Genomic DNA, 111,445 nt, shown 5'->3' with positions numbered 1-111,445 from the left:
AATGCAATATTTTGAATGAAAGCTGCCAGACGCTACACCAGAGCGGGGAAGTCGCAGCAGACAGGAGCGACGATAACAAATCCATGAGGTGTCAGCGCCTGTGACGAGTAGTGGCTCTTGCTAAGTGCATATACACTGCTGCGGGCTGGATTAGAATTGAATTAGAAAGAGTTTAAGATTAGGCACAATCTTAAAATCAATATCGCCGTGTCAAAGATCAATTGGATTTTGTGCTCACGGACACCGCTCGGCAGAGTATCTCATATTTCTAACATTTTGACAGCTCATCTCGCCCGCTCCGTCCCCTGAAGGGCTCCCAAGCGCCAAAGGAAGTCTCCCATGTCCAATGCCTGCCCTCCCATCCTAACACTTTATCTATAAAGCCCTCCAGTGACATACAGCTAAAAGGTCCTTCCATTCTCCTCTCCTCCTCTCCACAAGGTTTCAAAGCTGGTTAATCCCCATTCAAGACACCTGTAATCCCAGGAGCACAGCAAGCCAAGGAAGCAATATCTACTAATGGTATATCATCCTGCGACCATTTGGATCCAAATAGCCCCAATGCTCCTCGAAAATACAAAATTCGTATTCATTAAGAGGCACCATCCATTTTGATTTGTGCATTTACTAAATCATGCCCAAACGCGCAATGACTGCAAATTAAACAAGGACTAAAGCATGTTCGAAACTAGGACTAAACCAGGACTTTACCAGACCAAAGGGCTGCAAGTGGCTCTGGGATTAAGGATGCTTCCTATGCCTGTCCTAGGAGAAGTCTGGACAATCCCAGCATGTGCATAACTTTGCCACATCTGAGAGTAAAAACAGATCTTCTAATTGATATCCTTGCCATCCAAAAACATGTCCATAATGAAAGTTAGGGCTTCTTCAGTCCAATAAAAACAGCCCACAGACAGATGCGGCTATAGGAGTTGGGGAGCACGCTGTCCCCTTTTTCCAGGTGCTCACGGCTGTGGAGTCTTGTGCAGTGCGGTGTGGTGTCCTAGGTCAATCGTAAATCACCGCCGGCTGCTTCGGGAGACGAGAGGAGCCGCTGTCGCCTGATTGGAGGACACTTTCTTGCCTTCTCCAGCATCCCCCTCTTTTCAGGCGCGTCGCTCACATGTGCTCGCCCTTCCCGATGCAGCCTAGAGCAGAAAAGGGAAGAAGGGGGAAAAAAAGAAAGAGGTTGCTATCACTGCTGGAGAAATCCCTGGTCTCTTCCACACCCAGCTCTCTGCAATAACCCCCCAATCATTGCACCCACATGCCGTTTGCGCTCCCTCCCCTCTCCTCTGCTCTGCTCTGCTCTCTCTCCTCACTCTCTCTCTCCTCTGCCCCTTTGGTGTCTGCGGGCTCTAGAAAGAAGCACTGCGTCCGCTCAAAGAAGGACACTCCTTTAACGAAGCCACATAAAGGCTGTCGAATTCACGCAATCAGCAAAAGTGTATGCCATCTTCGCGAGCAATGATTTGATGCTAGGATTGTTTTCATAGCAGGTAGACGTGCATCCCAATGAGCTTGGAGAGGCAATACAAGCGGATAACAGGTGAGGGAAATGCAAATGTGACGGAGTGGTGGTGGCTGTGGAGAGGAGATGCCACGTCTCTGGTAATCAAAATGACCTGGCCAGACTTTTTTTTTTTTTTTCCAATTCCAAAGTCTATGTGCCAAAGAAGCCTCGAGGGGGATTTGTGAGTAAAATCACTCTCTTCCCGTCTCTACCTCACTGTTCTCCCAGCAGACAGCAATCGAATTTCCAATTTAAAAGAGGTCTTACTGGCACGTTTACCGCTGTGCCACTGCCAAAGTAGCTCAGGGCAAGAAGACAGTCCGCCGGGGCCAGGGTGGATTACATTGGCTGATATGAACCCCCTAAATGGCAAAAGCGTGACGCAGTTTGACCTTTAAGCAGCAATACAGAATTTTCCACCTGTTTCTTTCTTTTTAAATTTCATCTCTCTGAAAGCTGTTTATCAGCTGCCAAAGAGGAGAGAGGAGAAGTTTTGGCTCATTCATTCTGCACACGTGCCGCTGAGGATCCTTACTGTAAGCCTGTTTGAAACAGGATTTTATGGTGTCAAACAGGCTTACACATATAAACCTGAATACTGAACACGCGTCCCATGCTGAAAGGGGAATGCAGTACACCAGAGCATGTGTGAAGAAAGATTGTTTCTCAGGCAGAAGTAAAAAATAAATAAATACAAATATACATCCATCAACCCATTTTCTTCCTGCTGTTGGAGCTGCCCAAATCACATTGCACCAACCCCCTAAGGCTCGTCCTGCAGGTGGTGGGTCCACAGAAGGACGGCCTCTCTCATAAGGGGCTTCTGAACCGCTCTTTGTCTGACCCATCACCTATAGGACTGTTTGGCATGGGAGACTCTACTAGGAGCACGAAGCTCCAAGGATCATTCGGATGCACAAACCCCTCCACCACGTTAAGGTTAAGGTGTACTTTATGGTCGCCATAGGGATATTTGTCCTCGGCATTTGATCCATCCTTCGATGCCTCTGGGGCAACCCGTAAGGAGCAGGGGCGGCCACTGCCACCGGAGGAAGCCTACACGAACACATGGAGAAAAACTCCACACAGAAAGGCCCCGTCCAAAGGCCCGTCCAGGTGGGAATCGAACCCAGGACCTTCTTGCTGTGAAGCAGAAGCGCGGTTCAAGGGGGCATAAATAAATAGTTCTTTATCTTACAAACATTATCTTACAAAACTTGTTAATTTGATCATGTCTGATATGGTTTTTGGACGATGCAACAAAGCTACATTTCCGTCAGTCAGCCCTAGGGCAGCTATAGCTAGAATTATAGCTTAGTATAGCTTATTAGCATTAACTGTGGAGACATTGAAGAAACAAGGGTCCACTGTAGAGCTTTAAGAACCTTGTAAAGACCAAGATCATTATTAATCAGGGATACAAAACACACACTAACAAGTTCATTTGTGGTGTGAGTGAACGTTAAGAACTACTCTGCCAATGGCTTTGCTTACCTAATCTTGACATTTTACCCACACTTGCATCCTTAAAGCATTCTAGATTCTGATATTTGTCCAAAAAATAAAACCATAACTGACATAACCCAGGTAAAGGTAACTCACTCTGTTCTCCACCTGCTCTTCTGTGTCCTGTATAAAAGGTTGGATGGTTTTCAAATGCCATCTGCTGCTCTGTGTTGAATGTTACCTCTTAGCACCAGTGTTATGAGCATGTCTGTTCAGTGAAAGGGCAAATCTGACGGAGGAGCAGCCATCTGTGCTCCTCCGCTGACCCCAACATTTGAGCTGTTGGACTTCAGAGAGTTAGTGAGCTTCTACCGATACAATCCAACCATTCTTTGTGGTTATGTTATTTCTACGTCGAACACCAGAGTCTGAATAGTCTTATTGTGCAATCCTGTACTTCAATAAATGTGACTCTATCTCGACCGTCTTGCTTTCTGACACATTTGAAACATTAAGAACTTGAGGTGAAGTGGCTTGACTGCTTTCAGTAACAAACCACACGGGTCAAAAGGAAAACGAGATAGAAATAAGGTTGAATTGGGTGTAATGGAAAACAGCACTGCGGGTGGATCATTGAATTTCTGCATGATTTTACTGTTCAGTTGGATTTAATGAGCAGTGTTGTCCCTGTGCACCTCGTTAGATACAAAATAAAATTGCTACAGCTAGTGATACGAAAACAACAACAAAATAACAACGTAGGGTCTTTACAACAATAGGCTGCATTGTCTCTGAAGTTTGGAGTGAAGCGCTATAAAAGAAGAAAACTCCGTATTCCTCTGGTAGATCCTGACGCACAAGCGCTTGTTTCTCCAAAAATGTTAATAGAAATATTATTTATACATGAGAAAAAGTGTGCGTGTGAATTGTTTTGGTTTCTTCAACGAGGGTAAAATGAAAGGGGATAAGAACAGACCAGGAGAGAGGCGCGAACAATGGGAAGATCAAAATCAGAAAAATGAGACATGTTAGAAAAATAGAAGCCTCTTTCTGCCGTTTTTTTCCCCCCAATGAGAGCTGGTGCTGCGAAGCATCATGGCAGAATTTTAATACATTCTCATTATTTATTTACTGCTACGAGGTGAAGACGGCCACTTTATACACAGCAGGGAGTGCACGGTTTTGCATAAGTGCGCAGGGGTCTGTGATTGTGTTTTTAATGTTACATGGACTTAGAGCTGACTTTTGTACAGGATTAGCCTTGCTCATAACAGGTTGAAAAAAGGAATAATTTTTGGACGTATTTGTGTTTCATCTCATACTGAAGGTTGTAGTCGGATCACCTTTTCGACAACTACAAAAACAGCACATCAAAAACGTATTTTTAATTCATAAAAATAATCCAGTTCTTACAACACAGTCAACACAAAACATTTAAGTTCCACAGTCAGACTAGGAGTTCTCAACAGAGCAACTATAATTCAAAACGGAGGAAATATGCAGACCTCTCTGGCATTGCGAGTCGTGATATTGGTATTTTTCTGTGAGCGTGCAATTAGGGACCTACACAGCCATTCGCATAAAAAAAAAAAATCTACAAACTTCTAAAATCCAATTAGTAAATTGGCAATTTTCAATTCAATTTCAGCTATACTTTATCAAGCCCCTTAGGGAAACTCGTTCTCTGCATTTGACCCATCTCCATATCTGGAACTTGGCTGATGGACAGAAACACCTGGGTGGAGGATTCACCTATTGTACATGTTTTGAGTGGTAAGGGAAACCAGAATACCTGGAGGAAACCTACACAGACACAGGGAGAACATGCAAACTCCACACAGAAAGGCCCCGTCCAGGTGGGAATGGAACCCGGGACCTGCTAGCTGTGCCACTCAATGTATATACATATTTTTTGATTTTGCTCCATATTTAGTTTATACCAAGTTTTTGAGAGTAATGTAATTTCGATTCCCTGTGTGTGTTCTCTACATGGGGTGAAATTGACAATAAAGCGGACTTTGACCTTAGCTACAACAGGTAACTTTCCAATCTAACGTGGATCATTGATTTGGAATAGTAATAGTTTTTCTATGCACTAGTTTCTGACTCACCCCTCTCTATTTATCCAGGCTTGGAATAGGGACAAAAAGGTAGAATGTGTGCACTTGTGTCTTGCACCTTATTCTGTTCTGTCCAAGCCTCCAAAACATGCCCCCCTTTCGCTTCGGTCTCAAGAAAACGCACCTCATTACACCTGGGGGTTAACATGCTGTTCTCACGCTTGATGTTAAGGTCACCTCAGTGATATTTTTCCCCCACCTTTTGGGACGTCCCGAGTCCATTTGTGAATGCCTATGATCTGTTCCCCTTATCTCGCCGACAGCTGCGGAGTCCCAGGGCACCGGCCTCATTGCCATTCCGCGCGAGTCGCTGTGTTTGTGCAAGCCATTCCACGGAGGAACACATGAGAGCCAGCTGAGGGAGGTGGCAGAGATCGACACGCCGATCGCTGCTGGGAAGGGAATGAAAAGAGGGCAGTGTGTCTGTGAAATGACTGAGGAGAAAGCTATCAATATACTGCAAAAGAGGAATATCTAAAATAAGGAAGCAGCGGCTCAGAGTCACAAACACTCGCTAGGGCTGAGGGATTTTGGAAAGAAAAATAATTGCCTTTTTTTCTGATGTTTTGAAAAGGAGGGGCACTATATTTGCATAGCGTTGTTTACAGACATGAGCCACTGCTTCACAAAGGATCATTGTTCACGCTCCCTTATTGGTGGCTAACTATGTAGCCACAGCTGCCCTCTGGTAGACTGACAGAAGCATGGCTGGCTACCCATCTGCATCATCACACGCTCCAACCACCACCAACCACTCACACACCAACACCAAAGCTTACAGCACCTGGTATTCCCAAACAGACTCCCATACTGGCACTTAGCAGGCCCAGCCCTTTTTAGCCTCAGATCAGATGAGGTTGGGCTTTCTCGGGGTGGTTCGGCATCAAGATTCAGTTCAGATTCCCCTTCAGGCAATGCTGTGTCCTTGGGCAAGACACCTTGACAATGTTCGAATGTGTGTCTGTGGTGGTTGATTTGGCTATTTACAGGAAACTTGATTTAACTTGTATTTACTCATTTCAATGCATTCGACTGTATATAGTCTAATATATATTGCTGTATATAGCTCCTCCTGGAACCACCCCCTTAATGTGGTGGAGGGGTTTGAGCCCCTGAATGATCCTGGGAGCTCTGTTGTCCGGGGCTTCGAGCCCCTAGAAGGGTCTCCCATGGCAAACAGGTCCTAGGTGACGGGTCAGACAAAGAGCGGTTCAGAAGCCCCTTATGAGAGACCAACAGGCCCGGTTAGAATCCTGAGGGTGTCCTTCAGTGGACCAACCACCTGCAGGAGGAGCCATCGGGGCTGGTGCAATGTGATTTGGGCAGCTCCAACAGCTGCCCCCACGATGGCAGCATTTTCTTCCACACAGTGGGAAAAAATGGATGGATGGATGGATGGATGGATGGATGGATGTACATCACTCTTTCCAAGATGCTCAAAGTCACTTTACAATTTTGTGCATAATTCATTCACTCCTTACTCAGCAAGCTGTGCTTGTAGGAAGCCAATCTGTGGCTACCAATCATTCACCCAGGCTTCCTGGTGTTCCCTCACAGTCCTCAATCCAGGCACTAACCTGGCCGAACCTCATTTCCGAGACCTGACGGGACCAGGCATAGCAAAGGCAGTCTGGCCCTAATTTTTTCACTTTTGCTTTCTTCTGTATTTTGAAATTTCTGACTTTTTTCTTTTTTTTTTATCCAAAAACTGCCATGGATCGAGAATGTGGCATTCAATAACAAATCAAGGTTCTTAGTTCCCTTGTGAAGGATGACTCAAAACAAGCCTTTTCTGGACCACCTGTCTCGAACAGATGCTGGGGAGATGGGCAGAACATTGTTCACGATGACGCTGTGCTGGATTGCTTAGTTTGTTTTTTGATACAACCAATACAACTCAGTCCCACTATCAGAAAAACCATAAAGCTTTCTTCTTTTAACTAATGCACATATCTATTTTTTTTTCAAAGTATTGGTGTCTGAACTGACTGGTAACAGAAGGAACTTGTGTGGAGCGTTAAAATGCTGTCAGGGCAAACATGAAGAAGAACTACAGTGTGAGAAGAAATGTGGAGAAGAGAATAATTGGACCTTTCTCCGGGGATTTCTTTATTTACGTTTCAGATGTGGCAGATGATTGACACCACAGTGAGACGTAATGCGTCCTCCTCTCTCGGGCTTTCATCGAGTTGAAATGAAAATGATTGTGCTTTATATTGCTCATGATCGTTCCCCTAACTGCTGACGCCAGTGAGATGCTTTTCTGTGAAATCGAGGCTGGTCTTTGCATATTTAGATTGGCTTCAAAGTTACATAATGCATTTTTTTGTGCAAATATAGAGAAAAGTTAATTCATTTGCAATGTGACTTTATAATCGACACAAAACAGTGCAGCGTCAAACATTTCTAACAAGCCAGGTTTTAAATGTCCACTGAGTCAAATAAAGGCAGGAATATAAGGATAAAAAAAAAACCCTGAGCCTCAACAAGCTGGCTGTAAAGTGGGCCCTGTAAAGTCCACTTGTCCAAATGAATGGTTGTTCACGCCGAGTGCAGAGCAGAGAGGAGATGGGGAGGGGCCAGTCTCTCGAGGATGCTTCAATGTTCTCAACCCGTGCTCATTACGTCTCAATCTCCGATGCGCACCTTGCAGTATAGAGAAGGGCGATATAGGGATGGAGAAGGCGGCTTGTTTTGCGCCCGTAGAGCTTCACGGATAAGGAGGGACGGCTTATAGGTCCAGAAACAAAAAGGATTTACGGGGTGAGAGCAGAGGAGACGTGAAGTGGGCGTCGATTTGAGCCGTGCTAAGGGGAAGGTGATTACCTGGGGGGCAGAGAGGGGCAGAGGGGGGGCTTAGCGGAGCGGCCTAATTAATGGGAGTGATAATGCCCAGGCTAAAACATGGGGTCTTGTAAGAATGCAGACAGTCAGTAATGTGTTCTATGTAGGGTAGAAATACTGGTTACTCATCAGCATGAACAGGAGGGTGGATTCAAGAGGCCTCGCTACTATTGACTGGCTTTCCGAATATGCCAATATGTTTGAACGATAAGCAATGAATATACAGGATATTGAGGAAGAGGAGGGAAAGGCTCTACACAGGGAGCCGTTCACTGCTGATAGCAATAAAAGACTCTTCGCACTGAAAGTAACTCATTTCACAATTCCCACAGATGACGTCAACAGCTAGATTCAACCTCCTGCCTGATGAAAAGAAAAGGGTTTGAGCAATTAATAAAACCAGCATAGAGAAAGCCACAAAAATGTGAATATCAGAGCTGATTTTGGAAATGAGAAAAGGTCAAATTGTATGCTTTCTGTTGAGTTCGCCTTTTATTTTTGTGATTTGATTGAGTCCACAATGCGTTTATAATATTGTCTAGAAGTATTCATTGAGGAGATTGATTAATAAACTGCTAAACTACTAGAAGACATTCATGCATTTCAGAACAGAACACACTTGCAGAGGTCTAAACTGCAGGGTTATGAGGGTTTCATACATCCACAACAAGTCAATTTGCAATTTATATTTCATTAAAATATTTATCCAGAGTAGGGTGTCCAAACTTTTTTCATCGAGAGCCATATATTGAAGTTAAAGGAACAGGCCACCGTTTTTACCTGAGCTTAGACAAGTTGATACGTCTGGTCTTGGGGCGTGCACTCAGTCCAAAGATGTGGTTAGCATTTGGCCTCTCCCAGCATATTCCTATAGCTCCAAACGGGGTGAAGTTAGAAGCGACCACGCTGTTCCACGGGCACACACGAAGACCAGACAGGTACGTATCAACTCGTATAAGCTCAGGTAAGAACATATCTCAGTATGGAAAAACGGTGGCCTGTTCCTTTAATATGTGTTGAGGGCCACAAACAGACAAAGCAGTGACACATTCAACTGGATGCATTTAAGGGAGGTTTTAACTGTGCTCCACACCGTTATTTAGAGTTTGCTTCCATGAAAAAATAGATAAAATGTTTGAGGCAATAATCATACAATCATGCAGAATAATTAAATTTGCAGTAAAATGTACCATATCTGGCAATGTGTGCCAAGAGCAAAACTGGACCTAGTGAATGTCCTGCCCGAGCTACACTGAGGTATGATTGCAAGACTAAAACTACAAATGCAAAATAAAAACTTTTGTAGCTCTTGTGTTGCTTAATTCTATTATCACAAAATAATGATTACATCCATGGGGCTTTCTCAACACAGTTTGCAATCTGAGAATTACAATAATAATGAAAAGCTTCATTAAAACACTCAACAAGAGCCAAATTAATTTTGTGATTCTCATGACAGTGTAATTGATGATACAACTTCCCGCTGTGCATCTCCAGATTTACAACAGCGCTGTATCTGCACAGACTTCGAGGATCAATAAACACTATATCATTCGGTGCGGCATGTTTTTAATAATCAATACAAACATGTTTCACCGGTGAGTCCGCTGGGACGTGTGCTTTCCCACATATGCACACCTTGATGCACCGCCATGAGAGCCGGCTTTGAACGAAATCCCATTAATTCCCCGCCATCTCAGTCTCTCCCTGATCTCACCTAATGTGATCCCAGACGACTCTCCCAGGTCTAAACGCCTGCTTTTACAGACAAGGAGCTTTGATATAATTCTGCTTCAAGTCACCCTGAGCCACACGGGTGTCTTCATAACACGAAAACAATTAAAATTCCCTTGTAGTTTTGTTGCTGTGACTTTGAAATGCAAATGATGTGCATGCATCAAAGTGCAGACAATAGGGTTATAGAGAGTTGAGTTGGAATTTGTTTTGAAAGAGTTTCAAGAAAACGCAGCCGTAGACGTATCACAAAACATAACTTGTTAAAAAGTGAACTCCAGCAGTGTTAATTTTGACAACACGTTTTAGTCCTATTTAGCCTATTGACGAAAATGTAACTTAAGTTTTAGTCAAATAATTATCTTCTAGTCTTCTTTAGTCTAGTTTTAGTGGACTTAAGTTGCCTGTAAATAGGCCTGTCACGATAACAAATGTAAAGTTCAATATGTTGAGGCAGGAAAGTATCGCGATAAACGATATTATTGACTCTAACGATACTAGAATACTATACTATACTATACTAGATACTATACCGTGAACTCTCAGGCATAAAAATGACAGTAAACCTTTGTTCTAAAAGTGCATCATAATAAACATGATAAATGACGATAAATATCGAGCCTAAAAATATATCGTTTATCTGTTATTTATTGAACGATTAGTCGATATAGTAATTACCGTGACAGCCCTACCTGTAAATTGAGTCGACTAAATCTAAGATTAATTTAGTCAACTTGCCTTTATAATATTTATTATAATTTTATTGAATCAAGGTGCCACATGAACAAAGCACAGACCTGTTCCTTTGGCAGTGAATGAGGCTCTTTCAAACAGTCATCAGAAGGTAGTCTCTTCTTACTATAATATTTTGTCTGTTTTTTTGTTGTTGCTTACTTTACCACATAGCTTTCAATTATAGAAATAACACTCAATCCTCCTCTCACCCGTTCAGTTGATATGTCTTTTGGGAAAACATTCACAAGACAAATACGAGATACAATCAGCCGACAACATCAACATCCTTATAATATGTGAATGAGGGGTTTAGGCTGAGGCTAGACTTATTTTGCCTAATCCCCTGCACGATCCAAGTGAAGCTTCTGCATTTACAGTGACAAAAGCCCTCCATTAATAATACAAAACACTATATTCAAAGTGACTGAGGAATGAGGTAGGGCTGAACTACTGTATTTTGGAAACATATCACATTATAATTTAAATTCGATTCGCAATTTATGTTTTGAATTGAGATTTAGATCAAAGTACACATTTTAAACATGTGTAAGATATTTTATAGGATGATTGCTTAATAATGACTAAACAAGAGCTGTTTTTGTGATGCAGCTCCATTTAAAATGCTGTAGACAGACTGACAGACACTATATAGCATAATTATAATCTCTTGCAACTGGATTTATTTAACAATTATAAAAGCTGTAATTCGAATAGTCTAAGTTTAAGGGGGAAAAAAATGATGCTTACATAAAAGGCCATAATTGCAGCACAAATGTGATTCAAATCAATGCAGTGGTAGACAATATACGATTCTCCACCTCCTTAACAATAAGCACATGCCGCCCAGGTGTTTTGTAAGACAGAGCGACTCTTCTCACACGCTCCTATATATTTGCCCCCGGGCCTGGCCCAATCAATATATCATTAGCTCGTCTCAGTGCTCACCCCCACCCACAAAAATGCACTCCCTTCCACCCTCCAACCCAGTTCTGCCTGCATTTCTCTCATGTTTTATGCTCTTTTACATCCACCCCTCACCTCCATCACCCCATTCAGCACCAGCAGACGGAGAAAAGGGTGAATGCATTTTAAGCCATGGCAGGTATAGATGGAGTGGATTGAAATATGAAAAAGGAGGGGTTCTCAAGTGGGGGGATGGGTGACTGTACATGGACTGGCTGCTTGCTTGGCTCGCTGTGAGGGTGAAGTGTAATTGCCTCGTGTAGCGGTTGGACCCCTCTTACCAGACGGGCGGTGGCAGGGAGGACATCCTTAATGCTTGAGTTGTTCCAGATATAGTACACGGCTGTTGTTTCATTGTGCAGGTAGCAACAAGCCCAAGTGTGTCAGGAAAACTGGAGCAGATGATGTGGAGGCTTGATAGTTGACAGTGGAGGATACCTGTTTAAAAAGACACACATTTCGGAGTCATTTTAGCTGGATTTACCTGATTTTCTATTTCGAAAAAAGAGAAATCACTTGCAATTTACTTTACAGCACAGTAATAACATTCACAATACATAATACAAGCAAAACAGCATGGATATACTGCAGCATCGAAAAAGAGAGATAATGTATTTACAATTATAACAAGGCTAAACATGATTTCCTGGTCATTTACATTATTTAGACTGGGTTAGGGTAAGCGTTCATGAATCATGATACCATGAAACTAATTAGATATGTGGCTTGTTACCATGTAATTACCCTAATTAACATAAACCTGCATAATACATTACATGTCATTTACTGTTGATGTTATTCTGCTTTGTGTTTTGATGGAAAGTGCTTTGGTCTGCTTTGCACTTTGTATTAAAAGTGCTATAGAAATACACTTGATTGGCGGGTTCGATTCCCACCCGGACGGGGCCTTTCTGTGTGGAGTTTGCATGTGTCTGCGTAGGTTACCCCATCACTAAAACATGTACAATAGACCAGGATGTTTGAGAGTGTGAGTGTGAGACGGATGCAAATTAGCCCAAGGCTACAATCTGGTAGCGTGTTTACGAGTCCCATGTATGTTCATTAAGATGCACTGTTCCGACAAAATAAATTGATTGATTGATCAGTATATTAACAAATTATGGTTGTTTAATAGTAAGCTATTCAATATCAATATCTATATCGCAAGAGGCAACAATACATCACAAAATCACCATCTGACCGAGAACTTGCACATCCAATAAAAAAAGGCGCCACTTGAATCTACCTAACCATTCTGATCTGGGGTTGCTGCAGTTGGTCAGGTCTAGGTTCAGCAAGATCTGCTGAGTACCTGAACATCCTGAATGACCAGGTTATTCCATCAATGGATTTCATCTTCCCTGATGGCACAAGGATATTCCAAGATGGCAATCATAGGGCTTTCATTGGTGAAAGTGTGGTTCAGGGAGCATGAGACATCAATGTCACACACGGGCAGGCCCTGTGCTGCATAACAAAGACTTGCTAATTTAGTGATGCTGTAAAAAACTTGAATAGGCAACATCTTGTTTTGGCATTTAATAAAATGTCTTACTTTCAAATGAATTTCCCCACGGGGACAATACATTTCTAGTACTGAATTTCTCTTTTTTATGGCTACATTCAAGACAGTCATCAATTATCACAGTTTATTCCACTAAAGTGTAATACCAGGGCATTACACTTTGGTCACCGTGCCATTCCCATCCCATTTACGGTAAAGTAAACAACTTCTTTAGGCCCATTCGTCAGGATTCAGGATCTATTAATTATTTTGTTTCCTAAGGAAGAAATTGGACTTGGAGGAGCGTCAGTTGCAAACCCATTCGTCCTGTTGGTTTATATAGCAATCCTCTTCCATCATATTCACTCCAGTTATGACGCAGGGTGAAGAAAAGGGTAATTAAAATAGGATGTAGAGCGGTGAGACGCATCCAATAGACAAATTCCATGTATACAAATGAAAGAAACGGCAGATGCAATTCAGCTTGATTGCATTTGCGGTTGTCCTATAGGAGAAAATAGACAACTTTGATAACGACACAAAAGCTACCCGCCTCGTCTCATACAAACAAGGTACAAAGCAGCACCACAGAGCTTTGACATGAGGAATGGAGATACTGTCAGATCAAAAACCATATCAGATGTGTGTCACTGTATCATAGGGCGACTGCAGAGGGAAAGGGACTGGTGGATCAGGGAGGTGCAGATGGAGGAGTCACCTTGAGCGGGGAAGGAGGGAGGGTAGGAACACACTGCCTAGTTATTTCTTTTCAGGTCATACATGTGCATATATGCAGTGGTAATAATAAAACTGCAAACCATGTGGTGTGAGGAAAGTATGTGCAAAGACATGGAAGATTTGTACTAAAACTGAAGATTTTGATCAGTGGAGTGAATATCAGTGAATTACTATGACACGTAGATCCCAGCCCAGATTATCCAAGTTAGATCCAAAATTTTTGTTTTGCGGATAACTCCAGCAGGTTCTTATTGCCAGAGAACTCTGCCTTACAAACCTCGGCCTATTTATTGTGGGTGGTGTGTACACAGGCACCAGCTTCCAGGCTGCTACTCCAGAATGCAAGGAGCAACCTGATCAGGTGACTACACCTGCTAAAGAAACTGTCTGAACTTTTTGAAATGGGCATTGGGATATGCCTACAGAAGGCAACCATATAATAATAACCCCAGATGTACCATGTAGGCATTATCTGGTGCACTGCAGAACTCGCCAGCTCTTACAGCCAGGGCCCTGTTTCTCACCATCAAAAAGTGTTAACATCGTGCATGCTCGATGAAGGTTCTTGAGTCATCTTCATACTCTGTATAGTTGAAGTATAGTACATTTCGTCTTTCATCCAAAAGGCTTGGTCAGCTATGCTAAAGTTTCCAGTTCAGACCGCGGACTAGATACACACACACAACATCCTCCTTTAACCAAGGAACTATTGGCTTTATATTTATGATAATATACATTCATGGGTTTAACAGATTGGCATCTCACCACGAGGAGGTGAGGTTGGTCCCTGCAATACTACTGGCCAGTAGCTATTATTAATGACTTGGATTTGCATCGTGTTTGTCATGATCGACATGCTTCACAAAATGCAACAGAGAGCACCATTCTTCATTCATTCACTCTCTACACTGGATGGTGGAAAGCTACACATCTAGCCTCAGCTGTCCATTGGCTACCAAACACCAATCTACGCCAAGAACCACAAATCACTCACTCAACATCACCTTTGTAAATAGGCAAGGTGGAGTGTCTTCCTAAAGCCATGGTGTAGGTATTCATGAAGTATTCATTGAAGCTGGGACTCAAACCACTGATCTTGGGATCGACTGTTTTGGAGCAGGGATGCAGATATTGATGTTTTGGAGCAATAAGAATCGATTAGGAACAAGTATAGTCAATATTTGATCTTTACACAAAAAAGTCCAACTGAGATTACAAATGTATTTTTCAGTAGAGTCCTGGCCCCAGAGGGGATCCACGGGGAGAACATGCAAGCTCCCCACAGAAAGGCCCCACCAGGGGGAAGGAACTGTACTCGGGACACCTGCTGTGAGGCCCGAGCAATAATCGCTGCACCACCGTGCCGTCCAATATTTGTGGGTGAAGATAAAGTGAGATTGTGATGGTTTGGACATGTGTGGAGGAGAGGGGAGTCAATGGTTAGATAAAGGAAAAATAGACAGTAGTTTAGGGTTGTTGGTTGTTAATTACAACAGGGGTGCAGGTAGGACTATATATGAAAAGCCTGATAAAGTCAAATACATGAGTTCAACCAAATATTCCCAAACTGATGATTAAACAAAAAGTAAATCACAGTTTCCATATCATAGCCAAAGATGAGCATTTGTCATCTCTATCAGACTTTACATTATACAGCAGTGACATCTATTGGTTAAAAGCCCCAATAGCAACAGAGCAGGGAATTTACACTGAATGAAAGGTCGAGTCTCACATGAAATGAGCAGTGGCAGTGTGCGTGGGTGTGTCAAGGGCACTTAAAGCATTAGCAACTCCTGAGAGAGTAAACTGTAATTGAGGTAATGAAAAACAAAGCGAATCGATGGGGAATGGGCCAGATGGGGGAGTAGGTCAGAGGGAAGAAATCAGTCATTACTAACATAAATGCTCCACAACAACATGAAGGACACTGAAATACTGTACCTAATAATGGAAGGGAGCTCACAGTAGAGGTCACTCCTAACCTTCAGTTTCCGGCCTCAAAGGTCAGGCAGCTACAGTCAAGGAAATAACAATTAATTCTGTTGTGCAGAAAAAGAATCTGTTGTGCAATCAAAAAATACACATATTTTCTTGTGTTATGCATTGTAGTAAATGAACCATAACAAAATCTATAGCATGTAAGCCTATGGTCAGATCAGAGGGTTCAGGCAGCAGTACAGAGGAAGTGGTCAGGAGAAAGAAAAGCCAGTACAGTAAGCGTCCAGAATTCCCACATTGCATTATTGACAGTATTTCCTCCTTGACCTAAAGGTGGAGGGCGGTGTCTGTGTTTTTGCTCTTTGGACCATACCAAAATAAGGTTAAGATAATAATCATCAAAGAGACATTTGTGCCGCATTTGTCCAAGTATTTTCAGTGCAATATTTCATTATATTGTAGCCCATTTTTTATTCTTTCTTTCTTCCTTTCTCTCTTTATTTCTGCTCGGGTCAGGGAGGCCAAAAATGGTTGTTGTTGTTGTTGTTGTTGTTGTTGTTGTTGTTGGTGAGCCTTGGGCCAAATAACACAATATTAAATGCACTATACCTGAGTTTTTTTTTACTAGTCGTGGAACAATTTAAACCTATAGACATTTGTGGGAAAAACACTGTACATCTAATTATAAAGAATTTATATTTCTATTTGTATTTCATGAGTGACTCTGCAAGTCGTAAAATATGCCTAGTCTTCCCTCTGAAGAAATATGCTATATGTTAGGAAAGTTAGGAATTAATTTGGACCACAACTAACATTTTAATTGAGTGGTTTCCTCTTTCATAGTTTGTAAAAAACAAACAAACAAAAAAACAGGTGGGCCTTTAAAGTGCATATGACACATTAGACACAGTTTTTGCTCGAATCTAGCCTGGTTTTACAATACCCTCGTACTTTATTCGTTTCTCATAAGGGAAATTATAATTTTATTTATGATTTTGCTAAAGATTGCACCCAGTTTTCTTTAGTTTGGCCATTTTGTGATGTTTATAGTTTCACCTCCGTATTGGACACAAACAGGAAGTGACATAGATGAAGGTTAACCATTTTAACCAACTGTTGCCGTGCCAACCATGTTAAGTCAAAGGGAAATGAGTGAGTCAAACTGCTCTGCTCTAAAATAAAGACTTTTCTGCCCAACATTTATTCATTAAAATTGCTGCTTCACTGAAATAAAAATGATAATTATGCAACTAATGAACTTGCAACTTTTATCCTTCTCAATAACTCATATTTCCAAAATCATTCCTGTAATATGCACTCTGTAGGCCAGTGTAACACCTCATTTGAAAGCTAAGACCTACAAAACTAAATTCATCTTTTTCCTCACATCATCAGATTTTTCTTCATCACTTTTAGGATTTTTTTTGTCAAATTCTCATCACTTTTTTGTCCATTTTTTGTCAATTTTTTCCTCAATTTTTCGTCAAATTTTTCTCACTTTTTTGTCAAATTTTTGTCTTTTTTTTGGTACATTTTTTGTAAATTTTTCGTAATTTTTTTTCACATTTTCATCCTTGTTTTCGTCTCAGTTTTGTTGCTTTTTTCACACCTTTTTTCCAGAAGCTTTTGGATTGGGGTAAAGCTGGAGAAAAGTGGGAGTTAAGGGGTTAAATATGTAAAGAGATCATCTGCAAATTGATTAATTTCCTTTAAACGGTGCTTGAAAAGACATGCAATCCAGTCTAGAAGCACAAATTAAATTATGGCACTACTTCTGATTCTGATTCTAATCAAACCTGCTGAAGGGACGGATTTTCCAGCAGGGGGACCCAGTGAGTCACATTAGCTCGTAAACATACTAAACTAGGACAACTGCAAAAGCTAAGAGCTGGATTTTGGAGAGGGATTTTGAGTACATTTCAATAGGGAATACAACATGATAAAGCTATATTATTTGCATCATCCAAGTCTAATGACGATACCATTGATCTAGAAAAGAAACTCACTTCCGTGGCACAGACGGAGAGGAAGGCGCACAGAAGAAGAACCAATCACAGGCGTCCTGAGGCGACGTGCTACGGAAGTCGCCGGTAGCTGCTAGCATAACATCCACACATGTTTTAAAATGGCTGAATGCTGTATTGTCGCCTGTTCTAATAAAGCTACAAAACGCGGGGAGCTCAAATTTTACACATTACCCACCGCCAGAAGCTCTCGGCCCAATAAAGTGAAGCGTCGTCAGCTCTGGCTGGAGGCGATCGAGAAGGTGAACGGGGACACCGCAGGACTAAAAGAAGATGCTCAGATCTGCAGCGCACACTTCGTTTCAGGTAGCCCTGCTTACTGAACACAAAACATCAACTTATACAAACACTATAATAAACACCGTTTTTGTAATGTGAAATAAATCCGTAAATAATGGAAAGTGTAATAATAAACGTTTGCCTTAAGATTCTATGACATATTGGCAATTTCACTTGTTGATGCAGATAGAGCACCAAACCAAGATTTTACAGTGGGTTATCAAAATAAAGCATGTGTGGCGACCTGTTGTCCAAACAAAGTAACACTATATGCTTGAATTTAATTATATGTCATGGTGATATCTTGTGCAGTTTGGCTTGACTTAAAGACCAAACAACTAAGTTTTATATCTCCTTTGTTACTATAACATCTGCAATGTCAGTACCTTGAAGAAGCATAAAATATGAAGTATTTTCGGTACCTAGAGTAAAGTAAAATAATTTAAAGTAGCATAAAATATATACCTATTAGGGCTGCAACTAACGATTATTTTGTAATCGATTAATCTATCGATTATTTTAATGATTAATCGAGTAATCGCTTGGCTGTGAATGTTGGAAAATTTTATTTTTTCATTTTTTTTTAATCACATATAGCTTAAGTGGCGCTGCTTGAAGATGTGTTGATGGAGTAAACTAAAGGGATATATTTGTTGGAGGCTCTTCATGAAATTTACAATGAACAGAATGTACACAGACCCTAACTATATAATCAAAGTAGGTTTTCATAAAAAATGCTAAATTTTTATGTCATTTTTGCTCCATTTTAGTCTGTGTGAACCAGAAAACGATTAATCGATTACCAAAATAGTTGTCGACTATTTCAATAATCGATTAGTCATCGATTAGTCGTTTTAGCCCTAATACCTATAGGCTATAGATATAAAATATAAACATTAGAGCTGGGACGATCTCCTTTTGTCACGATCCGATACATATCACGATACTCCAAGTAATTATAACAAGTGATATGTTTACCTTAAAATGTGTACAAATGTATGTGTCCAAAGTTTATAAACCAAATGCCATGTGACATTTACTGAAGTGTTTAGCTTGAAAAGGGCATTAACACAAAATGTAACAAGATGCTGTAACTGTTACAGGAAAACAAAGGAGCGCATGACCAAAAATACCTCCAAACACAAGTATTGAAAGTATTGCGATACTTGACAAAGTATCGATACTTGGTATTGCAGCACAAAGTATTGCGATCCAAGTCTGATCCGATATGTTGTCACCGCCCTAATGACTATGTACAATCAGTTTAGTTTAGAACATGTTGTGTGCTTCTCGCTAATAAACTTGCCTTGCCTTGAACTGCTTTGTTTTGTATTCAACAGGGCAAATGTCCCTTGACGTCTCTAATCAAGATTTTGTCCCATCCGTGTTCCCAAAGCCTCGTGAAAAAACAAGGCAAGTGTTCTCAATGTTTCTCAATTTTCATTCACGCCACCTTAAAATTATAGTATTAATTGATGACAGACAGACTCCTGCTTTGTTTACGCTTTAACTTACCTGAAAATATACAGCCATCCACTATATTGTATCAGAGACTGCTGTGTGTATAACTTAACCTTCTTAGATAATACATGTTTCTTCTTGTTCAGTGTTTCTTGTACCTTTTTTTAATCTCATTTGCTTTTTCTGGGTTAGAAGGGAGACGCTGAGGCCTCGCTCAGGAGTACTTGCAGAAGCACCCAAAGTGACACCAAAGAGAAAAGCAGAATGTAAACGAGCCGAGACTCCTGAGGAAATCCCCCCGCTCGACTGTGATGTTTTCCCCGATGTCAATTATTGTGAACCTTTAGAGGTAATGAACAAGGAAACAACTTCACTATCATTGAGCACTATTTTTCCCTTTTTTTCATTTCTTACTGCTCCATTCTCAATCTTGTTTGACATTACCCAAATCTAAAAGTTTCTTGGAAAAAAGCGACAAAACGAGTGCAGAAAAAGGCTGAAAACGCAACAAAAATGTATCAAGAAGTGACAAATAAAGCCACAAAAGAGCAACAAAAAAGTGGCAAAAAAATGATGACAGTGCTGCAAAAAAGTGACAAAAACTCAACAAGAAAAGTGGCAAAAATGTGACAAAACGCGGTAAAAAAAAAAAGCAAAAAGGGTGACAAAAACCAAAAATAGTGAGATGAAAAAAGAAAGTGGAAAATGTGACAACAACACAGCAACAACACAAGAAAAAAAGATTTGTTTTTAACCTTTTTGATAAGTCTTAGCTTTCAAATGAGGTGTTACACCGGCCTATAGGCTGTAAACCCCAGTCGAGAAGCTTTTAGATTTGGGTAAAGATGAACTGGAGAAAATACACTTGGTTAAGGTGGGTGGTAAGAGGTTAAAAAATAAATAAATAATAATTCAAGGATGAGGATTTTGAAATGTGCTATAATTTAAAATATATAAATTTGTCTTTTACACAACTCTGTCAATGGGGAGGAAAAAAACAATTGAAATCATTGTAATGATTGGTAATGGAGAAGCTTTTAGGGTCTTTAAGGATCTCTGGCCTCAGAAGGTGTAGTTACAGTGGCATGCAGTGTCTTGTCTTACAAATTGCGTGGCACCCATGTTATATTTTCAATGTTTTCTAGGATGAAGAGTTATTGGAAGAAGAAAAAGAAGAAGAAAAGACTACTCAGCTGCCCACTGATCAAGTAACAACAGAGCCGTCCATTGAAGTACCGCCAGAGTATCCACAGCTCAAAAAACCTAAGCTGGAGTTGAAGTCTGTAGTTGCTCGTTTGGGTCTCTTTCGATGTGAGGTGTGCAATGGCAAATTCTCCTCCGGCTCAATGCTGGTTAAACACAAACAACTTCATGATCAAGAATGGTCTGATGATGAAAATTGTCCGACTGAGTCTGAAAAGTCAGATTTTACAGACATACCTGTCCCAGTGGAAGAGCCTTCATTTAAGTGCAACATGTGTGATCGATCATTCCCCACAGTCCACAACCTTAAGCGCCATAAACTTTTGCACGTTCGAGATGCGAGAAAGTGCAAGTTGTGTGGCACGATGTTTTGCAAGAGACACAATCATGTTGTAGCCCAGCCGCAGATTTCGACAGACACAAATGTTGAAGATTATACAACAAAGGAAGACAAAATGGATGTATGTACAGAAAATCAGATGCCAGACACTAGTAGTGACTCTGATATGGTTGATGAAGGCCTCAGTTTGCTGCTGAACTCGGATAGTGTAACACTGGATGCTATTGCTGCAGCTCAGGAGCAACCCGCACAGGACATTGAACAAAAGCCAGCACCAACTATTACCATTACCCCGCGGAAACCGGGCCTTCTTACAGCGTTTAAGTCCTTTTTAACCAAACATAAAGTCACAAATATTAAAATGGAACAACAAGAACTCAGTTGTGGTGATGGTACCCAAAATGTTGAGTCTCCACAAGTTACTCGCACTGTAGTTACTCAGGATACGAATGTCACTTCTGCTCCTGTTGCTGCCATTACTCAAGCCATTGCTACTACTCAAGCCACTGCTACTACAACTGTGGACACTACAGGCACACAGCCAGGGCCAGCAAGCAAACCAGTACCTTTGATAACTTCTACCAAAAGTTTAACTCCACAAGCGGGAAAACCTGTGCTCTTATTATCCAAGCCGCCCCAGCCAGTACAACCTCTTCAGAACATGGAGAAATCAACTGTGTGTTTGTCCTTCTCCAAACCGATGCCCCCTAACGTAATACAAGAGTTCATGTCATTTATTAGCCAAAATGAGTGCGGCAAATCCACAGGTCCACGACTGATAACTTTTACTTCAAAACCGGAAGAAGTAGCGCCCAGACAGGACACGCCGGAAAATGAAATATCCTCAATCATCAAACTAGAACCTTCTGCCGTCCCGATTGGGGCCCCTCAACTATCAAGGGAACCAACTGCATTCCCAAAAGAGAAGAAGACGACCTTCATTATCACCACGCAGCCCAAGTTGTATCAGAAAATAATGCCCTCGCCTCAAAAAGCACCTTTGTTTGTATCACCTCAGAAAGCGCCATTGTCTTCCCCTTCAATCATTTCACCTGTACGGCCAAAGCCTCAGCCTAAAGCCAAGCAACCCAGGAAAGTCAAGCCTTTTCCCATCGAGCTTCTAGAACCTCAGAACCGCTACGTTCACAGCTCAAGTCCGCCTACTCCAGAGCCGATCATGGTGAACATACAGAGAGGCCCCTGGAATTCGCCATTTCCAAATTACCCCAAAGATTTTATCCAACCGCACCTGCCGCAGACGCCTGCACTGCCGCCCTCACTGCAGATGTTTTCACCCCAGTTCTTAACATCAACCTTTCTCGATGTGAAAAGAGATTATGATTATATTTTAAGCAAGTGACACTTTTTAACAAATACTGTGAAACCAGTTTTGTGATGCAATAATGTTTTATTAGACTGCACCTTATTTGACATTGTTTACAGTAAAGTTTTAGTCTCACAGGTCATTGATATTTGTGAACCAATCGGTGTCTTCATTTCCATGTTGACAATTGCTCTTTGCCACATCGCAAATGGAGATGTTTTATACTTCATAATACAGTTCCCTGGCTTTGTGAATATTTTATTTGTCTTGTACTAATAAAATAATATACGAATGCGGGTTTATTGATTTGCTTTCAGATGCCAAATGTATAAGAGATTAAATTATGAACACACTTTTAAGTTGATGGATAAGGCTGCATATGTCGGCTCAGTACTGTCCACACGCTGTACGCGTCTTATTGGTCCTACGTTACTGAAAACCAACGCTGTGATTGGTCAGTTGATGTGTCAGTCACAGCTTCTGTCACGGTGCGGAAGAAGCTGATTGGACGTTGCATTTACGCATGGTCCTGTAGAGAGACTGGTGCTGATGCTGTGACAATGGGAGGCATCGAGATAAGCATCATCTGGATCGAGTGCGCGTAAAGCCCGACGATACAAAACAGAAGAAGGTTATTAGAGAACAGGGACAGCGCCAAGAAGAGACCAGACCCGCAGCTCTGACGGTACGTCTTTCTCTAAAAGTAGCACGCTCGAGGCGCCCAGTCCTGTCTGTGACATGGGGGGCTGGGTAGAGTTTGTCAAATCCCATTGGCGGTGTTAAGGTTATTGCAAAAATTTCGAGATTTACCGCTTATCTGGTCAAATTGATGTTTTGACCGCTTTTACTTTCTGTTATTGCATTGAAGTACTGTCCGCCTGCATTGCAGAGCAAAGGCTACTGCTTATTAGTATGATCCGCCATGCATTACTGTAACTGTCAACATCGAGGCTTTATTTTGAATGCTATTTCATCACAGTGTTTGTATTTTCCAGAAAACTGTGGTGTATAAAACCTTACAGCACAGCATATTTTATGCCTATGTAGGCCTAGTATATTGTAACAGATTGTACTGAAGTTGTGTAATACCATGGGAATAGCATGAAGGATATTTGCTGAGGTTTTCTTTTTCTGTATATCACCTGCTGTGTCATCCTCAGCACATTTGCAGAAGCAAGCAGCTTCATTTGGTATATTTGCTATAACGTGGCCTTTCTCCCGCTTGAATCCAGAGATGGGGGTGTTTAGTCGACAGAAGTTCTTTGAGGAGCTTGCTCAGGGCTGCCTGCTGCCCACAGCTCAGCAGGGCCTGGAGCAGGTATGGCAGCTGCTGCTGATGTGCTTGCTGTGCCGCCTCCTCTGGATGTTGGGTAAGAAAGGTTTAATATATTTGTGTCCTTTTATTCATCAGCGTCTCTCATAACTTGTTCTTCTACTGTTGGCCAGGCCTCCCGTCCTTTGTCAAACACTTGAGTACAGTGGCAGCAGGCTTCTACACTCTGTACCTCTTCTTTGAGCTCCATATGATCTGGGTAGTGCTCCTCAGCCTCCTCTGCTACCTCTTCCTTTTCCTGTGCCGACATTCCACTATGAGAGGCACATTTCTCTCCATAACGGTGCTTATATACCTTCTACTGGGGTAAGAAACTAGGAGCTGAAGAGGAATATTCAACTGAACAGCTAAGCACCCATGATAATGTTTTTCTATTGTTATGCTTTCCTTAGGGAACTACACATGATGGATGCCACTAACTGGCACAAAATGAGAGGTGCGCCATGAATCAATTCATGCATGACATGAAACCAATAGCTGATCAAACTACATTCAGCGCCCATATCTGTCATGCTTTCTCTTTAGGATCACAGATGGTGGTGGCCATGAAAGCGATCTCTCTGGCCTTCGATTTGGACAGAGGTGTCGTGGCCAGTGTTCCTTCACCCATTGAGTTCATGGGTTACATTTATTTTGTTGGCACTATTGTCTTCGGTCCCTGGATCAGCTTCAATAGCTACAAAGAAAGTTTAGAAGGCCGTAAGCTGGTGAGTGCAGTTTAGTTTAGTTTAGCTGTTACTCAAAATCTTGTCCCTGGTCACTGATGATTTGTGCATTTTCATGTTTTTCCATCAGGGTTTATCTTGGCTTTTAAAAGTCTCTTTTAGCTGGATAAAGAGCCAAATATGCCTTTGTGTTTCCAATTGTATTGCTCCCTACCTCTTCCCATACTTTATTCCTGTTTTTGGAGACAAGCTTCTGCGCAGGTAAGAGACATGCTTAGGCAGGAAAATTCTTGTTTTTATAGTAACTAGTAAACTAAACCTTCTCCAATGGTTTACTTTACAGCAAAAAGAGAAGAAAGATCAGGTAAGCATGTTAAACATCAACAGTTTATTTGTTGTGATTTATGCAACTAACATTTGTTTATTTGCATTTTATCTGCTTCAAGAGGGACAGTGACCAAGTAAGTTATTTGTTAAGCCTTTACATCCTGACAGCTGTGTCTGCTCTGTACTGTGACAGTTTCATTGAGTTTGGACTCTTCTTTAGGTGGCTACTAGCTTATGAGAACACGCTGTCCTTCCACTTCAGCAACTATTTTGTGGGTTACTTGAGTGAGACTACCGCCACTCTTGCAGGGGCGGGCTTTACAGAAGAAAAGGAGAATTTGAAATGGTCAGTAAATTCATGAATCTCTTTAAAACTGTGCGAGTGGTTTTCATTCCAAACTAAATTTCCCGTAACATTTCTACAAAGGGACCTGGCAGTGTCAAAGCCTTTGAACATTGAGTTTCCTCGGTCGATGGGAGAAGTGGTCACGTCATGGAACACACCGATGTCTAGCTTCCTGCACACCTGTGAGTAATTTTATACATTTCTATTATGAGATGCCAACATTTAGATGGGGATTGTTGTGAGAAGTAACATTCATGCTATGGATGTAATCAAAATCGGTATTTTTTTCCCTGTGAAATGATGGTGATTTTTTGGTAGGTTTGCTTCTAACCTTGATTTTCTCTGACATCCCAAATCTGCTAATTCTCCATTAACAGATGTCTTCAAGAGTGCTCTGAAATTTGGGACCTTTACTGCCGTCATGATAACTTATACTGCCTGTGCATTATTGCATGTAAGTACTATCTCTAAATCAAGTTTATTTCTATAGCACTTTACAGCTACACTTGCCAGACCATAAAAAACACAAGAGAAAACATCAACATTAAATGACATAACATGTGAACAAAAAAACAGGCAAAACAAGGCAAAATATTTAAAAACATGTGAAATACTGTTGTGTATCAATAACCATTTCAATTTCAGGGTCTAAGCTTTCATCTGGGTGCAGTGCTGATATCTTTGGGTTTCATCACGTATGTTGAACATGGTGAGTGTCGCACAATGCAATTATTCCATTTACAGAAGATGCTTCACTGAATATTTGAAGTACTTTACATCCAGTAGGGATGTCATTTATGTATATGTCCAATGATGGCAATAATACATGAATAAACGTCCTCCATATGAAACAGGTTTGACAGTATTTCTATTTATTGTCTAAATGAATGGATTTCTGCAGAGAAGTGGCACAAATTATGGACCATCATCAATAACCAATAAACATACTTAATCTTAACATGAGAATATCTTATTGCACTGAAGGCTTCTCTGGGATTGTGTTTGTTCTTTTGAGAAAGTAGAGTATTCCTCACAGTTTTGCTATAGATAATCACGCCATGAGATTGATGTAACATTTCATCTTGTAATTGTTGTTATAAATACACATTATGGCTTGTGATGTTTTCTAGTATTGCGGAAAAGACTTGCAGATGTGCTCAATGCCTGTATATTACCAAGGAAGTGCCTACCAAGCTGTACTCACAAGAACAAGACGGTCAGTGCCACTCATGTACACAATGTCACAGTTGTATCAGTAGCTGCTCAAGGCGAGGTTTCTTCTGTTTTCCTTAATAAATTGTCTAGTTCATATTTCATTTATTAGGATTCAACACTTAATTTTTATCAGATTAAGCTGATATATGCACAAATTACAGGCAGACCAGCATGCACCTTGGTGGGCAGCCACAACAACATCATCTACAAAATTAGCCCACAGAAACAGAATTTGAAGTTTTCACAGTAAATCTGTAAATCTTATTTTATCCATTTATTAAAATGTTGTACAATTTTATTTAGCAGTAAAAAGGTTTTATACAAAATGGCAATAATTCAAACTTTGTTTCCGCAGGGTCTCTGGGTGCATATGATAAACCTAATATTCAGTGCTTTAGCCGTGCTTCACATGACATACCTGGGCTCAGTATTCAACTCCAGTGTGGACTTCATGGAGGAGGATGAGGTGAGCTTTTAACTAGCTTGGTGTGTCAAAGCCAGTATTTATGTATGTCGAGGAAAGATAGGGCTGGGCACCCACTTTTATACTACTAAAACAATACTGATCCTGCATGAATCATTATCTAAAAGAACGATAATACGGGATAGTAATGTTCATGAATTCCATAAGAGTTCATACATTGTTACATATCTTTGAAGGGAAGCCCCTTGAGATGTAGCATTTTGTTTACAAGGGGGTCCCAGGCAGATACAAATTACACAACAAACACCAGATCGTATATATTTGGGTATCACTTTATTTTACACTACCTTGATACACTGTACCTAACTAAATTAAATACAATGTAATGTGCTCTGTAACAATCTGTAATAACTTGTACCTATGTAGTACGTACACATACACAATGGAATAACTTGTATTAGTACTTTGTAAGTACATAATGTAATAGGACACGAGCCCCTTAGGGTTAGGGCTTAAGGTTAGGGTTAGAATTAGAATTATGTCTCATTACATTATGTACCTACAAACTACATATACAGTGGGGGAAAAAAGTATTTGGTCAGTTTCACATAGACATTCTATTGGATTTTGGCCTTTTTTTCCCCACTGTACATATTATTTCATTTAGTATCTAACCCATTGGTACAACTTATTACACATTGTTACAAAGCACATTACATTGTACTAAGGGTAGTGTAAAATAAAGTGTTACCTTTATTTGTGCTGTAATGTCCAAGTAACTACAGTGCAGCCTCATGACTCACCAGGACCGTACTATACGGAGTTAAACATTTTTAAAACTAAGTATTTTCACCCCCTAGATGTTCCAGCAATGTCCTAATGTGTAGAATGAGCTCAGACTTATTCACCACAACTGCCTCTAAAATCCTGCACTGTCACTCAAAAAGTTGTTAATTTGGGTCCGAAGTGCCGTCATGCACAAGCTTAATACAGAGATTGCAGTTACGCGTATGACCTGAGGTGGCAACTTGCATCTAGTCTCATTAATATTTAAGAAAATGTCATATCAAGATACAGTATTGTGTCTTTTTTTAATGATAAAGTCTCACAGGGTCATCCATAATCATGTTCAGATATGTAGACAGTCAAAAATATCAGCACACATATTATGAATAAACCACTACATTAGATATTAAACCAAATTGATCTTAAGAAATTGTGCCTTTCCTGTATATTTTAGATAGATAATAAATAGGCTGATACATATGGTGCATTCTATAAACCTACATTAGTGCATTAGTTATTGCACCTCCCCCAAGGGTCTAAACCCGTGCAAATAGTATTGCATGCCCCCTATGGCCTACATATGTGCCAATAAACCGTATGACACATTTCCCAGAGGCTTAAGTTGATACTGTGTAATGTATAATGTGTCATTGGTATAAATCAGTGTATAATGTATCTCCAAGTTCCATAAAACAAACTAATGTTACATTTTCCTAAATAATGTGTGTATTTTACATCTGAACATCAAAATTAATCCATGGACAATTTTTATTGGGATCTGTAGCAGATGGTATCCAACAAAACAAACACTGCTCGGGGAAGAGGGTTGAGAGGTCAGCTAGTTAAAGACAAAAAGGATTTCATAAAGATTTCAGAAAACTTTTTTTTTTCTGGGCTGCTTGCTTTTTTACACAAATAAGTCCTTGGCTGTTGAATACCGAATTGTTTTTCAACTAGCGGTACGTGGGTGTATAGCAGAAATAATTACTTTAGATCAAAAGGCAAAACAATCTGTCTTTGTACTGAATTTCATGATTTTATTGTTATTTGCTTGTGAACATTGAGTAAATATTATAATATTGGTCAGATAATAATGATTGTCACGATACTAATTCAAATCACTCCTTAATGTGACATTCAGGAGCACTCCAGACAGCAAATGTAAGGAAACAACTTGGACCGGTCAGTGCGGGCTAATGGAAGCTCATTAATGCTTGCCATTTTACGCTGGGTTTTTGGAGCCCGCTCATAGCCCGATTATAAAAAATAGCAAAAGGGAAAAGGATGGACTATGTAGCATGTGTAAAGACAAACACATGGTGGTGAAAATGACAAGCCTGTGTCCAATAACATAAAGAGAACAAAAAGTTTCAATGGAAAGTCAAGAAACCTTCGTTGCCTGTTCCCCCTCCCTTAGGGCTTCTGGAAGAAGTAGGCCTTAATTTGCAATTCAATTTACAGTCTGTGGGAAGAACTGGTATTCTGGGTTTACAAAGTATTGTTTTTACTGCCCTCTACAGGATGACATCACCCATCACACCATTCAGCGGTGGTCAGGACTGAGCTGGACCAGCCACTGGCTGACATTTGGATGTTGGATTTTGTATCGCCTCCTTCTTTAAAGGTGGACAATTATGTAGAAAGCAATAATGTTACAGCTACACCTCTCCATAGCTACCCAGTGCGAGAGAGCACCAACACAACTGCGACACAGGACTTTAGCTGTGGACAAGAATTTTTTATTTTTTAAATAAAATCCACTCCTTCCCTCTTTCATACACCCTTTTGTATCCGAGTCACAATTGCCCTCGTGTCATGACAGCAGTTGCCAATGTCTCACTGTGAGTCATACTCAATAACTATCAGCATGGAGGTGATCAGCTATTCATGGGTTTCAGCCACACGACTTTTTGTTATGGACTTTTGACCATTAAAATACACTACCGCTCAAAAGTTTGGGGTCACTTATTTTTGAATGAAAAGCCCTGATTTTCTTTAATGAGGATAACATTAAATTAATCAGAAATACAGTCTAGACATGGTTAATGTTGTGAATCCCTACTCTAGCTGGAAACAGTGATTTTTAATGGAATACCTCCATCGGTGTGCAGAGGCGCATTTCTAGCAACCATCGCTCCAGTGTTCTAATAGTACATTGTGTTAGAGGGTAACTGATGATTAGAAAAGCCTTGTGCAATTACGCTAGCACTAGAAAACTGTGCTGATGAGAAAAGCTATAGAAGTGACCCCAAACTTTTGAGCAGTGGTGTAAAAAAATGTTTTTAATGGCTATGGCAACGGTCCTCATTTTTCACATCTTGAGACCCATGAATAGGTTTCAGTCTGTGGCCAATCTTCAGTCATAAGCATTTAGAAATTGCAGTCTTAGCCTTTAGTTTGAGCATGAGAAATGTTTACACTGGGGAGAATATAGCACAATGAACACAAGAGTATTTTATGCCATTAAAGTCATGAAAAAATAAATAATAGAAGTAGTTGTATTGTTTCCTGCTTTTGAAAGAAATGGTTTAAGCTGAAAAGAAGCTACTGAAAATTCATATATTTACATTTTTATATTATATTGATGTTTGATCTATCTACTGACTATATACCATTATCATTATTATGTAAGAAAATAGTGGTTATTAGGACTAGTCTACTTCACAGAGTAGCTCGAAATCTATTTTCAATCCTCATGATATTTATGTCTTTTCCCCGTAAATGTGAATGCACTGACACACTTGTGATATTTTTATAAAATTTTACAACAAGCAATTATTCTGCTTTTGACATTATTGCCATTTATTTCTTGTAAAATAATAATTTCAAAGACTCTTGTTGCAGTAATAAATAGTTTATTAAATTATTTACATGAGTGCGACAAAGTCACACATTCATTCAGGGAAGGACTGCATTTGGATAACAGACTAATTAATGATGGCAAATCTGGAGTCTGCTTCAAAGCATCAGCCAGTGGGACCTGGGACAGAGGAGACGACAGATGATGATGGATGGAGATCAGGTTACTTCATGTCTCTGAGAGCTGGGCACATGCTGTAATGGAGGCCTGGCAAAAGGCCCGTCTACAGGTGGATGGCAAACGCGCATGTGGGGGAAGATGCACTCAGCCCTGTCGGCCCCGAGGGCTTCCGTTCTTACGGCGGCAGGACCCCAGCAGTGTCTCCAAAGCCATTTTCACAAATGCCTGGAAGTTATTGCTTCTCTCCCTTCGGCTGTCCTGCGAAGGGATGACACACAGACAGATAGCTTCACTGGGGACACAGCAACTACAGCACCTCCACACACAAGACAACTTTAAACTTTACACTTTAGTTCACATAAATGATTACCTCCTTGCTTCTTGCTGTCATCTCCTTTCTGATCAGCTTTCTTCGGCTGCTCTTTAGGACTCTGAGGTGGCTGTGAATAGAATAATTTTGAGTAAACAATGACCACAAAATGTGAGCAAAGGATTTTTGTTTCAAGAATGAGAGCATTTCATACCTTGGTAGTTGACTTCTTGTCCGACTTATTACCTGCAAAAAGGTCAATTTACTTTACTGTTAGTTCTCTTTTGTAATATTTCAAATGTTGTAAACATATCAAACATGTAATTATATATTTTTTTCCCAGACTAACCTTTTGTTCCAGGCATTTTGGCTGGGCTCCAGAGTCTGTGCTCTTTTTTCAAATGCAGTGTTTTGCATGGTGTTCACCTCGGTCATTTATGGCCCATGCTTCTGAATGGGTCTGTCACAGGGGCCCCTTCGAGAATGGGCAACATGAACAAGCAAAGAGCCCCGTCAGCCTCACAACACGCCTCACAGCCCTGCAGATCATTGCTGAGCCAGGGGAAAGCTCCCAGCTGACCTGGTCATACTGCCTTTGTGAGCCCTCTGAGGCTATGTGTACACCTATTGTCTCGAACAAGAAAGGAATTTCATCATGTTCAGATTTAAAGTAAGCAATATTATTATTTTTCCCCTTTAGATTATGAATAATTTAGGCAAAAAAATTTAGGCTATGTAGGCTGTTACTAGTTTATTTTTATTATTGTAGTTGTTGTAATAGTTTTATTGTCATTATTATTATTGTTATTATTTTTAATGTTGATTTTATCATTATTATCATTATTATTATTATCATTATTCAAGGGTGGGTCACTTCCTGGTCATCATAGTCATGTGACTTGTCAACAGAAGCAGCGATGGAGAAAAGCTAAGGAAGGTGAGCTACAATTTGATTAACGATCTGACATTTTGCTATTTCATTGTAACAATAGCACCTACGCAAATCTAACAATTGTCCTATTGCGTGGTATGTTCGTGCGCACGAAGAATCAATGCAAAAGATGCACCGATAGCATTAAAGCTAAAAACAATTTGCTAGCTAACTGCTATACAGACTGCAGTTAGCTAAAGCTTCAGGGTGTTTTCACATAGCGAGTAGTAACTTCAAAACAGTGACAATGGTTTATATTTAATATGACTGTGTAATATAGCCATGTGTTTGTTATTTTTATGTCTTAAACAATTTAAACATGAATAAGCAGACTTTGTACACATCTGTAGCCTCATTGGTCATCATGTCAGTGCGATTTTTTGAATACAATGACGGAAAGGGTTGAAATGCAAAGTGGTTAGTTAAGTTTGTTTCGCTATAAGGCATATTATGTTTATTAAGGAAAAATAATTGTTCCCGAAAACAAAGTTTCACAAGTTGATATGAATATTGATTCTTTTGACAGAAGTCCCTGAATTCTTGTGGAATGGCAGCAGTTTGGCAGCAGGTTTTGGCAGTCGATGCAAGGTGAAGCAATTACCTGATTTAACAATTAGTAATCTGGATTAATAAATACCTGATTTTTTATTTTATAAATTGTTTGTTCTCACATTTTGCAGGTACAATGCATATCGCACACCGACTTTCCCTCAGTTTCGTACTCAGTACATCCGCAGACGCAGCCAGCTGCTCAGAGAGAATGCAAAGTGTGGCTTTGAGCCCAGTCTGCGCAGACAGTACCTGAGGCTGCGCAGTCAGCTGTTAGCCCTGCGCTACGGGCCCCTGTCTGAGCAGAGCAGCTTTAGAGCCAGCAGTGTGCGCAGCTCCCGCACCACTCTGGATCGCATGGAGGTCAGAGCCTGTAACACAAAACAACAGATGGTGTTGGGAAAATACTACTGTTACTTTGCACAAAAATATGAATATACTTTTAAAGCCACATTGAACGGGTAGGATGATTTCTCTTTTGCCAATACACGGAGCTGAGCTGCAAAGTTAAATGAATCATAATTGATCACAGAGAAGAGTGATCTTTTGATTAGGTAGACATGATAGCATTTTATAAATACTTTTTCCCCTGCTAGGACTTTGAAGAAGATCCTCGAGCTCAAGGGGCCCGTGGTCATCGCCGATCTGTCAGCAGAGGCTCGTACCAGCTCCAAGCCCAGATGAACCGAGCAGTCTATGATGAGAGGTACACAAGTAACAAAGGATTGTTTTATGTTGATATAAATGCACAGAACCATGTGTTCAATGGCTTGCTACATTAGCCTCCTGCTACAGTTTTAGCATTTTTATTGGGTGTTTTATTTTGTTGTTATTTCAGTTTTATGTTTTTTATCCTTTTGTAGGCCCCCAGGGAGTTTGGTACCCACCTCAGTGGCTGAGGCCAGCAGGGCCATGGCAGGGGACACAACTTTGAGTGAAAACTATGCATTTGCAGGGATGCATCATATATTTGACCAACATGTGGACTCTGCAGGTAATGAACAGGTGATGAACTGAGACGTGAATTCCTGATGGAGATTAACATTAAAACCTTGTCCATTGATGTCTTTCAGTTCCTCGTATACAGTTTGCCAATGATGATAAGCACCTCCTTGCTTGCTGCTCACTGGATGGCAGCTTGTCTATAATGACTTTGTCTCCGGCTCCTCCCAGCGTCAAGGTGACTCTGAAAGGTCATGGAGGTCCTGTCACAGACTTTGCATGGTCTCTAAGCAATGATATCATCGTTTCCACATCCCTCGATGGCACTCTGCGTATCTGGAACACGGAGGATGGACGGTGCATCCGAGAAGTCAGAGACCCTGAATCCAGTGAGCTGCTCTGCTGCACCTTCCAGCCCATGAATAACAACCTCACGGTGGTATGTCAAACATCTGTCAGTGCAAGTTTACTTTAGAATAGTTTTACCTACTTACATGAAATCTATTGCTTGTGTGCAAAATGTGTGCAAAATGTGCAAAATGTCATTATTGGCCAGGACAGCACAAAAAAGTTTACTCAATTCTTAAGTTTCCTCAAGTCTGTGATAGGATATTTATACCGTACACCTTGTTTGTATGCAAACATGTTTTTTCATACCTGAAAGCCTTACAGATCGTTGTTCATTGCAGGTGGGAAACGGCAAGCACCACCTGCAGGTGGTGAACATCTCGACTGGGAAGAAGGTGAAGGGGGGCAGCAGTAAGCTGACAGGCCGCGTGCTGTCGGTCTCCTTTGATGCTCCAGGGAAAATCCTGTGGGCTGGCGACGACAGAGGAAGCATCTTCTCCTTCCTCTTTGACATGGCTACAGGTTGAGTCACTGTTTTTATTTGGCAGCAGGCGCAGTGCACTGCAGCAGAATATAAAAATAAAAGTGAAATGAGTGTCTCTGCTTGAGGGGCAAAGCAGTGAATGTGTGTGGGCCTGTTTGTGGCTGTCCCCCCACAGGGAAGCTGACCAAAGCCAAGCGTCTGGTGGTGAGTGAGGGCAGCTCCATCTGCAGTATCTCTGCTCGCTCTTGGATTAGCCGTGAGGCCAGAGACCCCTCCCTGCTGGTCAACGCCTGTGTTAATAAGCTTCTGCTGTACAGGTCAGCCTCAAGTGCCCTGTTTTGCAATTACTGCTACAAAATGTTTTTTAAATTAGTAACAAAAACTTCTGTTTTTACCTTTTGTCTTTGCAGGGTTGTGGACAATGAAGGTACGCTGCAGCTGAAAAGAAACTTCCCAATTCAGCACGGCTCGCAGCTTGTTCATAGCATTTTCTGCCCCCTAATGTCATTCAGACAGGGGGCCTGTGTCGGTAAGAAGTCCTTTGGTGCTCATGCTTTGATTTGCGACTGGAATATGTAACCACAGTTTATTGAAAGCTGCAGGTCATCAAATATTTGCATTAGGGTTACTCAAGTGAATAATTATATATATATTTTTAAAATAAAACTTAACTGAAAAGGAGAAACGTACTGTAGGTGTATTCTAGTTTTTGTAAAGGAGCAAAATACTTCAAGCTGGCATTAATTTGACACGACAAGGCCATCCAGAATTTTCTTCAAATTAACCTACGTGACTTCTCTAAGCACTGGTGCTCCCTGTAGAGATATGCACTCCATGCGCCAGTATGTTATGTCATGTTATACGTGGTAAACACGACTGCCATCTATAAAATATGTACAGAGATGCACGGAAGAGAGAATCAAGCTGTGGTTGTTTTGACTATTATTTTAATGTTTAATTTTTGTTTGTTGATCTACTGTATATTTATATTTATATCTTGTCACGATCTGTTACATCAGCATAGGATTATTTGTACATCATTATTCTTTTATAGATTTTACAACGTTGTGTTTAATCTTTAATAGCATTGCTTTTACTGGGTTTCAATTAATACAACATTGTATAGAACTGTGTTGTACTGTGGAATTGAGATGAGGGTAGGATTTTGTGGTTGGCTTGATGGAAAAAGTACCACCCACAAACTGGTCCAGGTGACTTCTTTTTTGCATATGGAAATTTAAGCAGACAGACTTGGTCGCTAATATTTCTAATGAAAATTCCATATAATCCATACAGAAATTATTTTTCTTCTAACCCTAATCAATGGATGGTTCACTGTTCTCCAAAAAGAGAATATAAATGTGGGACCTGATCATTATTTGTTATTGATTTGGCCTACAATCCTATTTATTGAATTATTTTTAACTGAAGGACAATTGCCCTTGTATTATTGAATAATGCCACATTTTTTAGCACAAGATTTTAAATGAATATATAAAATAATGACAGACAAGACATTAAAGTTCATTTTTATTGTAGATAATCTCGGCAATTCAAGAGAGATTAACCATAAATCTGGTGGCAAAACTATGCATTTTGACTGTTGCAAGCCTATTCTGCCATAGATTCCTGACAGTATTAATATTAAACTATGTGCTTTATAGAATCGTATTTTTTTTTAACCCAAATCCTAAAGACAACCATTTATTTATTCACTTATACTTCACATCCCCTTTTTTCCCCACCCTTTGATAGTGACTGGCAGCGAGGACGGCTGTGTCTACTTCTTCGACGTAGAGCGCAACACTAAAGCGATCGTGAACAAGTTACAGGGCCATGGGGGACCAGTGCTGGACGTCAGCTTCAACTGTGATGAGAGTTTACTGGCGTCTGCCGACTCCACCGGCATGGTCATCATCTGGAGACGGGAGCAGAAGTAACCAACGCTTCAATACAAACTCACCGCTGCTAGGTAACTGCCCAGTAAGCTGCTTCCACGTTTCTTCACCACATTCGATATTTTATTATTTAGATGGGGGGCAGGCTGGTAGAATGTATCTTATAAAGAGCCTATAATCTGCAACATCGACTTTTTAAGCTTTTAACAATGTTATAATGTTATGTCGTCATTAAAAAACATACCTGGTGTGGTTTATTGTTTCATTCGCATAGGTTTTTGTAAACAAGCGTATTCAGTCAGTTTCCCTCACTCTCTGGTACGTAATATGCGGAAAAATCCATTAGGCCCCCCCATGTATTAAGGTCAAGACACATTCCCCAAACTTGTGTCGATATTGTCTGTGACCAAACTCTCTTCCCCTCTCTGATCATTATTTTGCCAGAACATATATTTTCTCCTAAGTTTAAGGCTTTGTTTGCAAATTATACTACATTTCATAATATCTTAAAATTTTTCATATAATGGGAGACACTTTATTTTAGATTGAACATGAATAAAGCATAATATAGGCTCATGTTATGCAAGAGAGGCGGTTCATGGAGAATTTAGCTGTACTTGCTGCGCCTTTACACGTAAAATAAAGACTGGCACAAAGTTTAAGGTCTCCCCTTGTGAGGTCAAAACAACTAAGGTCAAAAATAGATTTGTGGACCGAATCTCCAACAAAAAAATTACCATCATCAAGATTTCGAGATTTTATGTGTTGATATTTCTTTCAAAAAGAGTCACATTAATTCCTGCCCTCCATCTTTTTTGTCATGTTTTTGTCACGTGAGCGCAGCCTATATCACTGGAACGTTTAGAAGGCTGCTTTTATGTGTAATGCCATGATAATAAGTGCAATCAGGTAGCTTCTTGTTTTTGGTGGGTAGGTGGGAAGTTCTTTTTTGTGAGAGCCTATGCATGGCGTTTGACTGAATCTAAATGAAGATGAAATTACTATAAAATCTTTTAAAATAGTCTGTATTTCTAACACTAATGCACACTTGGCTTGGATCTCCGTCACTATTTATGTAACTGTTATTTATGCGTGTAATGAAGTTTTGTGATGGCCTTATTTACTTTGTCCTGTTTGCGTGTTTGTACCAAAACCTATGTGCATGACCAACTATGTCAATGGGGAAATCGGGCTGGTAATGAATGATACAGGTTTGTTAAGAGTTTTAACTCTCTATTATGTGTGTTTTGTTCCTGTTGTTGCTGAATCATAATTTATTCAATGCACATTGAAAATAAACTACTGTAACTGTCTGTTTGAGCCCCTCTTTAACTGACATCCTCTGTAATAACATTTTAAGGAAGGGCCAGTAAAGGGGAAAAAAATCCATCTTCATTCAGGACACCCAGCATCAAACATCCTAAGAAAAGGGTGCACTAGACACAAACCACATTCAGTAGGTATTCTACAGGTAACTTATGCAATGCAATGAAACGGAAACGTTATAAGCCACTTCCTTTCTGCTCGAAAGAAAGTGGGTCTGGACACACACGAATGACAGGTTTATGTTTGATGGCTGTCTAATCAAGCAGAAGCACAGAATTCACAAGAGAACGTCACTCACTGCGTAATCCTAACCACTGAAACACTCAATAAAGTTTTTGTTCAAAACAAACCAGGGACAAAGGCGGAAATATTTGCTGCAGCACTCTGTGCAGGTGCTCGCATCGATGCAGACTTAACAGGTTAGCGTTACACGGGGAGAGCAGCATGACTACAGAGCTCTGCTGGTTGTGATGCTGCTGTTGTCATGGATGCGGTTTGCTGATTGGCTTAATTCAGTTTAGGCCCGCCCTTTCAAAAGGCTTCAACTGTTGTGTGTCCAGACTACTTCTCTGTGTAGAAAAGAGAGTATTCTGGCAAGGAACTTTTTTCAGGAATACAGGAATAGTATTGCACAGACCTGCTCTGCTCAAGGAGACCGCAGTGGTTCTCAAACCCATAAACTTGCACAATAGATGAATCCTCCAGCACATCTGGAGTTGTGTCCCTGGACGATGCATTGCCCCCTGCTCCTTACTGGTTGCCCCAGCGGCATCAAAGGATGTGTCAAAGCAGAGGACAGAATTTTGTTGTATAATGACAAAGTAAAATCAAATAAAAATTGTGATTTAGGTTTACTAACCTGGCACTGAAAGATGAATTCCTGTTAGATTTGTGATTTCACAAACTCATAAATGCATCCAACCATCAGCTCGAATACCCTGGTGTTTTGGAACACAGCAAACACTTTCATGGATACTAAAGGATAAGCTAAGCAGGGAAGGGCCTGGTTAGTACTTGAATGGGAAACCATTTGGAAACACCAGAAAGCCTGGGTGAATGTAGTGAATGTAGTGAATGAGTGAGTGGTTAGTGGCGGTCGGAGGGGCCGATGGCGTAGATTGGCAGCCCCGCTTCCATCAGTCTACACCAGGGCAGCTGTGGCTACAATAGTAGCATACCACCACCAAGTGTGGTGTGAATGAATAATGCAATGTGTAGCATCTTTGAGTGTCCAGAAAAGCGCTCTATAGAACCAATACATTATTATTATTATTATTATTAACATCACAGCAACTGAAAAAGACAACTGTAAAAGACGGGATATGCTGCTACAGACTCACAAAAACAAGTAAAGCTAAATGTTTTAATTGCTTAAGTGATTTTTTTTTTGTTTAGCTGTAGTTTGAAACTTGGCTGTGATTGGCTAATACAATGCTTGTTTGATCCAATCAGCAAAGGTCCATCCTCTTCCCGAGGGATTTTAACAGGAGCTTTTCCAGATTGATTACTGTGCTAATGGAATTTGCACTTTTACATCAAAATGCCTTTTGCCAGGTTAATGGTTTACCCCAAGTTTTGACATTTAGGTCTATTATAGACCCGGTCACATCCTGATTTGGTCTGGATCTAGGCCCGGTGGTGCTGGTAGGTCAAATATTGTGTTAGGTGTTTTTTGGTATGAAACGTCTGAGAACCACTGACTTAAATGTGAAATGAAAATCATATATATATATATATATATATATATATGATAACAACACAAAATCATGTTTAAAATGCTCCGATAACTCTGGAGACTTATTGTTTATGCAGATAATGCACAATCATACGCGGAGCATTTTATGCCTGATGTGTATTCGTAACACATTAGCATTCTTTTTAATGTTGTTGTTCAGTGTTAGAGGCATAATTATGTTTTATAGATTTCAACATAGCAGACAGAGAGGCAATGTACTTTGTGTTTTATTCATGATGCACATAATGTGCTCTGTCATTTTAGGGAGTAAATGAGAACCATTAAAAATGCTCTACATGAAGAGAATATGGTGAAATTACTCTAATTTGTTTCTCAGCAAAATAAAAAGCCTTAACTCTCCTACTTTGGTAAGGGGCTTAGTTGGTATTCAAAGTACAAAATGGTGATGAATATCTTTTTTTTTTTTTTTCATATGCTCAACTTTCTTGTTGAAATGCCACTGAAGAAGCCCGTGGGAACATGGTTCTCAGTTTCCACCGAAAATGTGTTGTTTATGTCCCTACATCCAAAAAAACATTTCAGTTTTCATTATGTACTACTCTCAAGCTAAATAGGAACTTGAGACACGATGAGTTCACAAACACACGAGAATGTTCAGTGGAAATATTGTTGACTGTTGCTGATTTTCCTGTAGGTGTGGCAGAAGTTTCACTCTTGATTGCTAAAATACAGGTTGTTTTTCTTTCTTCAGTGCGGAAAGTTAGTAAAAACCTTTAGGCACACCAATGCACACCAATCAGTGGTAGTAGATTCGGAATTCCAGATTTAAAAACATTAATGCATCAAAAGTAGAGTCTTTATTGATGAGTGGGTAAAAGAACCACCTCTGTTAAACTGTACAGTTACAGAATATCATCTTGCAAAGAAATGCCAGATGTAAAAATGATCGCAGTTCACGTTTCACTTCACCTGCCCGTGTCCACATCTGTACAAGCTGCAACCTCCGGCTCCTCTGTCTATGAAATGCTGTGGAATGCATGCTATTACAGTATTCTCTGTGCCTGTGTCCACAATTAGCAAAATCACTGCACAAAGATGCCTGATATGTTGTCGGCATTGTAATTTGAACGTCTTTTGGGGTTGAACTGATTTTGGATTTGAGTTGTACTGTGAGGCAAAAATTGGTTTATAAATGTTGCTGGCAATTATCAGAGGGCCTGGTAACATTCAAGTTTCCTTCTCATTAAGTATTCAGTTAAGAGCATAGCGTTACTTACAACATTCTCAATCTTTTTCAAAAAATGTTCATTTAATTAACATGGTACTCTAAAACACATTTGCATCGTCCCCTAACTCTTTAAATCCTATGGCCTGTTTGTAAAGTATTGTTTTCTAATTATCCTGTCTCCTTTATTCAGTATGCAGTCGCTTGCTTATACAGTACATTAAACATCTTTTTCATTCCACCAATATCCGTTTTCCATATGAAGACTGCACTTTTGTTCGATTTGGAGACCTCATGCTTCTTTCATATTAACTTACTATTATTGAAACTATCCTATTATCGTCTTTCTCTCCCAGCATTTCCCCTCACACGCACACTTACACACGAATGATATATAAAAACACACAAGCAGGAATATAGCTATCCCCGTACAGTCTATACAATATGAAATCAATCATATTTCAAAATAGTGTCATCTGCTTAACATGTATAGTTTACAAATAAAGAAAAAACAGGCATTTTTTTATGATACAAAGAAACCTGACACGCCCTAAAATCAAGTTCGAAAAATCAAGCATGTTCGAGGCTCAGCTATTTCAAACGTTTTTGGTTCATTCAATAATTTTCAGCCTCCTGTGAAACGGATGAAAAGGCGTCCAGTGTGGTCAGCCGATCCGCTCCCTTCCTTTGAGTTTTTGAAGTTTCAGAGTTTGAGGCAGAGATCGCTTTCTCTCAAAGTCTAGACAGTTCTCATTATGAAGAATTTAAGCTTTCTGGGTGTCTCTTCTGTGCCTGATGTGGCACTAATGGATAGTTGGTGGAAAGCTTCAGGGCATGTCCCTTGGAAATAAGGCAACATTATTTGAAAATGGCATCTGTCACAACTCTAGTGATGATTGTGGTTACTCATATCATCATCATCATCATCGTCATCATCATCAGAAATACAAGCCATAGAGTGTTACCAGGAGGTTTCCGTTGCCCTTTCAAAACCTCTGCACCTGAGGGCAACCTTTTTCAAAAACAACATTCTTAATAAAATGGCACAGTGCCTGCATTTGTTGGCAAAAATTGATTTTGTTGTGCAAAACAACAAATCAGACACTATCACCAAGGTGCATTACATCTCCCCATTTCTCTTAAACCTGAACATTCTCCTTGTGTCTGCTCACAGAACCACAGGTGATGTCCTTACATGATGCAGTAGGCCTCATCTTGGGGCAGGTGTTGTTTAGTCCTCCAGTAGGTGGGCAGGTGCGCTCGCAGCACCTTCCGCAGGTCCTCGTTCAGCAGGAGGCAAAAAATGGGGTTGACCCCGGCCTGGGCAAAGCTCATCCACACTGTGATAGACAGGTACTTATGAGGGATGGAGCAGGACTTGACAAAGACCCTCCAGAAGCAGGCGATGATGTAGGGGGCCCAGAGCACCAGGAAGAGCAGGGTGATGGTGTAAAACATCCTGCCCAACCTGCGCTCGGAGCGCACCTCCTCCATGCCCAGCAGCCGCCGGTGCTGATTGTGTAGGTTCTGCCTGATGCCCAGCAGAGTGGGCGGCATAGGGCCGCGGCCAAACCCCGCGATCCAGTTAGCCGCAGCCTGCCCCGTGGCCCCCGGACCATGGAAGGTCCAGTTCTGGCTGATGGCGGGCACCAGCTGAACGGGCTTCATCTTCCGGTGCCTGTACTCGAAAAGGAGCAGCTTCGCATAGAAGCCATGTGTGGCCAGGACCACAACAGCCAGCATGAGCATGAAGCCCAGGGTGTCATTGGTCTTCAGGTAGCGGTGTTCGAAAATGCACTGATCTTCATCACGGATGAACTTGTATGTCCCCACATCAAAGACAGGCGGGAACGCCATGGCCACAGCCAGAGTCCAAACCATGCAGATAATGGCAGCACATGTCCAGATGGTCATGCGCTTGGCATAAAACCGGTGGTGGGCAATGGCAAGGTAGCGGGTAACAGCCACACAGAACAGCATGAAGGCAGCATGAAAACAGAACAGCACAGCCATAAAAGCCACAACTTTGCAACTCAAGGCACTGTAAGTCCAGGCCGAGCTGTTGTGGACCGACACAAGCACGAAGGGGAAGCAGGCAGCAGAGCGCACTGCATCGGCCAGGCACAGGTCCAACAGGAAGAAGTACGGGGCCTTGTGTAGTGTCCTGTCCCGGAGCACCAGCAGAGACACCAGGAGGTTGCCTACCAGACTGACACAGATTATCAGGCCTAAAAAGACTAGCTTAAAGTAGGCAGAAACATTTGTGGCAGAGATCCCTCCAGTGTTGCTGCTGTCACTGCTGCTGCTGCCTCCTCTGGCCATTCCACTCTGAGAGGCCAGCACAGCCAGCAGGCTCCCAGGGCCGTCTATGGCAAAGCTCTGGTTAGCCATTCTGTTCCTTCCACAGAGCCTGTGAGCCAGGCCCTTCACGAGAACGAGTGATCCTCCCAACGCCGTCTCCCACAACTCCCTGGACTTTACAAGGAGAAGCCCAACTGCTCTGTTCTACACGACACAATCATCTCTCCTCTTTGTCCACATCACCTGTGAACACAGAGACAGACACATTATGAAGACATGAGGAAAACAGGATGTCAGACTTGCATGTTACATATGCAACAGTTAGATGAATGGAGGACCACAGTCAAAGGGTGGATACAGAAGTGCTGTGTCGGGCAACACAGGAAAATCTCTGCCGTCCTGTTCCTCTAAGGCTGGGATCAGATCAGCAGCTCTACAGCATGCCAGCTCCTTGGCTCTCTCAGTAATTACCTTGCCCGTTGCTAAGATACACCAGCTCACATACTTTGTGCGAGTGTGGGTGTTTGAGTGAATGCATGGGGGTGTACAGGGATGGAGCAGACAGTACCACCACGGCTGGTCGTGTCCAACAAACAGGGAGATAGTAATTGAGAAAAGAACATTTGATGGCTTCCCTGCTCGTCTCTGACTGTGCGGGTGACTGGTACAGAGCAGATGTTATGTGAAATCTTATAACAAATGTGAGAATGCAATGGCAGGGCAGGCAGCCATTTAGATCTGACTCAAGGCCTGACAACGACAGAGCTGGAGAGAGGGAATGGTCTGAAGGATGAAAAGGGAGCGTTTTAAAGAATGAGTTATTGCCAAGCATCCTCACATCACCTCATTTATTCCAGACATGGGCACAGCATTTCTATGTTATTTTCATGTCTCTTTTATTGAAAGCTGAATTGATGCAGCCTCACCCAAACCCCTTTCTCTGGGACCAGGCAATAATAATAATAGAAGAGCGGAGTGCTGCTCATCAGGGTGGGCCTGGCCTCTATGTAGGCCACGAAACAGAATCATTAGATTTTACTGAGGGCTTTTTTTGTTCTATACAGCCCTGTGGCACCTTGACAAACATCATCCCAGATTAGATGGCTGCTGTGTCAGCTAGGCCTAAAACACCGAGTGAAGGCAGAAACAGACGAACAGGTGTCAAAATCTCTTTGTCGTGTTTTTGCATGAGGCGATTGACCGGCGGTGATAACATACCTTACATTTATGGAGATTTTTCTTTATCTTCTACCTCCGTCCAAAAAAACAGCCAAACGCTCCTCTTCGCTTTGTGTCCCCGTTATTTACGCGGAAACCAAAACACATAATAAAGCCGTATGCCGTGGCCGTGCTCTTGAACAACACCTGTTATGCATAAACCCACGGCGAGAGCGCAACATATCATCAGCATAATAGGTTACATGCGATGTGATCATCAACAGCTGATCAAACAGCCGAGGACGGGGATGCTGTCGTGAAGACACATTAAGATACAGAGGGGAAAAATCCACTGCCACCCTTTTTCTGTTTTACAGGGATGCGTTCATTTGGTCCAGAAAACAGCTTTTTGTTGCATCACGTCGAAACAACCGTCTCCATTTCGGGTCTAGGACATAAAATCTCGTTTTCTTCATGTATTCCAAATTCTGTCCCGATTTTCAGCGCTTATTATAACCCACCCACAAACGCCGGAGAGGAAAAAAACATCGCGCATTCCCTAAATGAATCGTCTTGCCGTGGATATTGGCTAGTGGCATCAGAACAATTAGTCCATGAAGACCGCGTCGGTAAAATCCCCTTTCTCATGTTTCAGTCCAAAGGGGCGATGGATTTGGCCACATCTCTTAATATGCAGGCTTTGTTTTGCTGTCCAACGAAGGTGGACTATGTCTTAATAGTCCACGAAAAAAGGGGGGCATTTTGGACAAATCCAGCGATGTCACGAGAGGCATTTACATCGCATACGCCATCGAAAACCAAAACGAATATGCGCAAACGTAGCCAAAGAATAAGGAGGAGGAAAACAAGGCAGATGGGTTAGGCGAATTATTCCTGAATAATCCCAATTATGGCTGCTTGCAAGGAGGCAGCTCGAGCGCCCGTTCGGAAGCGCTCGGTTTCTTTCGGAGAGCGCACGGAGAAGGATGCGGGGAGGGGGAGCAGGGAGGGAGGAGGGAGGAGGATGCAGGGAGGGGGAGGAGGGAGGGAGGCGGCGGTGCAGCGAGACGGACATAACTTCAAAGTGCTGTTTTATGCCAGCTGCTTGCTCTCGTACACAGCACTGAGTTTTATTCAACATCTCGGGCGCAAAGGGACGTACTTTGGTGACACGGGTCCGACTGAACTGTTACTTTAGCGACAGTGCAACATGTACAAGGCTCAAACTCTTGGCTGAACTTTCCATGTCTCATTGTGTATGTAACATATGTAGCAACATTTACCATTTTTTATTTTAATGTTATTTCATTTGTGTCCATGTGTACAAAAATAGCACTATAGGCTAAATAAAGGGCTCGCCTATAGCAATTGTAACTTCTTTTGTTTATGTATTTTTTGGTGTCTTTTTTTTTTCTTTTTCAATCAATCTAAGACTGTTTTGCCTAGTCCTAGTAATAGAGTAGGTTTTCGATAATAAAAAGAGATCATTCACTTCTTTAGTTGCGTCATATATGTCTTATTGTTGGCTCTCTTTGAGTGAATATTTGCATCCTATGTATGTATATTTATATATCATATGATACAACTGTATGAAAGTTATATGGTCTTCTGCCACTCTATGTTTCACATATGGTCAGTCTTAGAATAGTTAACAGCTCAAGTCAAGAAAAAATGTAAGATTTTCTAATACCTCTTTATCTTTGTAGGCTATCCGTCACAACCAAAAGGACAGTTTTGGCGACTGTCACGGCTTCAGACATGCAAGTTCTTCTATGAAGATGTTTCTGAATCATTGCCACACTAAACACTATCTTGTACATTGACATGACACAGCAATGTGTGACCTTTGTGTTTCACAAGAGTTGAGTTACTAAAAGAAGACACAGAGACTAAGGTAACTGGTATCAGTCTTTGTTATTAATTCATCACCTCATACAGTTTTCAGTCACAAAATGCATTAAGACGGAACCAGGTAGTGAGCTGTTTTGTGGGCAGTGTCCACAGGAAGACTTCACAAAGGAAGTTTACTGACAGAAATGTGGCTTTGTCCCTCATAGTTAATGCATGTGTAATGTAAACAAAATACAGGTTCTATCTATTGTCTATCTGAGGTCATTGAAGATTAAGGGTTATGGAATACACAAACATGTGTTTCTACCCGACATCACCACAATTAAATATTACGAGAGACTTTTTCTAAAGTACACCACAAATGACATCTTACCGTGACCAACATCCGAGTGCAAAGGAAGGAAAAGTGCAATGAGCTACTCTGATACATTGCGTGACTGCTACACAGAACTATGTTATATATAAGATATAATCTATGTGCTTTATTCTGGAATCATGGCAAGGCACTTGGATGGAAGAATATGTGATCAAATCACACAAGATGCAAACAGGCTGCTGGGCTCCTGCACAAAAGCACTGGGAAAGGTGACGGATGGTCTCAGACTCCTGTGTACGTCACACTCAGAAGACAGAGCCAGAGAATTGTCTTAGCACAGATAGGCGGAGTGCTGCAGGCCGGGGCAGTGAGTTTTGGCACAGCTCAGTGATGTCCACACGGTCAGAGTCATGCTGCTGAAGAGACGCTCCACTTTCACCTCGTGCTCGAAAGAAAAGTAGAAGGGCTCTGGGCGGAGACACACTCCCATCTCTGTGACACGTCTATTCCTATAACTCCCTCTTCTTTGGACTGAGACTTGTCTGGACACTGCATGGACACTGGTGACACAGAGGGGCAGGAGGCAGGTGGGATGATTGCATGTTGCTCAAACTCATTAGTTGGGACCTCTTCCCTGGCCTGGCGCACACAGGGTAAACATGTCTGAAGGGGGATTGAGGAGGATGTACAGAGCGATTGTGCAGTTTCACAGTGAGTGGACTGTGCCTCATCAACAGATGAAAGCTCTCCATTGGGTGGGACAGTGGGAGACGGGTAAACACGAATCTGTCAAAGAAAAAAGATAGTGACAGGTAAGCATTTTACACTAAACTACTGCCTTTCTAGAAAACGGATCCCATGCCGACGTCACAAAACACAACATTTAAAAAAAAAATTCTGGATAATTCATGAAATTGTTCCAAGAATCAAACGTTTGAAACTTCCAAAGCCACAGCAAAATGCACTTTGACACTTGGTCCAATGGTCATTCAAACACAGTATATTTAGTGGTGAATTGTAAATTATTGTATTTGTGTTTGTTGGTCTGCATGCTGACAGTGACAGAGATGCACATGACCTCAAAATGAAGATAAACTCAAGCATGCATAGGTGTGAGGTGAACAGAGGACAGAAAGTCAGATGTGCTAAAATGACTTACACTGTTATTGTTGAGTGCTATGGAGTCAGACATTACCTAGGTTGTTGCTGAAGCTTCAATGAGCTGTGAATAATACACACAATCAAGCAAAAAAACAGGGCAAAGTTGTGCTTTGTAAAAGACCTGTGTAATAACATGGAAATAGCACAAAATGTAAGTATCAAATACTTTACTGTACATGCATATAGGCCCAAACATCACGTCAGTTGTTGGTGCCAGTCATAAGTATTTTTCCTGGGCGCTATATAACCGTGCAGGTCCTGATTCTACACTGTGGTAACATTTCATATTTCATTTCCATATTCTAAATAAACAGGTAGATATGACTGTTACCTCTACATCGAGTTCTGGCTGGAAGATGACGGGGCAGATGGCTGTAGGTCGAACTAGTCCAGATTGAATGGAACCCTCTTGTTCTCCTGAAAACATGCATCTGCTGTTTATAATTTAAATGCAACCTTATGTATATAGTTTCCAAAAATGTATATACATCTCAAAACAAATTACCTTCTAATGTGTTTTGACCATCCTCCAATTCGAAGTCCATCTCTGTCCTGAAAGAGAGGTATTTGAGAGTGTCCTTTATTTGAGAAAAATGATTGTGTCAACTCAATCACGAACTGTGGCACTAAAAACAATGTAAAAACTGCATGTGTATAACAGAGACGTTCACAATGTTTACCATTTTCTAAATAAAAATAGTTTGATAGTTGAGTGGTAGCATGTGTGTACTGCGCAGGCCAAATGTTTCATTTGAATGGGGCTTAAGGCCAAGCATGTCGATCCCGTCTGTGAAAGGTCAGAGGTACATTTTACTGCAGGGAAATGTCACGTCTGAAAATGACACCTGCCCTTTACTTATTTTGATCATATACTCACACGACCTGATGATTGGCACTCTAAGAGGGGCGTGTGCTCTGGTTCATATTATAACAGCAATGTCCAAAGGACATAGGCATAAATCAGCATTAAACATGACTGAGTCCTTGCCCATGTTCTGTCGTCATACAACAGCTGCTGATTCTTTTCGACTGTGCTTCACATGTGACTTGGGTACTTGCAGTGCTGAGAGCAGTCTCCAGGCAAAAGCCCAAACTAAAAGCTGAATGCTCAATACATTGCTTTTAATCAAAGCCACATAAGCTTTTGTTAACCAAATAATAAAAATATCATGTAATGTTTAAACATTGCACATTGTAAAATTGCCCACACTGTTTTCAAAATGTTTCCTAAATAAAAACAAACCTACCTGTAGTATTTTGGTGGTTTAAGGATACTTCTTACGTCTTTTGTGTCTTGGTGTCTTTCAGAGGATTTGTCTTTGTAGGACAAAAACAGAGTCACCACATAGTTCATCTGGGAGTTATTGGCCCAGTAGTCACCCTCGGAGGTCTCATAACGAATTACAAACTCTATGCGGGAACCGTGTGTAATATAAGGTGGTGCAAAACATAGCTTAAAGCCAAACTGATCAGTATCCCCGTTATGAGACCCCTCCACATACTCTGCAGGGTGGTCATAGTAGGAGCCCCAGTTGTCCATGGTGCACCTGATGTATACTGCTTTGTTGAAGGAGATGTTCAAAACTCTGACAACTCCACAAAAGGCAAGGGGCTCATTTTCTACTGGTGAGATGTTCTCAACCTCAACTTTGTTTTTACGCACTGCTTGCAGCAGAGCATTGCCAATAGGCGCGATGAACTCTGGGTGCACATGATAAATTGGTACTTGATGTGTTTCTCTATACTTTGCTTCCTCTTCCTCCCATTTTGTGCTGTCTTCATCGTCTGAGTCAAATGCGGTGAATTCTTTAACATCTACAAGGTCACCACCTGTGGTGTCTGCAAAGGATACACGTTTTCCACCAGACAGGGCCTGCTGGATGCGCATATACTCGGCTGTTTCGTCTGCGATGGATGAGCCTCTCTTACGGGGCACCGGGGAGCACCGTGGGATGAGGCGCACGTCAGTTTCATCTTCATCATCTTCGTCATCTTCATCGGTTTCCACCGGGCGGAATCTCTCTGATCCATCAGCAGATTTTACTACTTTTACGGCGGTAAATAAGCTTCCTTGACTTGGTATGCTTAAGAAAGACATTACTCGTCCGTTAATACGTATGACGTCTTAAAAAAAAAAAAAATCTGAGCACGCGTACGTTACGCACAGTCTTTGCGCATAACAAGCTTGAATGTCCTTGTCCAAACTTGATTTTCCTGCGTGCTCCTGTGAAATCCTCTAATACACCGTGTAGATTGACTCTAGTCGAGAAAGAAGCTGCCTAATTTTAGCTGTGACCTACCACACTCCTGTCCCACATTTGTCTTTGGTATAGTCCTGTGACTCCCCCGTGTTCGATTTGGTTCTGGCTGGAAACGACACTGAGGTCTAGATCACATGCCTGAGTAATCTGCAAAATAGGAATGACAGTCCTAAATAAAACTTCACACAAATACCTCAGTCTGGCTAATTAAATGATTACCTTACTCAATTAAAAACAATAACAAACAAGCATTGGGCTGTAAAATCATGTAGTAATGATTCTTATATTTTAGAATTCATACTCCCAGATGGGAGAGCCTTTTCCCTATTGCATTGTAATTTCATTATAATAAATATCAAACGTTAAAAAATGCTGAACTTGGTAATTACTGTAATAGCTTGCAATAGATCAAAGACCAAAACTATTCACAGCAAAACTCAGCATTTTAAAATAAGAATTTAAATCTCCTCGCATTGGTCCATCAAATGTTGTGACGTCACCTGATGATCAGCCCAGGCCCAGACCAGACTCGATACAGTAACTAATGGCCAGCATTGTTCATTTAACAACAGGAACTTGCACCTTGATATCTCAGTGCTTGTTAAACAGGATTATCCTAATGCGCACAGTGCACAGTGTAAACACATCCTCGCCGCTGATTGGCCAAGAGATTTTAGCGCGGTGCTCCTAAACCAATCAGATTATTGTTTTTCTTTCACAGCGTTGCACGAATAGTAAGCAGCTACCATCAACTACAGCTAAAGCAAATTTGCGAAAAGGAATTATTGGTGTTTCACGTCTATGAAGCAGCGAAAGATTCAACCAATACATTTTTCTGGACATTTTTCGAGGGCTACTATGACTGGGTCTGCTTTCAATGACACACATTCGCTTTGGGATACATGAGCCATAGCTTTTAGCATTTGGTTGCTAGTTTTGGACATTACGCAAGGCCTCGGAGAAATGCAAGCGCTTCTTCCTGGTTAACCTCCATGCAGATTTTTGTCTACGGAAATTTTTAATTCGAGTGGGTTTCGCCTGAGTGGGACTGCAGATAAGTTACCTGCGTTACTTTGACTGGTAGTGAAGCTTGCAAGCTACCTAGCTTGTTAGCTGAGGCGCTAGCATGAGTGAAGTGACTGACTGCAAACCGTCCGCTGACTCCGCATCGAGGAAACGTTGTCCATCACCGCAGCAAGATGAGGGCGACGCGAGGCCCAGCAAGACACAAAAAACAAGCGACAAATCGGATGAGGCAGAAGTAACGTCGTTAAATGGCAAAAACAGTGAGTCGGACAATAAAGATGCAGCTGAAGGCGTATCTAAAGAAACAGCAGCTGCCGAAAGCGAAGCAGACAGCGCTTCCGCCAGGAGTTTATTGACTGTCCCGAACTTAAATACAGATGTGCAGGATGACAAAAAGGTCTCTAAACCAGCGGGTTTAGGCGCAGAGGAAGAGCCACAGAGGTCTACGACTCCTCTGCATCAATCCGAGTCTGCAGCCATCGCCGCCGCCGAGGCACTTGCCAGTCTCACAAGGGGAGATGGGGAAGGGAGTCAAGAGGCAGCTTGCTCTTCTGAAAGGGGCAAACATGTGAAACAGTTAAGTAAGGCCAAACAGCGTGTGAGCTCTAAAACCCAGGCAGCAGCGGCTGACAGCTCGACATCAATGCGCAGCAGCTCCAAAGAGGATGCTAATGATGATAATGAAGAGGAAGAGGAGGCAGATGCAAGAGATGAATCTATATCAGGGTCTTCCTCTACACACAGCTCTTCCTTTGCTTCTGACAATGAGGGAAACGAAGAGAATGACGATGGAGAGTGTGCTATAGTGTCAGTGAAAATGGCCCCAGAGATGAGGCAGTCAGTGACTCTGTTGGCTCAGGTTCAGATGAAGTTGGATGCTTTGGAGAAGAAGAGCGCCCAGCTTCACCAACGCCTAGACGTCAAGATATACCGCCTGAGACGCCCGCATCTCGACCAGCGCAGCTCTATTGCAAAAACGATCCCGGGCTTTTGGGTCACAGCTGTATCCTTAAACCTCTGAAATGTTTCCTTCTGTTTTGATGTTATCAAGAATTGGCCTTGTTTTCTTTGACAAATATGTTAAGCTGTTGAATCACCCCCATCTGTCTGCCCACATCGATGAAACTGATGAAGATGCGCTGAGCTACATGACTGACCTGGAGGTATGATTCTTCAAATGAGGTGAATTAACCCCCACAATTAATATTTTTGAATATGTTTTTCAGGTTGAAACGTTCAAAAACAACAAGTTGGGTTATAGGATTCGATTCCACTTCAGGAGGAATCCATATTTCCAGAACAATATAATCATGAAAGAGCTCCATCTGGGAATGGGAGGTAAAGAGTCTTCATCGATGCAATGCACACACTGAGGGAATTACGTACATTGGCATTAATTACACTCATCTGTGTTTCAGGATCTCCCATGTCGTTCTCTAACCCGATCTTGTGGCATCGTGGTCATAACCTGACCACCCACAGTGAACCCAAGAAAACGGGTCGTGGTGTCTACCAGACGTTTTTCAACTGGTTTAGTGACCATAGCAACCCAGCACAAGACGATGTAGCACAGGTAAGATCTACATCCTGTGTGTGATTCTGAACTTACATGATTAAAACAAATATTAATATTTTGTCTTTAGATTCTGAAGGATGATTTGTTCAGAGACCCGCTGAGATACTACCTCACTCCGCTGTGGGAGCCCCGTGAAAATGGAAGGTATGACAAGTGTTTTCAAGTTCACATGCAGCACTTAAACTCGAAGAGGGCCTTCAACATGTTTTTTAAAAGTGTAGGACATGTTGATTTACAGTTGCCTGCTGTTTTTCTCATTGATGTTTGATTACATGTTGCATACTATTATTAATACAGATGTATGTGTGTTATGCAGTAATGCCAGTGGGACCAGAGCCGCTGGCAATGGAGATGATTGTGTGGTCATCTCTGACTCGGACGATGAGCCTGGAGTCGAGGGCAGTGACGCTGAAGGAGACCACAGTAGCCGAGGAGACAACAAAGAGGAAAGAGAGGAGGAAGAGGAGGAGAGAGACGACGTGGAAGAGGAGGAGGACGAGGAGGAGGAGGAAGATGAAGGAGACACAAATCCAGGCGCAGGTAGGAGAAGGATGAATCCCATTTCTTTTCACTTGCCTCTTCAAAGCCTCAGCTCATCAATACTATCATTCTGTAAACCCCACTCACAACCGAGAGGCCATTAGGAAACACCATTTACTCAATTCCTCAGTAAAGGAATCAAAACACTTTGAAGAGGCAAGTTTTCACAAGTGAAAAGTTGGTCCAAATTGATCTAAACGTATTAATTTTATGATTGTTATCGCATTAACATTCTTTAACCAAAAGAGGGGAGTTTTCAAATCTTATGAGTGCTAAACCCTGAAAAAAAGACAAAATGCTAAAAGAATATGTAATGGGTAACACATTAATATATTTCATAACTAACCAGACAAAAATACTCATTGCTGTTTATTAGTTTACAACATGATTTTCATTTTTAAAGATGCAATATTCAACTTTTTATACCTTGAATGCAATGTGAAAAATACTATGTACGGTCTTCTTTAGACGAGAGTCTGGCGGAGGACGACGAGGCTGGAGAAATAGTAATTGATGGTAAGATTCCAACACAACAACAACTGCCCTCTGTCTTATTCACTCTTTTCTAAATGTCCTTCGTGTCTATATCAGGCTCTGATGAAACAGACCAAGAAGACGGTTAAAGTATAACCTCTGTGACCAGAAAGCATCGTTGAGGGACCAGAAGAACCACGTTGTAAGGAAATGATATGCACAAAATATAGTTTTTCTACCTTGAAAAGGACATTCAAAATCAGGTTAAACAATAAGATAAGCCAAGGTGTGTTCCCCTGTATTTTATACTTTGTCTTTTTGATAAATTATAATTATTTTATTATAATAAGACTTACTCCACAAACTATAGACAATTTTGTTCTCAAGAGTGGCAAGTATGACAACACACTCGAATTGCCACCTCTGTTTAATCTCTATTAGAGTATTTAAAAAGCCAACCTATTCTTATGTTAAACTTGACAGTTTTAACTGTCTCTAATAAAATAATAAGTATTGTACAAAATGTACAATTACTGTGTACTCTGTACCAACCAAATTTGTTCTCAGGGATAATAATGTTTAAATTTAAGGTTTCACTGAGCTTTTAGTGACTGGTTGTCTTTGCTCTGTATTTTGTAATGTGTACTCTACTGTAGTAAACAAATGCAGACATGCTTTTGTTCTGCAACCCATTTTAAAATTTGCTCCCTAAAGACCTCACCCTGGAAATCTCTAAACCATTAATGTTGTTAAATCAATAGTTTTTAAGTGGTTTATTCCCCATGTGTAATTTTACATTGTTTGCGATTAAGTTTGTATTAATTTTTGTGAAGACAAATAGACTAATCATGTTTTTTTCATTTTCCATGCCTTGTGTCATGGAGTAAAATAAATCACTGCAAAAACGTATACATTTCAAATACAGAAGTGCACTGCATTTTAGTAGTTGTCTTGTTTGTATTGCTTACATTTCCTTTCAATGATGTGTACATTATATTTGAAAAGGCTACACCCATAAAACCTTTTAGCAATCTGCGTTTTTAATAAACCTGAAGTGGAAAGTATATTATTTGTGATGTATTTTATAGAATAATGTAGTAAAATACATTATTGTTGCTTTGACATTTTTGACACATGTTTCACCTTTCGACTGGCACTTAATAAAGCGGTTGTTTGAGAGGATCAGCGAGTGCTGTGGAATTATTTGTTTTTTTTTACTAAAAGTGAAGTTCTGATTTAATCAAGAAGATTAAAGATGAAGACGAGGGCACTTGAATCCGAGTAAAATTACTTTCCAGGGTCAATAACATTCAAATTCTATTGTAAAATACATTCAGCACATCTCGGTAAAAGTTTTATCCCTCCAATGATGTCATCAAGTGGTCCTTTACTGTTCTTGTCCAGATTAGCTTCATTCCAGCAAATTGCCTCCATTTGGTATAATTTGTTTTGCTAATAGCTGGCAGTTAATGATGATAACCAGCTTCACTCCAGTCCAGGCGTTTCAATTGCACGATATTATGTAATTTTATGTGGTCTGAGAATGACGTCATCGATGTTTTTGTTGGTAAGTTATCGTAGAACCGTAGGGCTTTGTCCATTACATTGCTTCATATGACATGCTGATTTTGCTTCAGCCACAAGAGGGCAGTGTAGCTCGTGTGATCTCGCTGTGAGCGCGTGCCCAGTCTTCTGCAGCAGACTCGTGAACTCACTCATGGCTTTTGTGTGCGCTCGGATCAAAACAGCGCCCGTCTAGATGTAACTTTTAGTAGATTGCACGAGCCTGTGACTTGTTGACAGAGGGTTTCTACACTCAGCTTCACGATGCGCCACTCGAGAGACCCACAGTGTAAACTCTCGGAGATACCTACAGCTGTTCTTTAATGGCTTTGCTCTTTGATATGACAGAGGGGTGTGATATTACTGACATTTGGGATGTTGCCGCAGCAAACCGCCCCGGGTAAGACATTTTTTGGACAGGCCCAGACAAAGGAACAGGAGCAGTGTGTTGCAACAGTACACTTAAACCCCTTGATTCCTCTTTTAATGCACAGCTATAAATATTCCACAGGGGGGGGAAAAAAACGCTGTCCCGTCGTAGAGCCTGCAGCGCCCCGAGCACGCAGCGTGAGGACGGACACACAGGCTACTATAAATAATGATGACGCAGGCGCGGACAGACGTAGGTAGAGTGGACAAAATGTTTTCTGAAGTAAGAGTAATGTTACTTTGAAATCTTTTTAATCAAGTAACCATATGCAGCCTTAAAATGTGGGCCTAATCATTGAAATAGTAAATAACACTAGGATTTTTTTTCTGGGCTACAAACAATTGCTCCATGAAGATTTATATAAACTTTTTATTCTTTTACTTTTCTTCTTTAAAGTGTTTCTCCTTGTACTATCTTATCATTAGCATTTCTTTTCTCTTTTGTTGCACTTTTCTTTTCTAACAGTCGGCACCTCATGTAAGAGCTGCTGTAAAAAGTGAGATTGTGATCCTCCAACCACTCACTCACTGCACTCATACAAGGCCAGTGAAGTGTCTTGCTCAAGGACACAACAGGTTTAATAATCTGCATCTCTTGTTTTATTTGACTTGTATTTATAAATAAATCGGTGCCGTTTTCGAACTAGAATTATGCTAAAGTGACAGTCTGGATGTTTTACAATGTTTATAGATTGCATCGCCTGAATCTGCAGTTTGACATAATGTAAGTGATCCTCAATAATTAGGCCTACATTTTTTCTAAAGTCCTTCCCTTTGCAGATCTCAGCGACTCCGGTGCCATCACTTTGATCAATGAGACAAACTTTCCTGTGAACCGGCCTGTCAGGTCCAAACAGGAGGGTAAGGGGGGAAGCTTGGTCATTTACTTTAGAAATGTAGTTCTTGCTCTCCACATTCTCTGAAATAACTGATGAACTTGTAACTGATGTTATCCTTCAATCATTCAAACCTGTCATATGGAAGAATTTTGTTCTTACACCGAGAGCTGCAGGAACAAAATAAAGTCATTTTTGCATGTCTTATGAAGTGAGAATGGGCCTTAAAGTACATACTGTATGACAGGTTTTAATGCTTTTGAAAACATGACTTATTTAGAAGGATAACATCAGTTACAAGTTCATTAGTTGCATAATTGTCCATTTATTTCAGTGAAGCAGCAATTTTAATGAAGAACTGTTAGGCAGAAAAGTTATTTTTATTTGATATTTTTTTTTTTTTTTTTTTTTGACAGGAAGTGGCATAAAGGTAATGTTCCACAGCAGTTTGACTCATTTCCGACTTAACACAGTTGCACGGCAACGTTTTAAAATGGCTGTCCATCTCTGTACAAAGGAAGTGACACTAAAAACATCACAAATGTCGAAACTAAAGATAAAGTAAGCTGTGTACAATCTTAAATATAACTGTGTTAACTATGTTTTAGCAAAAATTGTGTGTAATGTAATGTGTCATAATTATACTCTTTAAAGTGGCTTTCTGGTCCAATCAGGAGGGGGGCTTGATTGTGTACTCTCAAACTTCACCCTCTCTCTTTACCTTGCATGCTATCCTACATACTATCACTTTAAATTCTCTATCAATATTCTCATTTTTTATTCATGTCTTGAAATCATCTTGGGTCCCCCGGCTCTGTGCTTGCAATCCACTGGTGAGCCGCTGTCATCCACACAATCCTTTAAAAAGTTCTTCAAACACGTTTACCTGAGTAAATGTGACTGATTGTTCCCACCTCTGCAAGTGACAGGATCTGGTGTGCAACTCAGTTTGAAGTCGTTAAACACTCTGTACTTTTATCGACATGAATGAATAATGGTCTGCATTCGTACAATATTGATAGTGACAAACGGTGTACAGATTGCAGGGACAACAAAGCCCTCCTGAGGCTGCGTCATGCTCCCAGAGTTGTCTGTGAAGCCTTTGTTATGTGCGGAGTGGCAAAGGCCTAAACGGATTCCCCTGTGTAAACTCCACTCCCTTAAAATGAGCTTGGGTTGCTACTGTACACAAATCATCTTGTCACGCTGCTCTGAGCTCTCACATTTCACAAAGTACTTCTCTGCAATATGAGACTCACTAATATTGCTTAGAGTAGGGCTGCAAGAATAATCGCAACCGAACTGAAGTTGCAATGGTTGCAATATGAAAATTCCAAAAGCTGCTCAAGCACATGTCGGTCTACTCAAGCAGCCTTTTGAAGTAACTGTACTCCTTACAGATGTTTTATTGGACATTACTTTTACTTCTTCTTGAGTAATTGTTGTTTTGAAGTAACCTACTCTAACATTTGGGCACCTTTTCCACCATGAGTAAATCTGTATGCAAAAGTGATGAAAGCTTCAGTGATTTTTGCTGTGTTTCTTGGAAATACTAGAATTGTCTCTATCGCACATTAACATAAAAACCTATACCATAGTCTTCAAGTATTAGGCTTTATTCACCAAGTACCTTTCTGTGTCATTACGTAGGTGATTACATTTGACTTCTACTTCTACAACGTCGCTCTTACCTGAGTAAATACTGTTTGTTTCACTTCTCTACCCACCTCTGGCTGCACTACCTGAACAAAAAATCAATCACCACCTGGATTTGACAAACTTCTGATCTGGGTTTATTCCATTAATGCATTAATTTATTCCATTTCTTCTTCCCTGATGGCACGGGTGTATTTCAAGATGAGAATACCAAGATTCGTTGGGCTCACAGTGTGAAAGAGTGGTTCAGGGAGCAGGAGACATCTTAACCCCATTGAGAATCTTTGGGATGTGCTGGAGAAGGCTTTGCACAGTAGTCACACTCGCCCATCGACATCAATACAAGATCTTTGTGAAAAAATGAATGCACGTTTGACATCGCAGAAGCTTATTGAAACAATGTCACAGCAACAATACTTGCTGAAATCAAAGCTAAAGGCGGACCAGTAATATTAGAGCGTATTAAAGGAAAAGGCCACCGTTTTTACATACTGAGATATGTTCTTACCTTTGCTTTGACGAGTTCTTTAGGACCTGTCTGATCTTCACCCGTGCCTTCAGTCACGTAAACACAGCGCAGACGGCGTTAGCATTTAGCCTCTCCCCCTCACGCCTTACAATGTAGTCCCCCCTTTTATCCGCTTAGAAAATCCACATTGTTTAATTTTGTGTAATTATACTTTGTAGTGTAACACTTCAAGTAACCATATTTAAATAGGGAAAACGTGGAAGAGCATGGTAGCTTCTATCTTGACCAGTTTTGGAGCTATAGTGGAGAGGGGGAGAGGCTAAATGCTAACGCCGTCTGCGCTGTGTTTACGTGACTGAAGGCACGGGTGAAGATCAGACAGGTCCTAAAGAACTCGTCAAAGCTCAGGTAAGAACATATCTCAGTATGTAAAAACGGTGGCCTATTCCTTTAAGGTAATGTATATTATGTCCTGTCAGCAAAAAACTACTGTATAGGTTTGGCGTGACATCGGCACTGTTTAAGAAAAGTAATCAGCGTCTCTACTTTCTCCGCAAGTTAAGAAGAGCCAGAGTCCCAGCCTCCGTTATGTGCAACTTCTACAGAGGGACAATAGAGAGCATCCATCAGCTCCATCACTGTGTGGCCTCCAGTGCATCGTGAAAACAGTGGAGAAGATCTGCGGAGCCCCTCTCCCCTCTATTAAGGACTCCACCCGTCTCACCCGCAAAGCCGTCAAAATCACCAGGGATCCTTTGCACCCATCACACAGTCTCCTCAAGGTAATGCCCTCAGGGAGGAGACTGCGGAATCTACGGGTCAGTTCCAGTCGACTGAGGAACAGTTTCATACACAAGGCCATCAGGAAGCTGAACTCCGTGACGTGATACTTTCCCACCCATGCCTACGTATGAAAGTAGAGTGAGCTGTAGTGAGTGGTTGATAGTGGTTGGACGGTCTGATGGTGCAGATTGGCGGCTGCACTTGCGTCAGTCTACCCCAGTGCAGCTGTGACTACATATACCACCACAGAGTATGGAGTAAATGAATAATTGCCCCTTGCACATTGCCTTGGGCGACTTGTGTCCATGCAAAGCACTCCATAATTAAAATTCCCTTCCTTTTAAATCCAACAACAGTTACATTTACAACAAAATCACTGTATTCAGGAATAGTTCAGTTAATTCCTAAGTGAAAAATCTGTGATAATAAAGGCCCATTCTTCATCTGGTGAACTATGTCAAACACAATACTTTCCCCAGTGGGATGTGAGGAGTAGACGAGTTTGCACACTTAACACTCATCTCCAGTGTGTAACGTGATAGGTGCAGGATCTACTGACAACCACTGGAGCGTTTCTGCATCCTTGTTGCTTCACGTGTGTTTGGAAAAGCTGTGCATCATCCTATTATTCGGGTTTATAACGCAATGGTGCGTGTGTGTGTGACACGGCATGTATGGATGGTCATTTCATCAAGATAAAATACCCCGTTGATCAAAGGAGCGTAGGAGCGGAGAAGGAGAGACAAGAAGCTATGTGGAATGGTTGAGTGCAGCGATAAGGAGTCCTGACACATGCAAACAGCAGATGGATGACTCTTATCGGGACATCACAGAGAGCACACTCACGCCTCTGCCCTGCTGCACCGCGCCACGATCACACCAGACAGACGAATAGGCGGCCTCACCCCCCGCCAATCATATCGCACATGCCCCGGGGCGCACGCCAGGGCAAAGGCTGCAGCTATTTAGGTAAAATAATGTCCTCCGCAAATAGCAAAATATCGGGTCTCAGTGGCGGTCCTGGCCTGTTTGGTGCCCTGGGAGAACCACAATCTCTCTGGCACCCCTCACTCCAAATGCCTAAGCGGGATAATTTAAACATGTGTTAGATAGCTTAACCTGTTAACTGCCACCTTAGGGGAAGGATTAGGGTTATTTTCTCCATTTATGCCTACCCAAATCTCAAAGCTTGCTGACTGGGAGCCTGAAGCCTATATGCCAGAGTGATGCCTCATTTGAGAACCAAAACCTTCTAAAAAATATTGTAAGAATGAATGAAAACAACTTACATCACATACACACTTGCTGCCCCTAAACCTTACCCCTTGTTCAGTGTTCTGTTCTAAGTGTAGTTTCGATGGTTTAAACAGTCAGAAAGCTGTGATGCATTGTTTACGTTATTGGCCTTTTACTACATTATCAGCTTACATTTTACAACTGGCCAAATTCATTACGTTATTATTAGCAGGCGTTATTACTTTACCAGATCCTACGGGCTCCTTAGACAATGCTGCACTGGGTGAACACTGCTCCCCCACTGTCTGGTCTCCATATGTAAAACCTGCGAACCCTGTAGTTTAAACATGGTCTGAAAACAATGTGATTCTTGTGTTTTAGCTGAAAAAAAAAAGTTGTTTTGAAAGGAGTCAAATCCCTTCATGAACAGGGATGGAGGTCTGAGATTTCACCGGTCCTCTGTGTACAGCTGCCTTCTGCACCCCAGGTCTAGAGAGCTCTGTCATGCTAATGAGGCTGAAACTCAGCCCAGGACAGATCAATAGGCAGGTAATTGGCAGTGATCGGCTGAGAGTCGGGCCGTTCAGACTGGAACTCAGGTGTGAGATAGGTCGTTAGGACTTAGAAATACAAAGATTTAGAACTGCAAAGATGTTTACCTGCAGGTGAGAGTAGATGGAAGGGACTTATCCAAGCTAAACCTCCCAGTGGTCTATATATAGTCCTTGGGCTGAGCTTAAACTTTAGTGTCGTTGACGAAGCCTTTTGGATGAGAGGAGAACAGCTTTACATTAGATGACTCAACAACCTTCACTGAAGATTCTTGTGATCACATTTCCATCAGAGCAACTTGTAAAGGTCGAAGAGGTTCCAATTTTGAGTCAGTGCCATAATTAAGCATGTTATTGTGAAGATAAAGTATACAAATTGGCCCAAAACCTGAAATAAAATAAAAAGTTTTGCCTGCAGTGTCTCGATTACATTAAAGGGATATTTCAGGATTTTTCACATAGGGCCTCATTTCCTAGTTATCCAGAGTGTTGTTGATTTCTGGAGATATTTTTTTCTTAAATTCATGCAGTTCTTATATTTGAAGAGCTTAGTGGCGCTAGGCTAGTGCATTTCTATGGTATCAGCTAGCCTGCATTAAAAACAGTCTGACCCGCTCCACAGAGCACCTGAGGCAAATCGCTTATAACGCCAGACTAACCATATAAATGTCTGTGTTAATAGAATCATTATAACTATTTTGCATTTAAAATAACTTATATTTGAGCAGCATCAGCTTTGTGGTTGTATAAGCTACGCAGCGGCGGAGTGATCTGCTAGAAAATAGTCCCTCAAAATGCGATAATTCATGTGATACAAGGTCAGTTATGTTTCGAACATGATTCTACTAACACAGACTTTATATCGTCAGTCTGGTGTTATAAGTGATTTGCCTCAGGTGCTCTGTGGAGCGGGTCAGACTGTTTTTAATGTAGGCTAGCTGATACTATAGAAATGCACTAGCCTTGCACTAGCCTAGCGCCACCAAGCTCTCCAAATACAAGAACTGCATGCATTTAAGAAAAAAATATCTCCAGAAATCAACAATACTCTGGATAACTAGGAAATAAGGCCCTATGTCAAAAATCCTGAAATATCCCTTTAAGGTCCAGACAATTGTCTTAACTATGGCTACACAATTTTGGAGAAATATTAAATTCCGATTATAGCCATTACATTTCAGATTTATAAGCTAAAATCAAGTTCACTGCACATGTTAAACACGAACATAAACATTAGAGAGAGGGTTCAGATTTGATAAACTAAATGAAGAATATCATGCGTTTCAGAACATGTGTGTAAAGGCCTGATCTACAACTCATGATCATTTGGTTTTCCCTTGTTTGAATAAAGATAATTAAAAGATAAAATAAATAATTCTGCTCTTCAATTACTGACCTTGTTTACCTATTGGAAATATTATTTGTTCCTTTTCTCTACAATCGCACCAAACAGATGAATGAAGCCCCATCACCCGTCAATCACGCTGCACCTTTGCACCGACCATCTGATACAGTGAACATCACAGGCCTAACCTTTGTGCCTGTGTCAAATTGAAATTTACCTGAAGCCCGGTGTCTGTCGGGGGCTGTGTGCACGGACAGATAAGACAAAATCAATGTGTTTCATCTTAATTGAACGGGTGAAGAAGCCGCCACACACTATGAGTAAACACTTGTGAAGGAAGACAAATTCATTTGGAAATCTTTGTTCATCCAGTCATCTAAAATGACTTCAAATCACAATGTGGATCTTCTTCTGAGCATGTTTAGAATGATTTACTATTGGTTTGATTGGTGTCGTTTAAATGTTCCTTATTTGTTTGAATTAGTTATTTCTTGAAATAAAGTCAAATATTTCTTTTTTTAAATGTTATTCTTGTTTCAACATTTAAAAGAAGGATGTGTAAGATTCTTGGTTAAAAACAGCATCAACAACTGAACTTGGGTTGTCTCAAGCTACAAGCTAAGTGGTCGTGCAATACGTCATTTGAAAGCTCAGAACTTCTATAATTCATCACAATTATCACTTATTACGAGCCTACTTCATCCAGGACAGGTGCTCAGATTTTGGGTGTGACCGAGTGCTCTTAGGTTGATTGCAAACTGGTCTAAGACCTGGCAACATTAAAGTGTCTGTTTTTTTGATTGGATCATTGGTTCAAGAAGCAAAACAAACATTCTTACATAATAGGGCCAATATTTGGGTATTTTCAATATCGGCCGATATCGGCAGATTAAAAGGCTGATGTCTCCAGAACTGGATCAGAGAAACATCGCGAAAATCAGTCACAAGTTTGTGCCCCTATTTTATGTTGTAGACATTACTTAAAAACATCGGCCTATGTATCGGCTCTTGGTATCAGACCCAAAAAATCCATATCGGTCGGGCTCTACTACATACATTACATACCTTGAGGCCATACCGCCTTTGCTGTGCCCGATCCCGTCAGATCTCGGAAGCTAAGCAGGGAAGGGCCTGGTCGGTACTTGGATGGGAGACTGTTTGGGAACACAAGGAAGTGGAGTGAGTGGTGGTCGGAAGAGCCAATGGCGCAGACTGGTAGCCTTGCTTCCGTCATTCTACCCCAGGGCAGCTGTGGCTGCAATAGTAACTTACCACCACTGACTATGAATGAATAATGCACGAAATTGCAAAGAGACTTTGAGTGTCTGGAAAAGTGCAATAAAAGACTAATACATTGTTATTATTGTTATTATTATTACACACCCTACTTACTGTATATATATTTTCTTAAACCACTCAAAGGTTTATAAAAGAAACTAGAAATCTCGAGAGGGGCAACAGTGGCTCAGGTTTTAGAACTGCAGCGCTGACTGATGCATACTGTTATTGTGTCCTTGGGCAAAACATTTCACCCACTCTGCCTATGTAGGAATGTGGCTTGTGATTGAGTGATCGGTGGAGGTCGGAGTGGCTGCTGTTGCAGATTGGCACAGTCCACAAAAAGTAACTTACCACCACCGAATGTGTCATGAATGAATAATGCAAAGTAAAGCAACTGTGGGCCTGAGAAAAGTGCTACATAAGACTAAACTAAGAGTACCCCACGCCAGAACTATAATTTGAGAGAATTACAGAACATCACAAACATAATTTCTTTTGGGTGTCTGAACATCAAGGAACCTTTTACCTATTATCTTGGGTGTGAATGTTTGAAGTAGTGACTGAGACGAAGTTTTGATATTCTTCTGCAAGATCAAGATGAAGAATGCGACTAATTCGATTTTATGCTCATGAGCGGCTCAAAACTACATGATTGATCAGAAATGTGTCAAAATAAGCTTCAAACAAGTTTAAAGTGGACATATGTGAATTATACGAGGGTGCTTTCCATGCGTAGGTCTCTTTATTTGTTAGCACGGCATGCTCATACATAAAAGGTCCAATGATTATTCATGGATTTGTGGAAAAATGTAAAAGACACTACTTTGTTCTATCTAATTTGCAACAAAACATATAAATTACATAAAATAAGAACCTGTGTGAATGAAACACACAACTACTCTAGCTGTGTTTTTGACAGGAGACTAATGTTAGTCAAAAGAAAAAGAGCAGGGCCTTGCTTATATTTCTATATTACTCTATGGGGGTGGCATGTTTTTGATAGATCTCAGATAGTCCACAAAGTTTGAATCAATTATTTGCTAAGGATTAGGTCCAAAAACAGGTTAATGTTATGGCTAGAAGTTCTTTTAAAAATTGTTTCGAGTCATAACTCAATTATTTCCCATTTTCCGAGGGTTTTAGCTAATGTTTGTCTGTGGATAATGTTTGCTTGTACCTAGAAACCCACAAATTCCAAGTGGTGTGAACGGAGACTATCTCGTGTATTTTTCTTTTGGTCGTTCCTCTGTGACATTTTTGACTGCTACAGTATTAAACATTTGTTAAACATAAAACACTGTCCTCCTCTCGTCCTCACCGTTTTCTGGTCCAGCTTGTGTTCTTTGGCCCCGCTCCTCGAGGACAGCTGTTGAATCTCCCACGTTTTTATAGTGGGGCCGGTGCCAGCCTCGTCTTGAAGGCAGATGGTGGCAACACGTGGCACATTGGAGCAAAAGCAGAGACAATTCTTCATCTCAACATCTTCTCTCCCTGCATAAATAAAATCATTAAAAAAAACGCGCGAGGAGCTGCCAAAATATGTAAGACTGCTTCAAAATAACATTGAACAAGTAGAAGTAAACAAAAGAGGACACTAAAGTGCACGGTACGGTCGCTAGCGCTCGTGCTTCACAGCAAGAAGGTCCCGGGTTCGATTTCCACCTGGACGGGGCCTTTCTGTGTGGAGTTTGCATGATCTCCCCGTGTCTGTGTAGGTTTCCTCCGGGTACTCCGGTTTCCCCTACCACAAAAAACATGTACAATAGAGCAGGATGATTGAGTGTGCGCGTGAATGCATGGTGGTGGTCAGAGGGACCGTTGGCGCAGTCGTGTCTCCCCCAGGGGAAACTGATAATGATAATGTATAATGTATAAAATGTCTCATGTAAAGTGCTTTGTAACGATGTCTAATAAAGTTCTTCTTCTTCTTCTTCTTCTTCTTCTTCTTATTCTTCTTCTTCTTCTTCTTCTTCTTCTTCTTCTACTAAAACTAGGTCATATCCAGTGTTAATTTCGTGAGACTTATCAGATTGAGACTAAAACTATGACTAAAATGTCCAGATATTTTAGTCGACTAAAATAAGACTAAAATCATCCAAACTTCTATTGACCGTCTGAAAGAGCCTCATATCATGTAAATTCACTGCCAAAGAATCAGCTCTGAGCTTTGTTCATGTGGAGCAGCTCCATGAAGCAGAGGAACAAGATTAAATATTATTATAATGAATATTATCAATGCAAAGTCGACTAAATTTGTCTTAAATTGAGTCAACTAAATTTACTTGCAATTTTAGTCGACTAAAACTAGACTAAAATTGAAGATATTTTTTTGACTAAAACTAGACTAAAATCGAATTACATTTTCGTCAAAAGACTAAGACTAAAACTAAATTAAAATATGTTAACACTGGTCATATCTCAAACTTTCGTGCAGATACCCCTGGTGCTGGTGGCTGTTTCAGGTGGTTAGGGTTTTCTTCAGGTCTAGACGTCTCATGTGCAATGAACAAAAACACTTTAAAAGGGGCAAAATATATAAATAATCAAATTAGAACAGATTGAAGAAAATCAGAATGTAAAAAATGTCAATATAGGCAGAGCAAAGTTTACAGTCATAGAGCAGGTGATCGGGATTGATAAAGAGACACTGATACAGACGTTATTACAGGGTTTTTGCATTGAAGTCTTTGCACATGAATTACTAAACAGTAGAGTTGTACAGTCTGACAGCGGTGGGGATGAAGGACCTGCGGTAGCCCTCCTTCTTATTCATGTTTTTGAGATTTTTTTGGGTTAGAGAGCAAATGTTTCTAGGTTGTACTTGGTACAAAACCTTTGAGAACTACGGGCTTAGACCAAAGCCAGAAAAAAAAAGAAAGTAAGAGAAGTATACTTTAATCGTACTTTTAGGGAAACTTTACAATGTTGTCAACAAAGTGGAATTGAGCATAACTGATACAACATATTAATAAATGAATGAATAACATAGGGTAAAATGTTAGAAGCTTCCAATGACTTACTTAGATCCACTCTTTCTTCACAGTATAAACATAAACCTTTACCATTTGTTCAAATATTAATGGATATAAAATATACAATAAAAAATGACAGTTTGCTTCCTCCAGATATCACACCTCAAGTACAAAGTCTAGGGTGATAAAACTACTGAACCCACCACTGAAAAAGGCAGCAGCTCTGTTTTAATACATAGCACGGACGGACAGGCTGCGACTGGAATGCAGTCCACGTCTTCGCGCTCCTCAAAGATGCTGCTCTCCTTTGATAATCATCGGACTGTGAAGTCGGTGAATGTCACACAGCACCTGTTCCTTATCTGGCTTTTTCTGTTGTTTACATTCTTGGAAGCTTTGGGATAACTATTAGATAAGAGAAAGGGATGTTGCAATGTCAAATTTCACAATCACAGTTATTCTTAGTTCATAATGCTTTACTCAGACCATTTACAAATTTGCAAATACTTTATTCACTCTCACGTATTACTATTGTAGCCACAGCTGCCCTGGGGTGTGGGAAGCGAGACTGCCAACCTGTGCCATCGGCCTCTGCGACTAACATCAACAACTCACTCACGCCACATTCATTTATAGACAAGGTAGATTAAGTGCCAAACAAAAGAGCCACTGCCATCCCAACCACATCAACAACCACTCATTTCAAAATTCAGTTTTGGTGCTAAGTGGCCAAAAGGTTTGGTCACGGCACACATGCCTTAGCAGCGTGAGATCGACATTGGCTGGACCATCTCGCCCTCCCCACTCTTAACCTCCGTTTCACACTGCTTACTGTCCTGTCCAATAAAGCCTTTGAGCCAAAACACTTCAAAAAGAGCCTTTTTCTTTTGCCAATCTGTAAAGCGATTTACAGATTGGAGCGTTCAATGACGTGATCTCTAACACTTGTGATTTCCTTTCTATGACCGCACAATTAATTGTAAAATCGATCTATCCAGACAGACCTTATTATAAGCTATTCACAATATTCACTTTTTCTATCCTCTGCCTCCTTTCATTTCCGCTCAGGGTCGTGCAGCATTTGAACTTGTTAAAAAGCTCTGCGCTCTTTCAATTCATCAGTGCAAGCAGGGCCGTCACTGAGTGAAATAATGGCTTGTTTTCTCCCCCCAGGGGCAACAATGCACCTACAACTGTATTGATTGATGTGGTCGGGTCCTCCGTGGCCTACAAAGATAAACCGCAAGTCTAACCCAACTATCCATTAGCTCTGAACATCCTACTGTCAAGGCGCGCAAGTGTTTATTTTCTACTCCACCCAATCTGTCTCCGCGCTAGAAGAATCCATTCATCATGTTGGTGCTTTTCAGCTACTATTTCCTGTCATTTGCCTCACGTAGACAGGAGGGGGGAAAAATGGTGTGCTTTTTTGGATTCTGTCTTTGCAGCAAGTCCAGGCAGAGACGAGGTGCATGGAGGTGCGATAAGACGAGGGCGATACATCGTCTACTTGATAATGCTGATACTGTTGGTGCTCCTCGTAGCCGAGTGCAGTGGTCCTCAACATGGGGTTCAGGACCACCACAGGGGTCTCAAGATAATATGAGAGGCATATTATGTTCTATGTAGTTGGAAGGGAACACGTGGCCTGAGCGAGTTCGCACACGTCAACAGTTTTTATGCTCGTGACGTGACTAAAAGAAAGGGAGAGTCAATGGCCTAGTGTTAAAGGTTGTAATATGTGTTGTGTCTTCATCTTTAACTCTGATAATTTACTGAATGTCTCTCCCCAGTTTTCAGCCCCTTTTACACTGAGCTGTCCTATCTGATAAGGCCTAAGCCCGCCCTCCTCTAAACACAAACATATGCAGGCTCTATTGTTGTTTGGAAAATATGCAAATTGTTCTTTTCATTTTAGAAACTAAACAAGAAGCTTCAAAAATGCTGATGAAAATGGGCAAGTATTTCAGTACTTTAAACACAGCAGACAAAGCGTGCGGCTTATTTCTACGTTTTAGTTTTTGAGCATAACCATAAGTAATTGTAATGATTGCAAAATTATCTGATTATTATTAACAGAGAATACAACAATAGAGATCCTCATTTTGTATGTCGCTAAATCACTGTAACATTCCAGTATGTCACATGGTGTAAGAAATATTGCAATTTTGCGATGAGAACTAGCATAGAAATAAATGAAATGGCTTACAGGTGCATTTTATTCAGGTTTATAAGAGTTTCTGGTGGGGTTTTGGGATGGAACGTACACGTAACCATGGAGACAGTTCCATCAGCAGTGAAAACCAGAAACCTTAAAAACAATGGGTCCTAGATAGGGTGGCATAATGTTCCATGTTTCAATGTCAGACATTTTCAATAGGAATTAACGGGAATATATGGGAATTAAATGGAGTCAACAGGGAATAAATGGAACTAAAGATTGCTTCTTTGCTGACAGAAGAGTGTTGCGCAGAATCTCGGTTTAGGAAAGTTGAAGATCATGTTTTGTGTCTCCCACTTCTTGAATAGGCCGGGGGTGTGGCATGAGCAAATGCATATTGTACGTTTCACTACTGCCACCTCAGGTCTTACGCGTAACTGCACCTTCTATATTAAGCTTGTGTATGACGGCACTTCAGACCCGAATATACACATTTTTGAGTGACAGTGCAGGATTATAGAGGCAGTTGTGGTGAACAGGTCTGGGCTCATTCTACACATTGCTGGAACATGTAGGGGGAGGAATATTCTTAATTTTAACATTTTTAAACTCTGTATAGTGAGTCCCTTTAATGGTTAGTAGTAGTTAATTCAACGAAAAATGCTAATGTATTACGTTTATCTAAGTGTTTTGACCATTTACATTTTTTTTAAATTCCCCAAATTTCCGGGCCAATGTTCCCATTGAAAGTTTTCTCTAAAAAAACGAAAATTTATTGGGAATTTTCTGTCCCATTGTAACCCTAGTCCTAGAGGCCACTGGGATGGATAATAAAGGCACCATGCTAACCAGCCGCGGGGTCACTGAAAGTTCAAATACGCATTATATTAAGCAAGTTGGCCATTTTATACTTACTACTGCCACCCCAGGTCATACGTGTAACTGCACATTCTATATTAATCTCGTGCATGACGGCCAAAGTAACAACTTTTTGAGTGACAGTGAAGGATTTTAGAGGCAGTTGTGGTGAATAGGTCTGAGCTCATTCTACACATTAGGTGGAACATGTAGGGGGAGGAAAATACATAATTTTAACATTTTTAAACTCTGTATAGTCCCTTTAGCTACTAACTTTAATCCTGCATAAAAAGTTACATAATGCACCTTTAATCACTGAAATGTACACTGTCTAAATCAAGTTGAGAATCATTACATCTATGGCAAACTTTATTGCTCCTCCACAGCGGGAGAAACCTGGCAGGAGCGGTGGGAAACCACAGAGCAGCGCCCATCCTCCAGATCATAACATGACATCCCTAACTGCAACTGTAGCAGACGATCAAATGACGTTAATTGGTGCTTCAGTGCGTGCATGGTCACTCACTCGTGTCATTGGCCAAAGTTAAGAGGAAACCTGAACTTAGGACAGGCTTTTGACTCACTTCCTCCCTGGAAACACCTCCTGCAGGGCGGCAAACACAATAACATGACCTCCCGGACACAAAACTCCCAAAGTGGATCGGAGTATGGCCGATTACCAACTGCAGATAAAGCAGGGAGATCCATCAAAAGTGATTAAAAAACAGGGCTTTATGTTGAACCTGCTGGTAGGCAAATACTCTCAACCTATTTGTTAATTGTATTTTAACAAACAAAAACTGACAAATAATTCTGCCTCAATATTATATGAAATCTGTCCATTATTATGATAAAATACACATCACATTGGATTTCATTTATGAAAGTCATAGTCATAGTCTAAAACATGAATAATTTAGGCAAGTGAAAAGCACATAGGGTTTTAAAAAGTCTTTCCACCACAATGAGCCTAAAGTTAGCGTCAAGCTCCTTCACTGTGTTTGATTTTTCCGCTTTTTCACTATACTACTGTAGTCGCAGGTACAATTTTGCTTTTCCACAGTGACTTTTCACTCAGTTGCCAATGAGTGTTGTTTATTACTGTTCAGCAGATTTTGAGTCTTTGCTTGTGGTCACTTATAAAGGGCTGTGCAATAAATCAAAATTTGAGTTGCAATCTCAACTTTGGGCAATCTCATTGTGCTTTTTGATCAAGCCTGTCCTTTAGAATTTAATATCAAATCTTTGTGTGTTAAAGGAATTGGAAGGAATCTTTTCATACTGAGACATGCTTTTACCTGAGCTTAGACGAGTGAATACATACCAGTACCTGTCTGGTCTTTGTGCGTGCCCGTGGAAGAGCTTTGTCGCTTCTAACTTCAACCCGTTTGGAGCTATAGGAATACATTGGGAGAGGCCAAATAATAACAACATCTTTGGTCTTTTTGCGTGACTGGGCACACAGTTCTTCCATACTGTGATATGTTCTTAGACGAGTTGATGCGTACCTGTCTGGTCTGTTAGTTTGCCTGCGGAAGAGTGTGGTAGCGTCCAACTTCATCCCCCCATTTGGAGCTATAGGAAAACATTGGGAGAGGCCAAATGCTAACAACATCTTTGGTCACAGTTCTTCCATACTGTGATATGTTCTTAGACGAGTTGATGCGTACCTGTCTGGTCTGTTAGTTTGCCTGAGGAAGATCGTGGTAGCTTCCAACTTCATCCCCCCATTTGGAGCTATAGGAAAACATTGGGAGAGGCCAAATGCTAACAACATCTTTGGTCGTTTTGCAGGATTGAGGGCACACACAAAGACCAGACAGGTACGTTTCAACTAGTCTACGCTCACGTAAGAACATATTTCAGTATGTAAAAACGGTGGCCTGTTCCTTTAAATAGTGTTGAATGAGTGGAGAGCATTCACCTATTGTTGAAGCTGAGGTTTGTTTAAAATAGGATAAAGTCAAAATCAAGATTAATCAATATGAGGAAATAAATATATATGTATACTGCCATATTGCCCATAAGCCCATGCCTGCAGTGTGTGTATGCAAATTTATGTTCTTATTTGGTAATCTTGTCAAGTGTCCTGATATACTCTGATTAAGGATTGTGGTTTGGCTTATTAATAATAATGAAAATAAAAACTGACTAAAGCTGATTCGCATGTTTGTTTAGATCAAGGGTTCCCAAACTTTTCGGGCCGCAACCCCCAAAATCACCAGACCCTCTGTGAAATATACTTAGTATAGTAATAAAAAGTACTTGGGGTGGGGTTCAATAAGTTTACTTCTCCTCACTCCATTTCAAGCATCAGTGTATAAGTATATTGTGTATCCTTTATTTTGTACTTGGCACACTATTTGCTTGAAATAAATGAATGAATGTAATTCAGGTCAGGTCAGATTAAAAATATCCTTTATTAATGTTTGTTTTGATTTTTGGCCCATTTCACTAAATACTATACTGCTTTCAATCAGAAATACATCATGAATTTAAAAACATCTCATGACCCCCACCTCAGTGTCTGGCAACCCCCGAGCCCCACTTTGGGAACCCCTGATTTAGATGAATCAAAAATAAAAAACAACACATTAAGAAGAAATTGAATGAGAGGGGGGGAAAAAGTATTTGGTCATCTTATAGCCTCCATGTGCTGCCCTGCCTCTTTGGCCTTCCACACAGCTGCCACAACATGTTTATTTGAAGTTCCCTCTCACAGGGCTCAGAGCAAGGCTTTTGTAGATCCACTGTACACCATACTGCGTCAGTGGCTACCCACAAAGACAGTAATGATGAGGGGTGCTCTATAGCAACAGCTTTAATTTAACGGGACGAATGCCTTTTCTCTACTACGACTTTGCCCCCTCCGTCTTGGTTACTTTGTCACCGTTGTCGTGCGCCCTGGTACTAGGCACAGAGGAATCTCAAGAATCTGTTTCGGCTGACTTGACTCTTATGTGGAGCCAAAGAGTGATGGTGACATTGTGCAATGGCTATAATAGTGGATCATGTTTAAGAATAGGCCACGGTGCTCTAGGTTCATGAGAAAAACATTTGGCCCTCAACTTACGCGGGGAAGGAGGGGAGCGAGCATGCATCGCTTCATTCAAATAATTAGCAGGAGGAAGCTTATTAGCATGTCACATTGGGCACCGGGAGCCGTGTGTGTGAGGTGTGCGCGCGCCTTGTGTGTGGCAGTGACAGGGTTAATCATACCCATATGGTGTACCAAGAGAGGTTTCCAGCGCTGCCTGCTGCCTGTGGGCCAAGTGCAGCCGAGAGGAAGGCTGGGTGGGGGCAGAACAGGCTGGGGAGGACAGCGGGACGCACTCGCTCTCAACACCTGCAACCTGCCCATTTCCACTCGAACTCCCCGGACAAAAAAAAAGGATACAGCAACTCAATCCAAACGCACGGCGAGGAAGTTTTGCTTTGACCAGAAAAGCAACTAAAGCTCGGAGAAAGGCATGTGTTAGCCGTGAAGCAATAGTTAATCGCTTTTTCTTTTTCTTTTTTTTGTACTTCGGATTTTACTGACGCGAACTGGATACGGTTCTCCTCCTGTAGCGGCTCCGCACGTCTCCAAACGCGGGGGGAATGTCGCGCTAACATCCCCCTGAAAAAAAAAGAAGTTTTACGAGTTTCTCCCGAGGCGTTTGAAGAAGAAGCGGATTCGTTTGACAAAGAGACAAAGTCTGAAAGGCAAAGGTAAGGCATTTTCACGTCCCCGCCGCTGCTTAACTTTTAACTCCGATTTGGTTACACTGTAGTGAATGAGTTGTACGCGCCAACGCTGCCTCCTATTTCTGGATGTTGAGTTCACAGGTAAGCCCGCGCTTGGGGCACAACATAAAGTAGGTTAGGCATACATTTCTGTCAATTAAAGCAGGATTTAGTTCATTCATTATTAAGGGGATCAATACCAAATAAAGCAATAGAGATTTATTCCCCACATAGCAGCTCTTGTTGTCTTTTTTTTACTCATTTATCTAACCTTTCTCAGCCTAATAATAGACTATATCCAGATAATTCACCTATGGCACACATTCTGCTCATTGTGTGAGCTCTTCCTGAATCCTGAGATGATTCATCTGTTATAGAAATTAATGGGGACTTCTGTAGAATCCTTTATCCTCCTAGATTTTCCAAATTTATAGTCTTTTTCAGAAGTCATACAGAAGAAAGATGTCCCTTTTTTTCTCTATGCTAAGAATCCATCCAGGGAAACTTTGATTCATTAAGCACATCCAGAAATAGCCTTGAGGGGAAATTAGTCAAAAATGTCTAAAAGAGAGAAGAAAAAAAAGGTTGAAGAATGTTTTACACAGGCTTTTTTTTCTTCCAGGTTTTAAATCCTCCCCTAAAATGTTGTAATTATACATTTTTCCAGTACACGCTGTAAATCATCACATGCACGCTTCATTATTTTTGATTGAAATCCACAAGTGACATTGATCTTTCTACTTTCTACTTCTACTGGTTTTTGCCAAACTGTGGATTTCACAATAAACAGCAATTGCTTCAAGACTATCATGCAAGAAACATCATTTCAGAAGGATTTATGACGCCACACACAGTCTTCATCATATAAACGTGTTATTTTTTATTGTTTCTGGTTTTTGCTCTTTGCCTTCTCTCTGCACCTGACATGATGCTTTTGCGCTTCTTCTCTGTGTGTCCAATTGCCTCTGGATTAGATGTAAGAATTGTTGAGAGACTAAGTGTAGTTACAAACCTGGTTAGTTTCGGTCCTTCCTTTAGTGGTATTGTCAAACTACATTGTCAAACTGTACAATCCCTAAACCTTCACATCAGCCACATTCAACTTCATGAGCTTGAGAGATGCAGCTGTAAAACCACACAGAGTAACATTTCACCAATGTTTTTATTGGTGAAAACATGTGCTCTGCTGTGAGTGGGCTGGCCCCCATCAGACCTGACTCTTAACTTTCCCGTCTCCATGGAGATGTTGCAGCTTCGCCTTAACCACAGCGAGCCGACATTATGTGCAAATACATCGTCAGTGCTTTATTTTGACAGCTCACTGCAACGATAAGAAAAGAAACAAAAGCATTGTCAGTGTCTTGCTCATCAATAGGAGCGTGTTTGGTATTGCTGCCATGTTTGTTTAGGTTTCGAGCTTTACAGCAGTTTAGTTGCTGATGTGGTGTAGGATTGTATAACCTGGAATGTTCCGCAGTGTGGTTTTAAGTGTTGGATTCTCTGCAAAATGTGTGCATTTGTGCCCAATAGGGTTGGGCCATATCGTATCGTATATCCTTATCGCGATTACATTTTTTATATCGCATAAACAATGACTGTAGGACACAGGGGCAGGTGCTTAAAAAGTAAAATGACATTAAGGATGTAAATTGCTTGAGTAGATCATATTTGAGAGGAAATTATAATGAAATACCTTTGCATTAATTTTCTCAATAGGCGTAAAGGCTGGAATTTTGAAGTAATTTGTCAATTATATCATGAAATATATCGTTGCCCTCACCCTATATCATTGTGTGTATGGCCCTGGGATTTAGGCCTGGTTTTGTCCTTTGTGTTGGTCATATTTAAGGCTGTCACGATTAATAATATATCGACTTATCGTTCAATAAATAACATAAATGATATCGTCTGATTTTTAACTGAAGCAAATTGAGATACATTATTAGTTTATTGCAGCTTGTGTGGTACTTCAGGATGAGGATTATTGACTTTTAGAACAAAGGTTTAATGTCCTTTTTATGCTTTAGTGTTAGCGTGTAGTATCTTTATAGTCAATATTATTGTTTATCGCAATATTTTCCTCAATATATCAGACTTTGCTATCGTCGGAGGCCATAGTGATATTATCTATGGAACAGCCTGTACTGGTGGCCGATATTCTCTCAGATGGTTCTGGCTATACGGGTGCATTTGGGAGCCACGGGGGGCCTGCTCCGTACTTGCCCCAAAGAGCAGCCCATGGGATAGCTTATAGCCGCACCGAGCACACCTTCAGGGGCGCTATTTAATGGATGTTATGGACTCAGCTTTTAGTATTCATAATTTATATGGGATCCTCTCGCGGCAAAGTGCAGATGCATAATAAATGGCGGAGTTAAGGTCTAACTGTTAGGCTACTGTTTGAAGTAAAGTGTCAGGGATTGTTTCTGCAGCGAACTACCTGTTTCTTTGAACTGTCATGTCCCCGGGCCTTCAAAATGCTGAAAATACGCTGACGATCGGTGCTGAAAAGCCCAAGTCGAATGCGCGGAGAATCACTGATGGGCATCTGAGTCTTGTTTTTCTTTACACTTCACACGGAAAAAAAGTCAATGAAATCTATATTTATGAAAGTCGAATGCGCTGATTAGAATGCTTCAAGGTTGAGGCATAGACAAGGTAGCTGCCTTTTTTTTTCTTCTTGTTTTTCCACATTATTCCAGGTTGCCGGTGCACCTACTATGCAGTCCCAACACATACGTTTATGCTTTAAATAAATAATAAGCCTGTCTTCTTTTCCACAGCAGGTGTGAGGATTTGGACGTTGTTGCGCCTCTGCAAAAGTTGCCTGTTGGAAAAAGCTTGGGGCTAAAACTTGTGATCAGTGAACATCAGAGGAAAAACCGCTCCTCTCCTACTTTCTTATTCAGTCTCCCCTTTCCTCGCGGGACGCAACGCTGTAATAATAGTGTTTTTTTTTTTTCTTCTCCCCCAGATTTAGATCTCTGTGGGCTACCTGCATGACTGTTGCCATGACAGCGGCCGGACTCCTCCTGGCGGTGCTGTGTGTTTGGAGAGGCCTGGCCCTGCAGTCCGCACCCCGGGTCCGACTTTCCTTCAAAGGTGAGCTGCTCCAACGCAAGCCACAAATAACAGGACTAAAGAGCGGTAGTGTCTGTCTTAGGTTTTTATTTTCAGACATGTGACCCACTAATAACCCTCTCACTGGAGGTGTTTTTGGTCAATTGGTCAAAGGGAACACGGCGTTTCCCAATAATAGAGAAGACCGAGGTGGTCCCGACATGGGATAAAAATAAGCTGCAGAATTAAGTGGTGCGACGAATTATATCCTTTTCTGCCCAAATAACCCGGTGCAAATAGTCTGCTGAGGTTTTGAGCCTCTTTGTATTCGCTCTTTCACCTAGAAACCTACGAATCGAATTTGCAACTCTCCCAATTTATTTTATTGCAACATCTTTACAAAAACCTAATCTACAGGCGCCCAATTTCCAGTCAAATATAGGCTACTTGACTAAGTTTTTCAGAAGGATTTGTTGATTGCTAATCCTGGCCTGAGTTATTGAGCTTTAAATCCCAGGATAATGTGGAATCCCCCCAAAAACAAAGCAAGATTTGAATTTTATAAACATTTTCAGTAAGTTATCGTACTCAAAATATATAGAACTGAGCAACTTATCAAATAAAATGCAATGATTTCACACAAAAGTATATTAAAAACACACACATGCATTTTTTCCTCATCTTTATGGCAGTAATCTACAGAAAATGTTAAAAATATCTCTAAATTGTTATTATTCTTCCATATTTTCCTGTCTAACTTTAAAGAGAAAGCATTGGCAATAAGTGAAACCCATACTTTCAGCAGACGTCTGTTGGAAGCATTTTAAAGAGATTTTTTGTGAGCTGGTATGAAATTTGCACCTCCAAAACATCTGGAGCAGTTATTCGTTTCATCATTCAAGCACGTTTAAGCAATTCCATTTGTCGAGGCTGTCTGTGACTGAACAGATGCAAGCGCTTTGTTTCAACTGTTCAGACAAAGAGGGCTCGTCATCCATCGTTTCACCAGAGTCTGATCGTTTCAGAGCTTCATTTACCCTCATTACAAAGCATTTGTATATCTGTTAGAGCTGCGATGGTTGTAGCTGTGCTGCTTTTTGTTATTTAAAACTTCCAAAAGGATAATGTTATTGAAGAGATAGGAATAATATTTATAGTATCACCTAAAGTAAACAACGGTGATTATTACAAAAGTTGACTGTGAAAGAAGAACTAAGTAACTTGTTTACCTTAAAGGGACTATACTGGGTTGAAAAATGTTAAAATGAAGTATCTTCCTCCCCCTACATGTTCCAGTAATGTCCTAATGTGTAGAATGAGCCCAGACCTGTTCACCACAACTGCCTTTAAAATCCTGCACTGTCACTCAAAAAGGTGTTAATTCGGGTCCGAAGTGCCGTCATGCATGAGCTTAATATAGAAGCTGCAGTTACACGTATGACCTGAGGTGGCAGTAGTTAGTATAAAATGGCCAACTTGCATCTAGCCCCTTTAATAAATCATTTTCGTAGTCCCTCTGGGGGTAATACAAGTGTGTCTCCCCCTGGTGTCTCTGTCCAAAAAACAACCCTTTTAACTTCCCTGCTCCAAGTCGAAGGCGCAATACACACTAATAGAGTCATGAAGAAGAAGCTAACAGGCTAACGGGCAAAGCTAGTGCCACTTTAGCAGTATTTACAGCCAAATTTTGTGGCACAATGTACAATATCCCTCTCTCCCTTTGTCTTTTCTGTCAGCATGAGTGAAAACAGCACAACATGCTATGACACCTGCAGTGGCACTTTTGGCCTCTAGGGGCATAAGTTACTTAGTTCTGCTTTAAGAGGCTTTGCAATATAAGGCTTTGTGTTTCTGTAAACTCCTTTTGGGGCTTGTTTTCTAACCACTGAATATTGATAAAGTGCTTTACATTATAAAACAAGAAATATCAAAGCAAAGGTTTTAAAACTCTTACTCTTTTTAGGTTGCCTTATGAGATCTGGCAGGGGGACTCCCGGTGAAAACTAGCCTTTTGGCTAATTCGGGTACATTTACATTGTCCTAATGTTCATTTATGTACATTGTCTTAAAACAAAATAATTAAAATAAATAAAAGCTGTACTGCGTAACATCTCACCCAACGGATAGAATGAAATACAAGCATTCATTTTATTACAGATATGTTGAGAAATAGCTAAAAATGACCAAACAAATGTGTGTTTACTGTGAGCGGCTCATCTGTCCTGACTGTAACTACGCTGGGAGCTCGTCTCCATGGAATTGTTGACTAAAGGCAGCCAAATATGAGATTTAAATAGGTTAGGTCCTCATCCAAATCCATTCTTTGATTACCCACTGCAAAAATAGTATTTTCAGTGTCTAGCTGGTCATTAGGACCATGTTTTGTATTGCTGGCAACAGAAGAATCCAAAAATGTTACGCAGTGCGCCTTTAAATACAGAAATGGGCATAGAGCTGCATGTCCCTTTGGCCACAGTGGGGAAAATAAGCAAACCATTTATGGTGACTAAATGTTTGACTTAATGCCATGTAAAAGTTGTCCTTGATGAACTTTTTCATTATGGTTTTGTACGGTATTCTGGTGGCACATTGGCAAAATTTCTAGCATGTTTGTCATCCTTTCAGAGTGGAGTTTGCATGTCCTTCTCGTCTCAGCAAGGCACTGTTCATGAATTGTTTTGGAATAGAGTTTCTGCCCACTTCTCCTGACATGTCACACCAATAGGATAGAACAATATAGCACACATCACTTTCACAGTTTCATATGAAGTTGATTGAATTCGGAAATACCAACGAATGATTTACAGACTCTCCATGTTTCACATTTGAATAGCCTCACATTTCTTTTCACTGTTAAACCTTTAATAACCAGATTAAAATGGTGAACTCAGATGTTGAATAAGGTTTTATGAATAGCTCTGATTTCGGTCTGACCTCTGCTGAGAGACCGGCTCCCAGGAAGTCTATTTAGAACCACCATTGGTACGAAGTAGACTCATGGGCAAAGTGGTAGCTGCACTAATTCACCAGCTGTGACTCCATTTCTGTTCGGATTAATATCTTTAATGACTGGTTTCATACCGTGGCTTCTTCGCCGAAGTGTAGCTCATGATAAACGCGTTGCAGTTTAGCGATTTCAAGTGATAGAAAGCGATTTAAAAAATTTCAAAATCAAAATTCAAATAACGAGACAAATGGTCACCTTGCTCTTTTCTGAATGTATTCTGATTGCGGCGTGGGCTCCATGCCGGGAGATTGTAGGCTATAACTCGAAAAGCCAATTTTGAATCACTTTCGAAGCAAATTACACACAGAAGCTAAATGTTAGCGATTGACAGATTTATTTCAACCTCCTGTTTGAACTCTACTTTTACCTTTACTTTCATATTTGACATTTAAAGTAGACTTATATCCAAAATGTATATATTTTTTAAACTTTCACATGTACTCCCTCATCAAAAACATACCTGGAGTGCTACTGTATCAGTATTTTCTGGGTTTGATGTAATAGATTGATTTATTAGCATGCCATTGCTAGAAATGGCATCTTGTAGATACTGTTTTATCCATGCTCACTCAAATCCTGATTAACACAGTCCTTACTTCTCTCTGTCTTTTCCATACACTGACATTTTTCACATTTGAAAAAGTAAAATGTTAATGCTAAGGTGGTAAAAATATGTCTTTTTCTATTTTTGTCTAAGATTTCCGAGTATTACAACCTGATGATAGTATAATTTTATCAGAAAGGTGCCACATGGGTCTACACAGGCTTTTAGCATGAAATATCATCTTTCCTTTTCCTCATTTCCCTTGTTAGTCACTTCCCCTGGCGCTATTTCCTCTCACAACGTTTTTGTTCATTCATATAACCTGATGAATGGTCAGCTCACATATTCTGATGTTTTATTGCCCTACAACGACCCAACCCCCAAAAAAGCTGTTGTTATTTCAGAGTTATGTCCCCCCTGTCCACTCAGAGGCGGCACGATGGCTGAGTGGTTAGTTCTTCTGCCTCTGAATCAAGACTCAGAGTGGGCAGGGGCTTTCTGTGTCTGTGTAGGTTTCTCTTACTTCCAGTCATGCTGGTCAGGTTGATGGCTCCACAGGGGCTCAGGACAAACCATCCATGTGATCTATCGATTATATAATGACAATAGAAGCCCTTTACTTTAACCCAGTGGTTCTCAACTGATTTGGCGTCAGTACCCACCCTCACGCTTGGATGACGAGCTGCGACCCAAATACAAATTCATTTTGTGTTATATAATGCTGAATATTGCATTTCCCCCATAAATTATTCTTGAATAAGCATTAGATAAGCCTAAAGAGCTGACATCATGATGAAGCTCTTTAGGCTTATAAAGCTGATAACAGTCATTTTAACAGACTCAGATGGTGTTATCATACTTTTTCAGAAGATAAATATTGAAAGAAGTGGCTCGCGACCCACTGAAAATGGATACACGTCCCACTTTAGGTCCCGACCGAACCACTGCTTTAACCGCATGACCCTCATGTAGACATTTTTGGACAGTTTAAAGACATCTCTCTTGACTTGGTTTAACCTTACATTTCAGTCAGCTTTGAACTTGCCAGTACCTAACAATTAATCTCATTGTATACTGTATATCTGTCTATAAAAACTAGACCAGTTAGATCCTCATCATATAAGACACACATGTCAAGCTGGCGGCCTGCGGGCCAAATCCAGCCCGTGATATGATTTAATCCGGCCCCTGACCACATGTGTCCAGCAGAGGGCACTGATATAATAGATCAGGATATAAAGAACACATTACAGCCATGCGGAAAATGCTCAATCTGCCCCAGGGCGGCTGTAGCTACAATAGCAGCTTACCACCACCAAGTGTGGAGTGAATGAATAATGACTACAGTGTACTTTGAGAAACTTGTGATACAGGCGCAATACAAGTGTAAACGATTATTATTATTTGGGATTTTGGCCCACAAACCAAATGAGTAAGACACCCCTGATAGAAGAAGTAGTTAACCCCTTAACCCGCCTTAACCAATGCATTTTCCCCAGTTCGGCTTTACCCAAATCTAAAAGCTTCTGGACTGGAGCTAACAGACTATAGTGTAACGCCTCATTTGAAAGCTAAGACCTACAAATCTGATCTAAACAGATGCTTTTTTGAGTTGTTGTCACTTTTTTGTTGCACTTTCATCACTTTTTTGTTGCTTTTAGTGGCTTTTTGCTGGGTTTTGTCAAGACGCTTTTAGATTTGGGTAATGCCCAAAGAAAATGTCAGTTCAGGCGGAGGTTTAGAGGTTAAGTGTAGTTTTCTTTTTTCTTTTTGTGTCTATGGGAGACTAAAATAATAATTTGTATGGATATAAATCTTTCTTTTTTCATTAATTTTATTGTCCAATTATATTTATTTTCATACAAGTGCTGTGGCTATAGAAGATCTGAAACTGCAGACGCAAATAACATGAGTTGGTTGTATTGGCATTCAGCCCTGTTATCAGGACGCTTTTGGGGCATTTCTAGAGTGTTATCCGAGTGCAGCTTCCTTCACTGCTGCAGCCAACCCAAACTGTGTGGAGCCCTGATCTTTCAAACCCCACTCCCAAATGACAGCAGGCATTGCCCTCATTGTTAATTTCTTTGTTTTTCCTTGTTAGTCATCGCTGCCCTCTCCTCTGCCGATATTTCCGCTCACATATGTAAAGAGCTTATTTCCTGCCTCGCGTCAAAAACAGAACGTTCCTGAAAACAAAAGCTGGATGTTACGTGTGACTGCCCTCCGAAACCCTCCTCCTCCTCCGCCCGCCAGCCCCAGTCAGAGCGCTGCTTAATCATCTGACACTGTGACGCGACGTAGGCAGCACCTGTAACTTGACCATAAAAGCAAAATAATATTCAAGGAGATAAATGTTTTTGGCCCCGGGACCTGAAGTTCGAGGTCTTTGGGATTTTCCCCCGTATAATCTAATGGGGGGGGAGACTCACGTTTCAAGTATGCGCATGGCGGCTTTGATCCGAAACAATGCAGGTGATTACAGTTATCTGTGCATTGCAATCTCACACACCTGACGGGCCTCGCTGGCACGTAAAAATGCAGGCGTGAAAAAGATTTACAAGGAGCATTTTTGTAGGTAAATGATGTCAGACAAGAAGAAGAAGAATGATGTGTCTCGTTTTGGACTGCGCATCAAATGAATTATCCGTCACTATATCTCATTTAATTAACTTGTTCATGTTTTGTCTGAGTGGTTCATTTATTTATGAGAGACTAAATACCAGTGTCTGCACCGAGCCACCAACTCATTGAGCTCACAACTGTCTTGCCAAAGCCTCAAACACAATTCTTGGTTTGTGCACTCTCTCTTTGTCACTTTTATTGTCCACAGCCCACATTAAGCATCTTTATTTGTCTATTATCAAATGGAGACACATTGATTCAACAGTGTCAAGTGTTTTGTTGTGCATTGTGTCATTGTATATCATCTGTGCGCACGTTTTGACATCAATTTTTTACAAGGAAGACTCTAGATTTGTGGCCTAATAGTGCAGTGCCATGAATAAAACAGAAAAAAGTGGCAAAATAGGGGGCAGTGTTTAGAGAAAAGAACTATGAACTTGTCTTATCTTTTGCCTGCCAGGAGGGCCACTTTAGGATTAATCGGAAATCATGTTTTTAAAGCTCGCAATTAATCTATTGGTATTGCATAATCGATTGCTTATTGACGGTAATGTATGGTATAATCTCCTCTGTTGACAAATTATCCTGTCACCCTGGGGTCCTAGAATGTACAAAAATAACTTTAGTTTAGCTCAGATCAGATTAGTTTAGCAGCTCATAATCGTATTTCAGACTTTTCTCAAATGTTAATGCTCTTTCACATGTTTAAAATGTGCACTGAATCTAATCGCAATTTTTCCAAAATCACATAGCTCTGTGCTCATGTGCTCAAGCCATTCTGGGCAAATTCAATTAATCTATATAGGAACAAAAGTTAATTCTGGTAACTAAGACATTTTGAGCTACTTTGTTAATAGAAATGGTCAATATTACAAAATACTGTGGCCTTGTTATTTCTGCAGTAGGTGTTATTGTCTGACTGCTGGGTTTTTACAGCAACCCGTAAAATCTTTTGCAAAGTTTCAAGTGTGGAGCCCATTATTGATGAGTCAACATGTCGTTCTGCTGTGGATTCACATCGAGACAAAAGCAGATGTGTTCATGCTTTTATACAGGAACAGCTCCATTTGTAGCACACGGTAATAACAGTGCAGTTCAGCTTGACCCCTGACACCAATCCTTGTTCAGTAAACAGCTTATTTCCACCTTGTGTTTTTGCAAGGTGTTTTTTCTAAAGCAGGTTTGGTCTTGAACTTGATCTTGTCCGTCCTTGTAAAAGTTTAGCATCCAGGATTTCACACCTGTAAAAGCTCTCTTTACTGGGCCTGGTTCACTTTCTGCGTTTGTGTAAAACAGTGTCATTCACAAAAAAACTGCACCCTTCCCCCTAATGCCAAACAAAAAGCAGAGAAGTGGGATTTACTCTCCAGCAGTTTTGTGCCACAGCGAGGATTTATTGTTCATTGTTTGTGACAGCGAGTTTCTTTGTTCCTGGAGGCGCCGTGGAGGAGGTTTTGGGGCGCCCCGGGCATGTGATTTCTGAACGATTGAAGTGGCCTCTATGACACACTGGGAGACAGCGATAGCCATCTTGTATTGTTTCTCTGTGTTGCTGGGAAGCCTTTCCAGTAATACATCTTTGAAAAGCACTGACCGACTTACAGAGAATTAGTCAGCATTGCTAGACAGCGTAACGTGCAGTGAAACACAAGCCACATATGAGGGTCCTCACCGCACTGTCACCAGTTCAGTCTGTATAGAGTGTTCATTAGAGTCTCAGTGCCACTGTTGTTTGTTGTAACATGAGCTTGTCCAGTGATGCCGCTTCAATCGAATGCCCAGTGTTTCCCGCAGGATCAAAATGCTGTCAGGGGATAACTGATTGCTGAAGGTTTAGCAGATGATGGCAGTACATTGTGGGTTATTTTGGGAGAATGGACACATGTGAGGGGTGTGGCTGGCTACATTTAGCCTGCTCGGTGAATCCACTCCGGTCCAGTGGCTTGTTATCCTGTGTTTACCTCTCAGGAACAGTACCTCACCTCCATGACTCCATCCCGCCTCGGCCGGAGATCCGATTGCGTAGTTTATTTTAGTGGCACCTTGACTGCATCCTGTTAACATTGACCCCAAAAGGGGAAGATGGCTGCCACTTTGATGTAAATAAAGATTGTGCTTCCTCTTGAATCCTTGTAAGCCCGCTTCACAGGCTGTCTGCGAACATTTGTCATTATATAAGCCTTCTGTCTTTAGCCTGCCTCCGCCATGTCCCAGTGAGCACATATGGTGGCCACTATGTCGGACACGTCGCAGATGTGTGAGCTGCTTTTAATACAAGACATATTCGATGTAGCTCGGGAAACAGTTCTGCTCAGTGTGGTACAAGCAGAATCCATTTGTCTCTGTAGCAGCTGCACATTTGAAAATTGTTCAATCGGAGCTTTCAGCAGGACAAAAAACAGGAACATTTTCCACAGCGGAGCATGTCTTAACAGGCCATGCTCTGCTGAACACAATCCTGATCTTGAGAATTAGCTCCCGGTTCCACTGACCGTGTATCCTGGGGGACCTGCCTTTCACGCCCAAGTGGCATGTGGTGCCTTAAACTCAATCAGACGGTCTGGGCACATGAAATATTGAGATCTTAAAAGCGAATGTTTCTCAAAATGCACTGGGTTGAGCTATATTTATCAGTGGCACATTTCTCCAGAAATATAGTGTGAATGGGGTAGGAAAGGATCATAAGTTCATTCATCATCATTCTAATAAAACTGCACATTTATTCCCACCTATTTGGATGATTATTACACACATTGGTTGTATTACCTGTGTCAGATGTTCATAAATGTTTCGGAAAAGTCCCATGACAACTAGGCCTTTATCAATTTGATTAGTAAGTATCTACATAGCTGGTCCCATTTTTTCTAGTATTCGAGCAGGTCACCATTTATATAAAATGATTAGTGTGACCAAAAGCTAACATAGTGCATATTTTGTTTACACAGAGCTTATGGACACTCGTGCAGCCAGACCTTTCAGCTTCTCCTTCAACACCAGCGACTACCGCATCCTGCACATGGACCAGGACCAGGGGCGTCTGTACCTAGGCAGCCGCGAGTACCTGGTGGCTCTTGACATGCACAACGTCAACAAGGAGCCTCTCATAGTGTGTACAAATGTTTTTTTTCTCATGGGGTTCATTCACTTCTTCATTCACAACAACAATGAAACATGTTACTGATGGGCCAAACGCATTCCTGAAGTTGCTAATGTATGTCTAACATCACAATTCTTCAAAGGGGTGAGTTCATGAGCATGTTTCACAACTTTCAGGGAGCAAAGTGGAGCTTTACTGTCACGGTAATGCTTTATAGATGCACAGGCTTTTTTAAAAATCAGCTTTTCATTGACAATTTCACCACCTTAAGAACATAAACATAAACATTTCCACTACTAGAAACAAAAATTGGGTCCAGGCAGATGTGGTTAGGAAAAAAAGCACATTTACATTGAGGATCTGTACTTTACCTGAGTAGTAGTGAAGACGGTTTGTCCCTGCTGTGTTGCCGTACAGGTGGTGAATTCCATAGAAATAGTTAGCAGACAGTTAGCAAGCATGCTAGTCCGGGATACTTTTCAGAGTCTGTTTGCCTGCTCAGTGTATTTTCCTATAGAGTTCGGGAAATTCTACAGTTACCATGGAGATCCGCCATCTTTGCAGCTGTTAGCATACATTTCCATTGACTAACATTTGCTAAAAACAGTGTAAAAAGTGGAGAAAATAGCCGGGGAACAATCCGTTAGCTGCTGAGTTACTGCTGGTAAATCCATCGAGCACACTGTGGTGTCCAAGTGTTTTAATGTGAACAATCTCCATTAGTTTACAATTGCTGCTAATCCCATAATGCTTAGCGATATAACATCACATTCCCGAACTCTATAGCCGTTAGCATTAGCCAACAAACATCGCAAATTATGAACGATCCAGATGTGTTCAGCTGTTGTTAACCCATGGTCTACATTTAAGTGAGGTCAAAGCCTAGTTAAAAATCAATAATGAAAGATTGAGATTTTACTTTAGATACACATTAGCATCTAAAAGTGTCCGAAACATACCTCCCCATATGTTAGTATTGCTCCGTTGCCTCCCTATTCATTTGTACGGGGATGGTGTGTTCAAGTTAAATTGTATCTGGGATTCCACAGCTAGCAAAATGTGCTCATTTGTAGGATTAGGCTCAGCTAGCTAAAGGCATTTCTGTCATTTCTGTGGTGAATTCCTGCACTATATTTATGTTTTTGATGCTGCAAAGTTGTGAGTCACACTTATTTCAAATTATACAAACTTTTTTATTTTCTAAAGCAAATACATTGGTACGCTCACTTTTACTTTTGTTGGATAAATATTATATATATATCTGTCTCAATCTTGTTCTCATGTCTCGTACTAATATGAAATGAAATAACGTACTTTGACCAACACTGGGTACACGGCTTTCAAATCCAGTCTGCTATTTTCCTTAAGTCCCTTAAAGCTAATAATCCAGCTACTCTTTTGTAACGCAGATCCACTGGCCGGCGTCTGCAAAGAGAAAGGGAGAATGCCAGATGACAGGAAAGGGAAAGCAGGTACGTTCATGTTGCATCCTGCTCTTTCATGAATTTGGGTTGGCAGGACAAAAGCTGTGTTTAGATTAATTTTTTTTGGGTGTGTTTTCTAGGGTGAATGTGCCAACTTTGTGCGCTTGATCGAGCCGTGGAACCGCACCCACCTGTACACCTGTGGGACGGGCGCCTACCAGCCCATCTGCACCTTCATCAACAGAGGCTGGAGAGCTGAGGTGACTTAACAAGGGCACTTACTGTATAACAAGGGCTGCTATTAGCCCTTGCTTTAATGTTTGGAGAGGTCAGGTTTAACCCCTTAACCCCCGCCTTAACCGATTAGTTTTACCCAAATCTAAAAGCTTCTCGACTGGAAAGGTTTAGGTCAGTGTAAAGCCTCATTTGAAAGCTAAGACCAATAGAACTCATCTAAACTTCTTCCTGGTTTTTGTTATCACTCTTTAGTTGCATTTTTATCATGTTTTCGATCATTTTTGTCACGATTTTGTCACTTTTTGTCACAATTTTAATGCGTTTATAAGCGTTTTGGCCACATTTTGTTTTTTAGAGTAATATAACTATGATCAAGCCTTAAAAATGTGACCAAAACGAAAAAAACCCCAACAAAAACGTGATGAAAACACAACCAAAAACGTGACAAGCATAACAAGCAAGAAGCTTAGATTAGTTTTCTAGGTCTTAGCTTTCAAATACACTGACCTAGAGGATGTACAGTAAGCTCCAGTCAAGAGAAGTCAAGGAGAAAATGCACTTGGTGAAGGCGGAGGGTAAGAGGTTAAGGATGTGTCACATTATTTACTGAGAATGTTTTTAGATAGAGTCAGCTTTGGTTTTGATTTATGTTGCTTTGCTTACGCCACAAACCATCATCAAATTAACCGATGTGGGTAAAGTTGACAAAATATTTAGTCAAGTCAAGCTACTGTTTATTTCTGCCGGCATGAAGCTTTTGTCAATTACGGATTTTCTCATAGTGGGAAGAGAAACCAAATGTTTCACTTAACCATGAGAATTGATCCATTATTTGGTTACACTCGGATTGTAGCCTAATCATGTAATTTCCGTCTGTTGTCCCGCACTTAATCTCACAAACACACATCGTGCCTCCAGAGAGGACCCTGTTGTACATGTTTGAGTGTACAGAATGGACAAAAGGGAGTAAATGTACGAAGTAATAAAACTACTTACTGAAGTACAATCTCTACAAAAAGTTACTCTAGTACACATACTGATTACTAACCATTAAACTCTCATTAAAAAATAGCTGTAAATGATTCAAAGACATTGAAAGATAACATATATGACCTGCCCACCTCAGCAGAGGGATTTCCAGCTCCTGAATCCCCCACTACAGCACAACCTTGAGACACTTTGTCCTAATAAATATTTCAGGCCGATAAACTGGGACAGTGATTTGTTTATGATTTCCCCTCCAGTCCCTCGTGAGGCTTTAGAGCTCTATTTTTACTCACGCCGCCTTATTCTGCAGGACTACCTGTTTCGACTGGTCCCCGGCTACGTGGATTCAGGGAAGGGAAAATGCTCCTACGATCCCAAGCAGGAAAGCGTCGCAACCTTGATCAGTAAGCAGCAAGCAAGCATTACTTAAGACGGGACACAGCAGGGGGAAGGGGGGAGACAAATGGAGATATCACTTTTCCGGTCAGGAACATGAATACTATAAGAAAACATGTATTGTGAGTTTTCTATCATTTTCATGTGGGGATAAGGCATTTGTGGGAAAATATTTCTGTGGCATAGTAGATACAAGTATTTTTTCATAGGGGATTTGGGACATCTTATTTCAGGGGTTGGCAAGTTTGCTTGGTGGTGGGCTGTTTTTTTTCCTCGTCGTCAAAATATCAAGGGACAAACCACCCAATTGCAGCCCAAAGTAAAGCAGCACTTTCCACCAGTGCTGTACATCATATATAATAAAATAAGATAAAATCCATTTTATCCAGAGTTTTGTGCCTTTCTAACACCCACTGTCAATTAAAAGAAGATACAAAACAGTAATACAGTAATGTTAATTTTAAAACCTAGTGGGAGTATTTTAAAGGAACTGATCTGCATTTTTAGAGTACTTTTAGAGTGGCTTTAGAGTACTTTAATAGGTAGTTGATCTCTGAATTGTCTAATAATATTTCTCAAAAATATCTCAGCAGGCCACAGTTTTTTCATACTGAGATATGTTCTTACCTGAGCTTAGACGAGTTGATGTGTATCTGTCTGGTCTTTGTGCATGCGCTCAGTCACGCAAAAAAGACCAAAGATGTTGTTAGCATTGAGCCTCTCCTCCTCTCCACAATAAAGTGAAGATATTACTACGCAGACGATGTTGACTATGGTGTTATTACGCCAATGTAGAACACCTTTTAATATCCGCTTAGAAAATCGACATATTTAAGTTTGTGTAATTACACTTGGATGGTGCAACTACTCAGGTAACTGTATTTAAATAGCCAAAACGTGGAAGAGCTTGGTCGCTTCTTACTTCACCCCCGTTTGGCCCCATAGAGGAGAGGAGGAGAGGCTAAATGCTAACAACAGCTTTGGTCTTTTTGCGTGACTGAGCGCACACGTAAAGACCAGACAGGTACGCATCAACTCGTCTAAGCTCAGGTAAGAACATATCTCAGTATGGAAAAACGGTGGCCTGTTCCTTTAGGGGCCAGAGGTTTTTGACGGAGGACTGGATTTGGCCCCTGGGCCTGACGTTGCCCGCCCCTGACTAATTTGATCTTTGAAGTGACTGGTTATTGCTGAAAAATCTGTAAATCTTGTTTTTGGGGTTAAAAATTTAAGAAATCATCCTGGGAATTCTAAGAAGTTTAGTCAAATATCCAATAATAGCAAAACATGGAGTTGATTAGACTTTTTTTTTCATCAGGTGAAAACTTTTATAAGTAAAGAGGCTAAACTGGCCTAAGACCTGAAAAAAAAAGTCTTGCCTGCGGTGTCTCCCCTTCAAATCATAAAAAAAGTCTTTGAACATCAGCTGCACGAGTCACGCATGTCCTATTTTCTTTGGCAGACGGAAACCTGTATGCAGGTGTCCATATAGACTTCATGAGCACAGACGCGGCGCTGTTTAGGACGATGGGAGGCAGAACGGCTATCAGGACAGAGCAATACGACTCGAGGTGGCTCAACGGTAAGTGCGGGGTGTGCCAGCAGCAGGTAGTAAAATGCCTTTGATTACAGGCTGCAGAGCTCCTTCATTTTATTTGACAACCACTTCTTTGCCCGTGTGCTCTCGCCCCCCCCTCCAGAGCCGGTGTTTGTTCAGATCCAGCAGATACCTGACAGCGCAGAAAGAAATGACGACAAACTCTACGTCTTTTTCCGGGAGAAGAGCCTGGATTCTAACGGAGCCAGCCCCAGTGTTTTGGCGCGAGTGGGAAGAGTGTGTCTGGTGAGGCACATGACGGGGCAGTGAGAAATGATGCGTGGTGTCTATACAGCTCTGTGCAAATGTCTCAGGCAGGTTTTAGCAGGGTTTTAGGGTTTGCACAAAGGGACACATCAGTAACTATGCAAGCTGGAAACATAAAGGGTCACAACATTATTTTAGGGGCATATTTTCCATGTAGTTTGAATGTAGGGGTTGCGAAATACGGGGGGTAGCAACTATAAAAGGTTGAGAACCACTGTGAAAGCTGAAATACAGGGTTAGTATGGTTTATACATAATAAGACCTAATAGAGACAAGATATTTATCAAAAGCCCAATACAATATGTTAGGATGTATATGATGTAATAGATGGATAGATGGATACTGTAGATAGATGGATGAATGGATATACAGATATATAGGCAGATACCAAGGATTCACATCTTGCCCTTTAAAACCACCAGATTTGACGTATGATAACAACAATACAATAAAGAAATATATTTTCAAAATGTGCCTGAGACACATCCGGACTCCAATAATTTGATAAAAGCTTTCCCCTGCCAACTCCCCCATAATTTCCTGTTGCTTCTTCACTGCCTAAAGTATACAGCCTGAAAGGTCCCAGAAAAATTTGTATTTTTTTCTGAACAACAATGGTCTGATCTTAAAAATGATCTTAAAAAAGATTTCTTGACTGGATGACTTTCAGAGCTGCATAAATTATTTCCACAAATATTGACATCAGCATTTTCAATATGCAACTCTAGTTTGAAAACTTCTAAACTTCCATCTTATTCCTAAAACCACGGAGTCAAATCCACTCACACCGTGACCTAATTCACCCTCCTCTCTCCTTGTTCTTGATGAAGAATGATGAGGGTGGGCAGAAGTCCTTGGTGAACCGCTGGACCACGTTTCTCAAGGCCCGCCTGATCTGCTCGGTGATCGGAGAAGACGGAGTGGAGACGCGCTTCGATGAACTACGTGAGGACACAATACAATAAGCTTGGTGTTTTAATCTGATGGGGGTGCGTCGGCCATATTGATCTCACACCTCATTCCTCTTTCAGGAGACGTGTTCATTCAGCCCACTCAGGACGAGCGCAGCCCGATGGTGTACGCTCTCTTCACCACAGCGGGGTAAGCGGGCTCGCCACTCTGCTCCAGGCTTGTTTCCTAATTTCATTTTTGTGGCCATTTTATGTTTTAGTTGGAAGCTGTCCCCAACTCCTGCCTCTTGCTTTTTAATTAATATTAGATTAAGCATAGTACACATGATAAGACAAGTGGTTGTTTTGTGCAAGAGTTAACGCATGTTTTCGACTGCGCAAAACATGAACAATAGGATAATCCTTTACCTCTAGCTCGACGGTCCTGCCGTTGAACCAAACAACAAACAATAAAAAAACTAACAAAAACTCTTCTAAGACTCTCATTCGCTCAGGTAGTTAGCAGTTCTAGAACATCTTTGACCCGTGTTTACTGTCGTTGTGTCCCTGGGCAAGACACTTCACCCTCTTTAAAAAAAAGTGAAAGCCGGTTGTGATGGACGAGGCCGTTGGCACAGATTGACAGTCATGTTTCCATGTTTGCCCCCTAGGCAGCAGTAGTACTGGGTGGGTACTATTTTTTTTTCTTGATACCGGTACTTTAACAATACTTGGTATTTGATGCCGATACCTGAACAATATTTTTTCCGATACCTATACTAAATTATTTGTCATCTAGAACCAGAAAACAGAACAGTAATGTTAACGTATTCCATAAAAGACTTTCTTTTAGATTTGTATGATGTATTTGCTGAAACAACCAAGTAATTTCCTTTAATGCTGTCCCTGGACCAACAGGCCTCAAAACTCTTTTTTTTTCGATGCTAGTAGTACCTAAACTTTTATTTTATACCATGCTGGTATCGTTTAACAGCACTCAGCCCTAGGCAGCAGTGGCTTAAACAGGAGCGTACCACCACCAAGTGTGCAGGATGAATAAATAATGCAATTTGAAGTGGTAAGAGTGCCTTGAAAGGAGCTAATAATGTGTGTAAGTGACATGTATGTAATTACACAGGGGAATATGACTGCCACAACTTTATCGTCTTGTCGTCTACATTTGACCCATCCTCCAATGTTAGTGGGGCAACCTGTCAGGAGCAGTGGGACATCTGGATTTTTAGTCTATTGCTCATGTTTTGGGTGACAGAGGGAAAGAGCACCTGAAAGAAACCCACCCAGACACAGGGAGAACATGCAAAGTCCACAAAGAAAAGCCCCACATGGTCTGAGAGTTTAACCAGGGACCCTCTTGCTGTAACCAGCCGTCAGCTATTGCGCCACTCTTTTGTTTTCTTTTTGTAAAGAGACTTTACACAGTGAGTTCAAGTCCAAGCTCTGACAATTTAACAATTGTCTCTCCCCACATTTCCCATGGTGCTCCGTCCTGTCCAACAACGAGCACAGACCAAATTTCTAAAAAAAAGAAACTATGCAGAGATCGTACAATTAGGCAGTAAATTATGTTGTTTTCTTTATGAGTGAGTTATTAATGCTATGGAGCCACCTCAGGGCATTCCGAGAAACTGGAGACACCCTATTAGGTTTAATTAACTCATTTTTATGGCCATTTTATGTTTCAATTGGAAGGTATCTCCTGTTCCTCCCTGTTCTTATCTATCATCTGTTTGTTATGCAGTTCAGTGTTCAAGGGCTCCGCGGTCTGCGTCTACTCCATGTCCGACATCCGCAATGTTTTCAACGGCCCCTTTGCCCACAAGCACGGTCACAACTACCAGTGGACAGAGTACACTGGCAAGATCCCCTACCCCCGGCCCGGGACGGTATGTTTTCCTTGTGCATTGAAAAACAAAGGAAATCCTAAATAATGCAACTGTTTCATATGAATGTGCCATGCCTCTGTTTTTATAGTGCCCTGGAGGAACTTTTACCCCTGGCATCCGCTCCTCCAAGAACTTTTCAGATGAGGCTGTGAATTTCATCAGGGCCCATCCCCTAATGTTCCACCCGGTCTACCCGATCCACCGGCGCCCCCTGGTGGTGAGGACAGGCGTGGACTACCGTTACACCTCACTCGTGGTGGACCAGGTGGATGCTGTGGACGGACGATATGAGGTGCTGTTTTTGGGCACAGGTGAGAAAATGTATGGCGTGTGTTACTACGGTTCCAAAACTGCATTAATAATACAAGTTCAGCAATGAAGCAAAGTTATATTCAAGCATTTATACATTTAATACGCATCCCTGTCATGTAAGATCAGTATTATCAGTGTTATCAGTGTTCCCAGATATGAGGTGAACATGCTTGTGTCAAATATTGATTCTACTGATAACAATCACTTGCAATATGAAATGATAAAGTCTATTATTACAGATGACCCTGAGTGTTTCTCTAACTGTAGTTCAGGTATCACTGGGACTTGGGCCGCTTCAGGCTTTTCTGCAGTTCTGATATTGGTTTAATTTACAGAAGGTTTTGCTCTACTTTGGGTTAGTTCACACTAATAACTGTTTTGGCTGGATTTAGTCTTAATTTATGCCTGGTATAGACCTTTTGTAGTCCTTTTGGTACTCAGAAATGAATACGGATATTTTTGGTGGCACTAGGCAGTGGAAAGGAGGGAAAACCAGTTCTTTATGTTAAAATTAAGTAAAATAATGAAATTAAAATACAAGGATTTATTTTAAGATAAGATAAGATAATCCTTTATTGATCTCACAAACACACAGTCGGCGTTCAAGAAGATCACTCAGAGTTAATAAAGTGCAGCTGATACAGAGATTATTGCACATGTTACTTTACAGTCTTATTGTACAGTCTGACAGCAATGGGGATGAAGGCTTTTTTTTAGGCTTTTTTTTTTATTACATATATTTGTATTGCTGGGTTGCAGGTGACATCACAGTGTTCTAAAGGCCTATAATATTATATAGAGGCAAAATGATTTTGTTTTTGAGGACATTTTTGGTCTTGTACAGAGAGATCATGGACCCAGTGACTGATAGTAATGATCATTTTTGTAATTCCTAAAAAATTTTTTAGATACAACTTGTGAAAGTGTAATTCTGTTTAAAGGAAAAACTGGCTCCTGCCCCACACTGGGTCCTGTGACATTATCACATTCTAGAACCTGCAACCCACCAATACCAAACCTAAATGTGTGTTTGCTGTGTGCATCTCCAACTTGTCGCCATGGAGATGTGAGACTTAGGTTAGATCCTCAACCAAATCCATACTTTGACCACCTGCTGCAAAAATAGCATTATCTATGTCGAGCTGGTCATTAGGAGCTACTTTGGTAGTTATGGCAACAGCAGAATACTTAAAATCCCCTCTACGGTTCCAAAACACGTCCCAATTTGTTCTGGTTTAGGCATGTAATCCTTGAGTGTCATTGGCCAAACTCGGTTAAAGGGGCTAGATGCAAGTTGTTCATTTTAAACTCACTACTGCCACCTCAGGTCGTATGTGTAACTGCAGCTTCTATATTCAGCTCGTGCATGACGGCACTTCGACCGGAATTAACAACTTTTTGAGTGAGAGTGCAGGATTTTAGAGGCAGTTGTGGTTAATACGTCTGAGCTCATTCTACACATTAGGACAGTGCTGGAACATGTAGGGGAAGGAAGATACTTATTTTTAACATTTTTAAACTCTGTGTAGTCCCTTTAATAAAAATAGTTTGACGCGTAATGTTACTTCCTCTTTGTAGACCGTGGAACTGTGCAAAAGGTCATTGTCCTGCCTAAAGACCCTACCACTATGGAAGTGCTGATACTGGAGGAAGTTGAAGTGTTTAGAGTAAGTCATCTAATAATACACTCCAAATCTAACTGTACTGCACAGAAATAAATGACCTACGTATTTTGCATTTTCAGGCGAGAACACCAGTCAAGACAATGAAGCTGTCCTCGAAAAGAGTAAGGACGATTTTTCTAGTTATCCTCAGGGCTTGACATTACATCGTTGTTCCCTGAAAATCACATTACATTTAATTTTTTTTTTAAATTACCTAAACTTCTTTGACTGATGTGTTACTATAGGTTTGAAATTATAGTGACCTTTACTGGTAAAGCAGTCAGTTTTCAGGGTCACTACTGCTCAACCCAAAACATACACAGGAGGCTTATTCTTCCGCTTTATACTCCTTTGCAAAGTGCCTGAGCGCTTCACTGCGGTCCTAAGGGCTCCTGGCAGGTTTCCCAGAGGTATTGTTTACATTTCCTCAAGTGCAAGTGATTGAGTAACTGTATATCTTGGTGTAGTTTGATCACACAGTGCTTTTTACTTCTTCTTGAGTAATGTTGCTTGGAACTAACTGTACTCTTAATTAAGTAAAACATGGTTAATCTGTGAGTGGCTAAAGCTTTATGTTGAACCTATGAACATGAATTAATACATTTTATGAGTAATTATTTGGGTCACTATTTTTTACTTCTACGTTTATGGCCAGTGGGCTTATGTTAAAGTCAAGCCCTGCAAATGCCGTCGCTTAAACCGTACCTTTGGGAGTGTTTTCCTAAACTGACTGACACAGCCCCCTGTGTCTGCAGCAACAGCTGTATGTATCGTCGGACGCAGGGCTGACCCAGGTCTCGCTGCACCGCTGTGGAGTGTATGGACGAGCCTGCTCCGACTGTTGCCTTGCCCGGGACCCGTACTGCGCCTGGGATGGAGAGAGCTGCTCTGCCTTTACCCCGTCCACCAAGAGGTCAGAGTCTCAACGTGTTTCCAGTGTGAGCTTTAGGTCAATACGTTCCAGCTCGTCCCTCATGGATTTGTTTTCACAGGAGGAGCAGGAGGCAAGATGTTAAACACGGAGATCCGCTGAGGCAATGCAGGGGATTCAATGCTAAAGGTGAGGCACGAATACTAGGGAGGTCTGACCTAAAAAAAACACAATTTCAATGGTCCCAATTAGCATTAATATTATTATAATAAACCCCAGTATTTTCATGGGGTTTAATAAGTGTAATGAGCTTACTCTGTTGACAAGCATGTTCAGTAATCCATTTGATTCTTGCACAAGTTTAGCAATTAATATTCCCGTCAAGTAATTTCTCAAAAGTTAATGCTTTAATGCTGTAAACTCATCATCATTTTATACACTGCCCTCACAAAAATAAGTCACACGATCTAATTACCGTAAATTCTGGTCTATTAAGCACATTGAAATATAAGCTGCACCAACTCAATTAAAAAATAATAAAGAAAAAGTATTTAAGAGGCCACAAGTGTCTGTCTATCTGTCTATGTTGTAACATGAGAGCACACACACTGCACCAGGGCCGAGAGATGGTGCGGGACAGGTCATGCGCACGCAAGAGTCCCTCCTCTTTGCTGTTTCACTTTCATCTCCTCCTCGATCATTTTTCCACTAACACTACGCCACATTTTCCATACTTTTGCGCACTAAATGGGGACCATGAAACTACTTTTATAGCCCACTTCGAGTTAAAACTGTTCTGAGATAAACGAAGAAACATGACCAATACACTGAGCACATGTTCTCCCCCGCAGCAGCCCCCTCCCCGCATTGAAAAAGGGCTGAACTGCAGGACAACGCCGAATTTCTGGCATAAGATCTAAAAAAATGTGTAAATTAGCCACATCATTGAATCGGCCGCATGTTTCAGAGCGTGTGACAAAAGTAGCGGTTTATAATCTGGAAATTGCTGTGTTTCATTGGATCAACTTTAGCTTTAAATACAGCACGTATTCGCTGTGGCATTGCTTCAATAAGCTTCTGCAATGCCAAAAGATCCAGTGTTGCGTTATTTTTTTTTCAGATCTTATATTAATGATGGGGGAGTGAACACTGTGCAAAGCCTTCTCCGGCACATCCCAAAGATTCTCAATGTGGCTAAGATCTGGAATCTGTGGTGGCCGATCCATGTCTAAAAATTATGTCTCATGCTCCTGAACCGCTCTTTCACAATGTGAGCCCGGTGAATCACGGCTTTGTCATCTTGGAATATGCCCAAGAAGAAATCCATTCAGGATGTTCAGGTCGTCCACTCATCTCATTCTTTGGGCAGATAGTGTTTCTGAGCCGAGACCTGACCAACTGCAGCAAACCCAGATCAGAACAGTGCGTTGGCAACATTTTTGCAAATCTAATCACATTTTCCCTGCGTGTTTTAAAACTAGCATAATTAGTCAGCTGCGTTAACATCTTCCATTTGTGTTTTATAGTGGAAAAGCGTCTGAAGGAGACCATGCAGTTTGGTGTGGAGGGCAGCAGCACCTTCTTGGAGTGTCAGCCGCGCTCCCCTCAGGCCACAGTGAAATGGCTGTTCCAAAGGGAGGGCAAACGGAAACTGGTGAGCTCGAACACTGACATTTAAGCAATCTACATATTGAAATTTTGTCCTTTGTCTCACCGTGATTTATGTCTTTTTGTCGCAGCTGAACCGAATCGGAGGAGTTTTAAAGACCAACCACGGAATCCTTTTGAAATCGCTCAACCAGTCGGACGCGGGCGTGTACCACTGCCTGGCGACGGAGAACAACTTCAAACACACCGTGGCCCGCGTCGCTCTGCGCATCCTGGACCGGGACATCGTTTTAGCCCTGACCGCTCAAGACGAGGACGAGGAGCCCAAGACGCGCCACCCCCCGCACTCGCAGCAGACCCTCTCCTCCACGCCGTTCCCCCCGGAGATTAGACTGATTAACCAGTACTGCCAGTCGTATTGGGAGCAGCTGAGCCCCAAACAGCAGCAGAGGAAGCGCACCAGCCGCAGACACACAGAGGGCCAGGACCAGGGGCTGGGCTAGTCCCAGTCGGAGCGCTCTGGACTGAGATGGACCCACGCATGTTCATGTTTCACCTCTGTCCCGAAGGTGATGCGCCTCATGCCGTCCATAGAGTGCTGTCAGTGGTTTTATATGTGTCAAATCTATCCAAAATAATATATGTAAAGATTTGTATATTTGATTTCTACTTCTCGTTATTGTTTTTGCTGGTATGGTTTATGCTCTTTGATATGGTTAACAAGTGTTGCATGAGATTCAGAAAACACCAACATCACAATCAGCGTTCACAGCTTTAGTCCAAAGTCAGACTCTTTCATTGGTCAGTCAGTCAGCATGCTGAACTCGTCACAACATTTCAGCTCACAGCTTAATATTGAGCTGGAGGGCAGCGAACAATCGTATGGAGTGGTGGACATGTAATGCAAAAATTTTAACCATCAAAAACTTTCAAAAACATATTACAAGTGAAATTTTGCCACATTCGCTTTGTCATACTTCACAAGATGCAAGAACTTCTTGTTTTTGCACCCTGAGCTGCAGAACAAGTCACTTTTGTCTTGTCGCCATGGAACTGTACGGTACAAACCGTTTCCATGGCTACAAGGCAAAAGTTTAGCATGAATGAGCCTTAACCCCTGTTGATTTGGTCATTTCTAGGGCTGTACCATAAAAAAATTTTCAAGACCATTTCTTTAACGACACTTGGTTTACGATACCAATACCTGAACGATACTTTTTACGATACCTTCACTTCACTACACTTTATTTCATGTCCCCGATGGCGCAATTAGTTTTGCAGCACAAGATACAAAAAAATAGATACATAAAAACAGACAAGAAAAATAAAAATGCATTCATTAACCAGTTCAACAAGATGCCGAAGTGTAAAACCTTACAAAAATCCCTCACACTGAATTTGGTGCCTGTATACTCCTTTTATACTCAGCGTTTAGAGTGGAGATGGCTACAGGTATGAAGGAATATTTGTATCTGTTTTTCCCCACCAATGGAGCCCTAAGCCTCAAACCAGAAGGCAACTAGCAGAAATACCTATACTAAAATGTGTGTCATCTAGAACCAGAAAGCAGAACAATAATGTTATTTTACACCACAAAAACTATTTCTTTTAAATGTGCATCATTTTTTCGAAATGAACAAGCAAGTAGCTTCCTTTAATGCTGTCCCTGGACCCAACAGGCATCAAAACTTGGTCTCTAAATATATTTTTTTCGGTACCTGCTTTCGATACTTTTATTTTTCCCATACAAGTAGTACCTAATCTTTTTTCTTAATACCATACTGGTATCCCAGCCCTGGTCGTTTCTTCTTCAACAGTGGATCTTGTTGCGTAATAGTCGACTCGAAGTGTCTGCATTTAATTTAGCGTCATAAGGTGGCGGCGTCATTATATCAGAGTTTGATTAATCAATACAAACATGAATGTTTCAGCTGCATTGATTCATTAAAGTCTGATTATTTATATGAACGTTCTTTCTGTTTGTTTGTGGACCTGATCGCTAGCAAGCAAATGAAAGGATAACATTTTTAATTACTGTAATTAATTTTCCGTTCTGAGATTTTGTTCAAAAACTGGATCACTCCTATAGATTTCTTTAGACCCCTGCCCTCCATCTGAATATTTGACATTCTGAAATTCAAAGGTGAACTCAACCTAGTCTCAACCGATTACAAACCACTTCTAATACACACTTGTCCTCAGCAAAACAGACATTTTTGTACAAAGAATTAACTACAACATGACACTGTATGGGATCATATTTTCTGTGTTTTCATTTTGGTGGTTCTTGTGGTCAGTCATGTTTTTTTTTTTAAGAAGTTGTTGGCTTTCATTAAACCTACAGGTATGGACTTGATATTTAAACTAAATGTAATATATTAACTGCTAATGTAAAGTAAGGTGTTGCTTTTTCACTGTGTTGAGATAGTCGTGATGGTGTTGCATGCCAATCTGTTGCAAGTTGTACATTTTCCTGTTGCTCTTCTCAGTTACGGTGGCGTTTTTGTACCATTTGGTTAAGCTATTTCCATTGGATGTTGTCACACAGGGACTTGCTCGCTAGGGCTGCACGATTTAAGGGGAGAATCTATTTTTCTGGCAGGTACCACAAAGGCGAATAGTTTGGCGAGTCATGTGTTAAAATCAACATCAGTGCACATTTAAAGCACGTCCAGGAATGTTAATACTTGATAAGGCCAAAACTTTAGCAGGTTTAATGAAGACTGTTTATTTTAATGTTTGCAGGGAAATCACTTTGTCTGTAGTCTTTGCAATTAGCTTATTGCAACCATTTGAAATTTTGATTTGATTGCGATTAATTGTGCAGCCCTATCGCTTACTGTTTGTGCCCCAGTGGTGTATAGTATGTGAGTTTTACATATGTATAGCAGACAGTATTCTTCCAGTTATGCACTTTTGTTGGTGGTGGATTTTCGAGGGAACCCGGGGGACTTTTTGCACAGACGTATTAAAAAAAAGACAAAGTAACATAATTTTATTTGTACATTGTGTTATCGAAATAAGACTTGGAACTGGTTCAGACGGTAGTTTTCATCATTGTGTCTTGTGCTGTATTTCCGGACATAAAGAATAGCATTTCACACTGACTATTGTGCCTCAGTTCTTTGTGTTGTCCTGAAAATTCCTTCACTGAAATCAACGATACAAAAGCTGCACATTCCCAAAGATGAATTGTTTGTCAATTTTATTCACACAAGTAACTTTACAGCACAGTAATAACACGGTAATAGGGTTGAAAAGTATGGTAACTGCATTTTGTAGCTCTGTTTTCAGATTTCGACTGAGAAATCGTTAATAGTGATTCATGGTAAGTTATAGCCTCACCAATGTGACCCAAAACATTAATTTAATTTGTTATTTATCATACTGTAGTTAACAACAAAAAATACTGTGTTTTCCCAATAAGCTATTGCTGCATGAGCATTAACCCCTTAACTCCCACCTGAACTGAGCACATTTTCTCCAGTTTGGCTTTACCGCAGTCCAAAAGCTTGTGGAAAAAAGGTGTGAAAATAGCAACAAAACTGAGACGAAAACAATGATGGAAATGTGACAAAAAAGTGACGAAAAACTGATGAAAACGTGGCAAAAATGTCACAAGAAATTGACAAAAAAATGACGAAAAAATGACAAAAATGTGACAAATATGTGATAAAAAAATGACAAAAATCTGACAAAATCTGACAAAAAAATTACAAAAATGTGACAAAAATGTGATAAAAAATGTACAAAAATGTGACAAAAAATGACAAAAAAAATGTGACAAAAGTTACAAAAATGAGTTGAACACCCAACAAAAAAATGATGGAAAATAAATCTGATGACGTGAGAAAAAAGATCCTCTCGGTTCAGGTGGGAGTTAAGAGGTTAAATAAGCTTATACCATGGTCTGGGTGAATACTCAATTCTGATTGGCTGGAGCGTTCACTGCAGCTGTTTCCATAGTAACGATAAACAATTGAGCTGGAACTAGTTTGTAAAACAGCTTAAAAAGTGAGTTAACTCCTGCCCAGGACTTAAAAACAAATAAGCAAACAGGCCCCAATGAACAGTTTCAGTTCGCGGGACCATGATATAAGCGGGATAATGCATTCCAAGGTGTCCATTATCAGAAATAACTGGAGGATCAACTAATTTGATCCCCCAATTTTCAGTTTTTCTGGGTTAAAGGATCCGGGAGCAAAGATTTGATCAGATATAATGGGGTTTAATGAGTGAGAATCCATCACTTCAGACCAAAAGTGTTCATGAAACTACTAAATTACAAACGAAGCACTGGTTGTGAAGCACAACCAGATATCATTTGAACAGATTCAGGTTGTGTTTCGTAGTTTTCCAGTAGATTAATATTGAAAGAAAGGTTAAAAGGCTTTCAACCCACTGAAAACAGTTCCAGTCCTGACTACCCTGCTGAGAAACACTGCTTTGTACAAGCTTAGGGTTACGATCAGTCATATTACCGTGAAATGAAATGCGCCTGTATCTGTTTCCATGTAATTACCATGCAAACACTTTGAGTACCATTCTGTTACAATGTTCCTGCTGTAAAGTGCGCCCATACATCGATTACATCACATTTACTAACATTAGCAACAAAACAAAAATAACAACAGTATGTAAAAGTTAGGCTCAGTTCACGCCAAAGAAACTTGATGACACTCTCAACAGTATTACTCGTCCCATTCGTCTTCGTCGTCGTCTTCTTCTGCAATGTCTTCATCTTCATCTGAAACGACAAACCTTCATAGTTGATATTCCGTATTTCTCAAGCGTTTTTTTTTTTTGTATTTACAGACAAGGTTCTTGGATTGTGTTTTAGGTGAGACGAATTTGTTTTTTCATGCAATGATCAAATCCCTTTTTTTTTTTTTTAACAAGTTTAATCTAAGTTTAAGCCAGGTTTTGGTCTTAGTCATTGGCTTTAGTCCCAGTTTAGTTTTGTCTTGATTTAGTCCTTTTTTTGTTTGTTTCAGTTTTGTTCAAGGCCTATTATATTGTTAGTAATATTGTAGTCCAACTGTATGGAAAGCTCACCTGAAGAGTGAATAACTTTGCTCCTCTTCTGCATGGCCATCATCAGCGCTCCCACGATGCCCTCCCCAGACTCAGGAGGGGATGGCCCGCCTTGGTCCGGACTGTCCGTCACCTATGACACATCAGGGTAAAAAGGCAAAATGTAAAGTCCAATTAAAAATGTCAAGAGGTTCGATCAAAGGCTTCAAGAGCCATAACTCCACACTAGGGACTTGTAGTGTAAGAGAGGCAGGAAAATGACTAGTGCTGGTAAAGGCCAGTATTGGATCTTGTAACTAAAGCCTTTGTGAACAATCCGGGACATCCGCAGCAATAACAAATCATTAATGCTATGCTATTATCAATGAAGAAGTATTTTACACACATCAGTCAGCATTTTCCCTTTATATTTTTTGAAATCCTCTTGTGACATCGAGTTCAGGGCACACGGCCCCCACTTTGTGAACCAATGATCCAAGAAGTGAAGTCAAAATACACATAGTCTTGTTCCTAGACCCTTTTTATCAAAGCTATCAATTTTTGGGGATTTTTGTGAGCAAAAAACATTTTACCCATTTCCATTTCATTCTATGAGTGGTCAAAATGTGAAACCTAAATATCTCAGAACTACTACAACGCAGATAGAACCTTATAATTTGAAAGAGCTACCCCAGTCATCAGTGTTGGGTGTAACACAAGCTATCACAAAAGTAACGACTTGAAATAAAATATTACTTTTTTCAGCAACTAAGGAATATATCACATTACTTAAACATAATACGGTCATATATTGTCATTACAATCTAAGTAACTCAGCTTCCAAGTGCATTTAAAGGGTTTGTATTGATGAACAAACGAAAAATGCCAAACTCCCTCTAAATAAAATGCAGCAAACCAAATCAAGTTCGAAGTTGGTGTATAGGACCTGCAGTTGCCTGTAGATAACATCATCAAAACAAAACATGAGAGAATGGGGAAAGCAAAGGAAAAGGAAATCTTTGACTATACTTTTGCTCTGTGGCATCATTACAATTTTCAGTTTGTATTTTGTGAAAAGTAACTTAAAAGTAACCCAAAGTAGTGTTTGTGAAACAGTATATGTAAAACAAAGATATACAATTCTTAATCCCTTACCACCCGCCTTAACTGAGTGCATTTTCTCCAGTTCGGCTTTACCCAAATCTAAAAGCTTCTGGACTGGAGCTTGCAAACTATAGGCCAGTGTAACGCCTCATTTGAAAGCTAAGACCTCCAAATGATCTAGACAGATGCTTTTTTTTTTGGCTTTGCTATTGCATTTCTGTCCCATTTTTGACACTATATGTTGACTTTTTGTCACATTTTCTTTCAGTTTTTGAAGTGTTTTTTGCTTTTGGATTCAGGGAAAGCCAAACTGGAAAAAATGTGCTCGGTTCAGGTGGGGGTTAACAGGTTAAAGGTGCATTATGCAACCTTTGTTTGTGAAAAAAAAAAGTATATATTTGTGCATATTTGACCTTGTAGTGACCCAGCAGCTGTATGCGTGAGCAGCATTTCACCTACACTTTCCATCACAGTTGTCTCCAGGACGCTCCAGGATCATTTGTTTGGAAGGTTTTCACTGCTGACAGACCCTCTCACCAGAAAACCAACAAAACAAGTGATCCTGGGGCGTTGTAGAGACCACTGTGATCGATAAAGCACCATACTAACCACAGTGGGGGTCAATAACAGGTTCAATTTCTATTAATGTAGTTGTGGATGTTCAATGAATATTCCAGACCAACAGACTCACATTTTTGAGCTTCATTCCCAGTCGGATCTGGTCGAGTAGCGCCCCTCGACTGTCTCCGCTGGATGAGGCCGGTGCTGGTGGTGGTTTCCCTCCGGAGGGCAGGGGCGGTGGGCGAGGTCCGTCCGGTGAGCAGGGCGCCATCACAGGAGGGGGAGGTGGAGGAGGTGGAGGAGGCGGGGCTGCTCCACCCCCTCCTCCTCGGTTGGGAGGGGGCGGGGCATGAGGAGCAGGTGGGACCCCCGGGGAGCGAGAGTGGCTGGAGGGTGGTGGTGGTGGAGGTAATGAGCTTTGAGTGGGTCGACCGCTGGGCGAGGAGTGTGAGGGAGGGGGAGGAAGGGGCGGACCACTGCGGCCTGAGGAATGAGATGGTGGTGGTGGGACGGCCCCGCGGGCAGGAGGGGCATGAGGAGGAGGAGGGGCCGCGCCGCCTCTGGATTGTCCTGGGATGGGGGGCAGAGGTCCCGAGCGGCCGCGCTGAGGAGGGGGAGCCGGTGCACCTGAGCCGGGCACAGGAGGGAGGGGCCCCTGTCTGCCCGGGGGAGGAGGAGGGCCACTTCCTGTGAGATTTAGAGAGGGTAGATTAGATCAGTTCACTTACGATATACTGATAATGACAACCTCACGATATGCGATATTGCCATAAACATATTTCACATTACAACATGCCGTTTGTAACTTTTTTTTTTGCATTTTAAAACAACATGCTCCATATTGTTTATGATTTACATTTGTTTTTATCTTGTACCTGGCTCACCTTTTCTTTAACAAATAAGTAAATGGTCCTTGTCTTACTGACTGAAAATGGGCTGATTGATCGTCTGGAGTCAGCGCCACATCACTATTGACTCTCTACTGACTCTACAGACCAACATGAATCAATATCGATATAAAATCGTATCGTGCTTCAAAATATCATGATATTCCGCATCACAGAATTGATATTGTCATATTGATATATTGCCCCTAAAGTTCACTCATTATATTGTCTTGTTCACAGGTTTATAAACTTTTCTCACCAAGTGCCAGCTAATAAAATATTTGACCTTCCAAGCACCACCAGGACTAGATAAGATCAAATCAGCACTGGGTCTAAAAGGGTCTAAAAGGGTCTAAAATAGCCCTAAATTGGACCAAATTACGTCCATTTAGACCATGTCTAAACCAGATAAAAACCTAACTTACATGCATGACTAAAACATAAATTAAATGATCTATTTTTGAAATGAATAGTCTAAAATTGCTTGTGACCCAGAGAACCACCTGATGTACCAACATTGGCAGACCACTGGTCTACATTTATCTAAAGAGACTATGCACATCATTTTTACTCTGAACAGGACAGGACTTTGTGTCCTGAATGTTGACTGTGTAATCATATGCATACTTTAGTTTAGTTTAGTTTAGTTTAGTTTAGTTTAGTTTAGTTTAGTTTAGTTTAGTTTAGTTTAGTTTAGTTTAGTTTAGTTTAGTTTAGTTTAGTTTAGTTTAGTTTAGTTTAGTTTAGTTTAGTTTATTACATTTTTTACATTCCTAACTTTTCACAACATTCACATTCATATTATCCAGTTATAGATGCTCAATAAAAGGAGTTGGCTGAAGCTAGAAAGCTTAGGCCTACCCCCTAATGTCTACTGTCACTGATTTTCGGGGGCCTAATGAGGTAATGATCAAAGCATCCTTGGAATTTAAGACTTCCTAAGATGGTGAGTGTAGCCTCATCTAGTCTAGATCTAAAAACAAACAAAAAATAAAAGTCTGTACTGTAGCTGACCTTTGTTGACCTCCCTCTTCACGGCCTCCATGCCTCCGGATTGTTCAATCACGTTGTAGATGAGCTGCGAGGTGTGTTCGTCTTTCATGTCTGCTTCCTGAATCCCAGCCTGGGACAGAAGTTTCAGCAGGTCTGGGTCCAGGTTGTTCGGGTCCCATCCCACGTGGGTTACATGTCTGAAAAACAGAAAATGCAACAACCCTTAACTAAACGCCCTTTCACTACCAACAAGACCACCAGTTCACCCACAAACAGAGCATAACAAAGGGGATTTGGCAGCCCCTACATTGCTCAAATTCGGACGAGGAGATTTCTAAAAGATACACCACCATTCTTAATATGCTCTCTGTTTGCGACCCATTCTACCATGACACTAGGGCATGCTTGGATCTGCAAATTGACGACTAGGACTAGTCCAAAGTGACTCTAACTTAACTTGGACTGGGACAACAAGGACTAGAAGTGACTTGAAGGCAAAAAAACATGCAAATACAACCCTGGCACTCAGAAAACTTCTTCTTTAGATGCAAAAGTATTAACCACTTTGCCACTGTGCAGATGCTTTATCTTACTTGTAGATTGCACACATTCTAAATATAATATGGTACTTACCTAATACATAAAATAATCTATAAAAAGCAACAGCGAGTCTTACTTGAATCCACTTGGCGCTCCTATGTCGGCTTTGGAGAGTTTCGGGCCCTTCTTCTTGCTCTTCTTGTCCTTTTTGTTGCTTTTGCTGGACGAAACAGGGGATGCCATCGAGCGGTACCGGGACGACTGGATGTCTGGGTTCTGGATGTCAACTGTGGCCATGTGAAAACCACCAGGGCTCCCAGAAACTGCACATGGAAAAGAATATCTTACAATTATTACAACAACTTTAATTTTTAATATCTATGTAGACTGTAAATGTGTTGTCATGCATTTTCTGCCTCTTCCTTCTCTCTACATACCCTTTTCGTTCGGCGCTGGAGGAAGGGCTCTGTCTGTATGAAAAAATGACTGTATTAATTGGCATTTGAAATAATAAAATCCATAAATTGAATGATGGGAATATTTGTCATACTTGCAGACTGAGGAGGGCGCTGTTTCTTATCTGTAAAAATAAATAGGTCAAATTACATTTCAAGAATAAACTTGCATCCACTGCATTTATTTATAGCCCACTAAAGCCTAAGGTGTATTTAAAAGAAATAGGAGACACTATTTGACCTTGGCGGTTGTTTCTTTGGTTAATTTTTTCTTCAACAGCGTTTAGGAAGGCATCTGCTTCCTGAAGATCCGCAAAGTTCAGACCAACTTGACAGTCCTAAAAAGTGAAACAAAAGTTTAAAAAAAAAGAAAAAAAAAAGAGGTCAAATAGAAAGTTTTCAGTTTTGTTTTTCTGTAATTAAAGTGGAACTCACATCTGCAGCAAAAGCATGAAAAAAAGGCTGAGGTGATGTGTACACGATCTGGTCGTAAAGTTCCTGCTCCCAAACCATTCGCCCCATCTGAGAACATAGAAAATACCAGTTTTGTCCAATGCACAGATAATTGTGACCAAGCACCATTAAGAAACTTGAAATTTTAAATACACTGTAAAGGTGTGATCAGAATTCAGTGCCTGCCAACATTGACGGGCGACAGGGCAAAAACTGACAATTGACAATATTTTGAATGGGAAAAGTGCTAAATATTAAGCAGTACTAAGTGACTCATGCCCCTAGAGGCCATAAACGCCACTGCAAGTGTCGTAGCGTGTTGCAGTTTTTTACTAATTATTTGTCCGTGAGAGTAAATACTACCCTGACAGAAAAGACAAAGGGACAGAGGGATATGGTACATCCAATTACACAATGGAGATCATTTTGTTGACTCAAATTTGGCTGTAGATACCGTTTAAGTTGTGCTAGCCCACAGTTAGCTTTGCCCGTCAGCCTGTTAGCTTCTTCTTCGTGATTCCATTAGTGAGTCCGGGTCGGAGCAGGGAAAGTTGCAACTGTGGTTTTCTGGCCAGAGACACCAGGGGGAGATGAAAGACCCCCCAATCATCCCATCACACACTTGTATTACCCCCAGATGGACTACGAAAAGGATTTATTAAGGTAAACATGCTACTGCTTTTAAGTTGGTTTTATCTTCCTTTTTAAGTTAGAGTACAGAATCCAGTCTCTAAATATTAAGTTAGTTTTTTCTGTTCCTTTTTTAGTTAGACTAAAGCAGCTAATTGGATTAAATCAAATGATTATTTAAGTTCAATTTTACTTAAGCATATCAATCGGTGCGACATCAAAAGATAAGTTGAATATACTTATTTTAATTGTGTGCTACCAACTGAAATAATATCTTTTAAGTAAGTTCAACCAAAAACCTTTTTCAGGGTAGAGCTCTTAACATCACAAGGCCTTTTCGTAAAACAATAACAAACCAGCAACTCCAGTGATAATTATTCTTTATTAACATTAACATGATATGTATATGTGTGTTTTATTATGTATTTTGATCACGCTTTATTTTACAGTAGCAAAATATAGAACATGCAAAAACAGCATGATGACAAGGGATAATGGGGGGAAATTATTTTATAGCTGTTTCCATAAAATGATCAGGAAAGTACTGACTATGTTTCCATGTAATCACCATAATGTTATTACACTTGAATCTAGAATGCCATTATTGTGCTGTAAAGAAAAGCACTATTCTTATATGTTTTTAATCAATAAATGTCTATAAAATGCCAATAAAAATACTCAACTTTGTATAATAGAGAATTATTAGAATGAGGTCAACCCATTGTCCCCACATTTTTAATACAATTGCTTCAAGATTGGTTGCGTCATGGCCTAAATTTGCAGTGTAAAGTCATGGGACCAGTGGGCTGTAGAATCAGTAAAGGGATTTGATTCTAAAATAAATTGCACAAATTCCCAGAAATATGGAAAAATGTGGTCACCGGGACTTGGCGGTACCTTGAGATCGAACATTCGGATGAAGTAGGAGCGCTGGGGGTTGTCCTTCACAAAGCAGATGGCTCCAGTTTGCTGCAGGTTCCAGGCTCCAGGGCTGTGGGGCAGAGCCATGAAGAGCTGCGCCACTGCAGTCGCCATGGACTGAACCCAAAGGAAAAATTCCATTCATTTAGGCAATATATCAACGTGACATTGCAGATGAGAGAACAAGTGTTATCATGAGTTTGCCAAGATCAGTACATTATTCTCACTCAAGGTTGAAGACATACAGAAAATGGATAAGAGCCTCAATCCAATTAGTTGAGAAGTATTTGCTTTTTGATTATGCATACCTTTTAAAAGCTTGCACCTATGCGTCTTAGCACTTCTTTATGTCTGACAAAGTGCAACCAATTAAAAGTTTGCCTGTGCCCAAGATGAAAGTACAGTTATCTCTTAAAAGCAATGAATGTCAGGCCAATTAGCTGGTGTTAATGTCAACTGATGTAAATGTTCATGTAGTTTATGTCCAACAGAATTCCACCCTCATTTCATCATCCTACCCCAGGGCCGTGTACAATAGGGTCAGTGCACTTCAAATTTGCGTTATAGATTTGAGAACAGTTTTTATTCGAGAGAAAATCCCTGTTTCTGTTGTTCTCTATTGTTGAAGTTTGAAACAGTTGAAGCTTCACACTTCCTTCAAAACACATGGTCAGCAACACAACCCGCGACACCCAACGCTTTTCTTGCAGGCTAAGGTACACATTTATATTTGCAAAAATTCTTCCTCTTTACCCCCACCTGATCCAAGCACATTTTCTCCACTTCGACTTTACCCAAATCTAACAGCCTCTTGAAAAAAGAACAAAATGTAAAAGAAAAAAACGCAACAAAGCAGGTGACAAAAAAGGGATGAAAGAGCAACAAAAATGCAGCAGAAAAGTAACAAAAAGGGATGAAAAAGCAGCAAAAAAACGCAGCAAAAAAGGGATGAAAGAGCAACAAAAATGCAGCAAAAAAGTAACAAAAAGTGATGAAAAGGCAGCAAAAAATGCAGCAAAAAAGGGATGAAAAAGCAACAAAAAGGCAACAAAACACAGAAAATTGCCCAAAAAACAATGAAAAGGTGACAACAATGCAGTGACAAAGTGAGGAATAATCTTAGATCAGTTTTGTCGGCCTCAGCTTTCAAATAAGGCGTTACACTGGCCTATAGGCTTTACGCTCCTCGTCGAGAAGCTTTTAGATTTGGAGTGAAGCTGACCTGGAGAAAATGTGCTCGGTTAAGGTGAGGCGAGGGTAAGAGGTTAATGCCGGTGCGAGGAAACAATTTCATCCACAAGATACTCAGAACTTTTTGAAAGCTACATTTAAAGCAACACTACGGAACATGTTAGACTGCTATGTCACAAATCAAACAATAATTTAAAAAAATAAGGTATAAGGTTAGGGTATTTTATCCTGAAAAAACACCCGTAAATGTTTTTTTATTCTATTCATTGGGCGAAATGTTAAGCAGTTACATCTTAAAACAAAACTAACTCAAAACACTTGACACTTTTAATGAACTTCACAATGTGTGTTGTCAGTTGCGTGCTCGGCGGCCACTTCCGCATTCACTCAGAAACTTTAAACTTTTTGGGAACAACAGTAATGGGCGATGTATGGCTTTTTAGCAAACATATTCTTGTTTTTTCTGTTCAAATGATTACTGACACCATTAGTGTCAGTGTAACAAAGTGACTTCTGTTTTGCCCTGCAGTTATTAAGGCTGCACTTCTGTGTGTCTAATGTTGACAGCAGAGGAAGAGATGATTCACCCACTGTTTCCTGTTACAGATGACTCCTGCATAATGACCTAATGTTGGCACTATATAAAGCATTCAGTGTGGGTTTGATCATGTATAATTAGACTTTCAAATGATTTAACATGAGCCCTTGAAATAGAGAAATATCTGGGAATTGAAGTAAAAGGATTGTAAAGTAAAGAAGCCGATACTTAATCATAGTACGGCATGAAGGAATGTCTGAAGTTAGAACTGTAAAATGTGTTGAGGGCCCCAATTAAAAGGACTGCCTCCAGGGTTGTCCCAGTAATATCTCATTGATTTAACAGTTTGATATCTTGTAATGAATAAATAAATGCAGGCATTAAAATGACAGTTGTGTGAGTAGATGAGGACTTACAGCACACCTTCTGCCCAGCAGCTCCTCCAGCTTATCATTCTCCGGTGCGCTCAGCAGGGAGCTCCTCACACTCCCGGCCTTAGTTTTTGATCCGCGGCTCATTGCTCTTCACTTTGGATGCTTTCTGCTTGTTAAATGATTGTGCGCAGCATTTAAACGGACCCTGTAGCACCTCTGTCAAAGCACCGAGCTCAGTGCAGTTAAAGGAAGTGTCTCTTCTCTGTTTTGCGCACACGTCGACTGGAGCAGGAAACAGACAGACCACACTTCTCCAACCCCACACACTTTTCTTCTGTCTTTCAGACGCACCAACGAATGAATGCGTTACTTCCAGTTTGAAAAAGACGCAACGTACTTTAGTCCTTTGTTCTGTACTGGAAATGTCACAGCAGTGCTGCAGTTTAGACAAAAATAGTCATTGGAATTTTTATTACAACTTCGATTAAATATTCAATTTATGTTTTAAAATAAAGGTTAAATTCTAGAGCACATTTTTAATAACTTTAGAAGCATAAAGATTAAAAAAAAAAAAAAAAAAAAAGACTGGAATTTAAAAATGCCAAAGTGACTTCAGAACATGTTTGTAGAGGTCTAAGCTTTGTCTGATACATAATCATTCCTGATGGAGACAGATTTTTTTTGTTGGTTTCAGAAGACATTATCTCACCAATATATGGTACTCGTCAAAGGTTTGGAAATGCTTTTCTTATGTATTTTTGTCTTTTATTTCAAGACCATTTACATCAGGGGTAGGCAACGTCAGGCCCGGAGGCCA

The 111,445-nt window shown here is 40.9% G+C and overlaps 8 protein-coding genes and 1 long non-coding RNA gene across 14 annotated transcripts; 5 read left to right on the top strand and 4 right to left on the bottom strand.

Moving 5' to 3' along the window:
* Nucleotides 1–17,611: 17,611 nt before the first annotated feature.
* LOC306964611 (uncharacterized protein) lies at nucleotides 17,612–22,316 on the top strand. Its single transcript, XM_079558690.1, has 4 exons — nucleotides 17,612–17,865; nucleotides 19,179–19,251; nucleotides 19,492–19,648; nucleotides 20,445–22,316. The coding sequence occupies exons 1-4, from the start codon at nucleotides 17,661–17,663 to the stop codon at nucleotides 22,200–22,202; spliced, it is 2,193 nt and encodes a 730-aa protein (XP_079414816.1). The 5' UTR covers nucleotides 17,612–17,660; the 3' UTR covers nucleotides 22,203–22,316.
* A 374-nt stretch (nucleotides 22,317–22,690) lies between these two features.
* On the top strand, nucleotides 22,691–29,336 carry LOC306964600 (protein-serine O-palmitoleoyltransferase porcupine-like). 2 transcript variants are annotated; one of them, XM_079558675.1, is made up of 15 exons: nucleotides 22,691–22,851; nucleotides 23,399–23,536; nucleotides 23,613–23,805; nucleotides 23,892–23,935; nucleotides 24,025–24,206; nucleotides 24,295–24,425; nucleotides 24,508–24,528; nucleotides 24,611–24,625; nucleotides 24,712–24,837; nucleotides 24,919–25,019; nucleotides 25,215–25,291; nucleotides 25,483–25,546; nucleotides 25,968–26,053; nucleotides 26,408–26,518; nucleotides 28,783–29,336. In XM_079558675.1, the coding sequence occupies exons 2-15, from the start codon at nucleotides 23,401–23,403 to the stop codon at nucleotides 28,882–28,884; spliced, it is 1,389 nt and encodes a 462-aa protein (XP_079414801.1). In that variant the 5' UTR covers nucleotides 22,691–22,851; nucleotides 23,399–23,400; the 3' UTR covers nucleotides 28,885–29,336. The 2 variants fall into 2 exon arrangements, with proteins under 2 accessions (XP_079414801.1, XP_079414802.1); XM_079558676.1 differs by having other exon boundaries at nucleotides 23,327–23,536.
* Nucleotides 29,337–30,125: 789 nt separating this feature from the next.
* On the bottom strand, nucleotides 30,126–31,209 carry LOC306964951. The gene is made up of 4 exons (XR_013793005.1): nucleotides 30,902–31,209; nucleotides 30,767–30,798; nucleotides 30,613–30,682; nucleotides 30,126–30,500 (listed from the first exon to the last, which is right to left on the bottom strand). It is a non-coding gene; the product is annotated as an uncharacterized lncRNA (long non-coding RNA).
* A 787-nt stretch (nucleotides 31,210–31,996) lies between these two features.
* On the top strand, nucleotides 31,997–35,927 carry wdr13 (WD repeat domain 13). Its single transcript, XM_079558733.1, has 9 exons — nucleotides 31,997–32,071; nucleotides 32,164–32,395; nucleotides 32,629–32,738; nucleotides 32,896–33,026; nucleotides 33,106–33,413; nucleotides 33,664–33,844; nucleotides 33,982–34,123; nucleotides 34,217–34,335; nucleotides 35,562–35,927. Exons 1-9 carry the CDS (start codon nucleotides 32,031–32,033, stop codon nucleotides 35,744–35,746), a joined length of 1,449 nt encoding a protein of 482 aa, XP_079414859.1. The 5' UTR covers nucleotides 31,997–32,030; the 3' UTR covers nucleotides 35,747–35,927.
* A 3,140-nt stretch (nucleotides 35,928–39,067) lies between these two features.
* gpr173 (G protein-coupled receptor 173) lies at nucleotides 39,068–44,396 on the bottom strand. The gene is made up of 2 exons (XM_079557890.1): nucleotides 43,471–44,396; nucleotides 39,068–42,495 (listed from the first exon to the last, which is right to left on the bottom strand). The coding sequence occupies exon 2, from the start codon at nucleotides 42,340–42,342 to the stop codon at nucleotides 41,143–41,145; it is 1,200 nt and encodes a 399-aa protein (XP_079414016.1). The 5' UTR covers nucleotides 42,343–42,495; nucleotides 43,471–44,396; the 3' UTR covers nucleotides 39,068–41,142.
* A 909-nt stretch (nucleotides 44,397–45,305) lies between these two features.
* On the bottom strand, nucleotides 45,306–50,225 carry LOC306964254 (protein phosphatase 1 regulatory subunit 3A). 3 transcript variants are annotated; one of them, XM_079558235.1, is made up of 6 exons: nucleotides 50,101–50,225; nucleotides 47,986–49,146; nucleotides 47,244–47,290; nucleotides 47,070–47,155; nucleotides 46,737–46,799; nucleotides 46,226–46,363 (listed from the first exon to the last, which is right to left on the bottom strand). In XM_079558235.1, the coding sequence occupies exons 2-5, from the start codon at nucleotides 48,834–48,836 to the stop codon at nucleotides 46,773–46,775; spliced, it is 1,011 nt and encodes a 336-aa protein (XP_079414361.1). In that variant the 5' UTR covers nucleotides 48,837–49,146; nucleotides 50,101–50,225; the 3' UTR covers nucleotides 46,226–46,363; nucleotides 46,737–46,772. The 3 variants fall into 3 exon arrangements, with proteins under 3 accessions (XP_079414360.1, XP_079414361.1, XP_079414362.1); XM_079558236.1 differs by having other exon boundaries at nucleotides 46,235–46,363; nucleotides 46,773–46,799; XM_079558234.1 differs by lacking the exon at nucleotides 46,737–46,799 and having other exon boundaries at nucleotides 45,306–46,363.
* tspy (testis specific protein Y-linked) lies at nucleotides 49,536–52,870 on the top strand. Of its 2 annotated transcripts, XM_079558233.1 has the most exons (8): nucleotides 49,536–51,028; nucleotides 51,111–51,188; nucleotides 51,252–51,363; nucleotides 51,444–51,598; nucleotides 51,669–51,745; nucleotides 51,918–52,141; nucleotides 52,610–52,657; nucleotides 52,733–52,870. In XM_079558233.1, the coding sequence occupies exons 1-8, from the start codon at nucleotides 50,126–50,128 to the stop codon at nucleotides 52,762–52,764; spliced, it is 1,629 nt and encodes a 542-aa protein (XP_079414359.1). In that variant the 5' UTR covers nucleotides 49,536–50,125; the 3' UTR covers nucleotides 52,765–52,870. The 2 variants fall into 2 exon arrangements, with proteins under 2 accessions (XP_079414359.1, XP_079414358.1); XM_079558232.1 differs by having other exon boundaries at nucleotides 52,610–52,738.
* A 19,016-nt stretch (nucleotides 52,871–71,886) lies between these two features.
* sema3gb (sema domain, immunoglobulin domain (Ig), short basic domain, secreted, (semaphorin) 3Gb) lies at nucleotides 71,887–97,928 on the top strand. Its single transcript, XM_079559298.1, has 18 exons — nucleotides 71,887–72,464; nucleotides 75,455–75,583; nucleotides 84,660–84,820; nucleotides 86,221–86,283; nucleotides 86,376–86,495; nucleotides 87,770–87,863; nucleotides 89,318–89,437; nucleotides 89,556–89,698; nucleotides 90,550–90,664; nucleotides 90,751–90,820; nucleotides 92,369–92,513; nucleotides 92,602–92,824; nucleotides 94,404–94,492; nucleotides 94,570–94,611; nucleotides 95,245–95,402; nucleotides 95,482–95,549; nucleotides 96,887–97,014; nucleotides 97,100–97,928. The coding sequence occupies exons 2-18, from the start codon at nucleotides 75,481–75,483 to the stop codon at nucleotides 97,469–97,471; spliced, it is 2,214 nt and encodes a 737-aa protein (XP_079415424.1). The 5' UTR covers nucleotides 71,887–72,464; nucleotides 75,455–75,480; the 3' UTR covers nucleotides 97,472–97,928.
* A 3,502-nt stretch (nucleotides 97,929–101,430) lies between these two features.
* On the bottom strand, nucleotides 101,431–110,915 carry wasb (WASP actin nucleation promoting factor b). Of its 2 annotated transcripts, none has more exons than XM_079558979.1 (11): nucleotides 110,671–110,915; nucleotides 108,502–108,642; nucleotides 106,957–107,043; nucleotides 106,763–106,859; nucleotides 106,617–106,646; nucleotides 106,504–106,536; nucleotides 106,203–106,389; nucleotides 105,548–105,723; nucleotides 103,777–104,333; nucleotides 102,024–102,135; nucleotides 101,431–101,715 (listed from the first exon to the last, which is right to left on the bottom strand). In XM_079558979.1, the coding sequence occupies exons 1-11, from the start codon at nucleotides 110,770–110,772 to the stop codon at nucleotides 101,660–101,662; spliced, it is 1,578 nt and encodes a 525-aa protein (XP_079415105.1). In that variant the 5' UTR covers nucleotides 110,773–110,915; the 3' UTR covers nucleotides 101,431–101,659. The 2 variants fall into 2 exon arrangements, with proteins under 2 accessions (XP_079415105.1, XP_079415106.1); XM_079558980.1 differs by having other exon boundaries at nucleotides 110,678–110,777.
* Between the last annotated feature and the right edge of the window lie 530 nt (nucleotides 110,916–111,445).

The sequence above is a fragment of the Gobius niger genome, assembly GCF_951799975.1.
Source record: "Gobius niger genome assembly, chromosome: 6".
Taxonomy (NCBI): Eukaryota; Metazoa; Chordata; class Actinopteri; order Gobiiformes; family Gobiidae; genus Gobius; species Gobius niger.
Note: the sequence above shows the minus strand (reverse complement) of the source record. Positions and strands in the feature narration are given on the sequence as shown.

Coding starts and splice junctions, on each gene's coding strand:
- LOC306964611 (XM_079558690.1), top strand. CDS start 17,661: ATGGCTGAATGCTGTATTGTCGCCTGTTCTAATAAAGCTACAAAACGC. Junction 17,866..19,178: donor CAGCGCACACTTCGTTTCAG/GTAGCCCTGCTT, acceptor TGTATTCAACAG/GGCAAATGTCCCTTGACGTC. Junction 19,649..20,444: donor ATTATTGTGAACCTTTAGAG/GTAATGAACAAG, acceptor AATGTTTTCTAG/GATGAAGAGTTATTGGAAGA.
- LOC306964600 (XM_079558675.1), top strand. CDS start 23,401: ATGGGGGTGTTTAGTCGACAGAAGTTCTTTGAGGAGCTTGCTCAGGGC. Junction 25,020..25,214: donor GTCTAGCTTCCTGCACACCT/GTGAGTAATTTT, acceptor CTCCATTAACAG/ATGTCTTCAAGAGTGCTCTG. Junction 26,519..28,782: donor ACTTCATGGAGGAGGATGAG/GTGAGCTTTTAA, acceptor TGCCCTCTACAG/GATGACATCACCCATCACAC.
- wdr13 (XM_079558733.1), top strand. CDS start 32,031: ATGGCAGCAGTTTGGCAGCAGGTTTTGGCAGTCGATGCAAG. Junction 32,739..32,895: donor CGAGCAGTCTATGATGAGAG/GTACACAAGTAA, acceptor ATCCTTTTGTAG/GCCCCCAGGGAGTTTGGTAC. Junction 33,027..33,105: donor CCAACATGTGGACTCTGCAG/GTAATGAACAGG, acceptor GATGTCTTTCAG/TTCCTCGTATACAGTTTGCC.
- gpr173 (XM_079557890.1), bottom strand. CDS start 42,342: ATGGCTAACCAGAGCTTTGCCATAGACGGCCCTGGGAGCCTGCTGGCT.
- LOC306964254 (XM_079558234.1), bottom strand. CDS start 48,836: ATGTCTTTCTTAAGCATACCAAGTCAAGGAAGCTTATTTACCGCCGTA. Junction 47,291..47,985: donor AAACCACCAAAATACTACAG/GTAGGTTTGTTT, acceptor CCTCTCTTTCAG/GACAGAGATGGACTTCGAAT. Junction 46,364..47,069: donor AGCCAGAACTCGATGTAGAG/GTAACAGTCATA, acceptor TTTCTTTGACAG/ATTCGTGTTTACCCGTCTCC.
- tspy (XM_079558232.1), top strand. CDS start 50,126: ATGAGTGAAGTGACTGACTGCAAACCGTCCGCTGACTCCGCATCGAGG. Junction 51,189..51,251: donor GCTACATGACTGACCTGGAG/GTATGATTCTTC, acceptor TATGTTTTTCAG/GTTGAAACGTTCAAAAACAA. Junction 51,599..51,668: donor CACAAGACGATGTAGCACAG/GTAAGATCTACA, acceptor TTTTGTCTTTAG/ATTCTGAAGGATGATTTGTT.
- sema3gb (XM_079559298.1), top strand. CDS start 75,481: ATGACTGTTGCCATGACAGCGGCCGGACTCCTCCTGGCGGTGCTGTGT. Junction 84,821..86,220: donor TCAACAAGGAGCCTCTCATA/GTGTGTACAAAT, acceptor TTTGTAACGCAG/ATCCACTGGCCGGCGTCTGC. Junction 86,496..87,769: donor ACAGAGGCTGGAGAGCTGAG/GTGACTTAACAA, acceptor CTTATTCTGCAG/GACTACCTGTTTCGACTGGT.
- wasb (XM_079558979.1), bottom strand. CDS start 110,772: ATGAGCCGCGGATCAAAAACTAAGGCCGGGAGTGTGAGGAGCTCCCTG. Junction 106,860..106,956: donor TTCATGCTTTTGCTGCAGAT/GTGAGTTCCACT, acceptor TTCACTTTTTAG/GACTGTCAAGTTGGTCTGAA. Junction 104,334..105,547: donor GAAGAGGGAGGTCAACAAAG/GTCAGCTACAGT, acceptor TAAATCTCACAG/GAAGTGGCCCTCCTCCTCCC.